Source organism: Schistocerca nitens, chromosome 3 (genome assembly GCF_023898315.1).
Source record: "Schistocerca nitens isolate TAMUIC-IGC-003100 chromosome 3, iqSchNite1.1, whole genome shotgun sequence".
Classification (NCBI taxonomy): Eukaryota; Metazoa; Arthropoda; class Insecta; order Orthoptera; family Acrididae; genus Schistocerca; species Schistocerca nitens.
In genome coordinates, this window is record NC_064616.1 from 658,856,519 (window position 1) to 659,000,697 (window position 144,179).

Genomic DNA, 144,179 nt, shown 5'->3' on the forward strand with positions numbered 1-144,179 from the left:
ACATACGAGTCCGTAGACACTATACGGATAGAGTTAGAATACAGACACATACACATAACCCATTTTATCATGGTCTGTCAGTGTATGAAACGGAGAAAACCTTAATAAAAGGTATATTTAAAAGCATCCTCTTCTACGGATTTTATAACTGTTTGCTGGATACTGATATAATGGCAGATGTGGGAACAACCTATTCGGCATAAATTTTACCTTGGGGTAGCTGGTTTGGTAATTCCGTGTCACACTGATCTTCTGCCAGTTAACTGATAGTATTGCACAAACAGTTTGATTCAAATGAGTAATTTCTCACATTCTTGTGATTTTAATTTATGCAAATTATTTGTATTTCATGTAAATCTTTCTTCCATTTATACAATTCACTTTCAGGAGTTTTGAAACAAAACAGACTTTGGACACTGCTTGGATTTCAGCGTTCTCTCCCTCCTTTGTTCAACAAAAGAAATATATATATATATATATATATATATATATATATATATATATATATATATATATATATATGTTTTCTTTGGTCTAAAAAGGTAGTGTACTTTTGTTCTTCACTTTAATTAGAACAACAATCATCGCTAGAGCTGCAATTAAGGACTCGTCAGAGCCGTTTCCTGTATCTTCTAATTCTTCCACAATTTCTAACAGACTGACGATGAGATTAGAACGAATGTCCAAGAAATTAGCTAACCAAGAACATACATGTTGGTCTTTAGGAGAAGTATGTGATATCGATTGGATACCATGTTCTTCATACACTGAAGCTCCAAAGAAAGTGGTATCGGCAAGCTATGTAAATAAAAACGGAATGCAATGCTGCGGTCGGCAACGCCTACATAAGACAACAAGTGTCTGGAGCAGTGTTAGGTCGGTTACTGTTGCTACGATGGCAGGTTATCAAGATTTAAGTGAGTTTGAAGGTAGAGTTATAGTCGGCGAACGAACGATGGGACACAGCATCTCCAAGGTAACGATGACGTGCGGATTTTCCCGTAAGACCATTTCACGATTGTGCAGTGAATATCAGAAATCCAGTAAAACATCCAATATCTGACATCGCTGCGGCTGGAAAAAGATCCTGCAAGAACCAGGACCAACGACTGAAGATAATCGTTCAAAGTGACGGAAATGCAACCCTTCAGAAAATTGCTGAAAATTTCAATGGTGGGCCATCAAAAAGTGTCAGCGAGCAAACAGTTTAATGATACATCATAAATATGGGCTTTCGGAGCCGAAAGCCCACTGTTATGCCCTTGATGACTGCATGACACAAAGCTTTACGCCTCGCCTGGGCCCTTCAACACCGGCATTGGACTATTGGTGAGTGGAAACGTGTTGCCAGTTCGGATGTGTCTCGTTTCAAATTGCATTGAGCGAATGGATGTGTACTGGTATGGAAACAACTTCATGAATCCATGGACCCTGCATGTCAGCAGGGGAATGTTCAAGCTGGTGGAGGCTCTGTAATAGTGTGAGGTGTGTGTAGTTGGAGTGATATGGGACCCCTGATACGTCTACATACGACTCTGACAGGTAACACGTGCGTAAACATCGTGTATGATCACCTGCATCCATTCATATCCATTGTGCGTTCGACGGACTTGGGCAGGTCCTGTAGTACAATGCGACTCCCTACAAGTCCCGAATTGTTACAGAATGGCTCCAGGAACACTCTTCTGAGTTTAAACACTATCGCTGGCCGCAAACTCCCAGATATGAGCTTTATTGAACATATCTAGAACGCCTTTCAACGTGCTGTTCAGAAGAGATCTCCACCCCCTCGTGCTCTTACGGATCTATGGACATCCCTGTAGGATTCTTGGTGTCAGTTCCCTCCAGCACTACTTCAGACAATGGTCGAGTCCATGCCAAGTGGTGTTGCGGCAATTCTGCGTGCTCGCGGGGGCTCTACACGATATAAGACAGGTGTACCAGTTTCTTTGACTCTTCAGTGTACATCATCTTTTCAAAAGTTGGAAACATTAACTGAATTCCACATTACTGTGAATACCTGGAACCCGCACGAAGACAGATGCTGTAAACAAGCGTAAACGAAGAAAACACAGAGAAAATTAATTCAGTTTCATCTCTATTGTTATCACTTATCGATACCGCAAAGGTAACTGCTAATTTTAATGGATATTAAATGTGTTGCAAACTGGGGCAAGTAAGGTCCGCAGCTCGTGGTCGTGCGGTAGCGTTCTCGCTTCCCACGCCCGGGTTCCCGGGTTCGATTCCCGGCGGGGTCGGGGATTTTCTCTGCCTCGTGATGACTGGGTGTTGTGTGCAGTCCTTAGGTTAGTTAGGTTTAAGTTGTTCTGAGTTCTAGGGGACTGATGACCATAGATGTTAAGTCCCATAGTGCTCAGAGCCATTTGAACCATTTTTGGAGCAAGTAATAACTCAGGAAAATTGTGTCAGAGGTACTACCGACGGAAACTCAAATTCGCTGTATAAATTACGGTCATGTTGTGCCCTGTTGTCTGTCTACCGATGTGCCGGGAACCAAAGATATGAGCTAGACGTGATGCGCATGGGCTGTCTCCTACAACTAAGATAGGGGTGTACATTTCTCCGGCCACATTCCGAACTACGAATTTCCTTTTTTCAACATTTTTTTAAAAAAATACTTGTAGTGTATCTTAACAGCAAAAATGTTTACATTTTCTTTCTTTCGGTGTATTCTTCCTGCACAAAAAATTTTAGGGCAGTTTTCGACATGTCGGATTTGACCGTTTCCTTGTCAGACGAAGCACACGTACAAGAGATAATTAAATTAGCATAAATTTTATGCTTCGACCATAGGTCTTTCAAAGTGTCAGATGCATCCGCCAACAGTCGCCACAGAGAACGCTGACACCAGGAATAACTTTATATTTTCTCCAACGAGATCGCAGACGCAAGAGTATACCGCCGGTCGCAGGTAAACGGAGACGCGTTGCCGCACTCAGCCAGTTCCTGTTGCCGATTGCCCAGCCACAGTTACAGCCTACTGTTATCACCAACCGACGCAGATCAACAGTTGCCGCCGTAATAGCGAGCCGTTATTTACAACTGATCGCCGGAGTGCCTAGTGAAAGTCCGATTCAGAGGCTTATCTTAAAAGCAGTTCAAATGGTTCAAATGGCTCTGAACACTATGGGACATAAATCTGAGGTTATCAGTCCCCTAGAACTTAGAACTACTTAAACCTAACTAACCCAAGGACATCACACACATCCATACCCGAGGCAGGATTCGAACCGGCGACCTTAGTGATAGCGCGGTTCCTGACTGAAGCGTCTAGAACCGCTCGGCCACAACGGCCGGCTTAAAAGCAGTCATTCCAGAAGAACTCTAAAGAGAACTATGTAGATTAGATAGTTATCTTCAAAGTGTTAGTTTAGTGGCATGTAGGACTTGGTTTAGAGGTAACGCTCTTTGAGTACATAGGTTGCAAGGGTAGATGCCATCTGACTTGTACAGCAACGAATATTTTGAGGTAGAAGGTTCGTTTCCTGCTACCTGGAAGGTTGGGCGCTAGACTTGCTTCAGTGAATAGAACATCACATAAAGAATACACAATCTCGGAAGTAAAACTTTTCTGGCTTTCTTTTGATTCAACTGCAAGAGCTCTGAATTGCTATGATGATTATTTACACTGCTCCGTAAAACTTGAGGACGAGATAGACAAAGTATCATAACATATTAACAACTTGGTGGAAATAAATGAAAGTGCGGGAGTATAACGTTGCCAGGGGTCTCACAGTCGTGCAGAGGAAGATAGACGTCACATGGCGTGAAGTCAGGATAACCATAGTGAAATATAGAGTTGACCCGCATCACGAGGCAGTTGACAGAAAGGGGTGTGTCCGTCAGCCAACAGTGATGGTGCACTGGGGTGGTGTTCTTCACTACAGCATTGCCCGAAACGAGAGTGGGTAGTCGTCCACGGTAGCTACAGCTATAGATGACCGCTGCACATACAACAGTCAAAAACGGACTAACTTCAAACAGTAGGTTCAAATGTAACCACATCTAACATGACTGCAAAACAAGCAATCTCACGCTCCACAGTGGCATGGCGACTGCATGGGAGTCGTCGTTTTGCCTGGTGAACAGTAGGTTGTGTTTCGCTGGTGCCCGCACATCGGCGGAACCGTTGTTGGTGGTACCGAGAGCCTAGGGAGTGGACCAGCGGGGACTGGGGTCGTGTAGTCATATCGGATAAGAGCAGATTCAATCTGAGGGCTGACTCAGAACATACGTCATACCGCGAGAGGGGGCAACATGGTAATGTAGCCTGTAAAATTTTCCAACATGATCGTTTTGGTGGTGCCGGGATTGAGAGTAGGGATGTGTTCGGGAGACACACTGCAGCATGTCCACATTTACCAGCGACCATCCAGCAGTTGTCAACTATGCTGGTGGAAGGATGGAACGACCTACCATGGGAATTCCTAACCAACATCGTGGACAGCCTGGGGACACGTTGCAGAGCATGCACTTCCGTCCGTCGAGATCGCACGCCATATTAAGACCCGTGTTCCACCTTTTGAAATGTCTAGGGGATCATCATAAGTTACGGTGACTTCAGTGAAATTATTTTCTTTGAGTAAATATGTCGTTTCTGTTGGTCGCATTGTGTATTTCTTTCAGTTACTTTCTGTACTGTACTATACTGCAGCAGTTGTTTCTATGTATGGTCCAAGTTTCATCAAGCTGTTATACTTGCGAATGACGCATCATGCGAAAGTTACTTTCATCCATAAGTTTAGCACAATAGTGTACACTACTGGCCATTAAAACTGATACACCAAGAAGAAATGCAGATGAAAAACGGGCACTCATTGGACAAATATATTATACTGTAACTGGCATTTGATCACATTTTCACGCAATTTGGGTGCATAGATCCTGAGAAATCAGTACCCAGAACAACCACCTCTGGCCGTAATAACGGCCTTGATACGCCTGGGCATTGAGTCACACAGAGGTTGGATGGCGTGTACAGGTACAGCTGCCCATGCAGCTTCAACACGATACCACAGTTCATCAAGAGTAGTGAATGGCGTATTGTGACGAGCCAGTTGCTCGGCCACCATTCACCAGACGTTTTCAGTTGGTGAGAGATCTGGAGAATTTTCTGGCCAGCGCAGCAGTCGAACATTTTCTGTATCCAGAAAGGCCCGTACAGGACCTGCAACATGTGGTGGTGCATTATCCAGCTGAAATGTAGGGTTTCGCAGGGATCGAATGAAGGGTAGAGCCACGGGTCGTAACACATCTGAAATGTAAAGTCCACTGTTCAAAGTGCCGTCAATGCGAACAAGAGGTGGCCGAGACATGTAACCAATGGTACCCCATACCATCACACCGGGTGATACGCCAGTATGGCGATGACGAATACACGCTTCCAATGTGCGTTCACCGCGATGTCGTCAAACAAGGATACGACCATCATGATGCTGTAAACAGAACCTGGATTCATCCGAAAAAATGACGTTTTGCCATTCGTGCACCCAGGTTCGTCGTTGGGTACACCATCACAGGCGCTCCTGTCCGTGATGCAGCGTCAAGGGTAACCGCAGCCATGGTCTCCGAGCTGATAGTCCATGCTGCATTTCCTCATGTCAGCACGTTGTAGGTGTCGCCACCGGCGCCAACCTTGTGTGAATGCTCTGAAAAGCTGATCATTTGCATATCACAGCGTCTCCTTCTTGTCGGTTAAATTTCGCGTCTGTAGCACGTCATCTTCGTGGTGTAGCAATTTTAATGGCCAGCAGTGTATTTAAACTGAGGTTATTCCGATAATTTTGCTTCTGAACTGACACAATGTAAAGGTAGAACTGAGGTTCATACCATGTATTTAATTTGTCATTGTTTGATTACGCTGAACTGTTTTACCGTATTGGGTAGATATTTCGGTTTTGAAGATTGTGGCCCTTGTGAGGTTTTCGTCTCTTCGGTGATGAATTTGCTGGTGCTGTCGAAATGTAATGAGCAGCACTGGCTACTTTAACCAGTATTCGATACATTTTACTTTCGCTTTTCAATTTATTTTCTACTAATTTAGTCCTATGCCCACTTTAGTCTGTAACAGCCTAGATAATACTTGGATTAGTTACGTCGTTCCAAAAAAGGAAAAGGAAATTAGCAATCGGTCGCAAATATAATCTGTATTTTAATTGCAAATCCAGATTTCAGCTTCTGAACAGCTATCTTCAGTGTCAAATGTATGCAAGAAAATATACAAGAATCAGTATTTAAAATGTGAGGTAAAAATAAATGGCAAACGAGGCAGCCAGTATTTACTAACAAATATTAGAATAGTATTCATAGATTGACAAACTGCCTATTGGCTTCTGTCTCGGGTTCTTCGGCCGACGTTCATCTAATGATTTTTCTGACGTTTCGCCAGCACGAGTGGCTGGCATTGTCAAAGCTTCACCCTCCATTGCCGGTGGTGAACTGGAGCCGAGCTCTTTATATAGGATGGGGCCCCTCCACGCCCGCACCAACGTGGTGACCAACACAAAAGTTTTACTGTCACCTCCGTAAGCATGTTAGTTTTGAATCAGGCGTCACAGGATGCAGGCTGTGATGTTATCCATGCGTCTGGGTAAGACTACTCATTAACATGGTCCATCAGGAGATAGTAGTGGTCGAAAACGATCGAAGGGTAGTTGTTTTAAGAGCAGAGGAAAAAAAGTGCCAAGGCCAGCGCCAAGGGAAAAAAACCTCTGCGACAGTAGGACGGGTGGTAAGGGCAGTAGCGGCTTGCTAGCTGCGACAGAGCATGCAAGGTGAGGGGGGTTAGCGTGAGGTATCGTGCAACGTTACCTATGTACTGCGTGGTTGTTAGCTGGGGCAGTCCGGTGCTGCGGCTGCGCTCGCTTGTAGTCTCCTGGGCCGGCCGCAGTGGCTTACTCCCTGTAACATAAAAATTCGGCGCGGCAGGGCGGCGACGCTTCTGCGATGAAGACTGGCCTATTGGCTCCTCGACCCCTTGCGGGGCCCGGTCCCGTAGCAGTCGGTGTCGCCAGCGGCTCCTCTGCGGCGGCGGTTGTCTTCTTCTTCTTTGCGCCTCTCACCCGCGCCGCTGCTGGAACAAGAGCTGGGATAGGCGCGCGAACGTCCTTCTGCGAGGTCGCAGGAGTGTTCGCAGGTACGACTGCGCTGAGGCCTTGGGCGAAAACTGCTCTCAGTTGCCTCAAGGCCTCTTCCTTCTCTGCAGCCACGGCGGCTGCGAAGGCAGCCCTCTCCGCCGCCATGACGGCTTTGAGGGCTGCTGTGGCCTCCTTCACGGCGGTGCCGAGTTCGAGGTCACATCTCTTCGCAGGAAGGCGAGCTGCGTCCTGGCTGCCCGTTTCCGAGCGGCCGTCCCTGCCCCTGGCAGGTGGATCTGCTGCTGCGCCGTCCCTCAGCTGCGCCGGGCTGTTCTGCGCCCTACGCCGTTTCCGGCGTCGTCTTCTCTTCTGCTGCTGCGTCGGTGCGGCCGCGGCCGCTTCGCCGCCCCCGGCACGGCTGCGGCTTGAGAAAGCCGCACAGCCGCGCCAAATGGCGACGTGCGGGCCGCCACACCGGACACATGTCGGCAGAGCGTTGCTGCCGCGGTCGCAGGCGCGGCTGTCGTGCTCACCTGAGCACTTGACGCACCGCGCCGAGTTGCGGCAATACTTCGCAACATGGCCCTCGCCCTGGCACCTGAAGCACTGGGGCTGAGGATCCATGGCGGTCGGGAGAGCCTCTGTCGTAACCGGGAAGCCCAGCAACTTCCGCAAGTCGAAGATGTCACTCCCGCCGTCGACCGTTTGCACGGTCACGGCATAGAGCGGCGCCCTCTTCCTGTTGGTTCGGTTGTGCAACCTTGCGGCTGCACTACCAAACCCGGCTCGCAGCAGCCCTTCCCGGACCGCTGCCTCATCACAGCACCAAGGCAACCCCCTGAGGAGTGCCTTAGTCGTCTTCATCCTTCCTACGGAAGGTGCCTTCTCACGCGCCGGCGGCGCGTCGACGATGTGGTCGGCCACTGCGACCTTGATCGCCCTGTGGTCGGCCACGTTTGCGGCTCGAACGCAGATCAGCGAGTCTGTATCGACAGACTCGTAGACCACCTCGTTCCGAGCGCAGTTCGTCATGGTGTCGAACAGCGCTGTCCACCCGCCTTTGCACTTGACGTACAAAGGGGGGACAGGCCGCGACTCGTCTTCTCGAGAGTTCCTTGCACGGTCGGCAGACTCGGTGAGTTGCACAACCGAAGGACCCTTCGTAGCGGCAGGTTTCCTCTGCGCACGCTTCTTTCCCATGCTGCGAGGCGCGGAACACGATAATTTGCACGCGTTGTCAAAACAACGCACGACAATTTGCTCTCCGCAGCGCCCACAGCACAGAAACCTCTTCACGAGCTCTCAACGGCCGAGTAAGCGAAGCGCGCAACACCAGCGATGCGCTCACCTCGCCAGCTCAGGCCGCTCTGGAGCCGAGCTCGCGGGCGCAGACTATATGTACCTGGCGCGCCAACGTTCGAGGGCTTCTCCGCGGTCATTTCCGGTGCGGTTCTCCACTTTCTCCTCTTGCTACCTGCGACGGTCGTTCGCTGCAGTACGGGAAGCCAGGATCCGTTTACCTTAAGGCTTTCCTCTTTCTTGTTCAAACTGTTCGCGTGTTTTTGTATTTCTACAGCTTCTCTGAACAAGCGCGTGTGATAGTGCTTCTCTACAGCCAGAACTTCCGTGTCGGCGAATTTTATTACGTGGTCGGTCTCATTCAGTGCGTGCTCTGCCACGGCCGATTAATCAAATCTGACCGTAAGTCATCGTGTTACACTCTCAGACTATGGTTTTAAAAAGGATTATACGTATTTACAAATCGGTAAAGTTGATCAAAGAAGGTATGACGATTATTATATGTTCACACCGCGTGACTGGTGGCCTTGGACTCAAAAGTATAGGACAGAAAAAGAAATGTTTACTTTACAGCTTGGCTTACATTGGGAGGAAAAATGTTCTACAATTCTGATCGTGAAACTGAAGACAAAACTCCAACCTGGATTCTAAACAGTAACACAGTGTCGTATGGACTAATGGCAGAAAAATAGTGCTTGTCAGTGCATTTGTCTGTACACCTACGCCGGAAGTCACTGCACTTCACTGTTCTTACCGTTTCCACACAAACACCTCATAAAGATTATTATAATTATCACTGAGAAACTAGCATGTACGAGTCATAGTCATCTGCTATGTACCCATCGAACGACGTGGAGTAATGATTAAGACACTAGAGTCATATTTGGGAATGGTGGATCCCAGGCCCCCGTCTGGCTAGACACTATTACATTTTCTACTGTTTCCATAAATGAGTTCATGTGAAAGCCAAAGATGAACTTCAGACACCCGATGTCCTTCATGTTCCTTCTTATGTTGACTTAATTTCCTGCTCTAACGAACTCAGGATCGAGCTTGTCGTTCATGTCCTTCGATTCTCGTAACAACAGTCTCGTTCCTGTACGAGTAGTAAATAACTTTTCGCTCCACTTACCTAACTGTTAACTTCATTTCAAAGAGGGTATCCCTGCACACATTTCCTAAATCTTTCTGTAAATCTACAAATGCTATGAACTTAGATTTGTCTTTACTTAACCTACGTTCGAATAGGATCAGAAATACCTTGCGTGTTCCTACATTTCTCCGTCTTCCTCGATGTCGGCTTATATCAATTTTTTTCTTTCTTTGATATAGGTCTTCCAGTACCCTGTCGAATACATTGCTCAGTATCATATCCCCCATCTCATCTTCATTTACTTTCACTTCTCTTTCTATAATATTACCTTCAAGCTCTTTTTATCACATAGCCCTCCTTCTTCTCCTCCTTCTTCTTGTTTTTCTTGTTTCGTACAGGTCAACTAAGGACCACGACATTCAGCTGTTGTGTGTGGTGTGACTTTTGATGTTCGCCCAGTAGTTAAGCACTCTCTGGCTGTGTTGTTCCTTGGTCTGCTTTATCCAGAGAGCACCTGTCTTTTTTTCTTTGTGGTTTGTTCTGGAACCTTACTTGCTTAAGCATTCTCCTAAGAGCTGTTCGAACCTTTAAGTCTCTTTCTGTGCCTCATAATTCCCGCTGATCTTTTATCACTTCCATCGATCACGGTGATTTGGTCTTCCTCTTTTGCCTGTTTTCGACACGCTGACTGGTGATCCTGCTAGGAAACGACCCGTAAACGTTTCTAGACAGTCTTAAACGTCTCTTCATAATCGCTTCCGTGATTCTTTCACAGTTCTTATAGAGCCACTGGTATGGTCGTCTTTTCTATTCATTACCTTCCTTGACTGCTTTCAGTATCTTCGCCATTACCCTTCTCTCCCAGATTTCAAAGTTGTCTGTGAGACTTTTCCTATAGTGTACCAGACGCTCTGAAGCAAGTAATGCTTAAAGTGGAAGTCTGTCTAGTAGTGCATTATTTTTATGTTAAAGGAGATACATCTTTTGATACAGGTGCTCTTGGTAATTTGGTATGCAACTTCCAGCTTGTTTACTCCAGTTTATAATGCTATTATTTGTGGAAGATTGGGTTCCAGCCATTCTCCCGCGATTTATTTCTGCTTCAAGTGCAGCGTGCAATGAGAATCACTCGCGTTCGTAAATTTTTGTGTTTTTTTCAAGCGATGCATTTAGCCGTGCCTTTGCTGCATGTTGTCTGACAACAGTGAGGTGGTTGAGTAAAGATCCTACTGAATTACATGGGAGTGACAGGAGTCAGCAAATGTCAGGCAATCAATATTGAGCCCACTGAGCTTGTGCTCCATAGAGAGATAATTTGGAATACTGTGTCTAGCTAACTCCTTTCTACACTGTCTTATAAATTCTCCAGTGTACAGTTAAGGGAGAAGGCAGAGAGACTATCTCCGAGTCTTACTCCTATCTTGATATCAATATTTCTTGAAAGTATTCCTCTCTACGTACCATCTGTTGTCCTGATATCTATACAGGTGCTTCCGTTTTCTCCAAAGGTCTCTTTAATTTTTCTATTGGCAGCGTCTATGATTCTATCGTAGTTATGTGTGGTTCTACAGCCTTGTATTTATTCTCTAACAGTTACTGCTGAGCTATTTTGCGCTTACGATTTTTTAGACATCTGTATTCACTTTCGACTGCCTCACTGCTGTTTTTTTATATCTTCTCCTTCCGTCAGTTAAATTCGATGTCTCCTGTGTTATACAAGTATTTCTACTGGGCCTCGTCTTTTAACCTATTTCAACTTGTGCTGTCTACATTATTTTTTACATAAAGCTAACCATTTGTTTTCTGTATTATTCCTTTCCTCTGCTTCAGTCAACCACTGCATAGTGTTCTCTTTGAAAGTCTCAACAAGCTGTGTTGCTTTTTATTTGTCCATGTCCAGTCTTCGTAATTTCCAATCTTTTCGGAGTTACTTCAGACTGTGTTACGCACCACTTTATCCGTACCATAATAAATCGGAAGTTAAATACGATTTTACAAGTTGCGGAATCATTATACTCTGAGTACGGTATGGAAGAGTCTCACATTTCCTAGAATGGCCGACGTATTTAAAATGTAAAAATTGACGCTAGATCGTATTGTTTTAAGGTTGTGGTGGTGAGCTCACTACAGTCAATATAGATTGGTACAAATCAATGTTGCAAGAATTTATCATGCCAGAGCTTCAACATCGGGAGGTTAAGTAGCAATATATTTGGATTCAATAAGATAGAGGAAAAATCCAAGCGGCTCTAAATATACGAACACCTATGGGTATTGTTTCCCAAAATGTATGATGTGTCATTTCTGAATAATTACTTGGCAGCATATTTCTCAGAACGTCACTGTCCCGGATGAGTCGTATGAGACTCCTTGAATAAAAAAAAAATTGCAATGGTAAACTTGGTAACTTAGTCGTTTTAAGGAAAATTCGGGAAATAATAAATATTTGATCAACATCTATATTTTGACCAATTCATAATTAGTTACCTAGAACCAACGGTATGTAAGACTGCTATTGTTCCTCTATTTAACTGTACTAAATCAATTTAAGCCGGAAAACAGCATAATAAAATTTAACTGCAAATATCACGAAGTTGTGGTTGCGCAAGATTCCCCATCGAGTGGTGGAATTATGTACAGTGGTTGAGGAATTGGTCGCTTCAGAAGGGCCGCGCGGGATTAGCCGAGCGGTCTAAAGGCGCTGAAGTCATGGACTGTGCGGCTGGTCCCGGCGGAGGTTCGAGTCCTCCCTCGGGCATGGGTGCGTGTGTTCGTTCATAGGATAATTTAGGTTAAGTAGTATGTAAGCTTAGGGACTAATGACCTTAGCAGTTAAGTTCCATAAGATTTCACACACATTTGAACGTGGAATATTTAATCACATTCATTTTCCCATTTTAACAATATTTATAATGTTCAGTTCTTCGATAGTCGATGTCACAAACATAGCCACCGCGTGTGTTCATTAGTAAACGCACCAGTGTACCCAGCACACCTGTTGCGTAATCGTTTGTCTTTACTTGCCTCTCCACAGATGCAGTCTAACTTACTGAGTTACCTACTAGGTGTAGATAGTGGATTCATTGTGTCCATTACACTGCTTATTATAATCATCCCCATCGTCATCACCACAGATGTTGGAATCATACGATATCTCCGATGACTCCAGTGCTTCCTCCTCACTTCTAGTACTCTTTTTCATCTTTCCTGACTGCTCACTTTAGCACCCGCCTATAGCTTTCCTACTGGTGTTCTTCAATACTCTTTATTGTTTCTTTTCATTGTTTATTTTCTTCTGCATTTGCTTCTTCGAGCTTCATTTTCATGCCTGTGCACACCCGTTCGATTTCTGTGCACAGTTATCCAAGTCCGCTCTTGTATGCTAACGCGACCAGATTTTATATGTTAGACTGTTATATTTAAATATGGGTATTTTCCATAAGTAATTGCAGCAAATCGATTGAACTGAATGATGAACATTGTCACAAAGATGTGTCTCGTAAATAGTGATCACAACAGTTTCTAAACCTTTTATATCAATCCATTTTCTTATTTAATTTAGTTATTGCTTCATTGAGAAAGCTTCAGTTCGTATATAATATCAAAATTTGCCAAAATTTGTGAATTGTAAATCACTTGAAAAAATAAACATAATTAACAAATTGCACGATAATGCTACTGTAATCGATTACGGTTCACACATTACTCCAGCGGATGACAGGCATGTGAAGAAACACACCTGAAAACTCAGTTGAATCACGTAATATACGATATAGCGGATACGCACAATTTATTTGTATGGCGTAGCGCTGTGGGGAGCAAGACAAGAGAGTGGTGTGACGCGGAGCGTGTTAATATCTGCGCCCCAATGCCGGCTTTGCGGACGCTGCCGGCCGCTGGTCGTGCCGTTCAACTAATCCTCTTCCAGCAAATCCTGCGCCAGTGACAAATGCTCTTTGGTCACTAAGACGGTCCGTGAGTTCTGTTTCCGCGCAGATTATCCATTAGAAAATTGTGCATTTTGTAGGCATAAAATCGCACACGCAGAAATGTAAATGTTGGTTTTAAAGCTTAAAATTACTTTTTTGTGCTACCAAGGTGAAACTCGAGCCCTACGTAGAACTTTAAAAGGAAAGTGCGTTTCCCACAAAGTTTTACCTGGCGACTTGTATAGAATATTACAGAAATTTTATGGCCATGAATGCAAATCCCCCCTGAATTTCCTCACAATCTTCACATTTTCACGGTGGCGAGCTGAAAAGTAATGCTTACAAATTTTTTTGCGAAAACCTTAATGTTTTAAAAATAAAACAAAGTTTATTAACATTTCGCATCTTTAATCCTCACGTCTACATATTAGCAGGTTTCTGCCGGCAGAGGGCTCCGAATTATAGCATGTAACATCCGCAACAATCTGACTTTTGTTTCCAAGACGCAGAGAAAACCGTTGCGGACCTAACTTTGACAGCAATGAAGTGGTGCAAGCAGTTGTGAGGTTGTGACTCCGTCAGTCTCAAACATTCTACTGTGAATGCACCAACAAACTGGTCTCTAGTTGGGAGAAATGTGTTCGACGCTTTGGTGACTATGTTTAGAAATACATATGCAGACAAAAATGTAGAGTGTAAATGAAACATTTGTTCAGTTTAAAAAGCATTAAGAGTTGTCACATTAAAAATCCGGCAGCATTACTTTTCAGCACTCGTTCATATATTACAGCTTGCATCTTATATTGTACACGGGGTACACGCATCACGTACCACGTTCTCCAAAATGATCTCACTTACATCACTCTACCATATAACTTTCAGATAAATTGTGATTAATACTTGGTTCTTTAATTCGAGTTGGTCATTTTTGATTCGACGGCACAGACTGCAGAGATATAGCAACAATGTTTCAGCTTGCCTATCAAAAACAATTGCTGTCAGAGTACTATAGTTCCAGTACCCTCTTTTATAGGACGTGCACAACCACACTTCCTCAGTAAGTGTTTATTTAATTCAAAACGCTGTGGAACATACACTATCTTGAATAACTGCTACGCAGTACTGTTGGTGTATTCCTGTATAAAAGCTTATTTAAAGAGGGAAAAACAGTTAAGTATGTTCTTATCACACCTTTTTCGATACTGCTTCGTCGTCATGGGCTAATTTCCTTGTTACCTGCTTCCGATAATATTTACCATCTTTGAGAAATATTGTTAAGTCTGCTGAATACTTACATCGGAGCTGTGTCCGGTAATTATGTCATTGCTTACATCTGTTTGCAGTATTTAGTGATCCAAATACTCGTTTTATGTTACACTTAGCCACGCAAGTAATAGACGTGACGTTATTAAGTAAGGGCGATTCGTGATCCGATAGAGCTCTATTCGCATTTTTCGTTTTCCGTCTTTCCTTAGTTGCTTTGAAATTCGTGGAAGTATGTTCCGTCTATGCAACTGACTGAAGGGAGTCTGTTTATTGCCATAAGCGTTTAGCTTCTTTTATTTGTGAAGCATCTTCTGTTACCTGCAATACATGTTTCTTTATATACAAATAATAAACGTATTAATAAAACGAACAGCCAGTGCCAATACTTTAACTGCTTTTCACTCATCACATAAAATGTTGACTTCAATGGAAAACATATTTTGGGATTCGTGGAGGTATGTTCAGTCTATGCAACTAACCGAAGGCATTTTGTTTATTGCCATACGCGTTTCGCTTCTTTTATTTGTGAAGCATCTTCAGTGGCCTGTAATAAATGTTCCTTTTGATAGATAATAATAAACGTATTATGCGGTAGTTACAATCTGTTGCTATGTTACATTTTGTCATGCTTTTCTCTAGTGTATTAGGTTAGAATCAATTTGTGCTACAAAAGTTTATTCTAACCTAAAAAACAAGAGAAATGCTCGACAAAACGAAACATAGCAACATATTTTAACTAACGCATAATACGTTTATTATTATCTATCAAAAGGAACATTTATTTCAGGCCACTGAAGATGCTTCACAAATAAAAGAAGCGAAACGCGTATGGCAATAAACAAAATGCCTTCGGTTAGTTGCATAGACGCAACATACCTCCACGAATCCCAAAATATGTTTGCCATTGAAGTCAACATTTTATGTGATGAGTGAGAAGCTGTTAAAGTATTGGCACTGGCTGTTCGTTTTATTAATATACTGTTGAAAGTTATGACGCAAAAGCTTATTTCATATAAGTAAGCTAAAATCAAATCCAGTAGCTTTGCCAGTACGTCAGAAAGGTAAAAGAACGTGATTATTGCTGCTAGTTCCTCCGTACGTCACAGCAGCTCAACGCCGTAGTGGTTAATTAACTTGCAGACGCTGACAGAAGCCAACATATACCTGGCCGAGGTCACCACGCCAATTATCTCTCATCCCCAATAACGCTAATGACCTAACACTATCCGCCACAAGCGCTATTCCACAGACCCTCCTGAAACATGATATGCTCTCAGTACACCACGACCTTCTATATTGTACCGAGTGACGATGCTTGCCTGTTAGTACGACGAGGCCTCCCCCATACTGCTTATATAACGACGACAGGAGGTGAGTTACATCGTCAGGGTTGAAGCTCTCAAGTGTTACTGGATAGTTAATGGATTGTTCTCTTAAAATCAACGTGATCAACAACTCAAGTCAGAATGTCGCTTTCCTTTTATCCCTTCAAGATCAGAATACGACTGGAATATTATGGTGAAATACGACGACCTATTATGACATATAATTTAGTCTGCTGTACCGTTAGACGCGTATCCTTGCAGAAGTACGTTTCTTTTTGCTGTATATGATGGGTAACAAACAAGAAGGAATCATGGGTTTACATATATTTCAAATCATAATACACGGAAGTGCCAAAGAAACTGGTATAGGCATGCGTATTTAAATACAGAGATATGTAAAGAGGCAGAATATGGTGCTGCGGTCGGCAACGCCTATGTAAGATAACAAGTGTCTGGCGCAGTTGTTAGATCGGTTACTGCTGCTGCCATGGTTGATTTTCAATATTTAAGTGAGTTCGAACGTGGTCTTATAGTCGGCGCACGAGCGATGAGACACAGCATCTCCGAGATAGCGATAAAGTGGGGATTTTCTCGTTTCACGAGTGTACCGTGAATATCAGGAATCCGGTAAAACAACAAATCTCCGACATCGTTCCGGCCATAAAAAGATCCTACAAGATCGGGACCAATGACGACTGAAGAGAATCGTTCAACGTGAAAGAAGTGCAACACTTCCGCAAATTGCTACAGACTTCAATGATGGACCATCAAGAAGCGTAAGCGTTCTAATCATTCAACGAAACATAATCGATATGGGCATTTTAGAGCCGATGACCCACTCGTGTACCCCTGATGACTGCACGACACAAATATTTACGCCTCTCCTGGGCCCGTCAACACCGACATTGGACTGTTGATGACTGGAAACGTGTTACCTTGTCGGACGAGTCTCGTTCCAAATTATATCGAGAGTATGAATGTGTACGGATATGGAGACACCCTCATGAATCCATAGACACTGCAAGTCAGCAGGCTCTGTTCAAGCTGGTGGAGGCTCTGTAATGGTGTCGGGCGTGTGCAGTTGGAGTGATCTGGGACCCCTGATACGTCTAGATACGATTCTGACAGATGACACGTACCTATACATCTTTTCTGATCACCTGCATCCATTCATGTCTATTGTGCATTCCGACTGACTTGGGCAATTCCAGCAGGGCAGTGTAACACCCCACACGTCCAGGATTGCTACAGAGTGGCTCCAGGAACACTCTTCTGAGTTTAAACACTTCTGGTAGCCACCAACCTCCTGAGGCATGAACATTATTGAGGCTATCTGGGATTCCTTGCAACGTGCTGTTCAAAAGATATATCCAACCCCTCGTACTCTTACGGATTTATGGACAGCCTTGCAGGATTCGTGGTGTCACTTCCCTCCAGCACTACTCCTCGCGGGGGCCCTACACGATATTAGGCAGGTGTACCAGATTATTTGGCTCTTCAGTTTATTATTGACTAAATTAGTTGATTTGAACAACATCTTGAGCGCAAAGAAAGGCGAAGAAGAGAAACTGTTAGGGAATATGCCAACGGCTTTGTCGCAGTGATAACACCGAAATTAAGCGCTGTCGGGCTCGGGTAACACTTGGTTGAGTCACAGTTCTGGTGTGCCGAGTGCTGTTGGCAAGGAGGGTGCCCTCAGTTCTTGTGAGGCCAATTGAGGAGTTACTTGAGTGAGAAGTAGCGGTACCGGTCACGAAAACTGACACTGGACGGGAGGGCGGTCTGCTTGTAACAGGGACCAATGGTATTAATGAGAGTATAGCGAATCATACGAATAAAAAAATGGTTCAAATGGCTCTGAGCACTATGGGACTTAACATCTATGGTCATCAGTCCCCTAGAACTTAGAACTACTTAAACCTAACTAACCTAAGGACAGCACACAACACCCAACCATCACGAGGCAGAGAAAATCCCTGACCCCGCCGGGAATCGAACCCGGGAATCCGGGCATACGAATAAAAATGAGTGCGATGTTAAACTAAAGGAAGTGAGATTGCGATTAAATATTCCGTTGACGATTAGATTAACAAGGATAGAAAATAAGCTCGACAGGGAAAGATGAATAATTTATTTAATCTTCTCCCAAAATCTCTTCATTCTCTTATTGACATTTCCTTTGCGAGATTCTCTCGTGCTATTATTTGATCTAGTGATGTTTTCTCTGAAAATTAGTCATTAACACAAAGCATTCGAAGCTATGTCCTGTATAAAGTCCACAGTGATGTTCGTATCCTGAAGGTAGCTTTCAGTTGAATATAACAAGTTCCTCATAAATTTCACTGAGGAATGTAAAGGAGATAATTTTTGGTAAGTTAGAATTGCTTATTATAATATTGTGGGCTCGTTATGAAAATGTGAGACTATTCTCAGAACTTCGATATAGTTCACAGGAACTTTTTCAATCTGGGGTATCGATTTTCATCGTATCTATTCAGGGAATAGACATTTCATACCTTCCATATTCATTATTTATTAGCTTCACGACTCGAGTGAGAGGATTACGTGATTTCTCCGTGATATTAGAATTTAGGTGTTGGAACCATCTTGCAGCATTGAGTTACCAACTAGTAATCCCATGAATACATATACTTACTCATTAAGGGCTATTGTATTTTATGTTAATCGGTGGCCTAGAAACGACGGAGAGGCTCCGTCCCCGCCGCAGCTACAGTGTCCACAACACCACCACGACTGCCTCTGTCAACTTCACCCCTCCGCCGCCCCACACCGAACCACACTTTCAGGGTTATTGTGCGGTTCGACCCCCGGTGGAACCCCCCCAGTGAACGTCTGACACCAGACCTCTATGTTTGAGTGGTAGAGTAATGGTGGTGTACGCGTACGTGGAGAACTTGTTTGCGCCCAGTCGCAGACATAGTGTAGCTGAGGCGGAATAAGGGGAACCAGCTCGCATTCGCCGAGACAGATGGAAAACCGCCTAAAAACCATCCGGAGACTGGCCGGTTCACCGAACCTCAACACAAGGCCGCCGGGCGGATTCGTGCCGGGGACCGGCGCTCCTTCCCAATCCTCCTACTAAATACAGCTTTTGCTGTCGCTTTTTTCAAGGGGTATAACTTCTCAAATTTTGAAAATACTTCCAAAATCACCAAAATATATGCACAATTTCCCGAAGTCTTTGGGAGGGGACCATATAAATCTACCGATAGCAATTCTAGGGTGTTTTCAGGTAATGTGCTTTGCATTGGACCTCTATTAGTTTTATTCGGCACTTTGGCCCTTTGGCAGACATCGCACGACTTAATTCGTTCCTTTACCTTCTTACTAACACTACCAACAATCACTACTACATTATTGAATTTATCCAAACACTTCTTTGGCCCACTATGCCCCAATGCTAAATGAAAGTAGTCTATGACCTCGGTATCAAACTGGTGTGGCCAACATACTCTCCATTCCTCAGTGGCTAAATCTTTCCTCCTATATAAAATGCCTTTAAAGATTTTGTAATACTTCTTAATTTGAGGATACTGCACACTGTCAAAATTTACCTTCACTGATTTCCAGGTTGAACCCTCATTCTGATGGTATCTCATATTTTTACATATCTGCTCAATTTTCCTCTTTCCTGAAACATCTTTCATATACCTTATCTGAAAAGTACCCTCTTCCCCATTTTCATTCGGCACTTCACTCATACCATTAGGGAATCGAGATAAAGCATCTGCCACATAATTCTCAGTACCTTTAACATAATAAATATCGTAATCAAATTGTTGTAGGTATAAAGCCCAACGAGTTAGCCTACCATTAAGTAAACGGCAATCTTTAAGAAAAGTTAAAGCTTTGTGGTCAGTATGTATGATGAGCTTATGGCCCCACAAATAATTTCTGAATTTCTTTAGCCCCCATATAATGGCTAAAGCTTCCTTTTCCGAAATAGTGTAGTTTCTCTCGTATTTTGTTAGAGTTCTACTTGCAAACGCGATAGTCCTGTGTTCGATTTCTTTGTCATTACAGATTTCTTGGAAAACTTCTATACCAATTCCATAAGCACTGCTGTCAGTACTCATATGGAAAGGTTCTGATAGTATGGGGTGATGCAAAATATTGTCATTCAAAAGTTCGTTTTTTAATTTTTCGAAATCCCTCATACACCCTTCAGTCCATACAAAAGCACTATTTTTCTTAAGTAGATTATTCAAATGAGGACTATTAAAAACTTGTCCCTTGACGAATTTTCTATAGAACCCACATAAACCTAGAAAGGCTTTCAACTGTTTTCTATTTCTAGGAGCTGGACATCCTGATATTGCATCCCCTTTATTTTCACTGATCTTCTCATATCCTCTTTCAGTAAAAGTATATTTACTTTCGTCTATACCTAAAAATTCATCTTCACTAGAGTCATCACTACTATCTTCCTCAACATCAGATTCACTTAAGTACGCTACTTTTGCACAATAGGGAGAGTTAGTACATTCATTTTCGTCTGTATTTGCGTACCTTTCATCATCTGAACTATCGTCGGAATCCGACCATTCCGGATCGCTTTCAGGTTCTAACATAAAAGCTTTTCTGAGACAGGCACTAAGTTCCTCCTCTGTATTGTCGTCAGGCTTGGATTTCAATTCAACCTCCTCTTTTGGCAATACGGCCTCATCCTCAGCTTTATTCACTTCCACTGTGACTTCATATTCGGTGTAATCCTCGTGGACTTTGATTCCTTTCAGGTAATCATCTGCCCCTTCTCCACGGTGCCTCTCGGTAGCAGTTTGTACTATTGGCGGACTGTTAGCAGAAGTTATTTCTTCGTCAATGCTGAGGATTTCATCCTCCAAATCCTTCCTACCCTTAATCTGCATCCTATTGGCGGCCCGCGTACTTTGCGCGGCGCTATTTATTCTCTCCTCTTCCAATTCGGGCCACGTCACCTTATCGACGTCCCTACTATCTCCTTTTTCACTAACTAATTTCTTTGACTCATACTCCTTCTTAAAATCCTCCCACTCACATTGCTTCACGCCCTTGTACAGATCATCGATCTGCACACGCCAATCAGTTACTTCTGCTAATTCATCCTCGCCTTTTCTCTCATTGCAAACACTGCTAACCGCACCTCTCTGTGTATTCACAGTTTCCTTTATCGTTTCCTTTGCCACGGAATTATCACTCGTAAAATTTTCATTAGCCCTGACGGCTATGTTCGTATCTACTGCTGCCGTATTTCCAGCAGCTTCTTTCCTAACAGATGTTCTGCTAGGCTGGGTCGTTGCCCTCTGATGCTCCACTCTCCTGTTAACATGTAGCGTTCTGTGCGGCAGAAATGACTCATTCTGGCTCGCAGGTGACGCTTGTTTCGCCACAACACGTCGCGGCGTTCCGTGCCTGACCCTAGCCTGTCTCATTACATTACGGTCGGTCCGGTATCTTTTTCCAAATCGGGGCCGGTATGTATTGTCCGCTTCCGTTTGGCCCGCAACGTTCGCGGAAATTAGTTTCCCGCGTCGTTATTACTTTGCGCGGTATACCCTCTACCGCGACCTGAATAATTTCCTCTTCCTCTACCTCTGCCTCTACCTCTTTGTAACATATTGACGCGAAATCCTTCGCCGTCATTTCGTTCGTCATTATTACGATTATTACGATGACCAAAATTTTGATAATTGGCACGACTTTCGCGCCAATGGTCTTCGTCTTCGACCCTTTCTAGAAATGCTTGGAAGCTACGATGATTGCTTCCTACATACCTCTTTGAATCTTCTGGGAGCTTTTTATATAACTCCCAGATAATTTCTGAATCTGATCTTCGGCCTCTTAAATGCGTCAATTTCCGGTACCAATACTCGCAGAAATCTTTCAAAGAATTCCTGCCCCTGTTATCATGCTGTTTGGCCATGATGAACTCCCGCCATAAATGGTCCTGCTTTTGTTCAGACCAATATTCTTCCGTAAATCTTTGCCTAAATTCTTCGAACGTCATTCGTTCGGTGTCCAAATTAATTCCCCAGCGCTTAGCGTCACCTGCTAAGGCGCTAATTACAACATTTATCTTTTCCTGATCAGACAAGTGCTCAGGAAATACTCTCTCGCAATTTTTAATGAAATCTAACGGATGCCACCCGTTATGTTTCTTGGCTGGATCGAAGCGTTCCTCGCCTTCTAACAGCTTCGTAATCGGTGTGCCATTACAGACCACACCAGGCCTATCTTTAATTTTGCTCTCCAGATCGAGAATTCTACCTTGAATTTTCGTAGTATTTTGTTCACAGTTTTGAACACATCCGGTTACTTTTTTATCTAAATCTCTTTCAGTTTCTAAAACTACCTTTTCCAACCGTAATATTCCGTGTTGACATTCGTTTACGATCTCAGATTTGAGACCGAAAACTTTTTCGTCTACTTTTGTTTCTACCAGGAGCTCTACTTTCTCTTGGATGTTGAGAATTTCAACATCGAATCTACTGTTAATGTTAACAATTTCCCCCTGCATAGTATCCATATTCTTGTTAATGGTATCAACTTCAAGTTTCAGAGTATTTACCACAGAATTTAAATTACCCACTTTTTGTTCTACCTGTTCTATTTGTTTACTAATTTTAATTCCCTGTCCTTCAACCTGTGCTTTAATTCGATCCACGTGTGTTTTAAGCTGCTCATTCTGTGTTTTGAGCTGCTCGTCAACGTGTGTTTTAAGCTGCTCATTCTGTGTTTTGAGCTGCTCGTCAACGTGCGTTTTAAGCTGCTCATTCTGTCCCGCAATTTGTTTGGTTAATTGTTCAAATAAGTCGTTCATACTTAAAATTTTTATACTGTTTTGTTCTACAGGATCGATGTGTTCCGATTCTACTTCAGAAGTTTCTTTCGGTTCTTTCTTTATCTGTGGTGAATCAAACATGTCAGTGGATTCGTTCACGTACCCACTATCATCTACCAAGTCACCCTCTACTTCCTGTTTTGTCCCTTGCTGTGTTCGAGACGATCTCGACATTTCAATCCGTTCGTTGACGTGTTCATGGTATTGTATGTACGCTAATTGTCTTCCGCTAACGCCATCTGTTATCTGGCCACGTAAACTCCGGCTACTGCCAGCCGCATTCTCCATTTCGCTTGGCGCATCTACCCTGCCTACGTTTCTGTCCATACTAAATGCCAACTATACCACACTATTATACTTGACGCTCACTGTAATTTATTTTACTGACTATTATTACAATTCGTGCCACTGAACATCCACTGTTCGGTATTTACATTAATTTGTAACCGACAACAACTGGATGTCCTGTCACCGGGAAGCCACGTGTAACGCTACCGCCCTTTAACGGACGTACGTTAGCTGTATAAAGCCTGTACTGTAATAAGTTCACGGGCTTCACCTTATAAACAAGGATTTTCGTACATAAGTTGACCGCGTGTACCTAATGGAAGCAAGATCGGACTTGTATTCAGTCAATAACTACAGTGATGCATCAAGCAAATGTAAAGTATAATTACTCTTTCGCATGGACAAGAAGTACACACAGTAGATGCTACCTATAATTGATGATTCGGTCGCCAGCCTACTTAGGCAATGAGTGAGTTTTTCCTTGTACGAGTGAGTGCATGTACAAGCATAGTAACACGTAGTAATGATGCGTTATATGGCAAAGTTTGGAACCAGAAAAATCCACTGAACTAAAGCTCTCTCTTTTTGTACTAATTTGGACGAGATAAATTCACACAACACCCCACAGCAATGATTACTACGAACTGCATTCTGTATATTGATCAGACTGAAATCGGGCATAGATTTTCCTAGAATAAGCAGTTTTGAAAGCACACATACAATGGCACTATTAAAATTGGAAAACAACACTAATACACTTAGAATTAACATAGAATTTAGCCTTACTAGTCAAATCTGATCAGCACATTTCAAGGTTTGAAAGAATGGACAAGAGAAGGGGGGGGGGGGGGGGCTGAAACTGTTATGGTTGTTATACTGAAACTGTTAAGTACTGAAGGCCAATTAACACTCAAAATTATCAATCTATGGATAACTACTCTTTTGTCTTACTTCTGAATAATTTAACTGTCATTATTTCCGTCTCAGATTAATTAAATAACATCGCTAATTCAATGCAAAAAACTCTCTTTCAAGTTAGTCATACTCTTGTTCTTTACCAACATTTGCAATAACTCACTGAACTTTTAAACTTCTTTATAGCATAGATTGATCTACTGATAATTCATATTAACACCGATTTTAAACTTTCAGTTCAGGATACTCGGGTTGCACAATACGAGGTAAGGATCCTGTCTAGGTCAGTGATCAGGATAAGTCATGGCTAAAGCAATTCTGGTAAAAGTCACGTTATTATTGAACAGTAAGAAACATTTTGACACTGGTCCACACAGATACACTTCTAAAGATGAAATAAATGTTTGACCTGTGCAAGTCGGTGCGGCGGTTGGCGGGCAGCGAGATAGCGGGCGGCACGGCACACATACAAGCACGGCTAAGGCTCACACTACATCGGCACTTTCCTTCTTCTTAGCGTCGTAATCTTTCCAACTTTGTGCCTCAGAATATAGCCATGCCAAGTAGTCATCGGAATCGGTGCATCCGAGGCTCAATGGAATCCACTTTTCCTGGGTAGCCGCCTCGGTACAGTACGTGTTCCTCTGACCGATTCACAACTCCGACTATTGCTCGCCTCCGACTGACTGCCTTGAGCCCGTTGTGCCGAACCGCGCCCAGTGTGCGTTTTCCCGCGCTCGCCTTTTCCCGCTCCCCTACAGGTAGGGTATTCACCACAGGTTTTCTACTACACATATCCTACTGCATTACCTACGTATGGACCAAGTGTTTAAATTACAATTTTCACCTCTTACAATAGTTTTAACAATAAATACACTTCCCTTTGATTACCACATTATTTGAAATCCAACATAAATAATAATTTTCATTACAAAAGTTGCTCACTGTTTCTTTAACACGACACGAAAAGAGAAAGAAATGAAATCAAACATTGTTCACACTAATTTATCGAAATTCATAAAGAAAAAAATTTATTATATGTACAGTTGTCGTTACATGCTGACCACATGCCCTACCATATCCGCATCCCGTGATGCCTAAGGGCTGGGGTTGACACGTCGGCCGGTCGGTACCTCTGGTCCCTCAAGACCTGTTCGGACGTTGTTCGTTTGTTTGTTCGTTCGGTGATTATAGGAAGCACAGTGTTCTAATCTGCGCCTTTGGTTGATAAACGACGTTGCTACGTACACACATCTGGTCGGAAATGCATGGCATTAATTCTTGAGTAGCAATATGCAACATGCCTAGACAGTTGGCGATTTAATATGAAGTTACCACGGTACAAGAAAGCGTGGCAGAGTCGCATTTATCGACAATACTTGTAGACGACAGTGTTAGTGGTGCCATGAGAGGAGCACGGAGCAGTGTCAGGTCTTGTATATGATGTCTGACCATAAGGATAAGTAAAGTCCGCGTTGAACATAAATTTAACAGGGACCAATGGTGTTAATGAGAGTATAGCGAATCATACGAATAAAAAAATGGTTCAAATGGCTCTGAGCACTATGGGACTTAACATCTATGGTCATCAGTCCCCTAGAACTTAGAACTACTTAAACCTAACTAACCTAAGGACAGCACACAACACCCAACCATCACGAGGCAGAGAAAATCCCTGACCCCGCCGGGAATCGAACCCGGGAATCCGGGCATACGAATAAAAATGAGTGCGATGTTAAACTAAAGGAAGTGAGATTGCGATTAAATATTCCGTTGACGATTAGATTAACAAGGATAGAAAATAAGCTCGACAGGGAAAGATGAATAATTTATTTAATCTTCTCCCAAAATCTCTTCATTCTCTTATTGACATTTCCTTTGCGAGATTCTCTCGTGCTATTATTTGATCTAGTGATGTTTTCTCTGAAAATTAGTCATTAACACAAAGCATTCGAAGCTATGTCCTGTATAAAGTCCACAGTGATGTTCGTATCCTGAAGGTAGCTTTCAGTTGAATATAACAAGTTCCTCATAAATTTCACTGAGGAATGTAAAGGAGATAATTTTTGGTAAGTTAGAATTGCTTATTATAATATTGTGGGCTCGTTATGAAAATGTGAGACTATTCTCAGAACTTCGATATAGTTCACAGGAACTTTTTCAATCTGGGGTATCGATTTTCATCGTATCTATTCAGGGAATAGACATTTCATACCTTCCATATTCATTATTTATTAGCTTCACGACTCGAGTGAGAGGATTACGTGATTTCTCCGTGATATTAGAATTTAGGTGTTGGAACCATCTTGCAGCATTGAGTTACCAACTAGTAATCCCATGAATACATATACTTACTCATTAAGGGCTATTGTATTTTATGTTAATCGGTGGCCTAGAAACGACGGAGAGGCTCCGTCCCCGCCGCAGCTACAGTGTCCACAACACCACGACGACTGCCTGTCAACTTCACCCCTCCGCCGCCCCACACCGAACCACACTTTCAGGGTTATTGTGCGGTTCGACCCCCGGTGGAACCCCCCCAGTGAACGTCTGACACCAGACCTCTATGTTTGAGTGGTAGAGTAATGGTGGTGTACGCGTACGTGGAGAACTTGTTTGCGCCCAGTCGCAGACATAGTGTAGCTGAGGCGGAATAAGGGGAACCAGCTCGCATTCGCCGAGACAGATGGAAAACCGCCTAAAAACCATCCGCAGACTGGCCGGTTCACCGAACCTCAACACAAGGCCGCCGGGCGGATTCGTGCCGGGGACCGGCGCTCCTTCCCAATCCGGAAAGCCGCGATTTAGATCGCACGGCTAACCGGGCGGGCTTCATTAAGGGGTACTTACATTTCACGATAAAACATTGTGTGATAGAAACAATGTATGGAATAAACTGCATTGAGGTGGAAGTGAAGCATGTGCAATGGTCACGTGAATAGTGACTCCCAATATACTTTGTATCTACGTGGCTCTCAGTATCAGAGTTGCATGGAAACAGGATGACACAGTAGACATATTTTGCTAACAAAATGCACTACAAGACATTAAAACTGCAGCACCTGGAAATACAACAAATAACGTTTCACTTATTTTGCATACATAGTATAGTAGGCAGTGCACATGATTAAATTTGTAGGTTACTCGAGGGTTTACCGCATTCGAAATTTAGCGCACAAAGTTACCACCTCTTGGTACAACAGTGGATCTCACCCAGCTGGATACCAAGTCGAACTGACGAGCTTGGCTGACAGATACGGGTACGTCATTCATTGCTGTTTCAAGACTATGGCAGAGTGCTTCATTCACAATGGCTGGCGAGTGGTGCCATACCAGTCTATCGGCACCCGTGACCGGATGGCAATGGGTAATGGAGCTGAAGAATGTGCTGACGAAACCACCAGACGAATATTCTTTGTATCGAAGTAGGTGACGACAGCAAAGTAAACATGCGGTATTCGTTCACCTTGTTGAAAGATAACATCACGGAGACCGCGAAGAATAGCCATCGACATTAACACGTGAAGAACTGTACCATCTGCAGTCCATATTGTCTGCCGTGCGAACCAGAGCTGAGGTCGTAATACGATGATGAGCTGATGTGGTAATATTCATTCTACTCAGGGCCACCGAACGCTGATATGTTCATCGTGATGCTATTCGCAGGGCTGGAAGTCGTGTGAAAGGAGAACGTGTTTCCCAACGTGTGCTCATTGTTGTCACTAGGCACACCATTGTAGGCACGTCTCTCTGTTTACTGTACCAATGGTGTAGTATCCTACCCACACGTCTATTATAGGGTGTCTAGGAAGATGTCCTCTCGGGTCGCTACACAACAATGCATGCAAATCATATTAATGGAGTTTATTACAGTAAGTTAAACTGACAGTACTTAACTTCGTGTATTCACAAAAGTGTGTCGCAAGCAAATGGCGACATGCAGATAATCAATGTCCTTTGCTATACACAATTTCAATGCAAACAAAACAATTCAGTTCATACGTAACTGCTATAGCGTTTGTATGGCGGCTAGTATTCCATTCCGCGCGGCTAGGTGGAGCGGCGCTTATATTCTCTATGCGCTATGCCGCTACTGTCTTGGTGTCGTCCTAGTCAGCGTACTGTTGGCTGACGTCGTCTCACTGCCCTCGTTCCAGGCTGACGCGACGGCGGTTGATGTTACACACGAATATTCCTCCCCCTGCCGCAACCCCCCCGCCCCCCGCCTCCAAAGCGACGGACCGCCGTCGTGTAGGGAGCGCGACAACGGCGGTGGAGTCAGAAGGGCGGAAGGGTGGACGCTTCGCTGGACCGGAAGCTGTGGCTGCAGGGGACGTCAAGCTCTCGGCCGTACCCCGCCATCTGGCCTTCGCTCTGGCAGAAACGTCTCCCGGTAAACGACCAGAAGGTTACGCGTTCACCTCCTGATGCCAAGAAACAGATGAAGAAGGCGTCGGCTGCTGCGGTATGGGCGAGACCAGCTCCATCGGCACGACGAGGCGGAGGAGGCGAAAGCTCTGTCTCCATAGGGTCTTCCCACGGCGTCGTTATGACACCCTCTGGCGCCTCCATCTCGTGGGTGCGAACGATAGGAGGCGAGGAACAGGTGCAATGCTTGATCCCTGATGTGTGCGGTGCGAAGTTTGGTCATCTACTACTTGAAGGTTCGAACAAAACGTTTCGCTTCGCCGTTTGACCGTGGATGAAACTAGTTAGATGCTGCATGCCATTGCATTCACAGAATGTTTCAAATTCATTTGACTTGAACCGAGAATACTTGTCTGATATTATGACTTCTGGTAAACATTCGAAGCAAGAAATAGAGGACAGCACCTGAATTGTGCTACAAGACGTTGTCGAGTTCATTGCCACAGTAAAAGGAAACTTGCTCTACGAGTCAACCACAGCCAACCAACGAGTGTTCCAAAAAGGTCCGGAAAAGTCTATGTGCAACCGTTGCGATGGTGATTGCAACTTAGGCCCAGCAGAGAATTTTGTGGCGGAGCGGACTGATTTTCCGGACATGCGTGACACTGTGACGTCATCTGTCCAATTTTGCTGTCTATACTCTGCTAAGTACGGTGTCGACAGCTGACTGTTTCGTACGAATAATACCCCAGTGCCCTTGGTAAAGTAACTGCAACACTTCTTTTTACAAAGCTCTATGGATCAACACACGTGAGTGTCCACTGTCATTTTCTACAAAATCACACCTTTCTGTATAGCGAGTCTATGCCGACGTGCAAAGTATCGGCGCACTACTGAGTTCTTTATACTATGCAAGGAAAGAGGTCTAGATGTGCGAAAGTATGTTGGCAAAATGTTCACATCTCAATTAGTTTCCGTGTCCTGTGCAGTTTTCCTACAGGTCAGCGGAAAAGATTGAAGCAATTCAGAATCCTGTGTATCGATGTGACAACACGGTGCACCAGAAGCATCAAAGTCTGTATCAGGGCCAATCGGAAGACGTGAATGTGCGCCCGCATTACCATGTTGAGCTGTTGGACGATACACAATCTCGTACTTGTGTTGAGACAACAAAGCCTATCTTTGAAATTTTTGGGCAGTCCATACAGGAACCGGTTTCGTCGGATGAAACAAGGACGGCAAAGGCTTGTGATCCGTTACAAAGGAGAATTTTCTACCATACAAATAGTGGTGGAATTTGGTGACTCCATACACAATAGCCAAAGCCTCTTTCTCTATTTTTAAATATGTACACTGAACTTTGGACAACACTTTTGATGCGAAAGCGATAGGCCTGTCTCTATCATCAATTCTGTGCGAGAGCATTGCACCGATGCCGTAATAGGAAGCGTTAACTTGCAATACAACTGGTTTGTGAGGACCAAAGTGAACGAATCATCTATCACTGAGAAATGCATCTTTAAATTTTTGAAAAGTTACTTGGCACTCATCTGTCCAAACAAAGGGGACATTCTTATGACGCAAACGATGCAACGGAGCTGCGATTTGTGCAGCATTCGGTATGAACCGAATATAATAGTTCATTTTTCCTAAGACTGACTGCAATGCCGTGACATTGCGAGGAACTGGCAGGTCCCATATGGTTTACAAATGTAACTGAACGGGATGTACACCTTGACTATTTACGACATGATCAAGATACTGCAACACGGATTAAAAAAAAATATTCACACTTGCCCAGTCAACATTTCATCCTGCATCAGATAACACACGAAACAGAGCCCGCATATTGGCAATGTGTTCTTCAGGTGTACGAACTGCTACGACAGTATCGTCCAAATAGTTTAAACAGTTTGGCACTTGAGCAAGTCAAATGTTTCAAGTACCATTAGAAATGGCGGGTGCGGCAGCACTGCCAATAGGCAAACGCAAATATTTAAACAAGCCCAAATGAGTATTCACTACACACACTTTTTGAGATTCTTCATCGAGCGGTATTTGATGATACGTTTCTTGCAAATCAATTTGTGAAAAGTAGCGACCAGCGCCTAATCTGTCCAGGAGATTCTCTGGCCGTGCAATAGGTATCAGTCAAAGTGTGTGGGTTGACTGTAGACTTAAAGTCAACACAGAGGCGAATGACAACTGAAGGTATGGGGAACAAAATCAGTGGACGTGCCCACTGACTAGCTTGTGTGGTTGCAATAGCTCCGCTATCTTGCAATTCTGTAAGTTCGGCAGCGACTTTGTCTCGTAATGCAATGGGAACGGTTCTGGTACGCCAAAATTTCGACTGAGCATTGTCTTTCAGAGTAATATATACAACAAAATTGTTAGCCTTGCCTAAATCTTCAGAAAAGCGATCCGGGAATTCTTTCAGTAAGCTACATACACTGTCTTTTGCATAGACATGCTTCTGCTGCACCTTGTTGTCACATCGATACTCGGGATTCTGAATTGCTTCAATCTTTTCGCTGAACTGTAGGAAACCTGCACTGGACACGGAAGCTGATTGAGATTTGAACATTTTGCCAACATACTTTCGCACACCTAGACCTCGTTCCTTGCATAGTATAAAGAACTCAGTAGTGCGCCGATACTTTCCACGTCGGCATTGACAAGACATTGTCCTGAATGTTAAAGTCAAAGAAATCAAATGAATAAAGAACAAATATGGTTTCAGGATCGCGAGATTGAAGAACAGTAAAAGTCACTGTTCGCGTATGCGAGCGATACATGGCAGGCAAAGTACATTTTCTGAGAATAGGAATGTCTTGACCATTATAAGCTGTCAGGAGCGTGCTAGTTTTAGACAGGCGTGGTGAGCCTAACATTTCATATGTGTGACAATTCAGCAATGTAACGCAAGCACTCAGGAAAAATTGGTATGCTGGTCAGGAAATTAGGCATGAGCAATGAGACAATTATCCTGACGACGTACAAGGTTGAAGATACCCGTTTTGTAAAACACCGTGTCCTGCTGTGTGAAGAAGTTCGTAACAGCTTGCTGCCCATTCTTGTCTGACACGAATCGTCAACTGTTCGAGGCGTTTTTGAGGGACTGGAGGCGGAGAGATCAGAACTTTCGGTACAGTGCTCGATGTCTCCCACTTGAGTTGTGGTCACTTCCGCGCTACGACATTGCGATGTGGGGACGGACTTTATCATGAAGCAGGAGCAACCCTTCGAACAGCATTTGACAAGGGTGGTTTTCGACAGCCATGCCACCCCATACACGTTCCTCACTCTCCGATGGATGTCTACCGGTGTTTGTCCCTCGGCAGCCAGGAAAAGAACAATAGCACGTTGTTTCTGTTTATACACATATGGCAATAAAGTCGCCATAGTTCACGTTTTGGCATTTTAAGCACGCATGTCGGAAAGTCACGAATATCACACTGACCCCTTGCAGACATGCCTGTGCTTATGTACCCGCATCAAAACTGCGCTACAGTGCGTATGCAATGCAGTGATGACTTCAAACGGAAACTTTTTGATCGCCTCTTTCACAAGCTTTAAAGTGCAGCCCCTGTTTCTGCTAAGGTCCCTCGATTCCCGTGGCTTGGATTTCTCATTTCCGAGGTTTAACGCCCGACATTACAGGGGATTGTCAAATGAAAACTATACAGATGGAATAAAAGTTTTTAAATTGTTAATTATTTCAAAAGAAATAGCCATAACTGTTAATACATTACTTCCACTGAGAGAAAAACGATCAACGGCTTCGTCGAAAAAATTTCTTTTCATATAAGCGTACACCTCTGCTTCCGAAGCAAATCGACGGCCACGAATGTTTTTCTTCAGGGCTCCAACAACACGAAAATCGTATGGGGAGAGATCGGGGCTGTAACAGGGATGTGTATGGGCTTCCCAGCGAAGTCTCTGCTGCATAGTCGCAGTCGGACAAGGAAATGTTCCGACTCACGTTTTTTGTTAGAAGCGTTAGTGATATTCCGAAGCGGTTCTAGGCGCTGATGTCTGGAACCGCGCGACCGCTACGATCGCAGGTTCGTATCCTGCCTCGGGCATGAATGTGTGTGTTGTTCAAAATGGCTCTGAGCACTATGCGACTTAACTTCTGAGGTTATCAGTCGCCTAGAACTTAGAACTAATTAAACCTAACTAACCTAAGAACATCACACACATCCATGCCCGAGGCAGGATTCGAACCTGCGACCCGAGCAGTCGCTCGGCTCCACACTGTAGCGCCTTGAACCGCACGGCCACTCCGGCCGGCTGTGTGTGTTGTCCTTAGGTTAGTTAGGTTTAAGTAGTTCTAAGTTCTAGGGAACAGATGACCTCAGAAGTTAGGTCCCATAGTGCTCAGAGCCATTTGAATCATTTTTTTGATATTCCGATCTAAAATACGGAATGATCGTAGCCTAATTTCCGCCATCTCTAAAGAAAGACATTACAGCCTCAGCCACGATCGTGATCGTTTGGTATTTGTCTTTGGTGGTATGCAGTTTTGTGATATTGTTACCATCATCAGCAGTATGGAGATGTTAAACTCTCAAAAGAGTTCCTTTATTTGAGTCAAGAACCATGTGAGTCTTGATGAGGAGTTAGAGCGGAAAGAGGATCCCAGAGTCGAGTCGTAGTGATGGCGGTGGGGAACAAGTACCATGCGGACCCGTTCCGGCTGCTGCTGCTGTCCGTTGGCGGTTCCACAGAGCGGAAGACAGTTGATGGTTAGGGAGTACCCCATCGGTCGTGCTGCAGCGGTGGGAGGGACTCTGTTGGTTCTCGGCGCACTTGACGCACGCTAGTTTCACATGATACTGCCGTGAAGTATGTTTCAATCCTTGACAGCGATAGCACTGCATAGGACCTTCGAAATTCTCATACTGTCTGTCACATTACATTGTCGTATGGTGGCTAACTGGTAGGTCGACGGGTTCTTGTGGTTGCTCGGTAGTGTGGTTAGGAAGAGCGGTTACCATCCCCGTCCCTACCCTGGTCGTCTCATGGTCCAAAACTTGGTCGTAGCCTTCACGCTATCAGCCACAAAGTTCTAGGGCGGTAGCGCCCCCACGGTAGCCTTCTGGTGCGTCAGACGAAATGCCTCTACTAACTATCTAACTCTTTAATACTTTTCTCCTTTCGGGTAAGTGTAGAACTAGAAGTTTCTCTTTTCAAATTCCTATAACAGGAGCTTTTAGTCAGTCAAATTGCCACCCTGATTTGATTGACTTTAAGCTTGATTGCCATTTTCAACCGAAGTGTGTTATTATAGAGTGAACAAACTAAAAATTTGTACATTTTGAGTTTGCAATAGCCGTGATGTATAATATCGCAAATGCTCATGTCGCATAACGAACCAAAACAATGGTTTAACAGTGTTGGATATTTTTCACCTTGGCACTTACGGCTTAGCTCAGATCTATATTTACATCTGGTGCGAAAGTGAAGTGAATCCAATGACAAGTGGGCGGGCCATCTTCTAGATGACAGTGATGTTGACGTTCATTGTGGTTCCGGTGACGGATATGTGCCATTTTCAGGTCATTCAAGTAGTCAACGTTCGTTTTATACTTCAAACTACATCAGCTTGGTTCAAGAACTTGTAAAATATTCTTTTAGGCAGTACAGTTATGTGGGTCTGTGATCACATACAAAATTGGACTAACTACATGAAGGTGTGTTGTGTTGCTGTCTAAGGAGTAAAGTGGGAACAAAGCTGTAGAATACCTACAAATATCGATGAGCCACGTTCTGGTCGGTTGTTAAAGCTGTTTAACCTTGTGAACCTCAAAACGTAACTGGTTCACTTTAGCATAATGCACGAAACATTGGAATGTGAATCTGTTGTCTAGCTTCACTTAATTTCTTGGCATGCTGTGCTGGATTCATGAAGATGCAAATAAAAACACTGCATTAAGAAAATTTGTATCCTTTGCAGAATCCAGTGAAATTATGAAGGTAAAGAGCAAGAAAGTCAACCTAACATACAGAGCCAAGAAATAAAAGTTTGTTGCGCTCGAAATAAAAAGTGACGATTTCTTCAGCTCCAGACAGTTTAAAATATTGTAACTAATAGGAGAAAAGTTTATGGAATACCTGCAACTTGGATGAACATAAGACACACAAGAATAAGCAAAGCCCAATGAAATACAGTTTAAGTAGACTCATAAGGATGATGTGGAATATTATGAAATAAGCTGCCCTAATCAAGTTAGAGGTCAATCAGCCGAACAGAACAGCCACCTCAACTAGCCTAGAAGACGACGACATACGAAAGCTTTTTCACCAGAACTTACTAAGTGCTACACAGAAAGCTAGAAAATCCAGTGAATATGTATCATAAGATGACTGCGATTCCATAAAATTATATTTAAATCGTACAAGGTATTGTCTTTTAATACCACTTATAATTTTCCCTCGATGAATAAAACATGACTGTTGTACCGGTAATTTCTGCGATAAGACAGTGAAAAAAAATGGTGCAAATGGCTCTGAGCACTATGGGACTCAACTGCTGTGGTCATAAGTCCCCTAGAACTTAGAACTACTTGAACCTAACTAACCTAAGGACAGCACACAACACCCAGCCATCACGAGGCAGAGAAAATCCTTGACCCCGCCGGGAATCGAACCCGGGAACCCGGGCGTGGGAAGCGAGAACGCTACCGCACGACCACGAGATGCGGGCTAAGACAGTGAAGTTGTTCAACTTTTATTGCACTTCCTTATAACGATAATTTTTGGGGTGGCTTGCAATGTGTGTGTTTTGTTTCAAAAGCCAATAAATAACATTGATTATGTGTTAGGAGTCTACTGAAGGTCATTTACTAGCCTTAGTATTTCAACTGATTTTCTCCCCTGTGGTTTAACTGTAGATCTGACTATCTCAAAACGTGCAATTTTGTGTTAGTTCACTCTGGCATATGACCCTCCCGTTTACCAGTGAGCTCGCTAACGAGAACAACACGGCTGCTCGTCAAATCGACCAGGGGTTCTGGAACACAAACATTTTTCGTCGTCTTCTCTTTCTGAAACACATATGATTTTGCCCCTCCACACGGTATTTTTCTTTCCTTCCTCAGCACTTCTCATACTTGGCGCAAAAAAGTCCACCAGCATCTATTTGTTTACAAGTCAAGTTCCGTAGGACCAAATTGAGGAGCAATCTCCAAGGTCATGAACGGGTCAGTACATGAAATTAAAACATAAAAGTAATAACAGATATAAATAAATGTTTATGAACCCGAAAAAAGTCAGTCCATAAGTTTAAGTAAACGCAATCAACAATACAATAAGAATCAGCTAAATTTTTCAAGGAACTCCTTGACAGAATAGAAGGAGTGACCCATGAGGAAACTTTTCAGTTTCAATTGAAAGCACGTGGATTATTACTAAGATTTTTGAATTCGAGTGGTAGCTTATTGAAAATGGATGCAGCAGAGTACTGCACATCTGTTTTCGCAAGAGTTAAGGAAGTACGATCCAAATGCAGGTTAGATTTCTGCCGAGCATTAAACGAGTGAAAGCTGCTTATTCTTGGGAATAAGCTAATATTGTTAACAAGAAATGACAGTAAGGAATATATATATATATATATATATATATATATATATATATATATATATATATATATATATATATATATATATATATATATAATTTTTTTTTTTTTTTTTTTTTTTTTTTTTTTGAGAGGCCAATGTCAGAATACTCATACTCGTCCTCTACTGACCTCTGTCGCCCGCATCTCGTAGTCGTGCGGTAGCGTTCTCGCTACCCACGCCCGGGTTCCCGGGTTCGATTTCCGGCGGGGTGAGGGATTTTCTCTGCCTCGTGATGGCTGGGTGTTGTGTGCTGTCCTTAGGTTAGTTAGGTTTAAGTAGTTCTAAGTTCTAGGGGACTGATGACCATAGATGTTAAGTCCCATAGTGCTCAGAGCCATTTGAACCATTTTTTTTACCTCTGTCTAATTATTGCAATTACGAATTACAACAATAACGAGAGTAATAATTATTCCATCACGTGAAAGTGAAAATGTTTTGAAAAAGCATATTGTATTTGTATTTTTCAAGGAGGTGAAAGTTACGGCTAGTTTATTAATAACCACTGCTGTATGTGTATTTCACCATGTAGATATTTCATTCAAAATTAATTCAGAAATTAGTAATTTAGTTAGAGTTTAACTGTTTCCATTTAATTTATTTAAAATGTATTAATATTTGAAAGATCACGACGTACAAACGAAGATGGTACAACAGTCAACATTTAAATGCCAATTTAAAAGCTGTTACATCAAAACTGCTAATTTAAAAGGGAAATAAACAAGAGTAAAAATACACGCTGTCCAAAATTTGAAAATTTTCAGACATTTGCTCATTTAGTATGATGTGAGTGCTTGAATTTGTGAAAAAAGCAGTTCCATATCCCCTTTCGATGTTTCTTCATTAATGGCTTTGTGGACAATGTTGATTGACACAATTTGATGTAAAGGGTAATAATACGTCCATTACCCTTCTTGCTAAATTGGGATATACATTTCTACTCTCCATCTAAAAACTTTCACCATACTTAGATTTAAATTCATTTCGAAGTGTTCTGTCACTTGAGAGTTCTATTAACTCCTCCTTTTATAGTGTTAACAGGTGGTCTGTTACGATCTTACCGAACGGATAGCGGATCCAGTCGTACTCAGATTGATGTTCTCGAGATTTATCTTCGAACTGTTGATTAAGGTTTTCGAGATGTACTACGCCATTTCTATTAATTTCACGTACGTTGCAGTTACCCTTCTCTATCTGGATTTTCCAAAGTTTTCTTGTAATCACAAGGTGGTGTTACTGTTTCGTTCTTGAAGTGACACGTTAACATCATTCAGCGTCTCAAAAGGTCGTCCAAATAACATAATATTAGAAGCCATTATTTATGAAGCAGTACAATCATGAGTATAGGGCTTTGGTTGAGTAGGGAAAGACGAAGTTCATCCTTCAGCTCCACAATGTGACGAAGAACTTTACCATGACACAACCAAGGTAACTTCGTGTGCTATAGAAGTGAACCACGAGTAGAACTCATCTCCTCACAAATAATGGAAAACAGCCTACAGTTTAAAGCTCGTTCTTTCAAAACTTTACTACACTGACTGCATCGTTGGGCACTTTATTGACCGCCGTTTGCGCTACTTTGCAAGCCAGTGCCTCCCTGTAATCGTATATCTTGCAATGTGTGAATTTTTCAGAAGGAGAAACAGCAGATATACACTTGCCACTTACCCCCTTGTAGTTCTAGCAAGTGCTACCGCACCATCTGGAACATTTACCATGACAGTTTGTCGCTGACAGATTTTTATCAACAAAAAAGGCATTCACAAGAGAGTAGACATCTTTGCCTGTAGTCCTCCGTTCCACTTATAACAGACAGTCCTTCTGCATTTCATTTTAGTAACAGTAGCATACAAAAACATGAAACTGGACAACTTTTCCAGTATCAGTACGGTCAAGTTGCAGGACGCATTTTGGGTTGTCATGATGATGTGGTACCGATTAATTTATCATCATCTGAGATTGGTATTGAAGTCAGATTCTCGCGTAACCTTTCACCTAGGAATGCTCTTAGGGCTTTCTTAGTAACGGATATCTGACATTTCCTTTTAGTTATTGTTGATGACGCTTATAAAATTCGATGCATTTACTTCTCTAATTTGGATGTTTTGTCTACGTGTGTATTTCTAGTTTTATTGGCTTCATGCTATCGCTGCTAAGATCTCAAAAGAAATAACACATTTCTGTCGTTCCTCATTATTCAAAAGAATGCTGATAAAATCTAGTGTCTGACGATCAACCTCATATTTACGCAAATCTGTTTATAACTAATGTTATGGACCAGAACAGAGTAAGAAGCAAATGAAGAATATCGTTTTATTGAATTTGAATCTGTTTCTTTATTAGAACTGCATATTTTCGAAGGAGGAGAAACTAGGTGAATCACTTCCATGGGCTCTGGTGGCACTTGTCTCACTTTCTTTTAAATGCAGTCAACTATTTCCAGAGAAGCTGGAGTCAGGTATGGCCTGACTCCAGCCTTCGTGGCTTGACAGGCGATTTACGCCTAGGCGCTGCTTGCCCTTACCCAACGACCACTGGCACGCCGTGTATAGATGGGGTATGGCGACACCGGTGAGGATGACACTGACACCTTCTCTCACAGAGAAACCCCTTTAAATATCCCAGACTTCCTCGTCCCCAACACAGTGTCGCTTGACCGTGTCGCAGCCGCGCATGAATTTTGATGGGAATTGTGTTTAGTGAGTCCGATATTCTGATCAACACTAAACTGACACACAATATTTTTAGCACAACGCAACCTGACTTTCAATAATCCTTACAAAAGAATGGCCCTGACTAACAATAACCTATACCTTTCATGAATCACTTACCTCAAAAATCTTCGTTACTCGAACCACTGCAATAGAGCGAGCACCAATACTGCCAGCTAAATAAAAGATTCTAACTACTGAAGGCACTAACTACTGATAGACATAGTTAGCAAATGAAATATTTTGATAGAGAAGAAACAATGTATTTACCTTAATAATGTTCCAAAGTCATCACATATATATCAGTTCTTGATATCCAGTATTGCAAATTTACTCTTTCTCATGGACACACGTCCAGATCATCCGCTCTCAAAATTCTGCCATCTCTCTCCCCACAGCCACCACTGCTGGTGGCTCACCTCCAACTGCGCAGCGCTACGCGCTGTTCACATCCAACTGCCCAACACTACAATATCAAATATTCCAACAATGCAAATCAGCCACAGAGTGCACACAGCTCAGTCAGTGATTTTCATACAGAGCGCTACGTGGCGTTACCAACATAAAAACCTAAACAGCCTACTTACAGTATGCGCTGCTCACATCCTTCGTGAGCTACGAGATTTAGTGTGTTAGGCAGGCGGTGCGTCGTTGAATGTTGGAGACAGTAACAGCAACCATCCCGGACTCACCCCCTTGAATTTAGCAGACCTCTTCTTTCTTCATAACCCTGCTTTTCCTGACGAAGCCCTGCCTGCTCTTTTGGGAATATTGTGTCTGCAAGTCGCACATACGTGTTCGCTGCTCGCTTTCTTCGACAGTTACTGGAGTTCAGGAGATAGGCCGATGATGTGTCACTGAATGATAGATATATGACAGCATTTTCTGTTAATCACATCTCACCTTCTTTGACAACCCCACATTGCCTGGCTGAGCCACCCACCCCACTAGCTGGGAATTGTGTGTTTTCGAATCGCATATACACGCTGCTTCTATTCTTCGTGATGGTGTTCAGAAAGGTAAAGGTGGGTGTCAACCCTGAAAGTCAATGAAGCAATTTATATAGAGACACTTCACCATGACATATAAAAAATTTGTTCATGTAAAGGTTGAAATGTAATTGACGTTCTCGAAAACTGCGTAATTAGCTTTTGTATTAAATTTAAATTTTGAAAAACAGCACACCACAATTAATTAATTTTGAGAAATGAAAACTCGTATCACACATAAAATAAAGAATCTTTCATGCCATGTCTTTCCATGAATAATAAGGCTGATTTCTGAAATACCATTTTTGGAAAATCATCTGAAAACAATGTCCTGGCAGGGCATTTACAGTATATCTAATTGAAAATATCTGAGCATTCATTATTATTCTAATTATTTACTCTACTTATTTTTGTTTTATGTTTTAAATTGTAATTTTTCTGTTTCAGATTCATGTTCTTTTATTCTTTAGTTTGCTGTTTTAAATTGTGTGTTCCGCTAAATGAAAATAATAGGTATCTCATTAGCATGATACAAAATTATTATAATGATTATTATCTATAAAGGAATGCTTAAAACATAAAGCTTTTTCACATTATGTACGTAAAATGAATTTCCCCGCATAATACTCAAGACAGACAGCTCAACATAATATGTAATTTAGCAGGTTTTCAAATTGTTTTGAGTGATATAGTAAGTATCCTGAATTGTACCAGGCATATTTCAGTACACTGGATAACATTGGTGAAGTGAACTGATTATGTACTGTTGACTCTAACTTGATAATATTGTTTCTCAAGTGGAGACTAACAACATAATCATTCAGCGTTAATACATCAGGATATTTTCCCACAAAGTTCTTCCAACTTCTAAAGCCATATTTATCCGTCAGTGGTACCTGTTCCTTTGAGCGTTTTGGGATCACAAGTTCCTCGTCCTCAGGTATGAAGATTAAAACGGCTTTTTCACACTTAACAAACCCCTTCCCATAATTTTAAAAGAACGTAGTGCAGTGTTTGGACTGAGCATTTGAGAATTTCTTTTAGAACACCCAAACATTCTTGTAACGGCATCGAAACCTGGTAAACTACTGTCTGACAATGTCACAAGTTGTTTGACAGAAGTTTTCTTTCCCTGTGCGGGAGAAAAATCACTATTATTGTTAGCTTCTTGGGGTGGTCAGTGAGAAAGAATCCTTTTGAGCCTCGCAACTGAGGACAAGGATCTGGTGATCCCAAAAGGCTGGACGGGATAGGTACACTGTTGGACGTATATGGCAGTCTTTATTGGAAGAACTTTGTGAGATTTTCAGATCTAGTTTTGCTGAATGGTTATGATGTCAATCTACACTCGAGAAATAATACAGTCAGGCTGCAGTCACTAGTACATAATCAATTCACTTTGTCAAGGATTTCCAATGCACCGTAATATATATGATACAAATCAGGATATTTAGAGGATTACCCACCGTAAATTACGAATCATGTTGAATTTTGTTTCAAATTGTGTTGTCCGCCAAGAGTATTATTTAAAGAAATTTCGTTAATTTTATGAGCATGGCGTAAGAAAATCTTATGTTTTAAGAATTTCTTTACAGATAATCGTAATTGTAATGGTTTTGTTTCATAAGAAAGAGTTGCATGTTGCATGTTGCTGCTCCTGTAGACAGGTGCTGTGTCGCCGATCGGAGCTGAGTTTTGCATTCCTTTACCTGGGCACAAGCATGGAAAATACGAGCGACAAGTTCCTCTCTTGCGTCCACTCAGAGCTTGTAGACGTCGCTCTTCAGCCAGCCCCACAAACAGTAATCCAATGAGGTAAAATCTGGTGACCTCGGTGGCCAAAAATGACACTACGGCGACCGATCCAACGAAATAAAAATATGTGTGAAATCTTATGGGACTTAACTGCTAAGGTCATCAGTCCCTAAGCTTACACACTACTTAACCTAAATTATCCTAAGGACAAACACACACACCCATGCCCGAGGGAGGACTCGAACCTCCGCCCGGACCAGCCGCACAGTCCATGACAGCAGCGCCTTTAGACCGCTCGGCTAATCCCGCGCGGCCCGATCCAACGACCAGGATACATTGCGTTGAGATACTGGCCGTACGGAATTTGTAGGAGCTCCGTCATGCTGAAAGTACATACGAGCTCTTGTTGCCAAAGGGATATCCTCCACGTATTCTAGTAACACATTTTGAAGAAACTCAAGATACCGTGTCCCAGTAAAACGGTTATCTAAAACAGCTGGACCGACAAGTTGGTCATCAATAATACCGCACCACACGTTGACCGAGAAACGTCGTTGAATATTCGTTTTCACAGTAGCGTGCACATTTTCATTTGCCCATACATGAGAGTTGTGCGTGTTGTTGACTCCGATGCAGGTAAATGTTGAGTCATCAGGGAACAGAATACGTGGAATTAATCGCTCATTGGCAATGATCCGTTAACAGAATTCTTTACTGGTGGCAGCATCTCCTTAAGGCAGATGTTGTACACTCTGCTGATGAAAGGGATACAGACAGTGCTCGTGTACTGTGAATATCACTCGTGTTTGTGGAATGCTAAGTTTGGCAGCAATTCTTCTAAAGCTAGTAGTAGGGTTGCGATCCACTACCTGAAGAATGTTCTCAACTTCACTAAGAGTTTATTGTACGGGAAGTTCAGAAACAACATTTAAGTTGGGAAGAGTACCACGCTCACGCAGTCCGTGAAACAGCCTGCTAAACGCCCTGTAATCTGGCACTATGCGTTTCGGAAATCGCTGTTGATATTCTCGCACAGCAGGTCTGGAATTCCCATAGGACTAACCATAGACAAACACCATGTCATCATACTCTGCATGTGTGAATATCTGTGGCATTTTCACTACACAAAACTGTATTCGTTGTTCACCTAACAATAGTGTAGTACAGTGCACTACGACAAGCACTGTCGGACTATGACTTGAGGTAAACCACTGCACCGTCAGCAAGTGAACTGCATACTGACACGATTAGTTAGGACGACGCTACACGTTTCCCGTACCTAGTAGATTTCATTGGTTTACTCGGAAACGGTTAAGAAAATGGCTGGTTCAAATGGCTCTGAACACTATGGGACTTAACATCTGTGGTCATCAGTTCCCTAGAACTCAGAACTACTTAAACCTAAATAACCTAAGGACATCACACACATCTATTCCCGAGGCAGGATTCGAACCTGCGACCGTAGCGGTCACACGGTTCCAGACTGAAGCGCCTAGAACCGCACGGCCACACCGGCCGGCTGAAACGGTTAAGAAAAGGACATATGTTTGTTAAGAGCTTTCTGTTCCGAATCACCGCTAGAATCACCCCTCACAGCATGTACATTTCTCCTGACTCACCATGTATATGAAATGACAAAAAAAAGACATGAATATAAAACGAAAAGTAAAAATTTAGAACATGAACCAAAAATGAAGTAAAAAATTAGAATAATAATTGATTAGATATTTGTAATTAGGTATGTCGAAACGTTCTTACAGTCTATGGCTTATTTTCCAGAAATGGCATTTCAGAAACCAGCTTTATAACACATAAATGTATGAGACGTGGAAGCTTCTTTAACTTATGTTTTGACAAAAATTTTCGTTTTCCCGAATTAATTAATATTGGTGGAGTATTTTACCAAATTTGAAATTACTGCAAACTTGATTACACAGTTTTAAAGAAAGTTAATTAAATTTCAACTTTGATGGGAAACACATTTTTTTATATCATGGTTTCGAAGATATCCCCTCTGAGCCTAATATGCCAAATTACCTTTTGGGGCCTGTGTTTATCCCATAAAAGTGTAATTGAGCAGAAACCAAAAAATACGTAACCTATTGAATTATTTTGACTGCTGTACATACTCGCCAAGTTTTATCGACAGCGGTTATTTATATCTGTCAATGTTCTCTTGTCAATGGTGTAGAACAGGTATTATAAATGTTAGTGGAGACGTGCGTACAGACCGGAGTTCCATAACAGACATGTACTGGTACCGTAAGCAGTGTACGGCTATGTTCTGGAAAAGTGATCATTATGTATGTTAACGTTATAAGAGACTAAACAATGAAAGTGCAACAGCTGGAGAACTGTGGTCTATATTGGTCATCTAATAACGTGAGTTGACGTAGATAACGTCTCACAGCTCTTCCGGCCAAGGTTTGAATTGGTAACGTGGTATAGCCTGTCGGCATAATGAAGAGCGAATAGTGATTGTGGTCTTTCTCACAAGAACGCTACAACTGCCATAAAGGGTGACTAGGAATCAGTTTCCTTTCTGTCACTGTCTTAGAGCATTTAATGATTTATGTCGGTTCTGTCCACGTACGTTACTTGTGTTAATTATATTAGTTATTAATATCTGTGTTACGTATAGTGTTAAACCATTTATGTAAAACTAAACACTCCGTGGGGGTGTGTGCACACTGCGTTGACAGTGATTTGAAAGGCGCACTTCGGTAAGACCTGTATTACCTTGCGAAAAAGCCAGTAGTAGTTTCTTGTGAAGTAGTTGAGAAGAGAGCATGGTGACTTCTTTGTTCGCTCTTCAGTTTGCAGACAGACTATACTTGCAGACATGTGTCTGCAAAGATCGGCGTCGAATAGTGCAGCGTCAGTTAATGCTACCAATCTCTGATGTGAGGATCGCGTTTCAGAACACAGCACCACCAACAGCACAAACGTAGTCAGCGGCTATGATGCAAGAGGAAAACGGCAACCCAGCATCTACGCACGCGAAAACACAAACAAGAGCCCAAAGAACTAAAGAGACAGAAAACGCGAACTGTGCTATAAAAAATATCCAGAAATCTTAATAAGATATTCTCAAGCACACTGACGATGACTCAACAGGCCCTAGGAAACTTCCAGTGCAGATGGTGGCAGACCTGAAAAGTAACTCTTCAATGTAGTGGACCTAAGATAGAACGAGGATAGAGGTCCCACTGTTCTCCCCATTGAGGATAAATGTCCAATATATTCTACAATATTTATTATTCCTTTGAAATAATTCCTTTCCTCTAAGTCCTAAATGAAACATTAATGATTATCATCTTTGGAATCCGGGATGTTCTGTACATTGTCTAGTGTAAAATTTTTGATCCTACAAATATTTCTTTGCAACCCATATGTATCTTTGTTATTCATAATGAAAGAACAGACGAAAACCGGTTTGTTAAATACTGTAGAATGTGTTTTCAGTCATAGTGTATAGTACTGACGGAACAGTCAATCAATGTAATGCTCTTATCGTTTATTTATTGAAGTCCAGGACGATTATTTGTCTGAGCCCATTCAAGCTGTTGCCTATCCCTCCCCTCCAGCTTCCCCCTTCTCTTTTCCTAATGGTTGAAAAATTGGAAAGATGTTACCTCACTGGCGCGATTTAACCCCCACTACCACTCCCCTCCTCCATTGTTCCAGCTATGGTAGCCATCATGAGATGGACTCGTCATTCGTGCTCTGTATGTTGGTCAATCAACACGAGACATTAGCAATAGAACCGGTAGTAATAGAGTTCAGCCACTGCCACCAGGCAAAATAAAAATAAGAAATGACTGCCCCTGACAAGTGTAAGTAATCAATTCATCTCTCTCATTGCTTATTATTATTACTCATATAGCTAAGAAACGAGAGTTGCTCTGCTTTTGGCTACTTAGCTTCGGATACTATTCCAGGTCATCCACCTATCCACAGTTCATGATGAAACAGGAACTTATTTACAAACGTAGCTACTCTAAGGAATTTGTATTCACATCAGACAACATTATCAGCACCAGTTTTCTATTTACTGTTTAAATAAGTGCCACAACAGATGGAATAGTAGACGATTAATTCCAACATCTTAATTTAAACAAAGACCAGGCAATGGAGTGTCCACACACACATCAAAGAGTGCACGCAAGTGCACCGTGATGTGCATCTTGTGGACTCTGCTATGAGTCCGGTGGTCATGCCACAGCCACTGGCCTGTTGATGTGCTGCTACTGTACGTATGGCTCCTGCCACTCTGAATGCGTGTGTGTGGATTGTTGTGTAAACAATTAAACCCCACCTCACTGCTGCAAGAAATGTGGACTTTCGTCTTGGGGCACCATTAAGGATGTAGGTTGATGCAGGCACCAGGAAGTGCCATCAGTTCTAAAACATACACTCTAAAATCGCCATATTACTTTATTAATATTATTGCTGTTTATAGACATACTTAGAAATGTATTAGCGGTGTTATTAAAACATGATGTATAGCTGGTAATTCGGCATACTCGATTATATAGTGAATGGGCACTCAGGTTATGCTATGCCATTATTCTTTTATTGCCACCAACGTACATCTCAAGTAGAGGCATAGGAATGACATAATGGAGATTAGAGGGGACGGCAGAAAAATCGCTAAAATCTGTACCAAGCACCCTTCAGGAACCTAGAAATGATTTCGTTTATAGGACCTGCTTAAATATGTTCCAAAGTCCCATTGCAGGTGAGTGTCTCTAGTATACAACCCAAGTCTGAATCAACCATACATAACACAGATCTCCTTCATTACCTGTTCCATACAGCTTTTCCTTAGCGATGCTACTCGCTGTACTGGAAGTGATATATGCAACACCTTTACACCACTTTAAGATGTGTGGTGTAATTTCTTGTTGTAGTCACTCAGCGAGACGTACTTGGGAGGGAGTAATATATTGACCAACTCTCCGGACATGAGCTCTCTTTCACCGACAAAACGGTACCGTGAAAAAGGCGACTCACCTATACAGAAGAGCATTGTCATACTGGAACCTACCTCGAAACACACACTCCGCAAGATACTGTACAGTGCATAGCAGGGGCTACGTCCTAACAGTATTATCGATTTTCGTTCCTGTACCACACTCGAACTGATCGAGGGAAAAATGAGTATCAAAATGCTTTTCCATATACCATAATCAATTTTATCTTGTTCTATTTATCGTTATGCCAGGTATATAGTGGTGGTAGCTGTAGTGGACTGTTAAGGCAGCCAGTCCACAGTGAAGTAGCCGAAAGGGCACGCGTCAACTCACGCCGTCTGGCGTTAAGTCTGGAACAGGATACGTGATGAATGTGATAAAGAAAAGAACGTAGCTACCAGAACACTTAACTTTTATATTGTCCTTTGGTATACAGCATTCTTGATGATACAAGTGAGACTCTTTTAAATTCATGAAGTAACTAATGGCGCCTTGCTAGGTCGTAGCCATTAACTTAGCTGAAGGCTATTCTAACTGTCTCTCGGCAAATGAGAGAAAGGCTTCGTCAGTGTAGTCGCTAGCAACGTCGTCGTACAACTGGGGCGAGTGCTAGTCAGTCTCTCGAGACCTGCCGTGTGGTGGCGCTCGATCTGATCACTGACAGTGGCGACACGCGGGTCCGACATGTACTAATGGACCGCGGCCGATTTAAGCTACCACCTAGCAAGTGTGGTGTCTGGCGGTGACACCACAGTAGCATAATGGCATTACAGTCTTCACTGAATGCTGCTTCCTTGAATTTACCCAATAGCGTTTCGTGAGAAATACGTCGATTTTTTCCTAGGTTTTTTGTTGAATTTTTTCAGGTGGGATAAACCAGCCACATGGAGCTTCTAAGAGTCTGCACTGGATCATTTATATCGATGCTGCTGCTTTGCAGGTCAGGCACAACCTAGTACGTAACACATTTTCATCTGTTGTAGTGTTTTCTAAATCACTTCATTTGTTGACGCATTACAGTTCGTTAACATTTCTCACAGCCACGCATCTGCTTAGGCTTTATGCAGCCATTCCACTATCCAACGCTCTGGATACTTGTTCCTAGGTGCGTTAAGGTTCTTAACTGTTTACATGAGTAGTGTAATAGAACAGTATGGAATTTCTTCCCGTATATTTGCACAAAATGATAAGATCACTGAGATAATATTTGTGGGAATAGTAATTGCTCTGTTCTTAAGACCTATGAAACAGCAAGATGTACACTGTCCAGTCCACCACATAGTCTCCAACATAATTAGGTGGTAGTAGCACCATCAGTACCGTTATTTGTACAACAGCTATGTAAAAATCGTATCTCTAACATTTAAGTGAACGGATTTCGTCTTTGGATCAAGATAACAAGGAAAACTAAGTTACATGCAAGGTGGAAATTTAAAAAAAATGTAATTCCTTCTTTATATTTGAATTTCAAGTGTGTTTGCGCTCTCATCTTGTTTCCAAAACTAATTTATTTGAATTTGTTTTGATGTGTTCCTTGCAGAACATACGCCGATACATACGTAAAAAATGATTAATATCTCTCATTAATGCTTGCGTCTTTTCTTTTGTTTCACTAAAGTCGTCGTTTTAATTTACAGTAACGGAATAGGGATATATCACAACATTTGAGCACCTAAGATGTCTCCTATAATTTTTTTTTACATTGGAAAGACATTTAGCAATTAAATACAACATGTACATTAAGTCAAAACGATCGATAACTGTTTTCAGCTCTCACCAGTTTAGAATTATGACCTACAGGTCAATCACAAATCTTTTAAGAATAATTTTTGAAGGAATTCACTAGGATTTTATTTACCGATTCCCTTAGTGGTGCATGTGTATGGTATGTGTAAGTTTAATTTTTATTTTACTCTTTGCCAATGAATAAAGTAAGTTAGGATATTCTTCCTTGCACATAATATTGCTACCAGATATGTAAACATTCCAGCAAAAATCAAGTTGAGATCAACTGTCTATGTAACAGCTCACAGTGTAGGTGCATGGTTTGAAGGGAATGAGAATGAGTGTACCATACTCCCTTGGCCGCCAAACTCGCCGGATTTAAACCCAATCGCGGATATGTGGGACCACTTCGATCGAGCTGTTCGCACCATGGATCCTCAATCGAGAAACCTAATGCAGCTGGCCACGGCAACGGAGCCGGCATAGCTCCATATCCCTGTCGTCACCTTTTAGAACCTCACTGACGCTCTTTCTGCTCTTGTCGCGCTGTAAAACGTGATTATCCAAACTTTTGAAAGGTGGTCACATCAATGTGACTTGACAGTATAGTATGTAGAGAGGGTACTACTTTTTGTGCAGCGAGGCAGGCCAGTAACGTTTTAGATGTGAGTTTAACGGTCTGAGGCAGGGGCAGTATCGTTTTAGATTTGAGTTTAGCGGTCCGCTACGAGCGACACTGAGGATATAAGGAATCCCAAAGCAACTTAGTTGTTCATTCGCCAACATTGCGTGTCGCAGTCAGTGCCGAAATCCGCGATGAAATGGGTTGTGATGTAGCCTGCAATCGGAAACTTTGAATTTTGTCGAGAAACATTAAGATCCCACATTTATGGAACTGGTAAAAGTGACTTTAACGTGAACTGCAATATTTGGAAAGCCTCTTTAGTTTTGGTCTAATATAGCTTCTGTGATGCGTGTCGTGCTGGAAACCCGTGTAAGTAGAGTAGGAATTTCCCACTTGCAGGCGAACAACAAGGAGTACTTCGATATTTTATAATACTTAGTTTGAGACTTGTAATTAACACGAAATGGAATGTTGAGAAGTTTTAGACTCTGAATTGTGCAAACTGCTGGTTAAAGCAGTAACATACGATGTATTTTAAAAATGATTTTTTTGTGTGGGAAACAACTGATTTTTGAATATACGTTAAATTTGTAAACAATTTATTTTCAAATTACCGCCATCATTTCCTTATTCCTTTTCATTGTCGCGTGTAACAGGTCTAAGTGAAATAAAAATAGTTTTTTGATGTTTTTATGGCTAACCAGATTCCGCTGTGGCAGATCCAGAGTTATTCAAAGAAAGCCTGCGGTCAGTAGCGAGTAGTAAGTTTTCAGATTATGCAACAGTAGTGGGAGGCGGCCTTGTCCCACCGAGTGTAGACAGGGAAGTCTATGGATTCATTGCAGGGGATACAGACAGACAATCTTGCGAAGTACTTTTGAACACTGAGGCGTAGTGCCGTATAACGATCCTGCCTTGGAGGCTGTTAAGTGGGAGATGTGTCTCAGAGATGGATAGTGACAGATGGTGACGCGAGAGTGGACGTGCACGTAGTTTATGTATTAGCCGATAGAGGACAATATTGGATAGGGGGACTGTGATTTTAGTTTCGATTTTGCCCACTAGAGTACACTAAAGTAATAGAATGTTTTTCATAAACTGTTCTAGTATTTTCATAAAGTGTTGTTATGTCTTCTTGTGTATGTAAAATGTATTTTTGCAGTATGATTGATGCGTGAGTGTGGTTTAAGGTTAATATGAAGATAATTGTTTAACGAGTTATGTAGTGGGATTTAGTGTGGGAACGTTTCAAAGGAGTATGGATATGGACAAAGGGGATTTTTGTAGAATAGATTTGTAAAGTAAGTTTATGGATTCATTGCAGGGGATACAGACAGACAGACAATTAATTCAGGTATAAATAACAATAGTAAAAAACTTTATGAACAGGAAAAACTTCAGCATATTGGATAATTACGTCGGTAAAAAGTGCAGTCGTGAAGTTTACTATTTGGCGATTGGTTATGGATGAAAAGCGCGGACTGACGGGGGAGAGTGTTCTTTTGCTATTGACTGTTGAGTAAACTGATCAAAGGTAAAGAAATACTCTTCGCTCGCCTTTCTCTGCTGGTAGAGAAGACTTAAAGTATTCTAAAGAAGAGTCGGAGCCTAGCCATGAAACAGTTCGGACGTGTGTAGTAGTAGTTCTGATGGAAATGAGAAGTGGCCGGATCTAGCAGTGTTTCATACATCAAAAGTGTTGTAAAGTGGCGGCATAATAATTCCAATGGGTGTGTAGAAATTTCGGAATTTTTAAGTGAATTTTGTGACGAGAAAATATATTCCGCGTGGCGTATTGAGCAGGTCGGTGGCTAAAAACTGTGACTGCATTTGGTACCGACAGACTTAATATTTGGCGAGGATTATCGATCAAAAACAATCAGTAGTTTTGTAGCTATTACGTTTTCCGGAAATGCAACACCATAAACTTGCTAACGTGAGTGAAAGGGATTATGAGTACTGTGTTGAGACTAGCACAGGCTTGGCAGTGATACTTGTTCACCTAAGTTTCAGAATATATTAATTGAGGATAAAATTTCCAACCTTTCATTTGTGTGAAAACTTTCTCCCGAAACGTAGATTAGTGACTTAAATTGCAGCCTGGTTCACGTCGAAGTACAGTAGGTTTCACTCGGATTTCCTTCTGATGATCTGCTGAGACAATGTTCACAGGTAGGTGCAGGTTCGTCGTAAAGGGACGGAAAGAACCGCGCCGCCGCAACGCGATTTCCGAAAACCGTTTTGAGTAGCTAGTTCGAGAGCCCAAGTTTTGTAGAAATATTTTAGACCTTGTGGCTACAAACAGACCTCACATTTTCGAGGGCATCAATATGGTGAAGGAGATTAATGATCAAGATGTTATCGTAGCGACTCTCGATAATGAAAGTAATAAATCAGTGAAGAAGGCTAGGAGAGTATTTCTGTTACAACGAACAGATAAGCATTTATTAGTATCTAACTTAGACGATGAATTAAAATTAATTAAGCCGGCTTGAGTGGCCGAGCGGTTCTAGGCGCTTCAGTCTGGAACCGCGCGACCGCTACGGTCGCGGGTTCGAATCCTGCCTCGGCCATGGATGTGTGTGATGTCAAAAAAAATGGCTCTGAGCACTATGGGACTTAACAGCTATGGTCATCAGGCCCCTAGAACTTAGAACTACTTAAACCTAACTAACCTAAGGACATCACACAACACCCATTCATCACGAGGCAGAGAAAATCCCTGACCCCGCCGGGAATCGAACCCGGGAACCCGGGCGCGGGAAGCGAGAACGCTACCGCACGACCACGAGCTGCGGACTGTGTGTGATGTCCTTAGGTTAGTTAGGTTTAAGTAGTTCTAAGTTCTAGGGGACTGATGACCTAAGATGTTAAGTCCCATAGTGCTCAGAGTAATTTTTAAACATTATTTAATTTCAATATAATGGAAGAATTGGAATTGTGGGGAAAGATTCCACACATTTTAAATCATATTCTGTAGAACTATGTGCCCAGTAATAGGATTAAGGGCGGAAAAGACACACCGTAGTCGAGCAACGAAATTCTAAAAATGCCAAGGAAGCAAAGGTTTTTGCACTCTCAGTTCGAAAGGCAACTCGTAGATGACGACAGGCAAAGCTTAGCAGAGATTCGTGCTTCTGTAGGAAGATCCAAGCGCGAAGCATACGACTACGACCTTTAGACCTTAGCAAAAGATCTTGCCGAGTACCAGAGAAAATTTCTGTCCTACGTAAAATCGCTAGGTTTCTACCCAGTCACTCGCTGACCAGTGTTTTGCGGCAACAGAAGATAGCAAATGGAAATCCGAAATTTTCATCTACGCATTTAACAGATCGTTCGCCCTGGAAAGACATAGAAACATGCCGTCGTTTGACCATCGCACAGATTCGCGTATGGATGACATACTAACAAGCATTCCTGACGTAGAGAAACAAATTAATGAGTGGAAAGCATGTAAATCGCTAGATGCGGACTCAATCCCCATTTCGTTTTACAAAGACTACTCCACACCACTGGCCCCCTACTTAGCTTGCATTTTTCGCGAATCTCTCGCCCAGTGCAAAGTCCCAAAGGATTAGAAAAAATCGCAGCTGACTGCTGTGTATAAGAATGGTAAAAGAACAGACTCTCAAAATCACAGAATCTTCTTAACACACAGAATATTCTTAATGTCGTTTTGCTCCAGAATTCTTGAACATATCCTCAATTCGAATATAATAAATATCCTTTTGACAGAAAAGCTTCTACCCACAGGTCTGCACGGTTTTATAAACAGCGCTCGTTCGAAACTGAATCTGCTCTTTTCTCACATGAAATACTGCGAACTACGGACGAAGGGCAAGAGGCAGATTCCGTATTTCTAGGTTTCTAAAAAGCATTTGACACGGTTCCCCACTGCAGACTGTTAGTGAAGGTACGAGCGCATGCGAAATGGGTCGAAGACTTTTTAAGTAACACAACCCACTATATTGTCGTCGACGACGATTGTTCATCAGAGACAAGGTTATCATCATGAGTGCCCCAAGGAAGTCCAGATTGGCCTGGGTGTGCAGCAATCTGCGGCTGTTTGCTGATGATGCTGTGGTGAACGGGAAGGTGTCGTCGCTGAGTGACTGTAGAATGATACAAAGTAACTTAGACAGAAATTCTAAATAATGCAGATTACTAGGAAAACAAACCCGTAATGTTCTAATACTAAGTTAGTAGTGTGCTTCATAGTCACGTCGTTTAAATATCAGGGAGTATCGTTACAAAGCGATATGAAATGGAACGAACATATGAGAATTGTTGTAGGAAAGGTGAATGTTCGACTTCGGTTTGTTGGGAGAATTATAGGAAAGTGTGGTTCATTTGCAAATGAGACCGTGTGTAGGACGTCAGTGCGACCTTTTATTCAGTACTGCTCGAGTGTTTGGGATCCGTACCAGGTCCGACTAAGGGAAGACACAGAAGCAATTCAGAGGTAGGCTACTAGATTTGTTACTGGTAGGCTCGAACAACACGCAAGTGTTACGGAGATGTTTCGGGAACTCACATGGGAGCCCTTGGAGCGATGTCGACTTTCTTTTCCAGGAACATTATTGAGAAAATTTAGGGAACCGGAATTTGAAGCTGACTCCAGAAAGATTCTACTGCCACAAATGTACTTTTCACGTAACGACCGCGAAGATAAGACAAAAGGGTATAGGGTTCGTATGGAGGGATATACACAGTCGTTCTTGTCTTGTTCTTTTTGCGAGTGGAGAAGGAAACAGTACCGTCCGCCACGCACCGTGCTGTGGCTTACGGAGTATGTGTGTAGATGTGGATGTAAAGATATACGATTTTGTTTTCCAGTCCAGGTGAACCAAAATGAGGAGAAGGAAAGGTATGTTACGATTATCAAGTTTCAGGTTACTTCTCGGTGTCTATCAAACTAATTTACAAACTCAGAAAAACTAAGTTCAAACAAACGGAAAATAAAACAAAACGACCGTCCGATTTATGGTACGGATCGTGTGGGAAAAACAGTGAAGTAATCTGTGAATATTGTGAAGATGGTAGGTATGGAAAGTAGATGACAGAAGGAAAAGAGACGCCAGTAACGTTACGATACACAGTGAGAACGGTTAATACTTTTTCGTGAATGTGGCTACAACAGTGGCGGCTACCCTCGACGACCTTTCACCTTATTAGAGGAATGAAGAGGATGCTAAGCTTCTGCTACCTTTGGCGCCGAATATGTAAGGAACCAGGCGCGTCATTGCAGTGCGGCGTGGACCAACAGGCGGCCACGAAAGGTCATGAACTCCAGCCCCCGGGCACTATTGCAGTAGGCGATACCCATGGCCTTCGGCGTTGCCACAGCTTCTGCTGCTGCCCACATAATCTTGTACCCCGTTACATCACGTTTGCTGGTGCACCGCTCCAATATCGTTCGTCGAGTCCAACTACATAAATTAAGTCGAGAGTATTTACATTATTTGTTTGTTGCCTCTAATGAAACGGCAGAAATGGAGATTACTGGCGAGGGCAATGTCAAAATGAAGGTAGAACTTGTTTCAGGTGGTGACATAATACGAACAGGAATTAAGGAAGATAGTTATAATTGCTGGATGCTTGAGATAATATACTGAACTTAATGATTCCAGACTAAAGACAAGCCAGATAATGCAAGAAACTCCGTGACAACCAGTTAAAACACAAACTGGGGATTTGGGAATTCTAGAATGGATACAGTTACTGTTTTCGAGAATGTAACCCGGCACTAAAGAAGTGAAAGCTGACGTTTTTAATTTAAACAGTGGTATAAACTATAATACTGATACTAGTAACAAAGAAGTGAGATGTGAAATGAAGTCAGAAGTGCATAGTTTACACTATGTAACTGATTTCAGTCATAGTGTTTTATAAAGAAAAGATAGGGAGCAGTTAACGAAATTAGGGAGCAATGTAAAAGCATAAATTGGCACACTGGTATAAAATACAAAAAAGAGAATGAATTGTTAGGAATAAATTTAAGAGAAAGAATGGAAAAGAATCTGAACTCGGTAAGACATGCAGAAGTAGCTAGCAGAGTCATAACGAAACTGAAAATATAGATACTTACAGTAGTCAGTCAGATGTAAAGATTTCTGGAAAGGTTGTAAAGGTAAAATATGTTAAAATCTAAGTAGTAGCTCTAAGTAGTAGCTTTGAGCAGTAGGATACTAATATGCGAGAGAAACCAGCTTCTTATAGTTTGTTTAACAGTTCTGTGCAACATATTGCTATTGTTGACGCCACTTTTATTGGATGTTGGCAACTTTTACGATCTGATGCAGACAAGCAAACACACCAGTCAGAATTTTGGAATGATTTTGAGAAAGTATTTCCAAGTGGACATTCGTTAGCATATTAGTTATGATGGTAAGCTGCTGTAATATTACACTGTAGAACGCTTTCAGAATTTACAACAGTATTATTAAATGAGTATAGGTCACACATTCAGTAGAATGACGTGCTCAGAGAGTTTTGGAGTGGGCAAATGTTCACGCTAGGTCCCAAGTCAGTGAAAGAATTCGCAAGAACGTCAGTGTCATGTCTGTCGTGTTTGACAGAAAAGATGAAACAGTAAATTATTGTAATGGAATTGTAAGTAAAACTGCTTTGGTATTTGCCAAAGAGAATCATTTTCGAGCCGAGATGCTGTCTAAATAAATAAGAAAACCCTAATAATTTGCCCTGTTGCCATAGGTATTAAGGTCTCATCCTATACAACTGTAGGTTTTTTTTTTGTATAGCACTTAGTATTCAAAATCCTTTCACTAAAATTACTCTTAATTCTATTTATTTGGAATAGAATTAAATAATTGCTTGTGATAAAATGCTCACTTCACTACCACTGCCCAGAAGACACCATACAACTCCTGATTACTAAACTCTATAAAGTGGTTTACCTTAGCCGGCCGGGATGGCCATGCGGTTCTAGGCGCTTCAGTCTGGAAGCGCGCGACCGCTACGGTCTCAGGTTCGAATCCTGCCTCGGGCATGGATGTGTGTGATGTCCTTATGTTAGTTAGTTTTAATTAGTTCTAAGTTCTAGGCGACTGATGACCTCAGAAGTTAAGTCCCATAGTGCTCAGAGCCATTTTTTTTTTTTTAGCGATGTAAGCAGATTCTGGCTGCATGCAAGTGATAGTCGTTTGCGTATATGACGAAGATCGTTTGCGCATATGTCGTAGATGGGGTGAGCGCTGTCTCATAGTGTGCATTCGTTCAAGACACGCTGATCCCAACCCAGGACTTATGGAATGTAGTGTGATGAGCTACAACTCCCATTCATCTTTGTATTTCTGAATGGGATGCTAACCAGCGGTCGCCACATGCAGAATGTTGTAAGACCCATTCTTTTGCTGTCCTTGCAACAGAATGGTGATGTGTTTTTGCAGCAGGATAGTGCTCTCTCTCAACGTGCTCTGCATGACGCGCAGCAACTTCCCTGGCGAGCATAACCTCCAGACTTGTCTCCAATCGAGCACGAGTGAGATACGATGGGCCGAGAAGTGACTCATATGACTCGTCAGCCAACAACTCTTACAGAACCACCAGAAGAGGTTGAGCAGCCATGGCATGGCGTATCCCAGGATAGTATCTGCCTTCTATTCAGTCAAGTGGATGCCATAGTCAGTGCCTGCATCGCTACCTGTGGAGGCTACAATACATACTAATATGGGTGTTTCAGTATGGGTCGGTACCTGGTACCCCAGATGCGCTTATACTATTACTTTGTAAATGTAATGCACTGTTGCCACAATAAATTCTTAATGAACAGTAAACTTCTAAAATTGTGTACTAATCTTTTTTTCTGGCAGTGTGTGTAAGTATGATATTATGAAACACTCTATAAATGAGATATTTCACTAATTAAGCTGCAGTACCACGTACTAGTGTAAGAAAATAATATGAAGTGTAGTTGTTTGTAAAGGGCAAAGTTTGTTATGAATGGCATTTTGCCAGAGTAAAGGCTTAAAGCACTGATATACTGAAAGGATGAATAAGAACGATTTGTTCTTTTTTTTTCTAATAACCTGAATGGGAGAGATTTAATTGCGTCGGAGAATTTAGGCAAGAATAAGTTAGTCTTTATATATTCGGTCTATTAACTTCTTCATCTTCGTGTAATTATAGTACTGAGAATGTTCATTGTTAATTACCTTCTCTGAACATAACTTAAGTAGACTCTCAGAGTCAACTGTTAACAGGAAATTAGAAAAAACTTGTGTATGCAGCATACATGTGTTGTATTAAAGAGATATCCTTAAGGTCGTCTCTATGTATTTTTCTTGCTGTATCAATGTATGGAGAAAAGGACCCCATCCATAGTAACTCCTCCCATATCCCTGGAACACTTACGTCAATCATGGTGACTCCTCCCCTGCCCATAAGGTAATTATAAATATGATCATAAGGACGCTAACAATAATGCCTACCTTTAGAAAAAAGTGAGGGCTGAGAGTAGCGAGCATGTTTCCTTGTTACAGCTAACAAACTCTTCAAAAGCTAATAGGTGAGTAAAAAGGTGTGGCCGCGCGGTTCTGGCGCTGCAGTCTGGAACCGCGAGACCGCTACGGTCGCAGGTTCGAATCCTGCCTCGGGCATGGATGTGTGTGATGTCCTTAGGTTAGTTAGGTTTAAGTAGTTCTAAGTTCTAGGGGACTGATGACCACAGCAGTTGAGTCCCATAGTGCTCAGAGCCATTTGAACCATTTTTTGAAAATTTTGACCCAAAAACCGGTAAGACGTAGTAGATTATCACATATTTAGCTTTAAGCCAGAATGGGGAAAATACTGCGCTCTACTCAGTATAATAATTAATGGCAACATATCAAATCACAGTGCTGATAATGGACTTTTCAGAGATACAACAACAATACAAGAGACAGTTCAGACTCTAGACCCCACTCAATATTCCCTCGAAAATATGATGACAGTCATAATTAATAAGATACAAAGGTAAATGTGAGACTTGAAGGTTTTCTATTAGAGATTTATACGAGGGTTGGAACTTAAATAGTGGCAACTATTTATTCACAACCTATGCAAAAGAGTTACATGTTTGCACCTGTTACTGTCCTTTAGTGTAGTCACCAGCGTTGTAGAGAACCCGTTTCCAGGGATGTGGAAGGCGTAGTATACCGTTAGCAGAGCCTGTTCTGTTGATGGTGCGAATGGAGCGGTCTACTCCCTGGCGAATCTGTGGAACAGTTCTGAAGCGAATGCCACGAAGTGGTTTATCCATATTCGAAAGCAAATCAAAGTCACAAGGACCTAAGTCCGGGGAGTATGGTGGATGGTACAGTACTTCCCAGTTCCATCGACAGAACAGAGCAGCCACAGCTTGCGCTGTATGCGCCCGCGCATTGTCGTGCAAAACGATGGGTGGGTTGCGCAGAGACTGTCGCCGCTTCTTTCGCAATGCTGGTTGCAGGTGATGCTCCAAAAACGAAAAGTAATACTGTGCATTTACGGTCAGCCGTGGAGGAACGTAATGTGTTAGGATAACACCATCACAGTCGTACACGAGAATCACCATAACTTTAGACCGCTCCGTTCGCACCATCAACAGAACATGCTCTGCTAACGGTACACCACGCCTTCCACATCGCTGGCAACGGGTTCCGCACAACGCTGGTGACTACTTCGAAGGGCAGTAGCAGGTGCAAACATGTAACTCTTTTGTATCGGTTGTGAATAAATAGTTGCCAATATTTAAGTTGCAACCCTCGTAATAGGAAAAATTAGAGAGGCGATTAACAATTTAGTATGCAAAGAGGGTGCTTTTTGATCACACACGAAGGTGCACTAGCGTTTCAGACGTGCGTGTTCCTTTTAGCTGTCCACACCGAGCGGCGGTGAACTTTCGAGGGAATTACAATATTCATAAAGGGTTTTTTGTGCATGTGCCAAGTGGAGTAGAAATTTACCACTTTTAGACGAGTAATAAATACTGCTTTAATATTTTAGAACAGTTAGTTTCAGAATAGTAATTAACTTGAAATGGAATGTTGAAGAGACTTATGCTGTGATCTGTGTCAAGTGTTGGTTATAGTAGCAACATTTTATGTGTTTTATAAATGATTTTTGCCCATGTGAAACAACTGATTTTTGAACATACGTTAATTTTGTAAACAACAATTTTTTAAATTCTTGCCGTCATTTCCTTACTCCTTTCCAGAGAGCAGAATATGAATTTGTTTCTCAGTCCCGGTAAGCATGAATGTGGAGGATGGACTGCAAACTACGAATATTAACAATATGTTAACAAAGTAATTTAGAAGCTGTTGTGATGTTGAAAACTTCCGAAAAACAGATTATAAACAAACAGAAAAAGAACTCTCCGAATTTAAATCAGTTGCTGAAATACATCCCTTGTGCAGCTACAGGAACAGAACGTGTCAAACTGCAGAAGAAGAATGAATGATTTGAAACTTATTCACCTGTTAATTAATGTCATGTAACAGTTTCCCCAAATTTAGTGAAAAGTGCAGCACACACAACGTCTCGACGAAAAAGGATTATACACAGTGGCGGCTGGGTGAGCTACTGGTGGGCAAAATTCTGCAATAAAACGTACCCACATGCTGGTTTCTGCCAGTAGGTCCGAGCGACATTTCAGCTTGCAAACACATACCTGTCTTACCTTCACTGAACTTCTGATGTAGCGCATCTGCTGGTAGGACATTTGCAAACACTGAATGAAATGATAGACCTGGAAGAAGTTGGTTGACCATAAAATAAGTATTCAATACGACTGTTAAAAACCAATTACGTCTTTGAGGACCTGCGTCCTCCAATTAAGTTTGTATACACCCACATCGTATGCCGAAAATAGTTGTGTATCACACCAGAATTAAAGGAGCCTGCACGGGATCCACTAACTCGGAGTAATTGTCTCCCAAAAATACACTTGACGACGTACTGACCTCAGTGGGACATTAACAGACGAGTATTACAACACACATTCCAGAATGCTTGTGCAAAATATACTGTCACATGGGACTCTAGCCGCGAAACGCCACGATATTTAAGCTATTACTTAAGCAATGCCTCCAAAAACTCTTAATGCTTTTTAAATAAGACAAACCTTACTAACATTCTAAATTCTTACTCTTTATGTCTACATATTTACTTCTCAACATAGTCACGCTGGTGACGAACATATGTCTCCCAGCGAGAGAGCAGTTCGTTGATACCGTCGCTGTAGAGTGTCTCACTCGGTTGACGGTGTGTCTCTCGGTGAGTGTCTCACTCGGTTGATAGCCCTTCATCACTATCAAAGCGAAATCGTCGGAGGTGTTCTTGATATTTTGAAGACACATGATAATCTGTTTTGGCTAAGTCGGGTCTTTATGGAGGATGATCGATGACAATGAAGCCAAGGCGCCGGACTGTTGGAGACGTCGCAGCGCTCGTGTTTGATCTGGTATTGCCATCCTGAAGGAGAGGTTGCTCCACGTGTGGACGAACTCTTCGAAATCGAAACTCGATTACAGCACGCTGTTTCTCACGCACCGACATTGTTACGTTACATATCGTATTACACGCAACAGTTCGGAGCCGTCTAGCAGCAGAGGGCTGCGAATATGTAGATATGAAGAATAAAGATGTAGAATGTTACTAACGTTTTTTTTTATTTCTTCAGACATCTTTAAGAGATTTCACAAAACAAATTTCGGGGACATTACATTTCAGCACACCTTCGGAGAACATTCAAGAGACCTCTCTTTTGCTCCTCTCCAAGATCTAGTTTCTGACCACTTCAGAGGTCGCGCATTTCTCATGGCCACTCCACTTCACTTTGAGTAACAATGGCTGACTGTTCCTTCCAGTCTCCTCCCTAGTTTCTGCTGCTGTTCTCGATTAAAAATTATATAACACGCAAACCAAACGTGGATTTAGATGCAGGTGGCATCAATAAGTTTCAAAATTCCTACTACATATATTAAAATCTTAGTCTATACTAAGCCGGCCGAGGTGGCCGAGCGGTTCTAGGCGCTACAGTCTGGAACCGCGCGACCGCTACGGTCGCAGGTTCGAATCCTGCCTCAGGCATTGATGTGTGTGATGTCCTTAGGTTAGTTAGGTTTAAGTAGTTGTAAGTTCTAGGGGACTGATGACCTCAAAAGTTGAGTCCCATACTGCTCAGGCACATTTGAACAATTCTATACTAAGTTACACTTTTCCTCAACTGTCGGCATTATGTAAGAGTATTTTCGGAAATGAACAAGAACATGGAAATAACGTTCCATTGTTACATCTCAGACTTTCCAAACGCTTCTTCGGAGATAAATACAGCAAAACGACTACGGCCAGTTAGGAGTGTACAGAAACTAAAGGCCAGAAATAAACAGAGTTGATCAACAGACACAGATTAAAGAGACGCGCAACGTTAGAAGGAAAAAGAAATCTTTCTCCACTATGGAGAAGGGCCATTGCATGAAGGAAGATGTTTTGATACTGTCTAGCACCGTCAAATGCAGCAGAAAGACACGAATTCGGCCAGACATCTTCTCGTCAGGTCGAGCGTGATTAAGCTTAATACAAGAGTCAAGTCCCGGTGACGTTAAACAAGAAAACATTGTCAGAAGACCAACATTTCCTACCGCTACGGTCGCAGGTTCGAATCCAGCCTCGGGCATGGATGTGTGTGATGTCCTTAGGTTAGTTAGGTTTAAGTAGTTCTAAGTACTAGGCGACTGATGACGTCAGACGTTAAGTCCCATAGTGCTCAGAGCCATTTGAACCAACCAACATTTCCTACAAGGTGCCCCCCAAGCATTACCGCTCTCTTCAGTAATGCACGAAATTGCGTGTTACCACAGATTATCACATTAAACACACAAAAACAGTATAAGTTTTTTCTCGTACATGAACGGAAAAGAATATAGCAAATCAAAAAGCAGCCCCGATGTAACTAACGTTGACTACACTGAACTTGAAATGACACTCTGTTGATACGTTTTATCAGACCTGAAAAAGTGTAATAACTGTAAGACAGATCCCGAAGAGTTAAACAGGGAATTCGAGGACAACCCGAGGTTAGTCAGACTTGAAGAAATCAAAATTTTGCTCATATGTTTGAGAAAAGTCGTAAGATCCGCGCTTACCAAGGAATGGAGAATTGTGTTTCCAGTACCAGAGGCAGTTGTACGAATACAATTTGGACCCAATAACTTGCTAATATGTTTTCTAGAACAGTGAGATTAACCCTCTGTCAGGCACTTAAATGTGATTTGCTGAGTATCCATGTAGATGTAGATGCTGACAGACGTGTTCACACATCGATTGGAATCTTTGAACATGTAGACAGCAGCTCGTGAATTTGTGGCTAGCGTTACTAGCCCCCTAGCCCGACTTCTATTCCCGGCGGGGGGGAGTATTTTCTCCACTTGGCACAGGGTGTCTGTGTTGTCCTCATTATCATCGTTGCGCAAGTCGCAGAAGTGATGTCAAAATTACTTGACCCAGGTGGCCGAACTCCCGAGAAGGGGACTTCAGGCCAGATATGCTTTACGCACATATTTCAACATTGAAGAAGTCTGTCAACATTTAGCAAAATGTTATGATGAGGTCCTCTTCAATTTATGCCAGCCGTTCCCGAATTGGTGTAACAGTTCACAGGTGAAGGGCCGGATGTTTGTGTCCAAAAGGCACTGACGATTATGCCAGGAGAAGGCGAAGAATCACGTCCCCAAGTGTATGTATACATTAGGTGGCCATGTTGAAGAGCAAGTCAGTGAGGGTGGTGCAAATAAATTCTGTTAGAACCATCGATGCCATAACTGAGATATGGGACATGGTGGAAGAGCTCGACATAGAAGAACCAAATACAATAAATGGTAAATTTGTGGAAACACCACGACAAGGCCAGACAGTTGCCGCAGGAGTAACACTGACGGCTGCCAATGCTGTTTTGAAAAGGAACATTGCAGTTACAAAAAGAAGCCAAGTATACAACGAGACTGCTGACAAGAATCTATTTTCAGCTCAGCCATGAGATAGCCCCTTATTTAGAGAGCCGTAGAATGGTTGCTGCAATGAGAGGTACACATTCCATGTCTTTGCTCCAGACGCCAGTGTAAAGTCCATGCTGTGACTGACCAACAGGGGATTGAACTAGTAGACCTGATACTTTGAAACACTTCAGGCTGCAACCAGCCAAGTATTTCACTCTTTTTCAGCTAGCAAACTCTATTCCTCGATTACGCTAGCACATTTTCCCCCATAATTTCTAGCATATATGCAATAGAACGATATTATTAATGTGAATGTGCTTCATAAGATTTCCTATTTTCTTTTAAAAATGAAAGATGAGTCCACCTATCTAGTAGTTAGCGGGTAGCGGTTTATGGTCCAACATTTTCCGCCAGCCTCAGAAATCGAGGCAAGTCACCGGACACACGACGGTTAGGACAACATCGGGCCTCGTGAGCTACCTTGGGAGAAGGCACTCAGCCATTTCTCTGTGACTGAGGGCAGCGTGAGCCTTTGACTGAATTATCAACACTCTCGGAAAACAGTGCTTGCGTACTGTGCGTTGAGCGACCGCTCTCATTCCTCTCCGCAATGAGAATCTTAATACGGGGATTTCTCTGGAAGGAACTCCACCAGGCTCACAATGTTGTGTACGTAGTAAAGATAACATCTCACTGTTGTGTGGAAGCCAAGGACACCTACACAGACGAATCTTTTGTCTCGTGCCGCTGGGTCGCTGGCACCATGATCGTAAACACGGCGAAAGGAAATTTGCAGAAACTTATGGCAGGACACCTTTTGATGGTCAGCACTTGCAACTGTGGGAGAGGCGATTTACCGTATGTTAGCGGTCGCAACTTATTGGAACGAGAAACTGTCATGGGTTGGCATTTACAATCTTCTAAAAGAAGCACCGAAACTTCGAGGATAAAATTGTAAGAAAATTTTCGATTGGGAGACTTAGGTACACGGTCTCAGATTGTCTTAAACTGCAGATTTTGGCTCACACCGCGAGGGGCAGGGAGCACAAGCTTACAAGGGATTCGATGTTTGGAGTTCGACACAGATGTAGCAGTTCGGAGAACGGTTACGAGTATTCTGGACAGCAGAGAGGCGGCAACATCCCAGAGTCCATTTCCACGTATAATCTCACCACGCCTCATTTTTCGCAATACATCTAAGTTTCACAGCGAAATATGGTACAAAAATGTTGGCCATGAAATTGTTCTGTGGGGTTCCCATTTTGTTACTCATTGACTTTCCAATGCAATGATAACCGTCAATTTAATTTCGTGATTAATAGCCAGTCAGCACGGGTGAATACATTTCTTATCCACTCAGTTTATTCCGTGAGAACATTTCCAGTCCTTTCTTTCCCGGCGATCTGTATTAATCTCACTTTGATGAGGGTGTCTGGATTCATTCTCTCATAAAGAGTTACTTGATTCAAAGTTTGTTCTGAGCGCTATCATCTAAATTTGCAATTAATAAATGTAAATGATTTGTAATCTTTGTTTCATTGTTGTAGCTGACATTCCCCATCTCTGATTAGTAATTTTTAATGTTTATCAGGAAACACAGCTACGGTCTAAGTGTCAGGGGCAACCCATCTTCCGTTTCCTTGCGTGCAACCAGGAGCATAGTGAGGGACTTGCACCTTGAGCAGGGTTACTCAGTACGTGTCAATGGCAAATTTGATTGAGTAGAGCCTCAACCCCAGTGGCGTCTTGCAACACACTGAACAGACCTATACCTCAAAATACATGTTATTGAAAAACGCGGAAAACAGCCATAAACCCAGACGTCCCTCTGCCGAATAAAGTATAGTTCAGTGTGTGTATAAATGGCAAGTACCATATGTAGTCACGGCAGTTACACAATCGTGCGTCATATTAAAATACGTACGGTACCTCAGCTACATAAAAACTGAACCAAGCGAGTTAACAGTTGGAAAAGAGGTGACCGGGAACTTCTGAGGAAACAAATTCAACTGTAAGGGCTTAACATCCTGTCGCCTTCTACATCAATTGAAACAGGCTGTAAGATCCACTGGCAGTTGCCAATACTGACACTGCCGCAGGAGACTTAGAACCAGCCATGCACGAAGAAAAGAATAGGACAGTCCCAAAGTGTATAATTAGACTTCATAAAAGGACACTATGGAGTGAAGAATTGACGCCTCTTAAGTGAAAATTAAGGACTAAAAGGAAGAGCGTTGGGAGAAATGGAAAAGATAAGGCTATTGTTACTTTCTAGGTCAGTAAAGAAGTGGTACACAGATAAATTACAAAGCACGAGGATAAAGGAATAGGAACTGTTTGTCACGAAAAACTTGGAAACAAGTCCCAGGGGAGCCGATTTCAAAACAGCAACGGAAAAAAATTGGTCGTCATTGGTAAAGCCGACGATAAAGAAGAGGGGTGGGACAATGACACAAGGGCGGAAGGACTCTGTTGCACAACTACTAAGCATTCCATTAGGAGTGGACTATTCAGAAAAGGACGAAGAACAACAGTGGCAAGTTAAGAGGATCATGAACACGTTGCACAACGTCTAGCCAGTATTAGTTCAGTTTGCACATGAGGAAGTTTGCGATATAGTTCACTCTTTAAGGAGGGCCAAATCTCTCTCCTCAGACGGACCAGTGCAGGGGTGCTGCAAGACGCACTGTCAGCTAATGTAAGGGTCCTACTTTATTGCCAGACGGGTCGTTGCATTGGAGCAACCCCTATTTATGCAGTTTAGTCAGTTACTGCCCCCTCTAACTGGGTCAGAAGATTATAATTATCAGGAACAACAGTAGAAGATCATTGCATGAGATTCTCCTTTTCTAACCTTTCATTTTAAAAGTAGGTAGAGTTTCTTGCCTAGACAGATTATGTGCTAATTTTATTATTCGATCTACAGTTTATAAACTACATAAGAGTTGGTATTTAGCCTCATCTCCGAGGTGAGCTCTGGTTATATTGTGTCCTCTGTAAAGGCGGGCACATCAGTCGCAGGAGACACGTCTCCGCCCCACCGCAAGCACTGCACCGCTCCATAGGCTGCCCTCTGTGACAACAGGTGCGAGTTGCACATTCTATGTAGTGGCCTTGGTCGAGGACGAAAGAAGAAATCATATGGTGACACTCTGATGAGCTGACAGGCTGCAGTTAAGATTTCTCTGTACCCCTTAACAATGGGAGCATTCTGTACAGGGTTGTCGGCTGGCGCCAGGAGAGGGCGTGTAATTTTTCCCCAAACAGGCACTCTGACTCGTGTTGACTCAAATAATGAAAGGAGACAGGCTCTTCCATTTGTAAGAGAAGACCTAATTCATCTCCAAGTAGATTCCATACTTCGGGTGTCACAAATAAGCGCTCCCTCTCTCATTCAGTATCGTTTTTCTCTCTGTGGTCGCACTTTGTAATTTTCCATTCGAGTTTTCTAGGAGAGGAGGTCACGATTTCTGCTTCTTTCCACCCTATTGGACGGACACTAGAGATTAACGGGGAGATTAGTTAAACGACAAACTCTCGTGCAGCTGGTGCAGCGAATGTTCTTTTCACGCCATTGGCCAACGAACGGACATAGGTGTTACTTAGGCAGATCCAAAGTGGAATTTAGATAGTACGTGGAAAAAGGAGTCAGTTTTTAGTTTCGGAAAAAGAAAGATTTAAACATTCGGGCGCGATGGTGGCAGGCGCAATACTTCGACGAGATGAGGTTTTAGATTACCACAGCAGGGTCCAGATGGGCGGCCACGCTGATCTCAGAGGCGACCTCGTCTACCTATTGGTAAGCATTGCTCTGCCTGTGGCGTGATAGATTTAATTAGGTTTCTCTCACTCTAATGCTTCCTTTTCATTACATAAATTTTCATTAAATAAATTTTCATTCTTTTTCATTAAATAAATTTGCCTAATCCCATTAAATCCCTGATTCTTAGCTCACAAATGGATTGTAGGCTAGTTTCACGAATCTTGATGCTTTCCCTACTTGTGCTGATTATACAAACTTCTAATTTGTGGTTCTGAATTCGTTTTAATGCAAGATTATCCCTCTGGCAGCCACAGTGTGACTCTCTCTGCAGTTGCTTCTGCTAATATCTGATTATACGAACTTAGAGCCCTCACTGTGGGAGAGGAATGCATACCTTTACTTCTCCCACCTATCCTGTGGTCTGCACATGCGAGAATTGTGCGTGTAATATTAACGATCCACTAATGATCCATCATTTGATACTGTGTTGTGCTTAGGTAAATGTTAATTAAAATGAAACTTCGTGGCAGAATAAAACTGTGTGCCGGACCGAGACTCGAAAACTTGGAAATTTGTGGTAAGTTCTTATGGGACCAAACTGCTATGGTCATCGGTCCCTAAGCTTACGCACTACTTAATCTAACTCAAACTGACTTACGCTAAGGACAACACACACACCCATGCCAGAGGGAGGACTCGAACTTCCGACGGGGCAGGCCGCGCGGACGGTGACAAGGCCCTCTGAGACCGCGCGGCTACCCCGCGCGGCCCGAGACTCGAACTCGGGACCTTTGCCCCTAGGCTGTGGCTAAGCCATGTCTCCGCAATATCCTTTCTTCCAGGAATGCTAGTTCTGCAAGGTATGCAGGAGAGCTTCTGCGAAGTTTGGAAGGTAGCAGAGGAGGTACTAGCGGAATTAAAGCTGTGAGGACGGGGGCGTGAGTCGTGCTTGAGTAGCTCAGTTGGTCTTTTTACAACAATGCCGGCACGGTAGCTCAGCGTGTTCGGTCATAGGGCTGCGTGCTCTCTGTAATAAAAAAAACTGAGTCAAAGAATCAACGATCAACTTCAACGTATGTCTTGTGACCAAACGCAACGAATAATATCGAACAAAATTTTTAAAAAAGGTAGGTAGAGCACTTTCCCGCGAAAGGCAAAGGCCCCGAGTTCGAGTCTCGGTCCGGCACACAGTTTTAATCTGCCAGGAAGTTTCATATCAGCTCACACTCCTCTTCTCCAGAGTGAAAATTTCATTCTTAATTAAAATGTTTTGATACTGTACATCCTGAAAACAACATTAAATGTGTATTTGTCATGTGGAGTAACAGTTTCCATTTTTACCAATGAGGCCTCTTAAGAAACACTCATATTGCGTAGACATGTACTTAATGAATGTATTCCCTTTAAGGTATCCGATTATTTTTGTTTGTCTTGCTGCACTGTTTGTACAGTGGTGTAATGGGTTTCGTTAAAATCATCGGAGGGAGTAAGTGATTCATGGTCACCTTTAATGACGACAATATACGGTACAGTCACCAATTACGGTTATCTTTTTACAACATCCGTGCCACTTAAAGCACAGATTTACACATTCAGTACCTTCCAAGCTACCTTTACTGTGAGTTCGGAGAGTCAAGGTCATATCAGAAACATAATATGACGTACCAGAGTCTTTATTCACAACTCCTTCACAAGGAAAATGTCCTCAGTAATCAAGAGATTCCATACTCTCCAACACAGCAGAAGCAGCAGCACCTTAAAACAGCAACAGTTAACCAACAGTTGCTATGACTAAAAGTATTATTAATATTAATAGTAAAATTAAAACTGCAGCCTACAAAGAACACAGAGGTCATCAAGCAGGCTGCAAAAAGCTGAGAAGATTCTTGGTTTTGTAGCTCTTTTATGTTCATATTTTCGGGATTGTGTTGTTGGGAAATCTTTGGACAGAATAAATGTATTGAGAAATTCTGAGTCAGTAGTTTGGGTGATGTGAAGGCTACATTCGCAGTGTCCATTAGTATCAGTGAATCTCTTGATAATTTAGGAAAATTTTGGGCGTGTGCGGTGGCTCATAATTGTCTTATTGCCTGAGACGAAACTTTCAATGTTGTTTCCCGTAATCAGTCAAGGAGCGGTTCTAGAAAAATAATAGTAGACCCTATAGAGGAGAATATTGATATAGAGGTACGAGAAGAAAGTAATGCAGGCGATGATATAATGGAAAATTTACATCTCAGATTTGACGACTGAGGAGAAGGACAAGAAAACAGCTGTGTTTAGTGCACATGAACCCATGGCTTTTAGTCAGGGTTCTGGGTTTCTTAGCAGTGGTAATAGTGTAAAAATAACTACGCTGAGGTATTAGGCTCTCCATCTATGGCTAGGGCAGCAAATGCGTGAGCAGGATGTGTTTGCTAGCAACCTGCCTTAAAAATTTAATAATGAGTGCGGGTTAAGACTTAAGTGAAAGTCTAATAAAACAGAATGAAGGCTGACGCAAAAGTTTGCACCAGGATACAACCTAACTGAAATGGCAGCAGGGAAAGTTAGACGCAAAATTAACCGAACTAAAACGTCAGCAATGGGTAGTAGACGAAAATTTAACCGAACTAAAAGGTCAGTTGAAAAAGGTAGATTAATAATTAACTAAATTTAAAAGTCAGGAAGAAAGTCTTGTAAAGGAATCTAGGGAAATGGTGAATGGATTTAAGCCAAGATTGATAAGCTACGAAATTATTTGGACGAGAAATTTAAAAATACTGCCCTTCAGATCTGGGAATTATTAAGGATCGTACGGAACGTAAAGACTAAAAATCCAGAAAATAGGACAGTGGTAATGGAAGGGGAATAAATTACATGGTAGGAAAGCAATGGAAGGACACTGTGTCACTTAGAAGCTTTGAGTACACAACAGAAAAAGGACAAGGAAGAAAATCTAAGTAAAATCGGTACTGATAATTTAGCGTGTGATGGGGTCTGAAGTAGCATGTTTCCAAACAAGCCATCGAAATTTGTGGATTAGGATAGGGATTCGAGTCAGCGAGATTGTCCATTACAGACGAAAATTTAAATTTGGAAGATGAACTCAGTAAGCTGGAGCAATCCGATTTCTGAGTCAGAAGAGATTAGGTCATTAATAAAATTTAAGAAATTACGATATGACTTCAATCGGTGACACTGAAACTTGAGTTATTTCGCAGTTCTCCGAATGGGATCCCTCCTCGGTCTTGGTTGCACCAATTTCAGTTCTTTGTGTATCCCACACAGCCGGATGGATCTCGAAGGAATTTGCATGCGGATACCTAGAACTGGAACCTGCAGTAAGATTGAGGTCAAAAATGTTCCAAATGACTCTAAGCACTATGGGATTTAACATCTGAGTTCATAAGTCCCCTAGACCTAGAACTACTTAAACCTAACTAACCTAAGGACATCACACACATCCATGCCCGAGGCAGGATTCGAACCTGCGACCGTAGCAGCAGAGCGGTTCCGGACTGAAGCGCCTAGAACCACTCGGACACAGCGGCCGGCTGATTGAGGTCATTTGCTAAGAAATGTGCGACTTACTAGGAGTTTAGCCATTTTTTGTCAGCTTATTGCTCGAAGGTGGCACAGTATCGAGTGAAGTACGGAATGACAATGACGCCAGATTATAGCCACTTGAGATCCACAGCCTCATCAAGTTCCTTGAGCATAGGATGCAACAAAATCAGTCACTGTACAATCCGTACAATCTGGCGGAAGTAACCCGCATATGTATTACCACACTGCAGGGAGATTTTCGGCACAACATATCGGCGGAAGAATGCAAAGACCACACTCACGCTTTTAAGAATCTACTGCGGGAATTTGAGCATGACGCTGGAGGTAGTTCGCAAAACGATAGGCAGCGTCGATCAAACTGTTACGAGGATCCACCTCACAATTGAGGACGTAGTTATAGTAGGTTCAGTGGTCGTGAAAAAACTCACAGGTGAGAAAGAGTTCAAGGAGATCGGCACCCAGTCTGAAATCAGGCCATGACAGGTGGTGGAAGATGACGCGACAGGACAAGTAACATCTGGGGGAGAATTCAGGATTAATTTTGTTGCTGGAGAAGACGTTAGAGAAACTCTTTTAGAGGAGACAGTAACTGGCAGGCACCACCAGTGAATTCAGTGAGAGGAATATCTGTTGTACATATGTGGTGTTTGTTCTTTCGGGCATGTCGGAAAGAACAGACACCACACATTTATAATTTCGACCATGAGGCCAATGATTCCTTCAGTACAGGTGCATAACAAGCTTGAACTCTACGGGAATCGGCGAGATGCCGCTAGTAATTAGGCTGGTAGTTTGTGTTGTAACTTGAAAATTTGGGCCTGACGGGAGGCGTTTTAGGGTAGTCGGTGTTGTTGTGGTGACAACTGTGTCCGGATGGTGTAGGGGCCAGGGCCTCTGCCTAGTAAGCAGGAGACCTGGCTTCGAATACCGGTCTGGCACAAATTTTCAACCTACCCCACTGATATAAATCAATGCCCACTAGAAGATAATGCCTTTTATTTCTTTGTGTCTCGTATATCTGCTGGCTTCCTGACATTGTTGTGTCTTTGACACAGGGAGCCACCTCTCGATTTTCAGTGACAGTGCGTTTCCGTAGTGTGAGGAAGTAGCAGCCTGGCTGATTTTGGGAGTGCATGGAGTTAAACTGAAGGCTTCGCTCTTTGGTAGGAGCATTGAAGTGAAGAGGCAAATTCCGATGAAATTAGAGTGTCAAGGCGTTGAATTGAAAGTCAATTTCCAATGATGTCAAAAAATTGTAGCACCAAAAAATGATTAATGTAGGAAGAGTAATGAAATTTAGGGAATACATTTGTCTAGGTAACATATTTAAGTGATTAACGTTGCAAGATCACAGATTAAGGTAAGCGAAAGGTAAGCCATTCAACATCTAAAATCCTGGTACGTTAGTAACCGTGGTAACCGCCAGATTGTTGAATGCTAGCATGCAAACTTGCATTCATTATGTTGCACAGGTGCCGGATGTCAGATTGTGGACTGGAGTCCCATGCCTGTGGCCCTTGGTCGGACAGTAAAGGGACGGTTATTAGTTTGTGGATGACGCTAGCTTTGTCGACCGATGATGTCCCATATGTACTCGATTGGAGACAGATCTAGTGATAACACAAGTCAAGACAACAGGCCGACTCTATGTAGAGCATGTTGGGTTACAACAGCGGTATGTGGGCGAGCGTTATCCTATTGGAAAACACCCCCTGGTAAGCTGTTTATGAATGGCAGCAGAACAGGTCGAATCATTAGACTGGTGTACAATTTTGCAATGATGGTGCTTGGGATAACCACGAGAGCGGTCTTCCAGTCTTACGAAATCGCATTCCAGACCATAACTCCAGGGATAAGTCTAGTGTGTCTTACACGTAGATAGGTTGGTTACAGGCTCTCAACTGGCCTCCTTCTAATCATCACGCAGTTATCACTGGCACCGAGGCAGAACCAGCTTTCATCACAAAATAGAACAGCCCTCTGCCCTACGCTTCAACGAGTTCTCTCTTGACGCCAATGAAGTCGCAAACGGCGGTGGCTTGGGGTGAGTGGAATGCACGTTACAAGTTGTCTCGTTGGAACCTGTGACAGAAGTAACCGACTTGTAACGGTTCGCCGTGTCACTGTGATGCCAACTGATGCGCAAATTGCTGCTGTAGACGCAGTACGATGCGCCAGAGCCATACGCCGAACACTATTGTCTTCCCTGTCGGTAGCATCAGATGGGCGTCCCGAGTCCAGTCTTCTTGCAACCGCACATTCTCGTGAATACCACTGTCAGCAATCATGTACACTTGCTACATTCTTGCCAAGTCTTTCTGCAGTATCGCAGAACGAACATTCAGCTTCACGTAGCCAATAACACGTCCCGGTCAAATTCAGTGAGGTGTCGATAATGGCGTCTTTGTCGCCTTGAAGGAATCCTTGACTATCATCTACACACCACGTCCAGAGGTAACTAGCGCTCACGACTGTCTCAAATGGTTCAAATGGCTCTGAGCTCTATGGGACTTAACATCTGAGGTCATCAGTCCCCTAGAACGTAGAACTACTTAAACCTAACTAACCTAAGAACATCACACACAGCCATGCCCGAGGCAGGATTCGAACCTGCGACCGTAGCGGTCGCGAGGTTCCAGACTGTAGCACCTAGAACCGCTCGACCACACAGGCCGACACGACTGTCTCAGTGTGTATTTAAAGTAAAAGTGATTTGCATCCTCATAGTGGCGCTACTATGTGACTGGCACGAAACCTGAACAGACATCATCTGTCAGATGTAGAAAAATGTCTACCAACTTTCGTTTATGTCACACGGCTCCTTATTGGTGTTGCGATTTTTGTCTGTCAGTGTATTAATTGTGCCGTCTTTAAACATCGAAATGATATTAGGTGTTGATTTCTTAGTCTCCCAACTGGCAAGAATGAATGTGGGCGTCGAGGAGGTGGGGTTTAGTGTAGAGGGAGTGAAAGAGAGGAAACGATTCGCGGATTCTACTGGAAGGGAAGATTTAGACGCAAGGTGCCTATAGTTTATTGATGAACCTAGGTTGCTAACGGGATCTGGATGAAGTGACAGTCGTGTGTAGGACCACAACTCCTCACTGTTTGAGAAACAACGAAATAGATGAATTGCTTATATTTTGTTGCAAGACGTTTGTTGTGTCAAATGTGTGCCCGAGGCAGAGCAAACAATACAGCGAAATTTAACAATCCCACAGGAGCTACAGGCATAAAGTAAGTAGCAGGCCAATGTACAAGCAAATATTACAACTATACCTGATGATCACTCAGTACAGGTTAACCACGAGTTAGGACATGTAGCTGAAGAAGAGCGCTAGGAATTTAATGAAACAGAATGAATTAATGAAATAAAGGCATTTACAGTGGAGCGTAAGGAGACTAACGAAATAGAGTGTTTAATTGGAAAATGTGTAACAATGGGTACGGAAAATTCAAATCAGTGGATCATGTAATGGATCATGAGTCAACTGTTCAAAATTTGGACCCAGAGCTGGCAACTGACAAGGGTGTTTATAAAACGATCATAGGCCAGGAAGCAATCAATGAAAATTTTGAGAGTAAAGTTGAATTCACAATCGTTGTGGCTCTGTCCGTTGACAACAGTGAGAGTAATTGTGTGTGCACTCTACAGACAAGATCTAAACCTTTGAGAGAGCTCGTGACCTTTCTGATGTCTCACGTGCATTCAGTTCTGTTATGAGATGGGTGTGAGGTGTTATCAGGTCTCACTCGTTGTGACAGTACAAAGATCTGTGGAATTTTTGGTTGGTTAAACGATCGTTAGTTAGATGGGAAGGTTTTTCCAGATGGGACGTTTAGTATTCCCCTCACTGCTGCCGCCAACGGCCTTGCCGTAATGGTAACACCTGATCCAGTCAGATCAATAAAGTTGAGCGCTGTAAGGCTTGGCTAGTATTCGGTTAGGTCACCGTCTGGGTCTGCCGAACGCTATTGGCAGACGAGGTGCACTCAGTCCTTGTGACGCCAAATGAACAGCTACCCGATTGAGGAGTAGCGGCTCCGGTCACGAAAACTGACAACGGCAGGGAGAGCGGTCTGCTGACATCGAGCCCCTCAGTATTCGTATCCAGTGACGCCTATTGGGTGAGGTTGACACGGTGGTCAGTCAGTTCCGTTGGGCCTTCCAAGGCTTGTTCGGACGGAATCTACGCATCCTATTTCGTTTTAAAACTGAAGAACACAAATAGAAGAGAGTAAGATACGTACCCGATGCATGTTATACTGAAGAAGAGCAGGCTACGCCATAAAGAAGTACGAGATATAAATTGTTCAGTGTCTAATGGCTTTAAACTTATATTGAGTGATGTTATTCCTCTAAAATTAGGCCACGGAACTGGACTATTATTGTGTATCGTTAGGCGTTATTTGAGTTCTCTGCAGTAGTTAAACTATTTGGCATATCGAGAGAATTCCGATATATGAGGTTATATGTGTGCGTAGGTAAGGAGAATTGGTATAATGATTAGTTATGCTCCGTGTTTGTGTAACTTGATAAGTAACTTCCTGGCAGATTAAAACTGTGTGCCCGACCGAGACTCGAACTCGGGACCTTTGCCTTTCGCGGGCAAGTGCTCTACCATCTGAGCTACCGAAGCACGACTCACGCCTGGTCCTCACAGCTTTACTTCTGCCAGTATCTCGTCTCCTACCTTCCAAACTTTACAGAAGCTCTCCTGCGAACCTTTCAGAACTAGCACTCCTGAAAGAAAGGATATTGCGGAGACATGGCTTAGCCACAGCCTGGGGGATGTTTCCAGAATGAGATTTTCACTCTGCAGCGGAGTGTGCGCTGATATGAAACTTCCTGGCGATTAAAACTGGCCGGCCGAAGTGGCCGTGCGGTTAAAGGCGCTGCAGTCTGGAACCGCAAGACCGCTACGGTCGCAGGTTCGAATCCTGCCTCGGGCATGGATGTTTGTGATGTCCTTAGGTTAGTTAGGTTTAACTAGTTCTAGGGGACTAATGACCTCAGCAGTTGAGTCCCATAGTGCTCAGAGCCATTTGAACCATTTGATTAAAACTGTGTGCCCGACCGAGACTCGAACTCGGGACCTTTGCCTTTCTTGGGCAAGAGCACTTGCCCGCGAAAGGCAAAGGTCCCGAGTTCGAGTCTCGGTCGGGCACACAGTTTTAATCTGCCAGAAAGTTTCATATCAGCGCACACTCCGCTGCAGAGTGAAAATCTCATTCTGGAACTTGATAAGTAGTTAGATGAGTTGAACTTTTTCTTGTGTTGCCAAGCTTAGTCTGGAAGTTAAGTTGAATGACGAGTATGTGTTAATGCTAGTACACATAGTATTTTATTTTTATTATGGATACTAAATACTGGCGTAGAGAAACAACTGAAGCAGTTGAAAACAAATAAGTTACCAGGTCCTGATAGAATCCCAATTCGGTTTTTCAAAGAGTACTCTTCGACATTGGCCCCTTACTTAGTTTTCATTTGTAACGAATCCCTCCCCTAGCGCAAAGTCCCAAGTGACTAGGAATAAATCAGCTGATTCCTGTGTATAACAGGGGCAAAAGAACTGACCCGCAATACTGTGCCCAATATCCCTAACATTGGTTTGCTGCAGAATCCTTGAACATATCGTCAGTTCCAATACAATAAATTTTCTTGAGACCGAGAAGCTTATGTCCACGAATCAGCACTGTTTCAGAAAGCATCGCTCGTACGAAACTCAGATTCCTCTTTTCTCACATGATGCAGTGTGAAATATGGACCAAGGGCAACTGGCGGTTTCCCTGAAAGCGTTTGACACGGTACCACACTACAGGCTGCTAATGACGGTATGAGCATATGGAATAGGTTCACAAATATGTGAGTGGATCGAAGACTTCTTACGGTATACAATCCAGTATGTTATCCTAGACGGTGAATATTCAACAGAGACAAGGTTATCGTTAGGAGTGCCGTAGCGAAGTGTGATAGGACCTTTATTATTTTCTGTATACATAACTGATTTGACGGACACAGTGGGCTGCAATCTGTGGTTATTTGCTGATGATGTAGTGGTGTACGGTAAGGTGCCGAAGCCGAATGACTGTAGGATACATCTTGTATCCTCCTTAGACAAAATTAATATTTGGTGTTATGAATGGTAGCTCTCTCTAAATTTAGAAAAATTTATATTAATTTGGATGAGTAGGAAAAACAAATCCTTAATGCTCGGATACAGCATTAGAAGTGACTCAGTCACGTCGTTTAAATATCCGGGCGTAACGTTGCACAGCGATATAAAATTGAGTGAGAATGTTGAGACTGGTGGACAAGGCGAATAGTCGACTTCGGATTGTTTGGAGAATTCTAGAAAAGTATGGTTCATCTGTAAAGTACATAGGACGCTAGTTCGACCTATTTTTCAGTACTGCTCGAGTGTTTGGGATTCGTGCCATGTCGTATTAAAGGAAGACATCAAAGCAATTCAGATGGGGACTGCTATATTTGTTACTGGTAGACGCAAGCGCTACGGAGATGGGGATCCCTGGAGAGAAGGCGACGTTCTTTTCGAAGAGCACTATTGAGAAAATTTGGGGAACCGCCATTTGAATCTGACTGCAGACCGATTCTGCTGCCTCCAACATACATTGCTCGTAAGGGCTACTAATATAAGATACGATAAGTTAAGGTTGATACAGAGACAAATAGACAGCAGTTTTTCCCTCGTTCTACTTGCGAGTGAAACAGGAAAGGAAATGACTTCGCCACTCGCCGTAAGGTGGACTGTGGAGTATGTTATGGATGTAGATGTAATTAATTTTCCGCCAGAGTATCCTGTATAGAGAGTATTTTTCACACGGTGTTACTTGCCCAATATGATGTCCTGTGAGGCAACTAGATCGTAGGAGGCGGTTTACTTTGATAGTGTTGTTTTGATATGTGTTATGTGTATGAAATGTCAACATGACTTGACCATAATATCAGGAAAGTAAATTTGTCTGTTGACAGTCTGTAATATAGTTCTCCGTTTTTTGTTGTTCTGGAAAGAGTTAGTTTATTTTACTTTTCTGTCGGTTGGTTTTGGGTCTTGCTTTCAGCAGTTGGTTCACCTGATATTGATATTAGTGCCCCCACTATTAATTGTGGATGGTGTAACTGTGAGGATGACTGAGTATATCTCTTCCGAGATGAGAAGGTCATATTAAGGAACTCATTGGAATTGATAATCTGTGTAGATTACGGGCATAGCTGTTATTAGCCTCACTTCTGTTATTAATTTTCAGTGCTACTATCTCTTCTTTTACAATTCTTTCTCCGAGTGAAAGAGTATCTTCTACTGCTTGTCGTGAGAGTCTCAAAAGTCAGCTTCGATCCGAATAAAGGAATGTATGCCCATGCTGTAGGTGATAAAGTTAGTTAATCCACTTCTTTGCTAAGTTATGCGGGTGAGAGAAACGTGACTGATACAGATTTGACGAGGGTGCCTTCTAAGAGGGCTTGATTGCTTGAATACCATTTTCCAGACCTTAGTGGCATGATGAAGTTATTTCAAAAGATGAGATCTTATTGGTGGCTGATTTAAATGACATCGATTAGGTTTTATGGATTCACTGATTCCCTCCGAGGTGGAAGAAAACACTGAGACTTTGATAATCTACGTCACAAAAAAGAGGTTTTGGGGATTGACTGATTCCGTCCGAGGAATCAGTCAATATGTGTCATCCTCACGGATAATGAGATGACCAGTAACGATCAATTGCTTCCCCACAGATTGAGACTGTTACAGGGAAATAGTTCTTTTGGTAGTTTCATGGTTAAAGTTTGGGCAGTAGTATCCAAAATTTATGCTGTGTTTAAATTGGTCTTGGAATATTGATGTAAAATGTATTAGCTGGTGTAGGAAGCACCACAGCATATTAGGGATGATTTTGTAGAAGATATAAGGTGGCGCAGTGGTCCTGCAGTTTATTCGAGATGAATGTGTACATTGTTCTTTGCTAGTGCAGGACGCGCTATAGACGATTCGTGGTTTGTTTCCCTCCGGGACGTGGAGGAAGTCCAGTTAATAGGCTACGGGGACTGAGAAAAATATATCTCAGGTGAAGCATCCCAAATGAACAGCTTAGACCGAAGAAGAATTCAATTCTTTTGTGACGATTGCAAGTCTGGAAAGATGCTAAGGTGAACTTATTTTGCAGAGTATGAGAGGCCACAGATTTCTATTGACGTTTTGATAGATGTAGCATTGCCATAATTGGAACGAGTGGAAGAACTGGGTCAGAGATCAATGACGATAAACAAGAAGAAGGAAGATAGCCTTCCCTGTTTTGGTGGAACACGATAATGTATGGACGGCATGAGTGAGTGGTATTTGACTTTTGTTTCCCCTATAATATTGAGATACTTCTGCAGCTTTCTTTTCAGTTGTGTAATGGAATGTATGTAATGATGAACGATATGGACAGAGATCTTGTCGGGTTACTATGAGAAATATTAGAATAAATGTCATGTGTGAGAACCCACCTCATCTCCAGTCTCATTGAACAGGAAAGAAATGACGTTATAAGCGAGAAGAAAACTCCAAACCAACAGAAGACAAATATAGAGAAACGCGAAGTAAAAAGCGCCTAAGTAATAGTGAAAAGAAAGCCACCAAAGCTACATAGAGGATGACATTCCACGGTAGATTTGCGGAAATGACGTCAAGAGGAAATCAGAGAATTACGGGTGCAATATACAAAGTGAGTAATTTAAGAGACTAACGTTACTTGGATTAAGAGATATCCCAAGGTACACTACGTGATCATAAGTATTCGGACATCCCCAAAAACATACGTTTTTCATATTAGGTGCATTTTGCCGCCACCTACTGCCAGGTGCTCCATATCAGGGACTTCAGTAATTATTAGACATCGTGAGAGAGTAGAATGGGGTGCTCTGCGGAACTCATAGACTTCGAAGGTGGTCAGGCGACTGGGTGTCACTTGTGTCATACGTCTGTACGCGAGATTTCCACACTGCTAAACATCCCTAGGTCCACTGTTACCGATGTGATAGTGAAGTGGGAACGTGAAGGGACACGCACAGCACAAAAGCGTACAGGCCGACTTCGTGTGTTGACTGACAGAGAGCGCCGACAGTTGAAGAGGGTCGTAATGTGTCATAGGTAGACATCTATCCAGACCGTCACACAGGAATTCCAAACTGCATCAGGACCCACTGCAAGTAATATGACAGTTAGGCTGGAGGTGAGAATACTTGGATTTCATGGACGAGCGGCTGCTCGTAAGCCACACATCACGCCAGTAAATGCCAAACGACGTCTTGCTTGGTGTAAGGAGCGTAAACATTGGACGATTGAACAGTGGAAAAACGTTGTGTGGAGTGACGAATCACGGTACACAATATGGTTAACCGATGGCAGGTTGTGGGTGTGGCGAATGCCCAGTGAACGTCATCTGCCAGCGTGTGTAATGCCAACAGTAAAATTCGGAGGCGGTGGTGTTATGGTGTGGACGTGTTTTTCATGGAGGAGGCTTGCACATCTGGTTGTTTTGCGTCGTTTTATCACAGCACAGGCCTACATTGATGTTTTAAGCACCTTCTTGCTTCCTGTTGAAGAACAATACGGGGATGGCGACTGCTTCTTTCAACACAGTCGAGCACCTGTTCATAATGCAAGGCCTATGGCGGAATGGTTACACAACAATAACATCCCTGTAATGGACTGGCCTGCACAGAGTCCTGACCTGAATCCTATAGAACACCTTTGGGATGTTTGCGAATGCCGACTTCGTGCCAGGCCTCACCGTCCGACATAGATACCTTTCCTCAGTGCTGCACTCCGTTATGAATGATCTGCCACTCTCCAAGAAACCTTCCAGCACCTGTTTGAACGAATGCCTGCGAGAGTGGAAGCTGTCATCAAGGCTAAGGGTGGGCCAAAACCACATTGATTTCCAGCATTGCCAATGGAAGGCGCCACGAACTTGTAAGTCATTTTCAGCCAGGTGTCAGGATATTTTGACCACATGGCATTTGTATCGAAATATGGGTGTCGTTGTGTAGTTTCCATTTCTTTTCCTGAGAGTGCAAACTCAGTTGTAAAACTTTCCTTTAACTAGAGGCATTCAGCATGAGTATAAATAGTATAACGAGGGACTGGTGGAATAGATACATCTCTAATACTTTAACATTTTCCGTCCCTAAGAAGCCAGTGATTCTTGCCACCATGAATGTACATAGATGTGTATAATTCGTAAAATTTTAGAGTTAGTTAGTGTCATCTGACATTGTATACTTACATTAAAGTCTGGTATAGTTCTTGAAACATAATGAAGCCGAATTTTTTTCGAGGATATCGTAAAAGTTTCGTAACGTGATATACTGTTAAAAGTATTTTGTAAAATTTGCAGCTGAAAGTCTAGTTAATGAAGGATGACTTGTGAAGAATAATTTTGATTTGTAAGAAAGACTACTGATTAGTAAAAGAAAAAAAATTGAATGATCATTAGTATATGTCTTTGTAAATGGTTCGTACATTTACGTTAAATTAGTTTTCCTATCAAATCTTTGTATGTGTACGTGCAAAAAGACACACGAGCAATTGGTGATACGCTTACAGGGAGCCAGGCACAGGGCAGCAAACTGATACGGCACTCCGATGGCCGTGCACAGCGACTGGACGCGCCGAAAAGCGAACCGAGCAGACTCAGTGAATGGGGCGCCGCCAGCACGCAGAACGTGAATGGATCATAGCAGCCGACGCCGAAACTCCCCTTCGATTGTATCTGCCGCCAGCCGCGGATACGCGCCCCAGGAGGCGGACCCTCGAAGGACTTTCACACTGACGGAAGCGACCGCTCCCCCTACCACGCGCAGCATCGGTCTGAAGAGGACGGGTCACCCCACCACCTATTTCTGCCGCCCATCTGCAGGACCTAAAAGCCCAGAGCCCGCACGCGCCCCTCCATGAGTTAACAGTGAGGCCGGTGAACTGAATTTCCTGCTGCGATCCTCTGCCGGTGAGCGGAGAACGTGATTCAGCGAGAGCCGCTAATTTGACCAGAAGGACGGTCTGTGGCATGCGTACAAGGCCTGGAGACTCGTGTTGATACCCAGATTCGGAACGATTGAGACTTCTTTCCCATGGGAAACTAAAATCGATTGTTAAAAATCTTTTTCTTCACTCTGCCTCATCCGCAAGGGAAGTGATTCCTTTCACTGAATCTATGGCTCCACGCGTTTCATATTTGTGCTTCTCTGCAGCTTACTGAATGATTACAGTACCTGCTTTACTATTCCTATATCAGTTTTTTTCATGACATCTGTTACTGACAACTACCATGTTATTTTTACAAGCATACCTCTCTCCATACCTTGTACAAATAATGTCTTTCTGGTTACTGTAAGATTAGTACCAGGACTCATGGTAGCTCCCTCTTTCTCCTTTTAACCCTAGCAATATGGTCTTCAACCCAAACACTGGTTTGATGCAGCTCTTCATGCTACTCTATGCTGTGCAAGCCTCATCTCTGTGTAACCATTGCAACATAAATCACTCCGAATCAGTTTACTGTATACATCTCTTGGTCTCCCTCTACGATTTGTATCCCCCACGCTTTCGTCCAGTACTAAATTGGTGATCTTTCGATGCCTCAGAATGTGTCCTACCAACCGATCGCTTGTTTTAGTCAGCTTGTACCACAAACTTCTATTCTTCCCAGTTCTATTAAGTTCCTTCTCGTTAGTTACGAGATCTACCCATCCAATCTTCAGCATTCTTCTGTAGCACCACATTTCTAATGCTTCTATTCTCTTCTTGTCCAAACTGTTTATCGTCCATGTTTCACTTCCATACATGGCTACATTTCATACAAATACTTTCAGTAAAGACTTCCTGATACTTAAATCTATACTCGATGTTAACAAATTTCTCTTCCTCATAAACACATTCTTGCTACTGCCAGTCTACATTTTTTATCCTTCCTACTTCAACCATCATCAGTTATTTAGCTCCCGAATCAGGAAAACTCATTTACTACTTGGAGTGTCTCATTTTCTAATCTAGTTCCCTCTGCGTCATCTGATTTAATTCGACTGCATTCCATTATCCTCGATTTGCTTTTGTTGATATTCATTTTATATCCTCCTTTCAAGATACTGTCCACTCCGCTCAACTGCTCTTCTAAGTTCTTTACTGTCTCAGATAGAATTAGAATGCCAATAGCAAACCTCGAAGTATTTATTTCTTCTACCTGGGTTTTAATTCCTATTCCAAATTTTTCTTTTATTTCCTTTACTGCTTGCTCGATATACAGATTGAATAACATCGGGGATAGGCTACAACCCTGTCTCAATCCCTTCTCAACAACTGCTTCCCTTTCGTGCCCCTCGACTCTTATAACTGCCGTCTGTTTTCTGTAGGAATTGGTTAGTATTCTGCAGCCGTGACTTATTAAACTAATAGTTCGGTAATTTGTACAGCTGTCAGCACGTACTTTCTTTGGAATTGGAATTATTATTTTCTTCCTGAAGTCTGAGGGTATTTCACCTGTCTCATACATCCTGCTCATCAGATGGAGTTTTGTCATGGTTTTCCAAGCAGCTCTAACGGAATGTTGTCTACTCCTGGGGCCTTGTCTCGAGCTAAGTCTTTCAGTGCTGTGTCAAATACTTCACACAGTATCAATCTCCATTCTCACCTTTCTCTACGTCCTCTTCCATTCGCATAATATTTCCATCAAGTACATCTCCCATGCATAGACCGTCTATATACTCCTTCCATCTTTCTGCTTTCCCTTCTCTGCTTAGGACTGGTTTGCCATCTTAGCTCTTGATATTCATACAGGTGGTTCTCTTTCCTCCGAAGGTCTCGTTAGTTTTACGGTAGGCATAATCTATCTTACCTCTAGTGATATATGCTTCTACATCTTTACATATGTCCTCTATCCATTCCTGCATAGCCATTTTGCATTTCCGGTCGATCTCATTTTTAGACGTTTGTTTTCCCTTTCGCCTGCTTCATTTATTGTATTTTTGTATTTTCTCCTTTCATCAATTAAATTCAATATCTCTTGTGTTATCCAAGCACTTCTACTAGCCCTCGTCCTTTGACTTACTTCATCCTCTGCTGTCTTCACTATTTCACCACGCTGAGCTACCCATTCTTCTTCCATTGTATTCTTTTCCCTGTTCTTGTCAATCGTTCCCTAATGCTCCCTCGGAACCCCCTCTACAATCTCTGATTCTTTCAGTTTATCCAGGTCCCGTCTCCTTAAATTACTCCCTTTCTGCAGTTTCTTCAGTTTTAATCTGCAGTTCATAACCAATAAATTGTGGTCAGAGTCCTCAGCTGTCCCTGAAAATGTCTTACAATTTAAAATCTGTTTCCTAAATCGCTCTCTAACCATTGTATAACCAATCTGAAACCTTCCGGTGTCTACAGGTCTCTTCAATGTATACAACCTTCCCTCATGATTCGTAAACCAAGTGTTAGCTATGATTAAATTATGCTCCATACAAAACTATACTAGGCGGCTTCCTCTTTCATTCCTTTCCCCCAGCCCATATTCTCCTGCTACTTTTCTTTCTCTTCCTTTTCCTACTATCGAATTCCAATCCCCTATGACTATTAAATTTTCATTCCCCTTAATTATCAGAATAATTTCTTTTATATCATCAAACATTTCCTCAATCTTCCTCCTTATCTGCTGAGCTAGTTGGCATATAAACTTGTACTATTGTGGTGGGTGTGGGCTCCCTGTCTATCTTGGTTATAATAATGCGTTCACTATGCTGTTCATAGTAGCTTATCCGCGTTCCTATTTTTTTGCACATTATTAAACCAAAAAATGGCTCTGAGCACTATGGGACTAAACATCTATGGTCATCAGTCCCCTAGAACTTAGAACTACTTAAACCTAACTAACCTAAGGACAGCACACAACACCCAGCCATCACAAGGCAGAGCATTATTAAACCTACTCCTGAATTACCTCTATTTGATTTTGTATTTATAACCCTGTATTCACCTGACCAGAAGTCCTGTTACTCCTGCCTCCAAACGTCTCTAATTCCCACTATGTCTAACTTTAACCTATCCGTTTTCCTTTCTAAATTTTCAAACCTACCTGCCGGATTAAAGGATCTGACATTCCACGCTCGTATCCGTAGAACGTCTTTTTGGTTTCTACAGAAAACGACGTCCTCCTGAGTAACCCCCGGCCGGAGATCTAAATGGGGGCCCATTTTATCTCCGGAATATTTTATCCAAGAGGATGCCATTATCATTTAATCATACAGTAGAGCTGCATGCCCTCGGGAAAAATTACGGCTGTAGTTTCCCCTTACTTTCAGCCGTTCGCAGTACCAGCACAGCAAGGCTGGTTTGGTTGATGTTACAAGGCCAGATCAGTCAGTCATTCAGACTGTTGCTCCTGCAACAACTAAAAGGCTGCTGCCCCTCTCAAGGAACCAGACGCTTGTCGGGCCTCTCAACAGATACCCCCCCGTTATGGTTGCACCTACGGTATGACTATCTGTATCGCTGAGGCACGCAAGCCTTCCGACCAACGGTGGGGCTCATGGGAACCCTAGCAATACCAACTCATTTTCCGTCACATATAATAACAAGGAAGGGTATGGGTACTTTGTGCACACCACAAAAAAATTCATTAAACATGTTTAACGCTTATTAGCAATATATTTTTTAAATAGGTACTAATCTATCAGTTAGGTACATAACCTGAAAATATCGTTTTGTACAAACTAGGCAACGCCATCGCATTTTCCAAAATGTTACACTGTGTCGAGAGGTACTTCATGACCACCGTAAAAAAATTAAAAAAACACGAATTTGGCCACTTATCGTTTGTTTTCATGATCTGAAAATATAAAATATGTGCGGAAAATCACATTCAACAATAGTACTTAAACTTTTGGGTAAGGTTTTACTGAAAAATTTTAAAAGGTTGCAGAATCTGATAAAAGGAATCACTAAAAACAATAAATATTTTTACCAAATATTAAAATATCAACTACGAGACAAGATAACGATATTTTCAATAGATGGGCGCAAAGTACCCAACCTTGGTATTGTGAGGGTTAAAAAAGGAACGGCCTGTCCTGAACTTTGTTGCTACAAGAACGTAAAGAGGGAAGAAGCAAAAACGAGTACAGCACCGTGAACCGAATGCCTGCCGTTAGTGTGCGTGTTTGTATGTGTTTGTGTGTGTGTGTGTGTGTGTGTGTGTGTGTGTGTGTGTGTGTGAATTTCAATTATATGCTATGAAAGTGTCGCTCGAACCGAAACTAGGGACGAACATATCGCATGCGCAATCCGTAAAATTGTAGGTCGGATTTTAAAGTGTATAAGCCAAAATGGTTAATTTTGAGCCATATTATGTCCGTTTTGTATAATTAAATAATATTCTATTTTTATCAAAGTCGAAATATTTCAACAGTTAATGACTTTATGCGTATGACAATACTGTGGCCACAACTCAGTGGTTTTGACAGTCCTGATAATCTTTCATGTATTGGTTGCACCTCTGCGATTCACGATGTACTTTGTTTGTATGTTTATCGTCATGATAGTTAAGTGCAATTAAAATACCATTTTTTTTTGCAACTTTCCTTTTGTGAGTTTCTCTGTTTTGATCATATTATTTTCTTTTCGTGTTGAGTTTATTAACTGATTATTGTTTTTAAATATTGATACTGATTGGGCCTCCAGAAAGCATAATACCTTTTTTCATACATATATACTATTTTTTAAAGAAATCGTTCCTTTTACGTAATGAAGGCGCTATCTGTTACACTGTGTTGAATAACTGATGTTGCGTTGGCCTCCGTAAGGCATAATAACATTTTCGTAGGTACTTCGTATCTACTATTACTTTTTTCAGTGTTTTGGGATCATACGAATTTCTTCTTCAATAAGATGATTTCGGTGTTTCAGTATATTTGCGCTCATACGGTTCATAACATTTTCTCCCCCCTATGTAACTTCTGTTTTTTGTTCGTGTGTATTGTACTATGACATTAATTCGTTATTATGATAGTGATGCTATAGGTATATCATTTTGTATGATTGTTGGTATGAGTGGTTTGAAGTGGCAACATGTTATAATAAGACTGTGAATGGGTGGGACTTTCTGTGTGGGTGTCGCGTTATGTAAAGTAATCAGTGCAACACCTTATTTAGCAACGTGTGAATCTAGGGGTGTGTGCGATCAAATGGCGTTGGCGTAAGTGCAAGTGGACGAGAGAGTGAGGTCACAAATTTAAAGTTAAAACCTGAAAGACTGACTGTAATACACGAGAGCGTTTCATTTATACATGATTGAGTGAGTGAAAGTAGCACATAAGTACTCATAAACGAACACTAAAATTCTGTGTGATCACACTCCCTACATCAATCTCACACCAGAAAGGAACCGGGAAATGCGATCTAGCCACATTTTTAACGCAACAGGCTGATACAAAGACTGCTTGAGTATCTCACACTACCCCACCTCTTAGTGAGACAAACGCTAGCACATTTTTTTTCGTCTGACGGGGAATGTAGTGTAAGGGTCCTACTAAATTGCCAGGTGCGTCGTTGCCTTGAGAGCAATCACTAGTTACACAATTTAGTTAATTACTGCCCTCTCTAACTGGGCGAGAAAATTGTAATTATCAGAAGCCTTTGTGTAATATCAGAGCATGACATTATCCTTTTCTACCCTCTGATTTATAATGTAGATGGAATTCCTTACCTAGACATAGTATGAGCAGCTTTTGTTAATTGTCTAGGGGCCTGATGACCTTAGATGTTAAGTCCCATAGTGCTCAGAGCCATTTGAACCATTTTTTTGCAATGAGTCTCTTACGAAGAGAGGGACATCAGTCATGGGAGACCCGTCACCGCCCACCGATCGCTCTGTGAGTGGTGCTCTCTGCAGCGCTTCATGGGACGCACTCTGCAACAATAGCCACGAATTGCGCATTTTATCTAGGTGGTCCTAGCCGAGGGAGAAATCCCTTGGCGGCGCTCTGGCTAGCCTCCAGACGGCAGTTCAGCACGCTCCGTATCCCCTAACAATGGGAGCAGTCCGCACAGTGTGGTCCACTGGTACCAGGAGAGGGTGTGGCGAAACAATTTTTCCCCAAAAAGGCACTGACAACTCTCGACTGAAATAATGGAAGGAGAGACTCTCTTTGTAATTACGACATATTTTATAAGAGAAGATCAAATTCTTATGCCAATTTGGCGCCATACTTTGGGCGTCACAAACTCTCTCTCTCTCTCTCTCTCTCTCTCTCTCTCTCTCTCTCATTATTTTTTCTCTCTGGTCGTACCTGGTAATTTTCTATTCGAGTTTTCTAGGAAAGGAAGTTAGGATTTCTGCTTCGCTCTGCTCTATCGGCGGACAGTAAAAATTAACGCTGATGGGAGATAAACGACAAACTCTCATCCTACTGGTGCAGGAATCGTTATTGCTACGCCACTGGCCAGGGATCGAAAATATGCGTTTCTTAGGCAGAGGCAAAGTGGTACTCAGGTGGTGTACAGAAAAAATGATTTGGGTGTTAGTTTCGGAAGAAAAAAGACTTCAACATTCGGACGCGACTGTCGCAGGCGCAAGAACTTGAGGAATGGGACTTTCTGATGACCACAGGTTGACTAATGGGGGGGCCACGTTGATCACAGAAGAGACTTGGTGCTAGACATCGCTCTTTCTGTGGCGTGGTAGGTTTAATTACACTCTGCTCAGTACGATATACGAATTGTACTTCAGATAAATTTCCGTAATCCCATTACATTTCTCATTCTCGTTCACAAATGTTTTGAAGATTTGTTTCGCGAATCTTAATGCTTTTCCTACATGTTCTGTTCACACAAACCCCGAATATGTGGTTTTGACACGTTTTTAATGCGTGATGAATTCTCTGGTAGTCACATAATGAGGTTCTCTGCAGTTGTTTCTGGTATAATCTGATAATACGTGCTTAGAGCCCCAACTACTGGAGAGGAATGCATTTACGTTTCCTAAGCAACTTCCGTCTTTCTCGTGGTCCACTTATGAGAGAATTATGCAAGTAATCCTAGCGATTCTCTAATGATCCATAATTTGATACTGTATCGTGCTTAGGTCAAAGTTGATTAAACTGTTTTAATACTGTACATCCTGAAAACCACACTAAGTGACTATTTCTCATGTGGATTGAAAGTTTCATTTTTATAATCAGTATATTAGCTTTTATAAAGCATTAGCAGAGCATACAGATGATACTTGCTATATTAGTGTTACCTGAATGTCAAATCGCTTTCCTTGTCCAAGTCAGAATTTAAATTCATGCATACGTCTCCACTGTAAACCTCCATCACGGCAGCACCGTAAACTAGTACTAGTACTTGGATGAGTGTCTGGTGCAGGGGAGGGAGCCTGACGTATGGAAGACCGCGGGGACAATAATACTTAAAAGAGGCGAGGAGTTAGACACCGCTTCGGTGAAATCATATCGACCCATATGCCCTTTCAATACTCTGAGTAAAGTCCTAGAAAGAGATTTTTGCACATAGCTACCTACTCGTTGAGATTTAACTGGACTAAATCGTAATCCACATGGCTTCCAGAACCTAAGGTCTAATGGGGATGCAGTAAATCGGGTTCTAGAGCTCACGGACATCTAACGCCTCGCTACGTTCTTGTGTGTTGAAATCCACCCTGAATCCCTCCACTAAACGCCAGGTTTGAGGAGTTGAGGGTTCCGAGATATCTTTCTTTGAGACAACTACAAAGACCAGAAAGTACAATGAACCCTCCAGGCACTGTTACGAAGAACCATCACAAAGGGGTGCCCACAACGATCAATCTGCGAGCCTACGGTTTGAGCACATAGTCATGAAGCCCCGTCTTGAAATATTGGAAGCAAGCAAAGAAGTACCTTGAGTTGAGGTATACGTAGACTTCCTACTGGTTTTATTTCAGTGTTCCAGAACGAGATCAAAAACAAAAGTAATGAAGTTTTAGCGCTGGTGCAACAACAATCAACTGGTAGTAAATAAAACATTTACGTACACGTGAGGAGTGAATTGGCCATCACACAGAATAAGCTAAATAATGAGTCAGTGAAAAGACAGTAGGTGTGTCGGTATCTATATGAGAGATAGGCTTTCAAACAGCACGTGAAAGCAGTGTCCAAAAAAGCAACAACAGTGATGCACGAGATTTCTAGAATTGTGACATTTAAGGCAGATTACCACCCAACATAGTTGTACTGTATTATGAAGCTATCCCGATAAACTGTAGTGCCATTCGGAGCCGGTGTCTGGACACATAAACTGAGGCAGGGAGATCTGTAGAAAATCCTGACAAGCATAGAGAGGAGAATATTGTTACGTCTCACAGATGAATAAAGGACAAAGCCAATATACTCCCTATTAGAAATCCTGATAATATACCCTGCAGACCTGCATATTCAAAGGAGACGTGGCATTAAATGGTTATCTACATCTACATCTACATCTACATATACATGATTACTCTGCAATTCACATGTAAGTGCTTGGCAGAGGGTTCATTGAACCACAATCATACTATCTCCCTACCATTCAACTCCCGAACAGCGCGCGGAAAAAAGAACACCTAAACCTTTCTGCTCGAGCTCTGATTTCTCTTATTTTATTTTGATGATCATTCCTACCTATGTAGGTTGGGCTTAACAAAATATTTTCGCATTCGGAAGAGAAAGTTGATGATTGAAATTTCGTAAATAGATCTCGCCGCGACGAAAAACGTCTTTGCTTGAATGACTTCCATCCCAACTCGCGTATCATATCTGCCACACTCTCTCCCCTATTACGTGATAATACAAAACGAGCTGCCCTTTTTTGCACCCTTTCGATGTCCTCTGTCAATCCCACCTGGTAAGGATCCTACACCGCGCAGCAATATTCTAACAGAGGACGAACGAGTGTAGTGTAAGCTGTCTCTTTAGTGGACTTGTTGCATCTTCTAAGTGTCCTGCCAATGAAACGCAACCTTTGGCTCGCCTTCCCCACAATATTGTCTATGTGGTCTTTCCAACTGAAGTTGTTCGTAATTTTTACACCCAGGTACTTAGTTGAATTGTACTATTTATAGAGTAATCGAATTCCAACTGATTTCTTTTGGAACTCATATGCATCACCTCACACTTTTCGTTGTTTAGCGGCAACTGCCACCTGCCACACCATACAGCAATCTTTTCTAAATCGCTTTGCAACTGATACTGGTCTTCGGATGACCTTACTAGACGGTAAATTACAGCATCATCTGCGAACAACTTAAGAGAACTGCTCAGATTGTCACCCAGGTCATTGATATAGATTATGAACAGCAGAGGTCCCAGGACGCTTCCCTGGGGAACACCTGATATCACTTCAGTTTTTATGAAGAGGAAATATTGAGAAAGTGGGGTCAATAGCTTGAAAGGTATAGGACAGTAGAGATGCTAAACGGAGGTGGGTGCACAAAGATTGACAGCAAGTGCGGACAAATACATTAACTAGCATTTGGATGAGTTCACTTCTGCCTAATCCAAACAGCGGAGTAGAGTGTAGCACGAAGTTCCCAAAAGAGGTCTTATTCATTTCTGGGAATGGATCCTATCCTTTATTTTTATACTGGTTTGAGTGTGAAGAAGATGACAGTTGGGTATGTAGTGACACACGTTATTCCTCACTACAGGAGTACAGATATGATAACGAACGCTAAGGTTGTGTTTTTCGAGTAATTTAGATGTTCGAAATATTGGGATTTATAGAGTTGCGTGGAGCGTTGCGGCATTCTGCAGATATTCATTCGCTCCCAAAAGGGACTGCAGTCATAGGTCACCACAAGCGTGAAACATGATACTCAGAGCGAAAAGATGTGCCACGGTAGCAGGAAATTTGAATGTTTGCCATTGCAAGGACGCGGCCCAATGAGAGTGAACCGTGGCAATGCAGATCCTGTAGAAGTAAGACTTATAGCGATGTGTGCTCTCTGTGAGTTGTCTTAGGCATAGAACCGCGATGGTCGGGGAGATCTGCCGATCGATAATTCGCAAGATTTTGTCCCCGAAACCTAAGGATATGGAGACCATGACTACACTGTCTCCGAATGTGATGTATGTTTTCTCATTTGATCAGCTCACAGTTCAATGCTACAATACGACACCTACTCTCTGCATTAGATGGAGACTGACACCACGTCACGCAGCTAGGGGATGAAACTAAGTGAGGGGTGTAGTGGCTTCTTTCTACCTTCTGACGCCCGCTGCCTCCAGGTAGTATGGTCGCATACCCATAGAAATATAGTATCATAACACAAGAAAATAAATGACAAAGAACTTTTTAATGTCACAAATATATGCAGCTGAGCATAGAAAATTTAATTAAATTAACATACATTTAGATAATACTGTATTTTTGTTGTAGTCATTATACACTAACGCACTAACATATTGTAGTTGTCATTTATTAATACATTAACATAACTTAGATATGTACTGTACTCATTTTGTTGAGAAGAATACATCTGAAATCAGTTAAAAATTTGTAAAAATAATGCAACATGACCTACTTTACTACTTAGGCAACGGGCCAAATTTCAATCTATACTAACATATATTAATATAAATTGCTGTTAAACGTTGTTAACAAATATCTCGAAAAGTTCTTTACCGATTTAATTCAAATGTTTACACCATACTCTAATAATCATCTGACCGGATATAATAGAGATAAGTAGTTAGCAAAAATCTCTAAAATTTCTTGACCGTATTACTTTGGAATTTTGCATTATGCTCTAACAAACAGTCAAACAGACATAGGCTAGATACGTATATTACTTGAACAACAATGTTCAGGTTTTCTGTTAAAAACGACTGCGAGAGAGAAAATGCTGTCATAATATGTGCTGTGAAAATTTGCGATTTCGTTTCATTTCTCGCTGTCAGTTTTAACTACGATGGCAGAGCATTTAAACCATTAGACAAACTGTGTCTCCAATTTACATTCTTCCTCTTTATATAGAATTCCAAACAAAAATTTTATCCACAGATATGCGCCGATTTGTTATCTTGCTCACAGTCGGTGTTAACACAAAAGAAGAGAGTTGTGTTTATGGCTTATTAACTTTTGACTGGACTACTACTACGGAAACTGAATCGTCTGAAAATGTGTAATCTTACCCGTTTGCTGATTAAAACTCTGTAAAATGGTGTCATTGAAGCTACTGCCCTCAGAGATTCAATATCAGGAGAGGTCTCTCGTACCCCATATACCAGAGGTCCCAACAGATTCACGCAGTTATTTCAAGTGACTTCAGTTACCAAACACGGATTCGCTCGCAAGAACAATAAACAACACTCACTGTGAGAGAGAATGAATAGGAGATGGACAGGAAGGTAGGAGGAGGAAATGGACATAAAGAGGGTAAGGAGGAGATTGTCTAAGAGGGGGGAGAAAGAGCTAGACAGGGAGATAAGGGAAGGAGGAGATGGACAGAGAGCGGGAGAAAAAGGGATGGGCAGAGAGAGAGCGGGAGGAAGATGAGATGGACAACGAGAGGGGGGGAGGAGGAGATGGATAGAGAGAGGGGGGAGGAGGAGTTTATGACGTATATTAATTTTCAATACATATTTAGCAATTACGATGCATTGCCGAGTCCGCTAGTAAAAATATATTTAAAAAAATGTCCATGCACTTGGTACGCCCTCTGTTAATTTAACGTTTGATGTATGCTGTGTCATAGCGTTGCATATTTAATGGTCAGATGGCCAGGAATGTACATTTAGTCTATATGGAAGTAGGCTTTAACGCATTAAGCTAAAGGAGAGCGCCCGCATCTCGTGGTCGTGTGGTAGCGTTCTCGCTTCCCACGCCCGGGTTCCCGGGTTCGATTCCCGGCGGGGTCAGGGATTTTCTCTGCCTCGTGATGGCTGGGTGTTGTGTGCTGTCCTTAGGTTAGTTAGGTTTAAGTAGTTCTTAGTTCTAGGGGACTTATGACCACAGCAGTTGAGTCCCATAGAGCTCAGAGCCATTTTTAAAGGAGAGCGAAATGGTACCCAGCCCGTCCACATTTGTTCCCCACACAGCGGTACATCAAGGTATCAGAAACCATGTAGTTTACTTAGTTATGAATGACGTCTGAGCATAGAATGTTTGTTAGCTGAATGCAATTCATTATTATGTTAGGTATTCATAGTTACAGTTACATGATACTGTACCCAACAAAAAACAATAGATACTCATTGTTTTTATCGGCGAAGCATGCGTTTCATTTTCATGCATCAACTGTAAACAGTTGCATAGAGAGTAAGAGAATGTTCCTGCTGAATACTGTACTGGTACAGGACCTACAAGAACATATTTATCTGTGTGGCCATTTGTTAAGGAGACACGTTGTGGTAAGAGAGACCACATAGCCTTCCAAACAGTCTTTTAGTGTTTTAGAGATTTAATGGCAACAATAATCCATTCCATAAAATACAAAAAAGTATATTTGTTAAAGTAATCGTACACGCTGAAAGGTCGAGGAGGTACAAATACTCGGTATCGCTTCAACAACATTGCCAGTCAGCTACTTGAGAGTGAATGCTTTTATCTCAAAAACCAGGCTCGTTATTTTTACAGACAAAAAGATGTCCTTATCTGCGAAGGAGCCAACTATTTCCTGCAGTTGCTTCGAAATCAATTGTCTGACTACAAAAAATGGATACAAAGTTTTCAACAATTTTACACCCTCGGCCCACAAAATGACACATCGTTGGTACAATCACCTAAATGAATGCGATCTGTGGAATATGTCTCCATTACATTAGCGTTAAAAACAGGGAAACTTATGAATGACATCAGTTCAAGTAGAGAGATCGGGAAACATCATCACATGTATAGTCAAGCATTCCTAGTGTTACAGGATTCAACTACATAATGGTCTAGGAACGAAAAGGGGCATTGTTGAATATTATGCAACATTCGTTGTAGTACCACTGTGACTTCGAAATCACAGTAGTTCAGAACAAGCATAATTTAGCCATGATTCCGCACCGTTATTACCAACAGCGGTCCGTTAGCAATGGGATGCAGCACCAGTAGAATGCTGTACTTCAGATAGGCTCTGTTCTAAAGTAAGTTGCAAATCAACCAGCGCCATTATTACATTTAGGCCATCCATGGCTAGGTAAGGCAAACTTTGCTGTGCGATTCCGAGAGAAACCGCCAGCAGGGCGTAGCATCACCGAAGAGTCTTTCTTTAGTCGGATTTTGCTAGAAGCAGGAATTATGCGCCGCGTAGTACAGTCTGTAATATGTCCGACGTAGTGCGATGCGCCTTCAACGGTGACGAAGTGGAGAAACTATCTTCCGTCTGATCGCAGTGCATAGTGCGCCAGCTATTTACCTCAGGCGTGACTCGCCAAATGGTTCTGGATGAGTTTAATGTGTTGTATGCTGCTTTTGATTTCTGGTGAGGCAGGTAAGCTTCGTGTGCAAATGGCTACAAGGTGTGCCAAAAATCTGCAAGTACTTTTCAGTGTCTACGAAGATGAACTGTTTATTGACGCAATGTCTGTACAAACGGGTGTGTATAGGACACGATGAATTCAGATTATAAAAATGCAGTGAAGAAAGAGGCGATTTCAACATAAATTAGGAAGCTCCTGAGAGCTGTTCTCGAGAATGCTTGTAGGCTTCTTTAAACAGACCTATATTTCCAACAACAATGGAGTTCTCAGTGGCTGCTGGTGGTTCTGATGACTTCAATGAACGCATAATGTGATTAGTGAATCGGTTTGCACTCTCCCTCCCGTGATGCCAGCAACTAGGCAGTAGCGGCGCCATCCATCATTTGAGAGGCACACATCATACATAGAGGCCGCCGCACCAGCACGCCGCTCACACTGGAATCTCTGTCGCACGACACTCCATTAGTGCATTACGGTCCACAGACAGGAATCAATAACCCATATTCACAATGTGTTCCAGCCAACAGCTCGGCCATAATTTTGTACGAGATATACAGTACTGCTCCACAAAGCATACGACATCCATTGCTTTGTATGAGGGGAAATATCAAACACGATCTTAAACGCGAGAGAAAATCGGGTGTATCATTACGTCTCACACGCAGAGCTGCTCTCCAATTAGGACTACCCCAGAAGTCACGGTTCGTCAGAAAGAGTCGGAGGAATAACCTTACCATCAGTTGTCTGAGTGCAACAACAGAAACCACAAAATATCCTAAGGTTAAACAACATATTCTTTCAAAGGTGAAGTTGTATCAAACTATTAGCACAAGATAAATACTACAAAATGTATCAATAACTTTTTAAAATCAACCCGTTATACGAAGGTATGCTGAAAAGTAATACATCTGAATTTTTGTGTGAAAATTCTTAAAGGTATTTAAATAAAGTAAACGTTATGAACGTTTTACTTGTTTATTCTTCATGTCTACGTATTTGTTCCTGAACATAGTCATCCTGGCGACGAACACATTCTTCCCAACGAAACTGAGCGAGGTGGTGCAGTGGTTAGCACACTGGACTCGCGTTCGGGAGGACGACGGTTCAATCCCGCGTCCGGCCATCCTGATTTAGGTTTTCCGTGATTTCCCTATATCGCTCCAGATAAATGCTAGGATGGTTCCTTTGAAAGGGCACGGCCGACTTCCGACTTCCTTCCCGTTATTCCCTAATCCGATGAGACCGATAACCTCGCTGTCTGATCTCCCCCCCCCCCCCCCCCCCCAAAACAATCCAATCCAATCCAATGCTAGCTAGAGGCCAGTTTCTTGACATCGTCACTATAGATTGTTTGTTGACAGAGTGACAACCTAAACTTTGCTTGCACTGCATCATCACTATTCAAGTGAAGTCCTCAAAGGTGTTCTTTATGTTCTGGAGAGAGACGACAATTGGATGCTGCCGAGTTGGGAATGTATGGAGGATGATCAATGACAGTGAACCCAACGCCTCGGATTGTTGCCAATGTCGCAGTGCTCGTGTGTGGTCTGGCATTGTCATACTGAAGAAGAGGGTGCTCCATGTGTGGACGAGCTCTTCCAATTCGAAACTCGATTACAACACGCTGCTGTTTCTCACGTACAGACATTGTTACGTTAAGCACCGCCATATTATACGCCACAATTCGGAGCCTTCTAGCGGGAGAGGGCTGCAAATGTGTAGACATGAAGAATAAAGATGTAGAATGCTAATTACCTTGGTTTTACTTAACAAGCTTAGAGTTTTCAAATAAAAAATTTGGAGGTAATACTTTTCGGCATGCCCTCGTAAGATTATAAGTAGATTAATCTTGGTATGAAGCAATTCAAGTAAACACATGCAAAATGAAATATTTTCTGGCTACATGGCCGTTGTAAATTACATTCAGTTATGGTAACTACTTTTATTTAGAGATGGCTATTTAAAAGGATGGAAGGTGTAACAAATATGTAAAGGTAGTACTTAGGAAAGCAAATCGGAAACCGTATTTCGTCGGAAAAATTCTAGGAGAGGAAAAAGTCACTTACAGAATTATCGCCTGATCCCTTACGGTTTATTTATGAAACTATATACATCGAAATGGTGAAGAAGATTGTTGCTGTTTTCCTTCAGGCAGCACAGACGCATCATAAGAACGTCCCAGAAACCGTGGGATGAGACATTAGAAGATAGTGAAATAATTCGTGGTACGCTTTCAGAAACGATGACCTAACACATCTAACATTATGTAACATAAGACATTGCGTACAGAAGAACATTTCTAATTTCACAATTAGCGTCTGTCGCACACTATCTTCTTTGTAGACGTTCATCATGTGTTACTTGGTGATGTCTTACTGTTCGGAAAATTAATAGTTAATAACACAGTTCTAGCAGTACAACGGAAATTTCGGAATTTTTTGTCCTATAGTATTTCTAATATAACGTTTCCTGCCATCCATTCGATTGTTCTGTTTTGCTTCTACGATGGCAGATGAAAGGAAGAAAACCATTTAAGGTAGAACAAACGTGCAAGGGGCAGCATAAAATTCGAGCACATCTACACCGAATAAAGCACAAACAATACCATATTTATTGTAGATTAATTTGAATACTTATATTATAAAGTGATTTCTTGTGTCTAATTTTTCCATTTTATAAGTGAAAGAAGTAGACATCCCGTCGGAAAAGGAGTGATCACAGACGTATCGCAAGGTGGGAGTAGAGAAAAATGTGATCTTCTCGCATATATTCACTGTGATTCGAGAAACCACGAAAACGCTACATTCTGATGTTCGGAAGGAAATTAGAAACCAGGTCATCCAGAATAATTGCAGGAACAACGGTTATAGGCCTAACCAGATGTGAAATAATGGAACATCAGACACTGAAGGTCTCTGAAGGAAGACCCGTTACACCAAATGCATTTGAAAACCACCGAAGTAATTTGTAACACAATTTCTTCATTATGCCAGATGGAGTGTTTCATCTTAAAGCAATGTTTGGCTTCGTATTATCATTTTAGAGTGGCATTTAGAGTAGCATCAATACCTCAGGAAAACAGTATGTATCACATTTCCCATACAAACAAATGTTGTGACATGTATATGTTTTGTTAGTCTAAAGGGAAAATATAGTTTAGTAATATTTGTAAGGTGAAAGAAGTTTGGGGCATTAGTTAATACGCTATAACTGACACATACATACCCGTGTTCATTCTAATTTTAACAATAGCTGTGAGCACAGACAGAGGAAACTGGTGATGATTTATTTTAAATGACCGCGTTCATTTGAGATTTGTATGGCCTGATATAGTTTCTAGGAAAAGGTTACGAAATCAGAAAGAACAGCGAAGAAATGTGGATTACAGTATTTTTCGCTTCTTTAATTTGTATTCTTTAATCTGAGATAATATGTGCGTGTTGTTGCCTGCAGATATTACTAGCTTTCTTTCATTTCATTCTCTACTTTCTCTCTGTTGTTGAAACTATATGCACCTAAAGTATTATCTTTTGGGACCAGCTGTATTACTTCTCTGATACTTAGTGTAAATGCATATTGTTATGTCAGGTAGCGGTGATATGAGGTGTTGCCTGGTGTCAGCAAGACCAGAGTTCGGATTTTGCGCAGCCCGGTGATCTCACGATATTAGGATAATAATAATCCGTCAGTAATGATAGCACAGCTTGAGAGTTTCTAGTTTACTAGAAGAGGGCTTTAATGTCAAACTGCAAACAACAATTAAAGTTTCATTGCGACTTGGGAGAAAATAAAATTACAATGGTCAAATCTGCTCAGGCAGCGCACTAAGAAACTGTCTCCAGTGTATGGGTCTGGTCCCTTCAACCCCCACAAAGCAACCATCCAGTGTGTGGGATACGTTTCAGTTAAATAGTGTCGTATCGGCTATCCTCGTCACAGGACGATTGGCCTAGCCTCTGCTGTTTAAACCGGTGTTTCCTAGGAGCACGAATTTTTGCCACGAGAACAGGACAGGGTATATTGCGTCTGCAGAAACGCAAAACTTAAATAGGTCTCGCACTTTTTTCTTGGCTCAAATGGATCTGAGCACTATGGGACTCAACATCTTAGGTCATAAGTCCCCTAGAACTTAGAGCTACTTAAACCTAACTAACCTAAGGACATCACACACACCCATGCCCGAGGCAGGATTCGAACCTGCGACCGTAGCAGTCCCGCGGTTCCGGGCTGCAGCGCCAGAACCGCACGGCCACCGCGGCCGGCTGCACTTTTTTCTTCCAGGAAATGAAACCACAAGTGCATTAACTATTCAGTCCACACGTTCTGTATGGGTAAAGTGTGTTGTTACTGTGACAAAATCGCTAATATACTGATAGTACTGATTCGTCACGTGGGAGAAACAAAAAGAAAAAATCTCGGTTTCCCGATTGCTTAAGATATAACGGACGATGAATAAGAGGATTATTTTCTCCAGATTTATGTGAAGGGCATAAAATCATTCAGCAATAAGTTTTTAAACCGCGCGAATGAGGGTCTGTTAAGCATCTTCATTAATAACTTTTTAATCGACGACGAAGAGAGGTTTGAAGCGTGATTCAGATTTAATCGTCATTAGTTTGCATGACTTTTGAGCTATGTGCTAAGAGTTCTGAGACCAGAAGCCACTTTCAGAATTTTATTCACTCCCAAAAATACAGAAACTGAAACTGCGATTTAGCTACTGCTTTGTGTCGTTTACACTATCCGTTCAGGGAGGAATATTTGTCTGTTCATCCATATGGCACAGACAGATGCAAATGATTGAGGAGGCTCCAACAGAAAACATGATTCCGCTAGCAAGTAGGGGCAGTTCTCCTCAATCACAAGCACCTCAAGTGAAAGTCTATTCACAAATTACTTAAGTAACAAAACTTAGGTTTGCTGTGGCTTTGAAAAATATTATGAAATATATTTTACTTATCAAAATTTTATTGTGCTTGTCTCCATCGTTTCTAGTACTGATAGTAATAACAATGCAATAGATTACTTAGATATTGATAATAATTATCTATTTTGAGTTTAACTATGCTATATTATAATGTATTAAAATAATGTGTTAATAAAATGTATAACGGAAAATACTACGAGCAGCAGAGATATATAACACTACAAAAGAATTAATACTGAATAAACATATGAAGGAGAAAATACGGTGTTTTATCCGTAAACAGTTGCCCACGTTGACATTATTTCATCTCAGTTGTCTTACAAAAACCGAGGCGTAATATTTTGATCTAGATAATTAACCCTTTGGCTTCAACGTGTCATGTTTATTGACACTTTTTCAACGGGGATTCTTGATAGGTTGATTGCCCGTCAAACAGAGAGAGACCACAAAAGGGCATTAATTTGATGCATCACGAAAGAACTGTCTGGATAGCCGTGAGTTATATTAACACATATCAACCTCAAAAAGCTTCCTCAAACCATCCAACAGTGCTTAATTCCCACTGTTTCCATACACAGCAGATAACTGCTTGGACGTTCGTTGGTGATGCGAGAGAAGAGAATTTGGGTAGCAAAATTCATCCTTGAAAGCAGTAAGAAGGGGAGAGAGATTATGGTTTAACGTCCGTTCGATATCGAGGTCATTAGTAACGCAGCACAATCGGACTGTGTCAAGAATGGGAAACAAAATAGCCCGTGCCCTTTCACAATAACCCTCCCAGCATTTGCCTGGAATGATTTAGGCAAATTACGGGAAAACCTAAATCAGGGTTGCTAGACGCGGATTTGAACCGTCATCCTCGCGGAATGCGAGTGCAGTGTGCTAACCACTGCACCACGCCGCTCCGTGAAAAATACAATAAAATAAAATAAAGTTATCCCTATTTCGTGGCTGAAACTGTTATGAGCATTGTCAACTGCTTATTGCGTCGCCCTCTGTTCTTGCACAAACACTTGGCCGACCGCTGTCGCAGAGCGGTTCTAGGCGCTTCAGTCCAGAACCGCGCTGCTGCTATGGTAGCAGGTTCGAATCCTGCCTCGGGCATGGATGTGTGTGATGTACTTAGGTTGCTCAGGGTTAAGTAGCTCTAAGTGTAGGGGACTGATGACCTCAGATGTTAAGTCCAATAGTGGTTACAGTCATTTGAACAAACACTTGTTGATGCGTTTTTGCAAATATTTCATATATATGACAAATATTTTAGCGTCTGTAACAAACGCGAATTCCTTCATCACACTTTTGTGATGCAAGATATTTGTCAATGCAGCGATTTAATTAACGGCTTCCGATCATCACACTTTCGAAATCATGTTTATCGTTCCTTCTACGGAATTCACTGCGGTTTCTATTCATAGCCTCGTACTCATGAACTTACATAAGTCTCTGTCTTCCACATCGAAAAGACCAAAAAATTTCACCCACAAAAGAGTACAACACTGATTTCCAGGCTTCAATGAGTCAAACAACACAAAGTAATCAACGAATTCAATCAACCAAGTGACACCAAGCATACACTCATGAACTCAGTCCGTAAATCTACTGGTAAATGCAGTATGTTACACTTGTATGTGATTTTATATTAGAGTAATTTAATTTTGAAAGTTAATCGTTGTGTTAAAAGTCTAATTTTGTCGTTTAACTGAAACTTTGAAACATATTTTCAACTGAATTCTAGCCAACATTAAGGCAATCCAAGTGATTAATTAATTTGACAAATACTCAGTGACAACGATTAAATTTTTAAAAATTTTTTCAGCCAACTGTCAACAGCATCGATATACTTGAAGAAATGCATAATACACACTGTGGTCTAGGGGTAGCGTCTTTCATTCATAATGAAAACGTCTTCGGTCCCGGGTTCGATCCCCGCCACTGCCTAAATTTTGATAAATAATCAGCATTGGCGGCCGAAGACTTCCGGCATAAGAAGTCAGCCTCATTCCGCCAACGGCCTTGTCAAAGAGGGTGGAGGAGCGGATAGAGGTTCAGGGCACTCTCTTGTCCTAGGGGTGGGAAATTGCCCCTAAAGTCGGAAGAAACAGCAATGATCAACGACATGAGGATGCAAGGCAATGGAAACCACTGCATTAAAGACACGTAACGTGTATCCACAGGACATGTGGCCTGTAGTTAGTGGCGGGCCGCATCAAACCAGTCAGTAGACTGATGACAAAAAAAAAAAAAAGAAAAAAAAACACTGTGCTGTCTTACAGTATGTTTATTCACTAGCGGTTTCTATCATGGACCATGTTAACAATGGAGAAATGTCGAATTCAAATAGCATGTCTGTTATTTAACCAGGAAAGAATACGCCACTGATGACTTCAATACGTAAGGAAATTGAAAATGAACGCCATAACACAGGTTTAACCAAGCAAAAACCACGTTGAAAAAATAAAAGAGGTAAGAGCAATAAGTGCACAACATCACTCGTCAGGCATTGGTTGTGTCTGACCAATGGTGCTGCGTACTTACTGCTCTTAAAGCTTTTCATGGTTTCTGCTAGGTTAAAACTGTATTATGGCGTTAATTACGCTGTGCATTTGCAGCATCCATCGCTTCGTCACGCTGTCTGACCGCTAGAGAGGAGAAAACTGTCATTCTGGGAAGGCCACAATGAATTTGTACTGTCTGCCATTGGTTTCCCCTAAATGTCAGGCAGCACCGCATAACAGCCACGCTATGAGGGATACAAACCAACAGCCAAACAGGTAAACACGCCGAAGATTCCAGTCGATTAATACAGGGTGTTTCAAAAATGACCGGTATATTTGAAACGGCAATAAAAACTAAACGAGCAGCGATAGAAATACACCATTTGTTGCAATATGCTTGGGACAACAGTACATTTTCAGGCGGACAAACTTTCGAAATTACAGTAGTTACAATTTTCAACAACAGATGGCGCTGCAAGTGATGTGAAAGATATAGAAGACAACGCAGTCTGTGGGTGCGCCATTCTGTACGTCGTCCTTCTGCTGTAAGCGTGTGCTGTTCACAACATGCAAGTGTGCTGTAGACAACATGGTTTATTCCTTAGAACAGAGGATTTTTCTGGTGTTGGAATTCCACCGCGTAGAACACAGTGTTGTTGGGAAAGACGAAGTTTTAAACGGAGTTTTAATGTAACCAAAGGACCGAAAAGCGATACAATAAAGGATCTGTTTGAAAAATTTCAACGGACTGGGAACGTGACGGATGAACGTGCTGGAAAGGTAGGGCGACCGCGTACGGCAACCACCGAGGGCAACGCGCAGCTAGTGCAGCAGGTGATCCAACAGCGGCCTCGGGTTTCCGTTCGCCGTGTTGCAGCTGCGGTCCAAATGACACCAACGTCCACGTATCGTCTCATGCGCCAGAGTTTACACCTCTATCCATACAAAATTCAAACGCGGCAACCCCTCAGCGCCGCTACCATTGCTGCAATAGACACATTCGCTAACGATATAGTGCACAGGATTGATGACGGCGATATGCATGTGGGCAGCATTTGGTTTACTGACGAAGCTTATTTTTACCTGGACGGCTTCGTCAATAAACAGAACTGGCGCATATGGGGAACCGAAAAGCCCCATGTTGCAGTCCCATCGTCCCTACATCCTCAAAAAGTACTGGTCTGGGCCGCCATGTCTTCCAAAGGAATCATTGGCCCATTTTTCAGATCCGAAACGATTACTGCATCACGCTATCTGGACATTCTTCGTGAATTTGTGGCGGTACAAACTGCCTTAGACGACACTGCGAACACCTCGTGGTTTATGCAAGATGGTGCCCGGCCACATCGCACGGCCGACGTCTTTAATTTCCTGAATGAATATTTCGATGATCGTGTGATTGCTTTGGGCTATCCGAAACATACAGGAGGCGGCGTGGATTGGCCTCCCTATTCGCCAGACATGAACCCCTGTGACTTCTTTCTGTGGGGACACTTGAAAGACCAGGTGTACCGCCAGAATCCAGAAACAATTGAACAGCTGAAGCAGTACATCTCATCTGCATGTGAAGCCATTCCGCCAGACACGTTGTCAAAGGTTTCGGGTAATTTCATTCAGAGACTCCGCCATATTATTGCTACGCATGGTGGATATGTGGAAAATATCGTACTCTAGAGTTTCCCAGACCGCAGCGCCATCTGTTGTTGAAAATTGTAACTACTGTAATTTCGAAAGTTTGTCTGCCTGAAAATGTACTGTTGTCCCAAGCATATTGCAACAAACGGTGTATTTCTATCGCTGCTCGTTTAGTTTTTATTGCCGTTTCAAATATACCGGTCATTTTTGAAACACCCTGTAGGAACCTTTACTTGCAGAGGTCGCCGCGGCATATCCGGCCACGGATTCCTACACCGGGTTTCTATTGGCTCCAGCTCACTATATAGGCCCGGCCGGTCGAAGGCAGACCAGTCTTCGTCCGCTGCTAATGGCAACCGCTATAGCAGAGTCTCCGAGAAGATATCACCAAAGCCGCTATACTGCACCGCCGATCGAAGTACCAGCCGACCGAGAGGAACCACATCTCCGGCTAGATCGACGGACGTCTACATCTATTGTACAGCCAACTATTGTATTGTACAAGAAGTTATGTTCAATAAACTGTTGGAGAATACAACGGTGGCGACGAGTAAGGATTCGACTACCCAAAGAAGACGGAACCACAACAACAAGCACAACCACAACTGCAACAGCAGAATCTATCAGTGCAGCAGGTACTGAGTTCCCGACATTCGATGAAGACGCTGAAGATTGGAAAACATACGAAAAGAGGATTCGTCAATATTTTCGGATTCATCAGGTATCCCAGGAAAATGATCAGAGAGCCTGTTTTCTTTCTTGACATGTTTCCCGTATGTACGTGCTCCTGACGAAACTCCAGCCACGTGATCCTGACAGTCTTACCTTCACCGCCGTATGTGAGTGTCTCACCTCCTACTATCGCCGCAGATATCACGTTATGGAAGCAAGAGTGGAATTTCACCAGAGTCGAAAGAAACCCGATCAGACGTACCGACAATGGGCTGCTGAACTCCAAGGTCTCGCTCGGAAGTGCAGCTTTGTCACCCGCATATCCCGGGAATCTTACGCAGATGACATGGTCCTAGATCACCTGATCCTAGCAGCCCCAGACGCGGCTTTCCGCCACGACGCCTTAAAGTTGGAGGACCCGTCGCTAGATCAAATCATAGAACTTGCATTCAAGTTTGAAGTTTCCACTGCAGCTGACCGCAGATTGGAAACGTGGGCCGACGTCGCTGCCATCCGAGAAGAGACTTCCGACGTCCAGGAGGACGTCGCGGCCATATACGCACCTTCACGCCGCACTCCCCAGCGCAACACCCTGGCATCTTCTCGGCGTACGGAAAAGAAAAAAAGACGGTCGTTCCAGGAAGACAACCAGCAGCCGCCGCCGGGCCAGCAACGCCGTCGTAGGGAACCCCTGCGCCTTCCATCTTGTCCGGGATGCTACTGCTAGCATGAACGTGAGGATTGTCTTGACCGCTGGGCGACGTGTCGTCGTTGAACGGCGCCTATCTCCAGGCGCTCCGGCACCGAGGCGTCCATGGACATCAACCAAGTTGTGTCTTCGGCGTCCCCCAAACTGTATATTGATGTCACCATCTTGGGTAAGCCAGTTCGAATGCAGGGGCTGCGGTATCCCTGCTCAATTACACTACCTACACCGTTTTACGAGCGCCAAGCATTCGACCGACTCCACGACGCCTCCTTACGTACAACAGACAGGAAATCGCTTTGTTAGGGCAGTTCACGACGGTGGTTTCTTACAAATCTGTCAGTCGTACAATTTATTTTCTGATAATCAACATCTCCGATGCTACCGATCTGTTTGGGTTGGATGCTTTCCAAATGTTCGGGTTCACAATCGAAGATCATGTACATCTGGTTTCTCCACAGGTGCCGTTTCCCGAAATTGACTCTCCAGGATCTCTTCTCCCCCGGCATCGGGTGCGCCAATGGGTTTGCAGCGTCCCTCCACCTCCGGCCGTCAGCCCGGCCTCGATACTTCCGGGCGAGGCAGGTCCCCGTCGCTCTCCATCAGCCGCTGCGCGACGAATTGGACCGTCTGCAACAGGAAGGGGTGCTACAGCCTGGTCAGTTCAGCCCCTGGGCCACGCCTCTCGTCATCGTCCAGAAGCCGGAAGGCATCTCCGTCTCTGTGGGGACTTTTCGGCGACCCTCAACCCCCAGCTCCAGGTTGACGACTTTCCGATCCCTCGGCCTTATGATCTCTTCCGTAAATTGGCTGGTGGTCGTTACTTTACCAAAATTGATCACGCTGAGGCGTACTGCCAGGTTCCTTTGGATGAAGCTTCTCAAGCCCTCACCGTTCTGAACACGCCCACTGGCCTGTTCCAAGTCACACGCCTCATGTTTGGCCTGGCTAGCGCCCCGGCCATTTTCCAATGCTTCTTGGAACAACTTCTGCAGGACGTTCCTGGTTGCATTAATTACCTCGACGACATTCTCGTTACGGGCTCTACTGTTGCAGCCCATCTTACCAACTTGCGTCAGCTGTTTCTTCGCCTCCGCCAGGCTGGACTAAAATGCAATAAGGAGAAGTGTTCCTTCTTTCAACCTTCTATTTCCTATTTAGGACATTTTATTTCACATAAAGGCATCTGTCCGTCGGTTTCCTATGTGGACGCTATACACCGCCTGCCTCCACCGCGGGACATCCATCAGCTGAAATCCTTCCTTGGAAAAATTTCGTATTACCGGAAATTCCTTTCGTCGGCCGCTCAGGTGGCGGCCCCTTTATATCACTTACGCCGCAAAAATGCCCCCTTGAGTTGGTCCCCGGTCTGTCAGATGGCGTTTTCCACCCTCAAACGCCAGTTGCAATTGGCCTTCTGCCTGATGCCGTATGATCCGTCTCTGCCGTTGCTCCTGGCCACGGACGCCTCTGATTACGGGGTCGGGGCTGTCCTCTCCCACAAACTTCCGGATGGGACAGAACGTCCGGTGGCTTTTCTATCCAAGGCCCTAACTGCCACGCAGCTGAAGTACTCTCAGATCGAAACGGATGTATTGGCTATCGTATTCGCCTGTTCCAATCTCATGCCTTTTTTATATGGACGGGCTTCTCATATCGTCACTGACCACAAGCCCCTCCTCTCCCTGTTTTCCCCGGAGGCCCAGCTTCATACGAAGACGTCTCGGAGGCTTCAACAATGGGCCCTGTTCCTCTCGCAATTCCGTTACACCTTGCATTTTAAGTCCACCTCCCAGCACGCCAACGCAGATGCTCTTTCCCGCCTTCCTCTTGGTCCCGACCCTGCGTTTGACTCTTTGGACGTCCTCGTGTTCCAAGTTGATGAAGCGATCCACGACACCCTGCGCGGGTTTCCCATCACGGCCTCCACGGTGGCCATTGCGACCACGCGTGACCCATTGTTGCGCCGTGTACGCTCCTATGTTCAGCGCGGGTGGCCCAGCCTTGCCCCCACCCGCGACCAGCAGTATCTTCGGTTCTTTTTTTCTATCCGCCATCAGCTGCCGACAGTGGATGGTGTCCTATTGTGGGTAGACCCTACGTCCACTCCACGTGTGATCGTTCCCCAGCATCTACGGACCGACTTCTTGCGTCTCTTACATCAAGACCTTTGGGGAATCGCTCGCACCAAGGCGATGGCCCGGCGTCACGTCTTTTGGTTCGGGCTTACCAGGGACGTCACTCACATGGTTCAGAATTGCTCCACGTGCGTCCAACAGCTGTCCCGGCCCCCTCAAACCTTCCCCTCTTGGCCTAAGCCGGCGGGTCCCTGGGATCGCATTCATTTGGACTTCACCGGCCCCTTCCTCGGCTACCAATGGATTCTCATCACCGAAGCCTTTTCACATTTTCCGTTAGTTATCCGTTGTACCAGCACCACTTCGGAAGCGACCCTCGCTGCTCTCCAGAAAGTATTTTCCTTGGAAGGGTTGCCGCTAACAATTGTTACCGATAATGGCCCTCAATTCCGAAGCCAGGAATTCGCGACATTTTGTTCTGCCAACGGCATCCAACACGTCATCACTCCGTCCTTTGACCTGCAATCGAACGGCGAGGCCGAACGCCTCGTCAGAACATTTTAGGCCCAAATGACAAAATATGCCTCCGCCCACACTTTGGACGAGTCGCTGACGTTGTTCCTCAGTTCCTATCGGTCGACGCCCATCGGCTCCCGTAGTCCGGCGGAACTTTTGCATGGCCGGAAACTTCGTACCCTTTTTCACCTCCTCCGGCCCGGACCCAAACAACGGGTTCCGACTGCACAGGTTCCCTTTGTTCCGGGATCCCTTATCTGGGAGCGAGGTTTCGGTCCGAGAGCCGGATGGATTCAGGGGGTGACCGTCCGGCCGCGAGGCCGTCAGCTCTTTGACGTCCGCATCGCCGACACAGTGGTCCGCCGGCACCGCAACCAACTCCAGCGCCGGTATCAGGGTTTTCCGACCGCCTATTCTTTCCGGCAAGCCGCTCCGCCGCCTTCTTCCGGCCGCCAGTATGTGCTCCCTTCCACCCATGGTCGGCGTACAGGGGCGCCAGACCCCGTCCAGAAGCAGCAGCCGTCGTCTCCACAGCGGCTGTAGGCTCCACTGGCTCCTCCGCTGGCCCGACCGGCTGCACCATCCGCCATCGTCGACGATGCCCCCATGCCCTTGGCACCGCTGCCGCCGATGCAGCCTAGCCAGCGACGCCCGCACGGTCCACTTTCCGGGCAGCATCCCGCGGACGTCGATGAACCTATGCCCTGGCGCCGTCGCGTCCGGCTTCCCCGCCTCTTCCGCGACGCAGCTCGGCCCGTCTGGCCCGCCACGCCGCGCCCTACTCTGCGGGGGCGAGTTTTCACCGCCTCCTCCACGAGGCCGCCAAGGCCGAGCAGGACGACGTCGCCCTCCTCTCCCCCCTCCCCTCCACCCCGGGAAGGGTGGTGTGTAATGTCTGCCATCGTGTTCTCCTAAATGGCAGGCAGCACCGCATAACAGCCACGCTATGAGGGATACAAACCAACAGCCAAACAGGTAAACACACCGAAGATTCCAGTCGATTAATATGGACCTTTCCTTGCAGAGGTCGCCGCGACATATCCGGCCACGGATTCCTACACCGGGTTTCTATTGGCTCCAGCTCACTATATAGGCCCGGCCGGTCGAAGGCAGACCAGTCTTCGTCCGCTGCTAATGGCAACCGCTATAGCAGAGTCTGCGAGAAGATATCACCGAAGCCGCTATACTGCACCGCCGATCGATGTACCAGCCGACCGAGAGGAACCACATCTCCGGCTAGATCGACGGACGTCTACAACTATTGTACAGCCAACTATTGTATTGTAGAAGAAGTTACGTTAAATAAACTGTTGGAGAATACAACAGAATTCTTCAAACCTCACGTTTTCTGTAACGGCAATGAGTTTAGGGAACTGGACTGCGTTTTTCAGAATGTGTACCTTCTGTAACGAGATACTCTTTTCAAATGCATTCCCATCAAGTACGAAAGAAGCTGTTTCTCACCTTAAAAAATGGTTCAAATGGCTCTGAGCACTATGGGACTCAACTGCTGTGGTCATAAGTCCCCTAGAACTTAGAACTACTTAAACCTAACTAACCTAAGGACAGCACTCAACACCCAGCCATCACGAGGCAGAGAAAATCCCTGACCCCGCCGGGAATCGAACCCGGGAACCCGGGCGTGGGAAGCGAGAACGCTACCGCACGACCACGAGATGCGGGCTTTCTCACCTTACAATGTCTTGCTGTGGGCAGTGCGCAGTCGAGTTCACTTAAAATGTGAGGTCTGCAATCCATTCATGATGTTCGAGTTTTCGTTCCTTCACTCCTTTTTCCTTCATATATTCTAAAATAGCGAGTTTCAAATAGAAAAATCGTTCTTGGAAGGCGTGTTGCTGAACGCAATTACTCTGCAGTTATATTCAAAGGCACCATATTTTTCGTTCGATTCCATCGAAAATTGTTGAAGGTGACAGTCGAACAATGCGTGCTACTTCATAAATTTTACTGTTCATACCACTGATTTCTTCGCGTGCTGCATGCCTGAAAATTCAGGAGTAAGTGCTTCTTGATGTACTGACCAATGAATGCCATCTGTCGATTATTGTAATTTTTTGCTTTTTCATTGTCAACTAAATGATATATTCTTTCTGCATGCTTTCGTAAAATCATTTCACAGGAATTTAGCAGTACCCGTCACTTTTGCGACTGCATACGATGTATTGAGAATGTTCATTCCTCTCTTTTGTAATTCTCATTCATTATTAAAAACGTGTGACTATAGATTGCTCGACTGCCTCTTCTGGCGCAAACGTCCACTAAACCTATGAACGTCCTTCATACCTTGGACAAATAGCGAAACGTAAACGAAATTCTGCGGAACAGGAGAGAGTCATGTCGACCGAAAAATACCACACCACATTACTAAATGAAATGTCGCGTTGTACTGAATAAGCCGCGCGGAGTGGCCACGCGGTTTGAGGCATCATGCACGTATTGCGCGTCCCCTTCCGCCGGAGGTTCGAGCCCTCCGTCGGGCATGGGTGTGTGTGTTGTTCTTAACATAAGTTAGTGTAAGTAGTGGATGACCCCGGCAGTTTGGTCTCTTAGGAATTCACACAGCCGGCCGGAGTGGCCGAGCGGTTCTAGGCGCTTCAGTATGGAACCGCGCGACCGCTACGGTCGCAGTTTCGAATCCTGCCTCGGGCATGGATATGTGTGATGCCCTTAGGTTAGTTAGGTGTAAGTAGTTCTAAGTTCTAGGGGACTGATGACCTCAGATGTTAAGTTCTATAGTGCTCAGAGCGATTTGAACCATTTGAATTCACACACATTTGAACATTCTGTACCTAATACTTCCGGGAAAGAGAGAGGCCATTTGAACCTCTTTTGGAACAGCATTTAATAGACGTTTGGAGTCTTTTACCTTGAAGATGGACAGTGCTCACAGTGGCACATAACTCTTTACGTCTTCCTTGGACCAAATAACACAGAAATTGGACAGCAGCTGACAGGAGGCGTGTATTGTGGCCCGACGAGTTACGACTTTGCCTCTTTCCAAACGATACGAGGTTTTGAGTATACCGACGACTGATCGAAGAGTCGAGGGTGTGATTCAGACCGGAGGTGGTTCAGTTACGTTTTCAAAAAATTGTTCAAATGGCTCTGAGCACTATGGGACTTAACATCTGAGGTCATCAATCCCCTTGAACTTAGAACTACTTAAACCTAACTAACCTAAGGACATCACACACATCCATGCCCGAGGCAGGATCCGAACCTGCGACCGTAGCAGTCGCGCGGTTCCAGACTGTAGCGCCTAGAACCGCTCGGCCACTCCGGCCGGCTACGTTTTCAAGCTTTTACGAACCATGAACTGGGCACACTTCATCAAGTAACCGTGAACGGGAACCGGGAGGCTTATTTCAACATTCTGGGTGGCCACGTGTTGCCTTTTCTTCCACACATCCATGATAAGCTTACTTTGGATACTGGAGTTTTCCAAGATGACAACAACCGTGTTCATAGAGCAGCACGTATACGTTCCTGGTTTTATGAAGTATTAGGCTGCATACCTGAGGAACGCTGTAACTTTCTTCGTCGCGAAACTGAGCCAATATCAAGGCTACACCGTATTAGCGGGATGTTTGCCGGTGGTGACCAGGTTTCAGACCAGTGTATTTATTTCTTTTATTTGAAACTGTTCGCTTCAACATATCCTCTAATTATCAAAATTTCTTCCCAATTTTGCCGTATGAAGAGGTAATTGTGAGACGATTTTTTTGGATAATACAATGTCCTGTAAAGTGGATAGCGGCAGTGTCGTTCGCACGTTTCATATAATATGGGCCATTGGTCTTTCTACAACGCGGTGTAATTTTCGCTTCTGTGCACACGCCAGGCGTGCGAAGCGTACTCTACCTACAGAAGAGGCTGAAGCGCTGGGTACAGACTCCGAGAGCCGTAATCACACGAAACTCATGCCACAGTCGACCAGCCTCGTCCTGCATGCAAAGCGCACTCCGCTTTGCTGCGACGCCCCAGTGGAATAGCAGTGTGGACGTGGGCTGTCCCATCGAGCTCTTGAAATACGAGCCCCACCGTTACACCATTCACTATCTCCCTCGCGCATGAATGGACCACTTAGCATTAGAAGCAAAACGATAATAAGTGTTGAAGTGGTAGAAATGCTGCTACAATTACGGTTAAAAAATGGCTAATCATGAAAAAGTTTTGTGTAACGCACCATAACGACGCCAAATGCTCGTGTATATTTGTCTACGTGACTCAGTCAGCAGCTGTGTAAAACGAAAGCCATAAAATAATTTCGAGAAATGAACAGTTGTTCACATTGACGATTCAGTAAATAAATAAATAAATAAATTCATTGTGCGCTTCAGAAGTTACGGATTTGACTTTATTCAAAACAACAGTTCTCTTAGCGCGCTGTTACTCACACAGAAACTGGATTTATTGTGCAGTTTCTCTTCCTGTCGTTCTAGTAAAGACAGCCAGTAACCTTAAAGAGAAGTAGGAGACTCTTTATTGGGTTTCATTAGACACAATTTCTTCACTAATTAATGATCAAAGGGTTTTGTGTTTTTTGGTCTCCAGTGCTTAGCACACAAGATTAAATACGGTGCAGTTTCATCCCCCTCAGCGTATAGTCTGCACTTAGGAGCTTCCTCCTCTATGCCCATTGTGGGCAGGTGTTTCCTAAATTTCCCGTGGCCATTGATTACTCCTACCTTGAGTTAAATTTGTCTCCTGTTTAAGCTCGATATTGGAGAACTTTTTCGCATCACGGCTTCGACATGAATAGCTTACCACGATTTTATTTTTGGATCTTAAACCAATATTCAGTACACAGCCCCCTGATCGAGCTACGATGTTTTGATTTTACCATCGTCTTGGTGATGAATAGGACAGTTTACGCTCTAACAAATGGCGTCTTGTCCAGCCTACCAGCTTCTGTATTACCACTAACTCCTGACTGACTGAGGACCCACATCAGGTTTGTCCTGATGCTTTTCCCTAGTCTCACAAAGATTTCGTAGCATTGTGCAACGATCTTTGCTCTCGATGCAGTGGCTGATAGAGATTTCAGAGCTGCTTGGCTGTCTGAATGAACACAGATGCCACGCTCCTTGTAGCACCTACGTACATTCTCTTCGACGCACTATACGACAGCAAATATCTTCGCCTGGAATACCGTGGACAGCTTCACTAAAGAGATTGCGTTCTCTGGTCTAGGCTGTAACCTGTATGCCCCAGCCCCACAGCTGTATTTTGGACCCGTTAGTAAATCATAATATGTTTGCTGAACGGAATTATGACTCATACCATCCTGTAGTCCCATAAATTATCTTAGGCCTTATTACAGAAGTATATATATATGGAGTACATGCTCCTGTGACTTAGATCTCAGTTTTTACACAGTCATTTTGTACACGTAAGAGCACCATTTGCCTTGGAAAATATATTCTTTTTGAGAGGGATCCATAATTACTCAGTTGTTGCTGTTGTGGTCTTCAGTCCTGAGACTGGTTTGATGCAGCTCTCCATGCTACTCTACCATGTGCAAGCTTCTTCATCTCCCAGCACCTACTGCAACCTACATCCTTCTGAATCTGCTTAGTGTATTCATCTCTTGGTCTCCCTCTACGATTTTTACCCTCCACGCTGCCCTCCAGTGCTAAATTTGTGATCCCTTGATACCTCAGAACATGTCCTACTAACCGGTCCCTTCTTCTTGTCAAGTTGTGCCACAAACTCCTCTTCTCCCCAATTCTATTCATTACCTCCTCATTAGTTATGTGATCTTCCCATCTAATCTTCAGCATTCTTCTGTAGCACCACATTTCGAAAGCTTCTATTCTCTTCTTGTCTAAACTAGATGTCGTCCATGTTTCACTTCCAAACATGGCTACACTCCATACGAATACTTTCAGAAACGACTTCTTGAAACTTAAATCAATACTCGATGTTAACAAATTTCTCTTCTTCAGAAACGCTTTCCTTGCCATTGCCAGTCTAAATTTTATATCTTCACTACTTCGACCATCATCAGTTATTTTGCTCCCCAACTAGCAAAACTCCTTTACTACTTTCAGTGTCTCATTTCCTAATCTAATTCCCTCAGCATCACCCAACGTAATTCGACTACATTCCATTATCCTCGTTTCGCTTTTGTTGATGTTCATCTTGTATTCTCCTTTCAAGACACTGTCCATTCCGTTTAACTGCTCTTCCAAGTCCTTTGCTGTCTCTGGCAGAATTACAATGTCATCGGCGAACCTCAAAGTTTTTATTTCTTCCCCATGGATTTTAATACCTACTCCGAACTTTTCTTTTGTTTCCTTTACTGCTTGCTCAATATACAGATTGAATAACATCGGGGAGAGGCTACAACCCTGTCTCACTCCCTTCCCAAGCACTGCTTCCCTTTCATGTCCCTCGACTCTTATAACTGCCATCTGGTTTCTGTACAAATTGTAAATAGCCTTTCGCTCCATGTATTTTACCCCTGCTGCTGTGTTGGCAGAAGAGCCAACACCGTGTTGCTAGAGGAGGCCGAAATGCACGCGTTTAATTACACGCAGACTGGCGTGAGGTCTGGAACAGGTCAGAGAAATAAGACTAGCAAAACAGGATGTAACTGGTAGAATACTTAACTTTAATCCACAATTGGTGAACATCTCTCTGGACTATACATCATTTCCATCTTAATATAAACTGGTAATGGCGCCTTGCTAGGTCGTAGCAAATGACGTAGCTGAAGGCTATGCTAACTATCGTCTCGGCAAATGAGAGCGTATTTGTCAGTGTAGCATCGCTAGCAAAGTCGGCTGTACAACTGGGCGAGTGCTGGGAAGTCTCTCTAGACCTGCCATGTGGCGGCGCTCGGTCTGCAATCACTGACAGTGGCGACACGCGGGTCCGACGTATATTAATGGACTGCGGCCGATTTAAAGGCTACTACCTAGCAAGTGTGGTGTCTGGCGGTGACACCACACCTGCCACTTTTAGAATCTGAAAGAGAGTATTCCAGTCAACATTGTCAAAAGCTTTCTCTAAGTCTACAAATGCTAGAGACGTAGGTTTGCCTTTCCTTAATCTTTCTTCTACGATAAGTCGTAAGGTCAGTATTGCCTCACGTGTTCCAGTATTTCTACGGAATCCAAACAGATCTTCCCCGAGGTCGGCCTCTACCAGTTTTTCCATTCTTGTGTAAAGAATTCGTGTTAGTATTTTGCAGCTGTGACTTATTAAACTTATAGTTCGGTCATTTTCACATCTGTCAACACCTGCTTTCTTTGGGATTGGAATTATTATATTCTTCTTGAAATCTCAGTGTGTGATCAAATTATGGCGACAGAATACTGAGATAACTATATGAAAATATAAATACACCAGCAAACCCGGCAGACCTTCACAAATGCAAAACGTGTCTTGGTATTAGATATACAGTCCAAACTTTTGCCCCTCCCTCTCTATTGTCCATCTCCTCCTCCCTCCTCTCTCCCTCAGTCTTCTCCTCCTCCATCTTTCTGACCGACTCCTCTTCTGCGCTCTTTCTGAATTTCAACCTCGTTTATTCTCATTCCATGCGAAACCCCTATTAGGAACTGAAGCTTCTTAAAACGAATAACGAAATCATCTGGGATAATTGGTACGTGGGGTACGTGGGAGACCTCTCCAGCTGGTGGGTCTGTGAGATGTAGCTTTAGTGACAGTAGTTCGCATACTTATAATCTCGAAATTTTCAAACGAGTCATATTCCGTAGCAGTATTCTAAACATAAGTTGATAAGCCATAGATACAACATTATTGTATTCAGGAAGAAAAAAAAAACAGTATATTGTTGTGTATATAATTTTTGTTTACGATTATGTACAAGGAGAAAGGAATGTCTGGGAGAAACAATTTCTCAACTGGCTTATGTTTCCTTCTATCCTAGTTAAAACTGACTCCGAGAAAAAACGAAACCACACATTTTCACAGCTCAGGATAGTAGATCATTTTCTTTCTTGCTGTTGGTTTAACAGAAAACTTGTACACTCTCGTTTAGAAAAATATGTAGCCCATACACACGAGTGTTTATTAGTGTGTCGTGTAAAAATCTGAAGTAAATCGGTCAAAATATTTTCAAGAATTGTGCTAACAGTGTCTCCCCATATAAATATCGCAGGACTTGTAGCTTATGTCCATCCTTATTACAGTAACATGTAAAAATTTTAGGTAAATCGGTCAAGAAATTTCTGAAAATTTGTTAGCAACGTTTCTCCTTTACATATTATTTGTATTAAAATACACAGCTTCTCTCAGTCCGGCTATTTGTTAGAGCATCAGGTAAAAATTTGAAGTTTGTATCTGGTATCCGCAATGCAAATTCACATACTAAACGATACTCGTATTGAAAACTATTCACACACTGATTTTGTTAGATTTTGTAACTCTTACCAAAGCTGGAATCACTTTTTTTAGAAACAAAACGTGACGAACAACCAAACATAACGTGGATGGAACAATGGGATAACGACACTGGTGGGGTACATTCATACCTTATGAGCTTGAATCTTAACGTATTGTACTAACATCTGATAAGCTCAAGTAAGCTGCCTGCTCCTATGATACTTGAAATGTGCCTTGAAGCTCATGATGAAAACTTTCTTAAAATTTCGTTCACTGTACAGAAAACACTCACACTTCTCTCATGACAATGTATTAGATACCGTCACTTGCCGTGATCGCAAATATACCGTATGTCTGAATGTTGTTAAATGTTATTATTCTTAAATAAAGAAAAGTATTACCTTCTCAATAACCTTCAAATTGTGAGCTACACCCTTAATTTTTATATATGACTTAGTGAATTTACACATAACATTTTTGTTGCCAATGCCTGTGGTCACTTTCAGAACTCAAATGCCCATGAAATGTATGTTATTTCCCCTCGCTAAGAGAACTGGCGACTTCCTCGCGTTAGAGGAGTTACACTCTTGCCTCCAATAAACACATACACAAGCCGCTCTGTCCGTGTCATCTCAACTTCTAACATGACAATGCACAGAGCTTTATGACTTTCATATCGTTTCCATAAAAGATCAGTTTACAGCAATCTCTTTTAAATGGCTTCCCCCACCCTCTTCCTACCAACTGGCTGGCTTCCCAACAGACTACCCCGTGGCCCGTATAAAATGTTTTGCGAACCAATGCCTTTCTGTCCAACCCTCAGCAGAAGGAGAAGACGGCTTTGGTCAGAAGTCTCTCTGCAGGTATGATCAACTGAGCGCTGCTTCCCAAAATCACACACACAGCCAGGTCACTTCACTCAGCATTTATGGTTCCCAGTTCATCTCTGTCCCTGTTCTCCATTGCCTCCACTACAACCCTCAGTTCTCTACAGGCTACAAATGCCATTATAAGAACATTCTGCCCACAGTTTCCCCCTGTAAAAAAGACATAAAAAATACATATCAAATGTATTACTAGGGATCACCGAGATCATAACCAAAAATATGGACGTTAATCTGACTGACAATGTTGTTAAAGTGAGATAGTGGCATACCACATCTCTTCCTTCCCCGTTACCTAATAATTTCCGCATGGGGAGTGTCATAGTTCAATAAAGATGTTAGAGTGACATGGAACAGAAGAAATTATGAGACTTTAACTGGCTCATCGAGAATGACATCCCGGACCATGACAGTTGGCAACCAAAAACCAAAAAATACCAAAACCTGCCATGACCTCATTCAACCAGGGTTCATGCACACACTCACTGCTGCATGCCTGCAAACGTTTTGTGGTTTGCTGGGTGTTAGAATGGTTGCTGTGGACTCTCAGGTCTTTGAATTACACCAATGACTCAAAATACAATGACTGAAAAGTTAAAAAGATCACACAGACGTTGAACTAACCCATTCACACCAAACCTGAGGTCGGAGATGATTTGTTTCCCTAACCACAATACAATATCGTTGATCATTGACCATTCTCTAGCTCAGAGATTGTTTACCGCTGCCCAAGAATTATAGTGATTCAGTCTTCCATAGAGACAAATTATATGACGAATTCTATCCACGCATTCAGCAAAACTAGGTAAGTCAAGTATGTGGTGTTGTAACATGTGTCATCTGTTAAACTTATTTCATAGAGGGTGTCTTTCTGTTCTTTTAGTACAACCATGAAAATGGTGCTAACACAAAATAAACGACAATTAAATAACATGTGAAACTTCATGCAAATGACAAAGACAAAATAAAACATCAGTCAGTTTCAGAAAGTGGTTTGAATATTAGTGTGTTTGTTGTGTGTGATTTTTGTCAATCTTAGGTTTTAGATGAGAATGGCCTCATACCCTACTACACATCTGAAAATGCTGTTGTCCCCCATTACAAACACAGTAGGAAAGACGGGTGAAAAATTCCGCCTAACATAATGAAATAAAAAAAAACAAGGCCCACCAAAATAAGAATTAAAAGAACACAAACATGTTTTGTGTCTCCTACTGCTCCTTTTTCAAGGCTCTTTAGGGAGTCCAAAAAGTAAACTTTACATTACAACTTTGGACATGGCTGACGTTTGCAGCAACCGTATACACAAATTTGAAAAATATGTAAAAATCTGACAATCGGTTGCATAGGTTTTATACATACCTTGACCAGGTTTCGTCACCTCCAAGGGTGACTTCATCAGAAGGTAAGGTAATTACCTGTGTTTAGGATCTTCTTTCTGATGTCTTTGTACTTCAGCTGAAGCCAGAGATAAATTCTGCCGAAATTTTTACAAAGGCACAGACGGTGTTTAGAAAGGATAGATTGCATGCAACCGGTGGTGGCGTGTTTGCCGCTGCTAGTAGTAGTTTATCCTCTAGTGAAGTAGAAGTGGATAGTTCCTGTGAATTATTATGGGTGGAGCTTACACTCAACAACCGAGCTAGGTTAATAATTGGCTCCTTTTACCAACCTCCCGACTCAGCAGCATTAGTGGCAGAACAACTGAGAGAAAATTTGGAATACATTTCAAATAAATTTTCTCAGCATGTTATAGTCTTAGGTGGAGATTTCAATTTACCAGATATAGACTGGGACACTCAATGTTTAGGACGGGTGGTGGGGACAGAGCATCGAGTGACATTATACTGAGTGCACTATCCGAAAATTACCTCGAGCAATTAAACAGAGAACCGACTCGTGGAGATAACATCTTGGACCTACTGATAAGAAACAGACCCGAACTTTTCGACTCTGTAAGTGCAGAACAGGGAATCAGTGATCATAAGGCCGTTGCAGCATCCCTGATTATGGAAGTTAATAGGAATATAAAAAAGGGAGGAGGGTTTACCTGTTTAGCAAGAGTTTTAGAAGGCAGATTTCAGACTACCTAACAGATCAAAACGAAAATTTCTGTTCCAACACTGACAATGTTGAGTGTTTATGGAAAAAGTTCAGGGCAATCGTAAAATGCGTTTTAGACAGTTGCGTGCCGAGTAAAACTGTGAGGGACGGGAAAAACCCACCGTGGTTCAACAACAAAGTTAGGAAACTAATGCGAAAGCAAACAGAGCTTCACTCCAAGTTTAAACGCAGCCAAAACCTCTCAGACAAACAGAAGCTAAACGATGTCAAAGTTAGCGTAAGGAGGGCTATGCGTGAAGCGTTCAGTGAATTCGAAAGTAAAATTCTATGTACCGACTTGACAGAAAATCCTAGGATGTTCTGGTCTTACGTTAAATCAGTAAGTGGCTCGAAACAGCATATCCAGACACTCCGGGATGACGATGGTATTGAAACAGAGGATGACACGCGTAAAGCTGAAATACTAAACACCTTTTTCCAAAGCTGTTTCACAGAGGAAGACCGCACTGCAGTTCCTTCTCTAAATCCTCGCACAAACGAAAAAATGGCTGACATCGAAATAAGTGTCCACGGAATAGAAAAGCAATTGGAATCACTCAACAGAGGAAAGTCCACTGGACCTGACGGGATACCAATTCGATTCTACACAGAGTACGCGAAAGAACTTGCCCCCTTTCTAACAGCCGTGTACCGCTAGTCTCTAGAGGAACGGAAGGTTCCAAATGATTGGAAAAGGGCACAGGTAGTCCCAGTCTTCAAGAAGGGTCGTCGAGCAGATGCGCAAAACTATAGACCTATATCTCTGACGTCGATCGGTTGTAGAATTTTAGAACATGTTTTTTGCTCGAGTATCATGTCGTTTTTGGAAACCCAGAATCTACTATGTAGGAATCAACATGGATTCCGGAAACAGCGATCGTGTGAGACCCAACTCGCTTTATTTGCTCATGAGACCCGGAAAATATTAGATACAGGCTCCCAGGTAGATGCTATTTTCCTTGACTTCCGGAAGGCGTTCAATACAGTTCCGCACTGTCGCCTGACAAACAAAGTAAGAGCCTACGGAATATCAGACCAGCTGTGTGGCTGAATTGAAAAGTTTTTAGCAAACAGAACACAGCATGTTGTTCTCAATGGAGAGACGTCTACAGACGTTAAAGTAACCTCTAGCGTGCCACAGGGGAGTGTTATGGGACGATTGCTTTTCACAATATATATAAATGACCTAGTAGATAGTGTCGGAAGTTCCATGCGGCTTTTCGCGGATGATGCTGTAGTATACAGAGAAGTTGCAGCATTAGAAAATTGTAGCGAAATGCAGGAAGATCTGCAGCGGATAGGCACTTGGTGCAGGGAGTGGCAACTGACCCTTAACATAGACAAATGTAATGTATTGCGAATACATAGAAAGAAGTATCCTTTATTGTATGATTATATGATAGCGGAACAAACACTGGTAGCAGTTACTTCTGTAAAATATCTGGGAGTATGCGTGCGGAACGATTTGATGTGGAATGATCACATAAAATTAATTGTTGGTAAGGCGGGTACCAGGTTGAGATTCATTGGGAGAGTCCTTAGAAAATGTAGTCCATCAACAAAGGAGGTGGCTTACAAAACACTCGTTCGACCTATACTTGAGTATTGCTCATCAGTGTGGGATCCGTACCAGATCGGGTTGACGGAGGAGATAGAGAAGATCCAAAGAAGAGTGGCGCGTTTCGTCACAGGGTTATTTGGTAACCGTGATAGCGTTACGGAGACGTTTAGCAAACTGAGGTGGCAGACTCTTCAAGAGAGGCGCTCTGCATCACGGTGTAGCTTGCTCGCCAGGTTTCGAGAGGGTGCGTTTCTGGATGTGGTATCGAATATATTGCTTCCCCCTACTTATACCTCCCGAGGAGATCACGAATGCAAAATTAGAGAGATTCGAGCGCGCACGGGGGCTTTCAGACAGTCGTTCTTCCCGCGAACCATACGCGACTGGAACAGAAAAGGGAGGTAATGACAGTGGCACGTAAAGTGCCCTCCGCCACACGCCGTTGGGTAGCTTGTGGAGTATAAATGTAGATGTAGATGTAGATGTAGAGACAGCCTTTGATACATGGGCGGGTAAGAAGCGTACGACTTTGAACATGGCTGACGTTTGCAGCAATCGTATACACAAATTTGAAAAATATGTAAAAATCTGCAAACCGGTTGCATAGGTTTTCTACATTAGTTACGTTAGTCATATGAATAAACAGAGCACTACACTCATGAGATGTGTAACAGGTAGGACATGGCAGCTGTAGGGGTTGGTTCTAAGAGAAGGGTTACCCCTTTGCTTTTCAGCATCAGTGGTGGCATCAGAGTCTGTCACAGACCCTGTCTTCTGTCTACGGCAGCAAGAGGTACGATCTGGACTATTGACAGACCAGAGATGGGGCAGCAGTCGACACACTGTCGTTCTTCTTAAAGACAGTCCTCCAGCAGCAGTTCTCAGAACTGTGGCAAGTGTCTGGAGACAGCAGTTGCTTGGTCCTGTGCTCTCTGATCCCTCCTTTCTCGTCAGCAGCGGTGTTACATTCAGGCATGGTAGCTCGCGACTGTTTCATCAAACAGCGGTGGCTCTACGTAGCAGTGTGCCACCAGGGGCGAACCTCCATTACCTTTTGGCTGCAGGTGAAGCACCCTGATGATGCTTTCAGCCGTAGCACCTGGAATTCGTTTCACCCTCCGTTGGCATGAGTGAACGGGACGAGCAGTATTCTGTGCATGCCTCTGTCACCCTTGAGCTGCCCTAGTGTCATCACGTCAGCCAGCCCCCTGCCATGTGACCTCAAGGAGGGTACGAGTCATCTGTAGCTGACTGCTACCGATGTGACCGTGCGGTGACATCACATCAACTGGTCGCTCACCCGGGGTGGTCGTCATGCTGTGACATCACGCTGGCAGCTGCGCCCGAGACCACACTATATCATGCTAGCTCCGGCAGCCACGTTGAGATATGTGGCGCCTGCCCAGCGCCCAGCCATGACCAACCACGATCTGCCTCTCGCTGACCGTTTGGAAAACCATAGTCCTCTGCACCATTCTTAGCACATATTTTAATGCCGTGTTTCTACAATGAATATTTACAAAAACACGTATATAAAAAATAATAACAAACAAATGAACTATTTGTAATTGAAACTTTACAATATGATTAAACCTAAAAGTTCAAGCCCTACCGCTTTCTTTCATTTATATAATATTACCACCAAGGTTATTTTTAAAAAATCGCAGTAAAATCGATAGTTAATGCTTATCTAAAAGATATAAACTAATCATTTTCTAGTGGTGAAGCCGTGTTGCTGTGATGTATTTCAGTGTAATGGTAGTTTCCCCAACCCCACTCATGCACCCCAGTCGGCTAAGCCGGCACAGCCTGCACATTCGTACTTCAAGCACTTTCGTATCATGCAACACTGCTTCTAATTATATTCTACCCACTACCAAGTCTAGCAACCTCTAACCCTCTCTACTTTTGACTGACCTGAGCTTTGATACTTCTCCTCATGCCAACATACTGGAAGGTGACATTGATGCAAAAAAACTACAGAATCTGGGTCGAATACCGCTCACAGCCATCTGTAAACTCCTTACTGTGCTGTCGGAATAGATGAGACATCGACACGAATTCACCTTTCCCTTTGAAACTGACAAATAACTCTCAAAAATCGATGTACAGATATGCAAAGACATAAAACAACAGCTTTCATAATTTGTAATGCAAAGATTTGTGATTATCTTCCGTTTTCATCTGGTCCCATTCGCCATTTTCTTCCTATTCATCAAAAACATTTACTACTGTGACTCGTTCCCCACATGCTCACCTGCCTCTGGCGCTGGTGATCCACGATCTAAATAGCACAACGTAAACATCATCGCACTACTGCCGATAATCCATAAGCGATAACCACAGACGAAGAAGCACCACCAGCGACAAGTGCCGCACCATAGGCGATTATCCATATGTGTAACCACACTCGAAAACCACCGACGAGAACATATCGCTCCACTGGCAATAACCCTAAGCAAATCACAGCAATAAAAAAGCCGTAACCGAACGTCAACACGCCTCTGGCGTCCATCTCGTTAGATACTCCAATCGGTATCGGTGGCATGATCCAAATCACGGCACGATCCACTATCGAATCGCAAATCAGCTTCTGTGGAACCACTATAACCTCCTCCCTCAGAATGTTGGAACAGACCGTGCATACTCCCCACTGTCAATGCACATACAAACGGAAGAAACCAAACAATTGCTATACTCCAAGACGAATTCTAAGCACAATTGTGTCTCCTAGACCCGTCCAATTATTTCTGTATCAAAAATTCCCTTTTCACGTTGTTCCAACAAATAACTTTGCAGTGGCGTGACAAGCTACTAATAAAGCAATGCTCAAGTATTAAACCAACCAGTTTCATCATTAGCCCAAGAGGTTTCCGCCAAGATATCGGCAAATTCCTATCCACGAAATAAATTTCTATCTCTGAAGCATGAGAGGATTCCAGTACGTCTCAAATTAGCGGTAAATTATCAACGTGCAAGTGCTGTACAGATAATTACACACGCCAAATTCCTTGTTCAGATGTCATAGGAGAAGACGTTATCCTTTAATTATACACACATCAAAAAAAGTTTTGCATTACCTCAACCTGTACAGAAAATTGGAACAGAGATCAACATAAACATCATTTTCGCCCTTTTTATTGCTCATGAAAACCACACACTGCGTGTTGTACTACCATACAGCGAGATCTTCAGAGGTGGTGGCCCAGATTGCTGTACACACAGGTACCTCCATTACCCAGTAGCACGTCCTCTTGCATTGATGCGTGCCTGTATTCGTCGTGGCATACTATCCCCAAGTTCATCAAGGCACTGTTGGTCCACATTGTCCTACTCCTCAACGGCGATTCGGCGTAGATCCCTCAGAGCTGTCGGTGGGTCATGTACTCCATAAACAGCCCTTTACACTCTATCCAAGGCATATTCAGTAGGGTTCATGTCTGCAGAACATGCTGGCCACTCTAGTCGAACGATGTCGTTATCCTGAAAGAAGTCATTCACAAGATGTGCACGATGGAGGCCCGAATCTTCGTCCATGAAGACGAATGCCTCGCCAATGTGTTGCCGATATGGTTGCACTACCGGTCGGAGGATGGAATTCACGTATTGTACAGCCGTTACGGCACCTTCCATGACCACCAGGTGCGTACCTCGACCCCACATAATGCCACCCCAAAACAACAGGGAACCTAAACCTTGCTGCACTCTCTGCACAGTGTGTCTAAGGTGTTCAGCCTGACCGGATTGCCTCCAAACACGTCTCCGACGATTGTCTGGTTAAAGGCATATGCGGCACTCATCGATGAAGGGAACGTGATGTCAATCCTGAGTGGTCCATACGGCATTTTGTTGGGCCAATCAGTACCGCGCTGCATGGTGTCGTGGTTGAAAAGATTGACCTCGCCATTGACGTCGGGAGTGAAGTTGCACATCATGCAACCTGTTGCGCACAGCTTGAGTTGTAACACGACGTCCTGCGACTGCACGAAAAGCATTATTCAATATGGTGGCGTTGTTGTCATGGTTCGAAATGGCTCTGAGCACTATGGGACTTAACATCAGTGGTCATCAGTCCCCTAGAACTTAGAACTACTTAAACCTAACTAACCTAAGGACATCACACACATCCATGCCCGAGGCAGGATTCGAACCTGCGACCGTAGCGGTCACGCGGTTCCAGACTGAAGCGCCCAGAACCGCACGGCCAAACCGGCCGGCGTTGTCATGGTTCCCCCTAGCCGTAATCCGTAGGTAGCGGTCATCCACTGCAGTAGTAGCCCTTGGGCACCCTGAGCGAGGCATGTCATCGACAGTTCCTGTCTCTCTGTATCTCCTCCATGTCCGAACAACACCGCTTTTTGCCTCATGCACCTTGAGAATTTCCTTTATTATGCTTCATTCGGTCCCTCGCATTTTGCGCTTGCTGCACAAAGTACAACGCTTTTGAGTTACTCTATTGTATCATTACATTTTCCATGAGCAGTTCCTGGTACCTCAATGGCAGTTTCATGTAGCAGCGTCGCATTATCTACTTGTCACTATATGGTTGGTCCAAGTAACGGGTTCTTGTTGACAAGTGCCTTTAAAAATTTTATCGGACTGCGCAACCCGACAATTCGTAATCATTCCCTAGCATAATCTCCCGTTTAATCCTTTCTTGGATGTCCTGTGACCAGTAGATCTTGAGGAAAGCCTTTGTGAATTCACCGTAGCTGCGTCAGTCAGCTGCAACGCAACGCATGTGCTCTGCTATTGAATCTTCAGGCTATCCACAGACAAATTCCAATTTGTATACTAGTGGTCACGACTCGGGTAATACCCTATCATACTGGGCAGTCTATGATTTGGGATGTAATGAATTGTAGTTCTCTTCGTAAACCTGAAAATGCTGAATTGAGAAAAAAATGTTTAAGTTTAATATGCGTAATTTTGCGCCCCTGAACTTTCTCTAACTTCTAGCGGGCGTGCGCCCAAGATTTCATGCCCGATCGATACCTGGTTGCTGTTTTACCCTCGTCTCGTATCATCAGAGTCACGTAGTAATGTTTCTGTATGTCTAAAAAGCGCGCTGTTGAGGTCTGGCTCGGTACTTCGTTCGTTACGCACCACTGACTAGGCACACTTCGTCGATGGTCGTATCCCGTTCAGCGGGGGTTCCTGCCGTGTATGGGTCTGTGCCGGGGGTGCGGCTACGGGTGGAGCAGCAAAATTATGTCTTTGGCGTTCCTGGTGACCAACGAACTTACGGCGACGTATTGTTGCTTCTGGCTGAATTTTTACACGAGCGACGCGTTAACACATTTGTCTCATCTCAACCGCCATCTCATTCTGCTGGGTATTGAGACGCGTTTGCTCGTCTTTGATTTCTAACATTTCTTCCTGTGTCTCTTAACTACTCTCTGTCCCTGTTTTTTAAGAGCAGAAATAACCTTCTTGGTTTCGCTCGCTTTGACTTTTGCCAGTGCTTTTGGGCATTTCTTTCGAGCATCTCGTGCTACTAATCTGGTTTCCTGGCCTCGCGTATAGACGCTACCGCCACTTCTCGCGTCTCATCTGACGTTTTCCTAATGTCTTCCGCCTCTGTTTCTACCCTTAACTTCATTCCTGACCTTATTTACGGTTTCGCCAAACTCATTACACCTCCTTTGAATTTCCTTAATTTCTTTCATTACTTTGTTTTGTCTCTTTTCCTCCTGGTGTTGTCGCTTCTGAATTTCCCTAATTTCATTAATGAGGATCTCCTGTCTTTGATCTTCTTCCTTCATTCTCTTTTCTTTCCGTTCCTGTCGTCTCTTCCAAGCCTCTTGCATAAACTGAACGGTCGATTCTAATTACGCACTTCCAGTAACGTACCCTCTACAAGACGCATGCGACTCAACCGCTCTATGACGTCTTGTCAGCGAAATCGCACTGTTAGTTTCAGTATTTACAGAACCTACTTCACCTGCCATCTTGCATCATTTTCACTTTCATTTCATGAGTGTTCTGAACCCTAATGATCGCAGTATTCTGCATATGGCATTTGCGCCCTGTTTGCAGACTGATTTAAATGAACTTCTTCCGCCGTTCTACCTTGTTCTGCATCAATGGCTGACTCGTGTTCCATTTTGAACGACATTAGTATGCAGCCTTTCTCACTATACAATCGTGATTTGCTTGTCGCAAGCATTCAAATGCACTACCACTTCCGCAAGTTACCGATTCTCAAGCATCACAAAAAATGGTTCAAATGGCTCTGAGCACTGTGGGACTTAACATCTGAGGTCATTAGTCCCCTAGAACTTAGAACTACTTAAACCTAACTTACCTAATGACATCACACAGCCATGCCCGAGGCAGGATTCTAACCTGCGACCGTAGCGGTCGCGCGGTTCCAGACTGAAGCGCCTAGAAGCGCTCGGCCACAACGGCCGGCTCTAGCATCACACGCCACAACTCTACTCTGATCTTCTTTTAAAAAAACGCACATATTTATCCCTAAGCCCATGAAATAAAACATAATATAAAATGCCGTACACATCCCCATCAACAAATTAGTTCCACAAAAGCTTGCACAACGCTGTTAGTAACGACGTGACTTCAGAAAAGAAGTGTCACAGAATCACTGACAACACGCAATGAGTAACAAAGAAAAAGAAAATTACACAACCAATACGTACACTGAATTGAAATGACTGTAACATTCAACAAAATGCTGAGATACAACGCTCTAGCGCCAAACCCGATGTAGCGTCGCAAGTTGTTCCGAGAGAACGTTTGTTTTAGGATAGCTAGCTGCATGTAACTTCGGGTGCTGACATCTGCCAGCCTAATCGGGAGACACACGAGCATCTGTCACTACCTGTCGCGGGAAAGTTGTCCAAGGCTTCTTACTGGACGCATACATTCACCACCTATAAGAACCTAAAAAATGATATTATATATTATTCAATCATTTTCAAAATCGGTACACTACCTTTTGTCATTCAGGAGAAGATTGTATCAAAATTCCAACATAAAAACTATCATAGGTACAGAGATAGAAAAAATTGCTAAAAAAGTAAAAAACCGACACTTAGGGAATTAAATTCAGTTTGGAAATATAATAGTTGATCTTTTGGTATAATTGGGAAACATAAGCAGAACTCTGAGTGTGCAGAATTAATTGATTGTGATTTTCATAATAAAACTTTAATTATTTTTCGTTGTCGTAATATAAAAGTCAGACAAAATTATTATATGTAATTAATATTGTTGTGGGAGTAAATGTGAGTGAATGAGAGTGTGTACGTGGGACATTCGTCAAATTGTATTGTTGCATTATAGACCGTCTTAAGTAACCTGCAAGAGTTACTCAACCCTGTCGTGGAAAATTGATCCGAGGGAAATTACCCACTTTGCTGGTGGCGTATGTCTAGGTGTGATTGCTATTGTAACAGAGCAGCCAGAAAGTCAGCTGGAGTATTATCCGTATCTAAAGAATATTTCCAGATTTACTGCATTTTCGTTTTCGTTTAATAAACATTACTTTAATACTTCCACGTCAGACTGACGTAGATGCGTCTGTATGTAAGGATTGGTGCAGGCCAGTTTTGGCGCGAGTATGATCACGAGCGAGCATTCTGATTGACAGTCAGTATGGTTAGCCAATCAGAGTTGAGACTGTTCCCGCTCGTTACCGGATAGTTATACTGGGACTGCGGTGACAAGAAAGGAGTCGCTCGCCATCTTCGGTCGCGGAAGGACATGTTAAGTGTGATATTTCTAATTATGTGTGAAATGAAGAAAAATTGAGTTTCTCGCGTTTGATACGTGGCGTGACCAACGCTGATGTAGTTACGGAAAGTTTTGTGAAGTCTGAAAGTTTTGGGATTGTGTTGTTGGAATGATATTCGCGTATGAAAATTTGGCCTTCATAGTATCAGCGTGGCATGTTTCAGTATTCAGCCACTGAGCATTTTTTGGTCAGTAATTTCTTTCTTTTAGAAATCCACAAGAAGGACCGAATGTAATAACTCGAATTAGTGGTGAAATTAATGACTGTGAAAATGTTGTTTGATTCAGGTCGGATTTGGACAGATTTCTGGCTGCTGTGCGTGTGAAATGTGTGTACGAGTTGTGAACAGGAAGGTAACAGCCAATAGTTTAAATGTGGGCTGAATACTACCGTTTCTTTGGCTGTATGGACAAAATAAACCTTTTGTGTGGAAATTTCGGGTATTATTTTCCAAAAGCCAATCCATTGTCTTACCACTCGATAAATTTTTTATTGACATTTTTTCTACAGAGCCTTATTTCATTACTAGGGTTGCACGGCCTCAATAATTGTAGATATTAGATGGTGTTTTTTTATCAACGCTGATTTTACATCGTCTTGTAAGTATCTGCGTTGCCGAGTGGAGGGACATCGAGCAGACGACGTTCTGAGGTAGGTGATTTCTAATATGCAGCCTGCAGAGCAGAGTAAAACCCCACCACTCTGCACCGAGTCTAAATTTTCTCAGTGGACCATAGACTCTCTTTGAAATAAAAAACTGCTGTTCCGTAATATAACGTACTAACGACTCCACAAAAATGCCATGATTCAATATCCGGGCCAAGGAAAATATTATCTTCTCGATAATCTTCAAAACATGAACTAAATCCTTAATACACTACTGGCCATTAAAATTGCTACACCAAGAAGAAATGTAGATGATTAACGGGTATTCATTGGACGAATATATTGTACTACAACTGACATGTGATTACATTTTCACGCAATTTGGGTGCATAGATCCTGAGAAATCAGTACCCAGAACAACCACCTCTGGCCGTAATAACGGCCTTGATACACCTGGGCATTGACTCAAACAGAGCTTGGATGGCGTGTACAGGTACATCTGCCTATGCAGCTTCAACACGATACCACAGTTCATCAAGTGTAGTGACTGGCGTATTGTGACGAGCCAGTTGCTCGGCCTCCACTGACCAGACGTTTTCAATTGGTGAGAGATCTGGAGAATGTACTGGCCAGGGCAGCAGACGAACATTTTCTGTATCCAGAAAGGCCCGTACAGGACCTGCAACATGCCGTCGTGCATTATCCTGCTGAAATGTAGTGTTTTGCAGAGATCGAATTAAGGGTAGAGCCACGGGTTGTAACACATCTGAAATGTAACGTCCACTATTCAAAGTGCCGTCAATGTGAAGAAGAGGCTACGGAGACGTGTAACCAGTGGCACCCCATACCATCACGCCGGGTGATACGCCAGTATGGCGATGACGAATACACGCTTCCAATGTGCGTTCACCGCGATGTCGCCAAACACGGAAACGACCATCTTGATGCTGTAAATGGAACCTGGATTCATCCGAAAAAATGACGTTTGGCCATTCGTGCACCCAGGTTCGTCGTTGAGTAGACCATCGCAGGCGTTCTTGTCTGCAATGGAGCGTCAAGGGTAACCGCAGCCATGGTTCAAAAAGGTTCAAATGGCTCTGAGCACTATGGGACTTAACTTCTGAGGTCATAAGTCCCCTAGAACTTATAACTACTTAAACCTAAGTAACCTAAGGACATCATACACATCCATGCCCGAGGCAGGATTCGAACCTGCGACCGTAGCGGTCGCGCGGTTCCAGACTGTAGCGCCTAGAACCGCTCGGCCACTCCGGCCGTCGCAGCCATGGTCTCCAAGCTGATATTCCATGCTGATGCAAACGTCGTCGAACTGTTTGTGCAGATAGTTGTTGTCTTGCAAACGCCCCCATCTGTTGACTCAGGGATCGAGGCGTGGCTGCACGATCCGTTACAGCCATGCGGATAAGATGCCTGCCATCTCCACTGCTAGTGATACGAGGCCGTTGGGATCCAGCACGGCGTTCCGTATTATCCTCCTGAACCCACCGATTCCATATTCTGCTAATAATCATTGGATCTCGACCAACGCGAGCAGCAATGTCGCGATACGATAAACCGCTATCGCGATAGGCTACAATCCGACCTCTATCAAAATCGGAAACATGATGGTACGCATTTCCCCTCCTAGACTAGGCATCGCAACAACGTTTCACCAGGCGACTGCTGTTTGTGTATGAGAAATCGGTTGGAAACTTTCCTCATGTCAGCACATTGTAGGTGTCGCCACCGACGCCAACCTTGTGTGAATGCTCTGAAAAGCTAATCATTTGCGTATCACAGCATCTTCTTCCTGTCGGTTAAATTTCGCGTCCGTAGCACGTCATCTTCGTGGTGTAGCAATTTTAATGGCCAGTATTGTATTTATGTATGACTTACTCATATGTATGAATTACTCATATTATTGCCTATGCCTGTGGTCGCTTTCAGAACTCAGATTAATAATCAAATTAGTTAATTTAATAAGAGTGAATCTTAAATTGCTGCTGTACCAAGGCACCACAAGAATAACATAAAAAAGTGAATAGTTGATGGTGTATGAATGAGAACAGTGGGCTATTGAAGTTTACAAAATAATGATAAGTTTTACTAATTCGTTTGTAGCTACAACTAGATGACCAAAAATCACAAACACATATCAGAGAAGGAATGGTGTTTTATTGGCAAAGCATTTTCCGATGTGGAAGCTATACAGACTCTCCCCTGAATTAATCACTTTTACACTAACAACTCTACGATGGTGCAGCAGTATTCTACCCTTTCATTTTGATTCAAGCGCCAGATGAAAACGGCGCACTATGGGCGAAGAGCGGTGCCCTGCGGTAGTTGTAATATTCTGACGCATCCACGAAAAGTTACGAACTACATAGTCTCGCCTTCTGTTTGCTGGTCTGACCAAACCAATCTGACTCACAAGCACGACGGTGCATGCTGGAATTCTCAAATGTCAGTCGGCCGACTCAGGACAAATACGTTCGCCCTCTTGACACACGATATGTCCGAGATGATATGCTGTTCCACTGTCAGTACATTTGTAAACTGCCACTGGCTCTTAGTCTATCAGAGATACACACCAAATTTCTCATCCACTGGTGAAAGAACTGAAGTTCTGCACCAGCGGAGGACAAGAACACAAAGACAGGCAAAAGAACCATAAGCACTTCTCACCAAGCCTTGGTACGGGAGCCGAATTATCAAAAATGAAACTTTCCCAAATTGCGCTAATCAATCGAAGTATATTCTACTGACTGAATTTCCCCTCTTGACTGTTCTGTTGGCCTGGTAGCCAATCCAGACATAGCACCAGGGATCCCACGCTGGAAGAGCAAGCCTCCACTTTGCATATCTGGAGATGAGTCAATCAGTGACTACAGATCCCTCTCGCCTGGAAAAAGAAGGTTTCAGACCAGGGAGGCGTCGTTCTCACGTTAAGCATAGCCATGCTTTGGCAAAAAACATCCACCTAGTCAGGACCACAGCCCCTCATTTATTGAGGGATCTAATCTTTCCAGGCTGACCATTTCCAGTTTTTGAAAGAAGGCTGTTAAGCTTCCCAGACAGTTGTGCCTGTGGAATATATGTTTTTGCCGCTCTCTAAGAGAACCTGGCATCAGGGTTGCAGACTTTTTTCCACTAAACAAATACACCAGCCACTCTGCCCGTATCGTCCCAACTTCTAACAGGAGAATGCACGGAGTTTTATGATCTTCCCACCGTTTGCACAAAAGCTCTGTTTACAGCAGTCTATCGTAAATGCCTTCTTCCACCCACTTTCTGTGAACAGGCTGCCATTGCGAGAGACTGCAGCTGCCTGGCCCAGGTAAAATGCTTTTGCAAACCAGTGCCGTTCTGTCCAACCCTAAGCGGAAGGGAGAGATGGCTTTGGTCAGAAGTCACTCTGCAGGTAAGATCCATTGAGCGCTGCTTCCTGGAATCACATACACAGCCAGGTTGCTGCACACAGCATTTATGGCCCCCAGTTCATCTCTCTCCTTGTTTTCTGTCGCCTTCACTATGACCCCTCGGGCACAAGTTCTCTACAGGTTCTGCCTATAGTTTCCCCACGTAAAGAAAGTCATAAACCACAAATACCAAATGCACTACCGGGGAACACCGAGATCATGATCTAAAATATGAACGTTAATCTGACTGACAATGTTGTTAAAGTGAGACAGTGGCACAGCACCTCTCAGTAGGTGCTCAAAATTCTTTTGTATGCCATTGATCACGCTTGATAAATTTATTTTAAGGTCGTTATATGGAATGGGGGAAAGAAATACATTAGAAGAAGAATGGGTAGCTTTGAGGGATGAAGTAGTGAAGGCAGCAGAGGATCAAGTAGGTAAAAAGACGAGGGCTAGTAGAAATCCTTGGGTAACAGAAGAAATATTGAATTTAATTGATGAAAGGAGAAAATATAAAAATGCAGTAAATGAAGCAGGCAAAAAGGAATACAAAGGTCTCAAAAATGAGATCGACAGGAAGTGCAAAATGGCTAAGCAGGGATGGCTAGAGGACAAATGTAAGGATGTATAGGCTTATCTCACTAGGGGTAAGATAGATACTGCCTACAGGAAAATTAAAGAGACCTTTGGAGATAAGAGAACCACTTGTATGAACATCAAGAGCTCAGATGGAAACCCAGTTCTAAGCAAAGAAGGGACAGCAGAAAGGTGGAAGGAGTATATAGAGGGTTTATACAAGGGCGATGTCCTTGAGGACAATATTATGGAAATGGAAGAGGATGTAGATGAAGATGAAATGGGAGATACGATACTGCGTGAAGAGTTTGACAGAGCACTGAAAGACCTGAGTCGAAACAAGGCCCCCGGAGTAGACAACATTCCATTGGAACTACTGACGGCCTTGGGAGAGCCAGTCCTGACAAAACTCCACCATCTGGTGATCAAGATGTATGAAACAGGCGAAATACCCTCAGACTTCAAGAAGAATATAATAATTCCAATCCCAAAGATAGCAGGTGTTGACAGATGTGAGAATTACCGAACAATCAGTTTAATAAGCCACAGCTGCAAAATACTAACACGAATTCTTTACAGACGAATGGAAAAACTAGTAGAAGCCGACCTCGGGGAAGATCAGTTTGGATTCCGTAGAAATACTGGAACACGTGAGGCAATACTGACCTTACGACTTATCTTAGAAGAAAGATTAAGGAAAGGCAAACCTACGTTTCTAGCAGTTGTAGACTTAGAGAAAGCTTTTGACAATGTTGACTGGAATACTCTCTTTCAAATTCTAAAGGTGGCAGGGGTAAAATACAGGGAGCGAAAGGCTATTTACAATTTGTACAGAAACCAGATGGCAGTTATAAGAGTCGAGGGACATGAAAGGGAAGCAGTGCTTGGGAAGGGAGTAAGACAGGGTTGTAGCCTCTCCCCGATGTTATTCAATCTGTATATTGAGCAAGCAGTAAAGGAAACAAAAGAAAAATTCGGAGTAGGTATTAAAATCCATGGAGAAGAAATAAAAACTTTGTGGTTCGCCGATGACATTGTAATTCTGTCAGAGACAGCAAAGGACTTGGAAGAGAAGTTGAACGGAATGGACAGTGTCTTGAAGGGAGGATATAAGATGAACATCAACAAAAGCAAAACGAGGATAATGGAATGTAGTCGAATTAAGTCGGGTGATGTTGAGGGTATTAGATTAGGAAATGAGACACTTAAAGTAGTAAAGGAGTTTTGCTATTTGGGGAGCAACATAACTGATGATGGTCGAAGTAGAGAGGATATAAAATGTAGACTGGCAATGGCAAGGAAAGCGTTTCTGAAGAAGAGAAATTTGTTAACATCGAGTATAGATTTAAGTGTCAGGAAGTCATTTCTGAAAGTATTTGTATGGAGTGTAGCCATGTATGGAAGTGAAACATGGACGGTAAATAGTTTGGACAAGAAGAGAATTGAAGCTTTCGAAATGTGGTGCTACAGAAGAATGCTGAAGATTAGTTGGGTAGATCACATAACTAATGAGGAGGTATTGAATAGGATTGCGGAGAAGAGGAGTTTGTGGCACAACTTGACCAGAAGAAGGGATCGGTTGGTAGGACATGTTCTGAGGCCTCAAGGAATCACCAATTTAGTATTGGAGGGCAGCGTGGAGGGTAAAAATCGTAGGGGGAGACCAAGAGATGAATACACTAAGCAGATTCAGAAGGATGTAGGTTGCAGTAAGTACTGGGAGATGAAGAAGCTTGCACAGGAGAGCTGCATCAAACCAGTCTCAGAACTGAAGACCACAATAATAATAATAACATATGGAATATTGCTAAAAATGTTCAAAACATGCATAGAGGAAAATGTATTTCTTAGTGAATAGAGGGAAGCTACGAGGGTTGGAACTTTAATAGTGCCAACTATTGATTTACAGCTCGTACAAAATAGATACGTGTTTCAAAGTATTATTGACCTTCAAAGTAGTCACCAGAATTCAGTATAAACCGTTGCCAGCAATATGGAAGTCGTAGGATACTCTTAGCAGTGCCAGTTGTGTTGACAGTTCGAGCGGCGTGGTCTATAGCCCGACGAATTTGTAGCAGTTCTGAAGCGAATGCCGTGAAGTGTTTCCTCCAGTTTAGAATCTGAGTTGAACTTACGAGGGCATAAGTCAGGGGAGTGAAGTAGGTGGTATAGCACTTAGCAGCCCTATCAATCAAACAAATCAATAACAGCTTGCACTATACGTGCTTGAGCATTGTCCTGCAAAATGACGGTCAGGTCCTGCGGAAACTTTTGTCTCTATGCTGTTCAGTTTTGGAACACAACCTACGGCCAGCTTAGAGACTGAAGTGATGACACTTTCTGCTGGACCTGACCATCATTTTACAGGACAATGCTCAAGCACGTACAGTGCAAGCTGTAACTGATTTGTTTAACTAATGGAGCTGCTAAGTGCTATACCACCTACTGCACTCCCCTGACTTAAGCCCTCGTAAGTTCAACTCGATTTATAAACTGAAGGAAACACTTCACGTCGTTCGCCTCAGAACTTCTACAAATTCTTCGGGCAATAGACCGCGCCGCTTGAACTGTCAACACAACTGGCACTGCTAAGAGTATCCTACGCCTTCCATATCGCTGGCAACATGCTGTACACCATGCTGGTGACTACTTTGAAGGTCAGTAAAGCTTTGAAACACATATCTATTTTGTACGAGCTGTAAATAAATAGTTGCCACTAGTAAAATCCAACCGTAGTGTAATCGGTTACATTTATAAAAACGATAATAGACAGGACTGTAATGATTACAGAGGAATTAGTGTGACGCCATCTCAAGGACGGAGATGTAGCGGAATACTGAAACAAAGGGAAAGTACAAGGCGGTTATAATTAAACTTTCGCTACCTGATACACTGTAGACAGAAAACTATTTACTCTATTCGTACTCAACTGTATAGAAATTATGTTCTGTGCGCTATAGAATTTGCATTCTTAGTAGTGTTAGCGTCTTTACTTGCCGTCAGGCTCCAGTGCTGGCATGGCAAAGTAGGGCTGAAACACAAGCATCAGTGTGCATTATGGTTGCAGAGGATCAACATGGGTCTGGACAGGATGAGCAGGGCTTTATTCTTAAAGCAGATTTATCAACATCAACGAAACAGCAATAGTGTTGTTGCTCTCTGCGAGTATAGGCGAATTACAGGAATACAGAGAGATCATCCTTCTGAACTACGGTTTGGGAACATGACTCAAATGTTCGAATTACCTGGCAATTTGGGAGTTTCCCCTGGTAGAGGCCATCGTCCATTCGCGCCACAGATTGCTGGAGAAGTTACTGTTTACATGGACAGAATGCTGGACGCAATGTGGTATCTTGAAGCAGTGCATGGGTTGTGTCACGACAGCTGAACATTCCAGACTGTCATCGATGCAGGTAGTCGTCAAATTGTGCAACGTTTGTTGCGTGGAACGTAAACATGGTACACAATTAACAAATGATATCCCCTTATGTGGAAATTAAAATATGTTACTTTCGGTGGTTAATTCTTTATCTTAGTTCTGCATACCCTTACAAACATCTCCACAAAGCTTCATTGTCATACGATCACACATTTTAATGTGAGCCCTCTTAAGTAGCGAAAGTTTAATTCTAACAGGCATTAGAAGAGCAGCATAAATTAATATCGGGGCAGTCATACTTTGATGTGGTATTTACCTAATCGAATTTCGTGGAGAAAAACACAGCTTATGGCATAATGATGATTGATGTAGTTCTCGTGGATCTGTAATAAAGCCTATGTCACTATTACATAAATCAGGTTGTGAGCTAACATGATCGGTTCAAGTACGAAACGTTGATTATCAGTTTCCATACGAATACGACACAGATGTTCTATGGCATCTATCTCATTAGAAACCTACTTAAGAGATAAAGATTGCTGCGTAAGAATACAAACAGAAGATAAAACATTTTACACCCCTTACTTCGCTGATGATCAGGTTCTTTATGACTACACAAGTTCAATGCTGCTGAAGTAGAGGAAAGAGTGTGAAGAATTGAGACTGAAAACGAACACGTAAAAAGCAGTATTGAGCAGTACTGTAAGAGAATACAGAAGAGCTAGGTATCAAACTAACATAATAAAAGGATGCAAATCTTCCAGGTACTTGGGAGTATCGCTGTCACCAACAGCAGAAACACTGTTGATGCAAATAACAAAATAGGCCACAGAAGAAGACTCGTAAGAGAAATCATTTATTTTCTCTGTAACAGCAATATAATATAAACGATGAAGTAATACAGTAGTGGGAGTATTGCTGCAGAGATACGGGAGCTGAACAAGAGACCCAGAGATAGGCTGCTGATGCTGCAAGTGAACTTTTGGAGTGCAAGTTGTAGCATTTTGAAGTCTGAACGATACAGAACAAATAAAGTAAAAGAGATTTTGGAAGGCTACCAGACGATAAATGACACAATAGGGAGAAAACAGCTATTGTGGTGATAAAGAGGATGGATGACGACTGATGGCCAAAACTAATTTGTTACCTGACTCCTCAAGGGAGAAGGAAAACGGACTCCCACGTAGACAGCGGAAGAAAGGTGTTTATGGGGGGGGGGGGGGGGGGCACAGATCTCCATCAAGATATGATGACGATAACTTTTTTTCTTACTAGTCCTGCTTGAAGTATATTCCTCTTCCCAAAAGTTCTTTTCTGTGTTAATCTATTATGCAATATACCTACAAAGAGCATCAGACAGTGTCTTAATAAACACACACACCAGAAAATAGTTTTCAATTTCCCAAGTTTCCTTCGTTTAATTTCTGGTCAGTATAACGCCTTAAGTTATTAAAAAGTAGTTTTATTGACATCGACCACCGTAGTTTTTAATTCTGTTCATTAATCAATAAACGATGTAGAGGAGCCGTACGATACATTTAATTCAGCTGCACTGATTTTCAGTTACATTCATTTTCATTATTTCCAATAGTTCCTATGTTTGCGTAACGCAGAGCTGTTAAGAAGACCATTTTCTTTAGTGAATGGTATTGGCGTTTGTTCGTAGTAAACGGCAGCTGTCGCTTCTTGTGTGTGAAACGCCAGTGCAAGGTTAGGAGCGTGGCTGCGATGCGCAAACGGCCCTTACACAGCGGCAAGTGAGCTGGCAATGCACATCTGGGGCTGGGGTACGCACGATTTAGCCTTCAGAGCGCTACGGCGCGCTACGAGCAGCGGGCTGTGTGAGCTTTCGCATTGCTACTGAGAAAGGACCAACTGTTGGTAACAATAACTCTGTGACCCGTAACATAGAACTGCAGGGCCTTTGCAACTCAGTGGATTGCATATTGTTGATGGCCGAACAGTTGAATGCAAAGGCTCTGCCATTAGGCTGATTCAGATCATCGTTTTAGAAGTAAGATATTGATGACGGCAAAATAAAGAAATACATGAAAGTTTAACGTTCTCAACATCTCAGCGACTGCAGAACTCCAAACTCCACTTAAATCATGTGATAACACACAACACAAACACACACACACACACACTACTATTACGAATCTGAGCACTAACTTATGGTGATTTCATTAAATTTTTTGCTAGTGGTATACACCTGTTCACGTCTTCCTACAGGGGCTGGCTTTTGTTTCACAACTGGTTGTCAAGACTGCTGTGTTTACAGCGAATAGTGCGTTCATATTTTCCACGCTTTGACATATTTTCATTTTCCTCCGAAACGGGTTCCAGTTTCATTTTAAGACGGACACGAAGCATGTGCCTGAGCAATACTTATCAGTGTTTTAATAAATATATGTAAATTTTGAAACAATAACACGTGACATATCATAGCATTTATCTCTAGTACCATCTGTTGAACAAGTATGTAACTAACTGTCTTTGAGTTATACATAGGACAACTCGAAAGCTGCTGACATCCAGCTCTGTATATTTTTTCATACAGACTTTTAAATTACTAAGCATCATCTGTATATTTTCGGGACGTGTAATGAAATACTACTTAAAAATATAACGAAATATTAAAACCTCTCGAATGTTGATGATAAACTCGTTTGGCGATATCTGCTTTAAAATAACATACCATTTTCAGTATGCAACTGTCTGCTTTATTCTATTCAAGATATCATCAGTGGCATAGAAGGAAATTTCAAATGTTATATACACTGACGGAAAAAACAGTCGCAACGCCAAAAAGGAGTTGTCCGATGTAAACGAAAGTTGGTGAGCAGTTTCTACATCTTAAAGTGACGTCTATTCAGATTGCACGCCAGTTGAATAAGAGTGGCGCTATTAGCACCAGTAAGAGGATGCAAATCAGATTAGCTTTAAATACAAGGTGTAACGAGCGTGAGAGTTAGTTACCTTTGAGACTGGACGTGGCGAGTTGGTGTTAGACAAGAATGCCTTTAAGGTGACAAAGACGCCATCAACACCTCAGTGAGTTTGAATGAGGTCGTGTAATAGGGCTACAAGAAGCTGGATGATTCTTCTGCAGTGTTGCCGAAAGACTTGATAGGAATGTGGCCACTGGACATGAGTGTTAGCAGCGGTGGTCACGGGAATGTACGGCAGCAAGAAGACGGGGCTCCTGACGGCCACAGGGCACTACCACTGTCAGGACTTCAAGGAAAGATCCGAATCAGACGCCCTGTAGCCAGTGGCGGATACGTATGGGGCGCGGAGCTTGCGCTCCCCTCCCCCCCCCCCCCTGCCCCCTCCCCCACAACACCCGTTGCGTGGCCTGCCGCATTGCCACCCTCGCCGCCCGCGACAGTCAACACACACAGTATTTGTCCGAGAAAAGTCGCGAATTTTCTACTATTTTCTTGTACAGAGAACTTTCGATATTTAGCGCTATAAATACGGACTATTCGCCGAATAGGAAGCTAGTTTACATTCATAAACAGAAATATTAAGACTGAATGAGTAGGTAAAAAGTCCTAGTTGTAGCAAATACAAGTTTGAAGATTAGTCAAGAGTGAGAGTGATATGTTGATTCTGACGTATTAATAACAGTAATACGAGTTAGGTATGGGAAACTATTGATGGGTATATCTCCGGTAATAGTGACTTCCGGGAAGATTCTATAAAACGCATTGTTACTATACAGGCACTCTATCGAATGCACTAGAAAGGAACAGAATCGACAATAAAATTACCACACTCATATATGCCGGATGACGCCATCATTGGAAACTCGCCCTTGTATTATACGTCGTAAGGTAAACTGAATCAGTGCTTAACTGCACTACCTACGAGAAAAGTCGCGGCAATCCTAGTGATCTCGATGCGTTATTCTGTCTGGCATTTGTTCGAGAAAAGTCGCGAATATTCTACTGTTTTCTTGTACAGAGAACCTTCGATAAGTAGCGTTATAAATAATACGGACTATTCGCTGAATAGGAAGGTAGCTTACATTCAGCAGCAGAAATATTAAGACTGTTTTTCCTAGATCTGACTATCCTACATTGCACACGCTGTACAAAATATTTGCTTTACTGCTACAGTAGAAAGAAGTTCTTCAACATTGTGGCGTACAAAGAAATGGCTGAGGTCGACAACGAAGGAGGATTGACTTAATGGTTCAAATGGCTCTGAGCACTATGGGACCTAACTTCTGAGGTCATCAGTCCCCTAGAACTTAGAACTACTTAAACCTAAGTAACCTAAGGACATTACATACATCCATGCCCGAGGCAGGATTCGAACCTGCGACATTAGCGGTCCCGCGGTTCCAGACTGTAGCGCCTAGAATTACTCGGCCACCCCGGCCGGCGATTGACTTAATGGTTTAGGTCTGTTGAACATTCACCCTGACATTGATTGTCCTAGTGACGATATAATTAACCGATTTGCGAGGAAGAATAGGGGCACAGAATTCATCATGTAGGAAATAGTACCGCAGTTGTAACCTTTTTATATCATAAGATGGTATTGTTTTGTATATGTATATAATCATTTTAAATAAAACTTTCTTAAACTTTGCATGCGACTTGATTATTTTCTTTACGGTAAAAGTAAAGGTAGCTCAAGATATCTTTAGTGCCCCCTCCTTGGGGTTTTTCTGTATCCGCCACTGCCTGTAGCTTGCTTCCACCGACCCCAAACCACCGTCATTCGCGAATTCAATGGTGTAAAGCGAGAACTTATTTGAGGGTAAAGTGGTGGTGTATTGTGTTTTCTGATAAAAGTCTTTTCTGCCTCAGTGCCAGTGATATACATGTGTTGATTAGAAGCAGGTCAGTTAAAGGCCTGCAACCAACGTGTCTGTGTGCTAGACACAGTGCAGCTACACCTAGAGCTAGGTTCAAAATGGCTCTGAGCACTATGGGACTCAACTGCTGTGGTCATTAGTCCCCTAGAATTTAGAACTACTTAAACCTAACTAACCTAAGGACATCACACACATCCATGCCCGAGGCAGGATTCGAACCTGCGACCGTAGCAGTCGCACGGTTCCGGACTGCGCGCCTAGACCTAGTGCTAGGTAGTGAGGTGAAATTTCGTATGACGGTAGGAGCATATTTGTGATTATCGTACTCACCCTGACTGCGAATTTCTATGTCGGCCTTGTGATTTGATATAGCAGCATTCCAGTCGTAGTTTCCCAACTGGATAACACTAGCCGTCATACTACTTTTGTAACCCAACATGCTGTACAGAGTGTCTAAATGTTGCCTTGCCATGCTTTATCACCAGATCTGTCTCCATTTGAGCACATATGAGACATCATGAGACAAGTCCAGTGTCCTCCACAAACAGCACTAACCATTCCTGTATTAAACGGCCAAGTGCAACAGGACTGGAACTTCATCCCACATATTACATCTGGCACCTGCAAAACACAATGCATGCATGTTTACATACTTGCATGCAATATTCTGGCGGTTACACCGGTTATTATTGTACCAGCATTTCACTTTTTCAGTGGCTCATCTGGCACTTACATTGCCCTGTGGTCTTGCAATGTTAATCTCTCACATATATTACTTTGCAAACGTATTTCCAAAATTTCATTACTCTGCATTAGTTATTTTTGGTGTTGCAACTTTTTCTCTATCGGTGTACATCAGTTTTGTCTTGTATTAAATATGATATATATGAGTCTAATTCAACGGAGAAACCTAACAATCTTTTCCCATCAAGACTGGCGTCCGTCAGGGCCATGGCCTCTCCCCACTACTTTTCATCGTCGTTTAGGACAAAGTCATCAAAGAATGGGAACAAAACCCGAAAAATCGAAACATATAGAGACCCATTAGGCTAGGAAAATAAAAGGATAACATCGACATCGTATGCCTAGCCTTCGCTGATGACCTCGCAATCCTTTCTGGTGATGAACAAACAGCAATCCATCAGATTGAAGTCCTCAAAGAATGTGCCGAGAAAGATGGACTGCAATTTTTTTTCTAAAACCTAATTCACGGCTACAAAACACATCAAAACAAAAAAATTTAATCACAAAATATGGCACAGCGAACAAGGTTAACCACTTCAAGTACTTAGGAGAAATATTTGGGCTTACAGATACAGAAATATTAGGACAAAAGCACGGGTACTCAAAATGTGGAAAGCATATGGGAAAGTTGCGAACATCTACAACAAAAAATGCATAAACATCAACACAAAAGTTCGACACTACACGACTCATATCAAACCTGACACACTCTACGCCCGACTCTAAACCTTAATTACAAAGAAGACCTCGAAAATATCAAAAAGGCTGAAAGAAAAATCATCCGAAAAATCCCTGGACCAAAACTCACAGACGAAGGATACTGTCTACAATCGCACACAGTCACAGTAAAATTTTCCAACATCGAAACCGATTTCCGCAAACGACGACTGAAATTCTACAGACACATCATGAGACTAGATGACAACCGACTAACAAAGAAAATTTTGACCTACTTACAGAAAATGAAAACGACAACACTCTGGATAAAACAAGTCCAAATTGATCTAAAAAATGCCAAAACTCACCGTCAGACATCGAAGATCGAAACGTCTTCAGACATAAGGTCTACAGTTGAGAAATTTTATCAGATGACAAACCCAAGGTACCTAGGAGAACGTGGTCAGATGAACGTCGAGCTAATAATAGCGAGATGATGAAACAGTTTTGGAAGAACAAGAAAAATAACAGGCGCAGGCCATAATTTGTTTTGTGTGATCCTCTGTGTAATGAAATAAATAAAATTGTTAGTGTACTGTCATACGAATTTACGTATTGTAATTTCTTGTTACAGCTGCATCATATCTGTGTCACAAAATACAGTTATTACAGAATTAGCATGCAGTTTTATAAGTTTTATTGATCAAAGTACTTATGTACGCTCTTTTAAAAATTTTATTTTAGAAAAAGTTTTATTGAAACGTGTTTTAGGAAATTAATAGTCAGTCAGTAGACCGCCATAAGATTAGCTTTTATATACAGGATCTTCTTCATGTTTATTCACTGGCAACGTGGTTTTTGCAGTGATGGGAATGAATAACGTCATTTATTTTATAGTATGACATCACTTCATTTCACAATATTTCAGTTTTCACGCAATCTGCATAAATTCTCTTTTAATTTTATTAGCGTCGTACATCTTACAATAGTCGGAACCCGTCGAAACCAGCTATTTCGTTTGAAGTTGCGTGATTTGTCTCCGACAGTAAATTATTTTCAAAACAGTCACTGTAGTCTCCAGCTCAAATAAAATGTCCTTTTTCCAGAAATAATAAACTTTGTTAATGGATAACAAGAGATGCCAACATCTGTGTAATAATTTAATTCACTGCGAAAAATGGCTATTCAAAGATCTCGAACAGAACGGAAATGACTAAGTGCTGGGAGACGTCAGTAGTTCCAAATTTGTTGAGATGAGAACTAGACTTCTACTACAGAAATTGTCTAGGTGCCTCTTAGTCTGGTCTTATAATCATGTTCAACTGCGTGACTCGCAGTCTTCTTCAGGTGCTGTCTGATACTGTATTAAACAGGTGTGATAATGATGAACCAGAATTATTAAACATAATAAACGAATCTCAAGTCACTGCTCATTGCAAGGTTCACATCAGACTTCCAAAGTCTCTTCTCACACATATGCTTTGTGCTATTCATATTCTCTATTCAGTTTCAATGTGATACAGCAGCAAAAAGGGTCTCTCCGGTGTCATCAATTTTCCATGAATAAGCATCAGATTAGTCAACAACCACTTTCCACTAATCTTTCACTTGTGGTTTATCTTGCAGTGTATACCAGATAACTAGAAAACAAGCTGTAGACAGCTGTTCAATGATAGG